This window comes from Mauremys reevesii, linkage group 23, assembly GCF_016161935.1.
Source record: "Mauremys reevesii isolate NIE-2019 linkage group 23, ASM1616193v1, whole genome shotgun sequence".
NCBI classification, from domain to species: domain Eukaryota; kingdom Metazoa; phylum Chordata; order Testudines; family Geoemydidae; genus Mauremys; species Mauremys reevesii.
The window spans coordinates 23043138-23187316 of NC_052645.1; the positions used below are offsets into that span (position 1 = coordinate 23043138).

At 41.7% G+C, this 144179-nt stretch overlaps 1 long non-coding RNA gene across 1 annotated transcript; it reads right to left on the minus strand.

The window, feature by feature from the left end:
* Positions 1-15519: 15519 nt before the first annotated feature.
* LOC120389346 lies at positions 15520-119602 on the minus strand. Its single transcript, XR_005590883.1, has 5 exons — positions 119469-119602; positions 112334-112536; positions 109489-109657; positions 109329-109388; positions 15520-16309 (listed from the first exon to the last, which is right to left on the minus strand). It is a non-coding gene; the product is annotated as an uncharacterized LOC120389346 (long non-coding RNA).
* Between the last annotated feature and the right edge of the window lie 24577 nt (positions 119603-144179).

Here is a 144179-nt window from a genome sequence, read left to right on the forward strand (position 1 = left end):
AGGAAGTTATACTGGTGTAGTCATGCTGGTATAACTCCCTGTGTGGACACTCTTATTCCAGCTTTCAGAGTAGCAGCCGTGTTAGTCTCTAAGGTGCCACAAGTACTCCTGTTCTTTTTGCGGATACAGACTAACAAATTTATTTAAGAATAAGCTTTTGTGGGCTACAGCCCACTTCTTCGGATGCATAGGATGGAACATAAAGTGAGGAGATATGTATACGCATACATACATTCCAGCGTAAGAGTAGCTTTTTCCAGCATAGCTTAAACCACTTCCAAAGTGACATAAATGAAACTAGAAAAAGGCCCTCTTATGCCAGAACAGGTGTGTCTGCACAGGGGGTCATACCAGTATAACTATGATCGTTTTAAATGTACACTTTACTTTACAGAAGATAGAGTACTTATGGCACTGAAAGCCCCATCACATTGCACATATGTAGTATCTTCTACTCCTGTTTTTTCTTAGTAAATGAGGGGCCTAATATACTTCAGTCATGTTAAATATATACAATAAAATATGGAGAATTTATCAGGTGACCACAGGAATATGGTTGTGGTTGAGGGAGCCACCTATGTGGCACGGGCTGCATATACTTGGCTTTTACCAAAAGATGTGATTTTAGCCACTGAAAGTATCATTTCACATACTGAACAAAAATCATTACTTTATAATGGAATTCTAGACAGGTAAATAGTAGCGAGCTCAATAAGGTTTGCAACGAGTTTCCTAATTACCATATATACTTGATCATAAGCCTGTTCGTTTATAAGCCCACCCCCAAAAGATGGATAAGTAAAAAAGGAAAATTTTTATAACCCATTCATAAGCCGACCCTATAATTCAGGAGTTGGCAAACTCTGGCTCCCGGGCCATCACGATAAGCCGCTGGGGTCTGAGATGGTTTGTTTACCTCGAGCGTCTGCAGCTCTCAGCTCCCTCTCTCCCAGCTTCCATGGGTGTGCTCATAGACGGACTTGGGAAGGATGAGCAGAAGATGGAGAATGCCATGATATTGGCGGCCCCTCACTGACATGCCTCTTGGCAAGTCTTACCTAGTTTGGCTCCACACTGCAAAATCAGTGATTTAGACCAAATGCACTTTCCTGTGAATGGAGGAAATCTCCTTTCCCCTTTCTAATGCATTTCCCTTCCCCACTCCAGACACTTTTTGTGCTGAACTATTGCAAGGTGCCATCTCTCTCAAGACCCCATAGCTGGTCAACACAATAAGAAAGGAAGAGTACATTGGAGAGAAGATTTTGCAATTACTTCCCAATCCTTGTGACATTCAAAATTCAATGTTCCTTTGCCTAATCTGCTTAATCTGTCTCCTGAGTTAATGCTAAGATTAGAAGCCTAGGCTGCGGCTTGCGCAGAGAACTGGACGTCAGGAGACCTGGGCTGCATTGCTGGGTATGCTACAGATTTAGAGACTTTCTCTATACTTAAAACTTAGGTTGATATAGCTACACCAGTCACAGGTGAGAAAAAACACGCAACCTGACTGACATAAGTATGGCAATCTCATCCCCAGTTCATGGAAGAACGATTCTGGTGATGTAGCCAACTTCATTTTGGGCAGCGGTGTTCCTACACCAGTGGAAAAACCCCTTCTATCTGCGTATGCTGCGTCTACACTACAGGTTCTGCTGGTGTAGTCTTCATAGTGCAGTGTGGAAGTGGAGAAAGGGAATTTGAACATAGATATCTTAGTCTCTAGGCATAGAGCAAGAGTCAGGCTAACAAAGTCAGGGTGACACCAACTCTAATAACGTGAGACTTGAAGGCAGGGCCTAGGCGGGTGGAAAGTGAGTGGGAACAGACTGTAAGAGATACTGTTTTGACCTTGTGTTAGATACGAATGGAATGTAGACTGTGGCAGAAATTAATGAGAAAAGTGAGATATCAGGAAGGAAAATGTATAACAAAATGCAGCTGTTGCTAAGTATTGTATGTAACAAAAGGTATACAAGCTTGCCCTAATTATTTATCTAGCAGAGACCTGCCTAGGGAGGGGAATCCCTGCCCGTGTGTACTCTCCTGTGCATATTGCAATTGTTCAAAATAAAGCTGCCTCTGGCTTGTTGCTTCAAACTCAGAGTGAGGACATCGCTTTCTTCCACAGCAGATACAGCTTTACTGCGTCACCATGGGAAAATGACTATGCTCTCCCCAGTCTTAGCTGCCCCATCTGTACACGGGGATTTTGACAGTGACTTATCTCATAGGAGATTTTAAGATTAACCTTGAATGGAAGGCACTAGAGAAGGTCAAAGTACAGTTGGTACAAGGTGTAAGACCTCAGCCCTAATTCAATATAAACAGGCCATAACGTCACTTGTTCAGGACCAGGTTCCCTGCCATCAATTCTGCTTGGAAAGTCGGAATCAAACCCCAGATAGAGCAAGCGGGAAAGTGGTGCACAAAAGTGAAGGTGACATCAGACAGGGGTTTCTGGGCTGACAGGAGGGGGGATCATGACTAAATTCAAGGTGCGGAATTTTAATTCTAATAAAAGAAATTTCATATTAAAATCAGAGACAAACGAATGGGACTACCTTCCCTTCACCAGTTCTGCTATACCAATAAGAGTAACTAAGTGCTTGTTTATAAGAGCTGGGAACCAAGGCATCACTCCACAGCCCATCCTCTGACATGGTTGTGTCCTTCAGTGGAGTCCTAGACCTTTAGATATAGGTTGGTTCTGACATAAATTTTAAAAATCAGGTAAGTAATATTTCCAGGTTCATCTCCTGAACCTGTAATGCATCCCTTTAAGTTGCCTTCCTGGTATTCCAAATTTCCATGAAGTCTGCCCTATTGTAATTACAGAATAGCTACTGCCTCAGTATAAATCTAATAGACTTTTTGGCCTTGTCAGATTAAAACTTACCTATCAACTCACTGCAGTCCTCTAGATCTCCCTAAATCTGTACTTGGGAGAGAATTTATGACCAGGAATTGCATTTTGCAGAATGATTAAAGTTACCAAACATCCATAAAAAGTTGCAGTAGTAGATATCATCTTTTTGAAAGTCTGCTTAATTTATAAGAGGTGGAAGGTTTATTGTCATTTAGAGTCCACAGTGATGCAGCAATTTAGCATTTTGCTGGAGCTGTACACAGCTGCTGTCTCATTTATGATTTTTACATGGTTTTAAATTGCCATACTTGTATCTGAGGCCTTCTGCATAGTGAAAAAATGTGAGACTCTCTTTGCATAGCATTTTGCTTCCTATCCCACTGTTAGAATATGAAGCATCCCATCTTCCTTCTGACAGCATTGTAGAGTACACAGTAAGCCGCATTTACATTACATTATCACACACATATTGCCATCATGGGATAAATTCACCTCAGTTTACACCGACATAAATGCTACTGTAGGAGCCTGGTCCTAGAAATTCTGCAGGGGGCAGGAGGGTAGTCAATGGCCACAAACTCAATAGTTCAGAGCACGTGTTTCAGTACAGCCATGACGTGGGAGCACTGTATGAGAAGGGGGCCTGGGAACAGGGGCGGCTCCAGGCACCAAGCGTGTGCCTGGGGCGGCAAGCCACAGGGGGGCGGCCTGCCGGTCTCCGTGAGGGTGGCAGTCAGGCTGCCTTCGGTGGCGTGCCTGCGGGAGGTCCGCCGGTCCCGCAGTTTCAGCAGCAATTCGGTGGCAGGTACGCCGAAGGCGCGGGACTGGCGGACCTCCTGCAGGCATGCCACCGAAAGCCGCCTGACTGCCGTGCTTGGGGTGGCAAAATACATAGAGCCGCCCCTGCCTGGGAAATGGCCTCTGGCTGCACCAGGATGGCAGGTCCCTCAGCAGAGCCCCACAGGGAACAAAACCGGGCTCTCCAGTTAAAGGGCAACAGTGGGAACATCACCTGACCGCCAGAGCTGTGACTCAAACTGCAGGGGAACTGGGTTTAGCTGGCACAGGGAGGTAAGGTTTGCAAACCTCTGCATCACCAGTGCCCAATTGCCTGCAATCTCAAATGAAAGGCCAAAGCCTATGAGCCACCATTCAGATACTTAAGGGCCCATTCATGAAACCAGGATGAATTTTTATGCCGGACTTTTGTTGGCCCATTGTGTACTCTGCGTGGATCCTGGTCCCTTGCACTCTGGAAGGACTGGGCTGCATACTGCTGTGCTGGGGCAGCTGGGACATTCCTAATGGAGACCCTGGTGCCCAGGCAGCACTGCCCCTTTAAGTGGCTAAAAACAGGCAATGAGAAGCTTTGTACGGCCTAGACCCAATTCAACAGTAAGACTGCCTTGCTCCAACCCAGCCCAATGGTCTCCTCTCACTCAGGGCACTGTCTGTTCCCTAGTGTCTGCCCACCTCACTCCTCTGGGGCTGGGTATACAAAGCCCCGAGTATGGAGAAACCCAAGAGGTGATCCACAGCCACACGGCATCACCTCATCAAAAGGGCATCCTTCCCCATTCACCTGGCTCCAGGAAGACAACAACCAGTGAACAGGCAACACAGATCTGGAGAACAGAGTAAAATCAAGCTTTGGAATGCCAGCTTGCACATTAAAAATGTAAGCAGCAAATATCAACTGACTCTTAAAATCTTTTACAGTGTAATACATCTGATTCTGTCTATTGCACAGAGCTCTTCAGCCATGGCAAAGCATGGGCTGGACACAGAACGGCTCCAGTCATGCCTTCTCAGCAGGTTGCCTAGACCATGGAAAAACTATAAGCCTGGACTAAAAAGATCAGAATGGGCAGCAGTTCTGTCCCCACGACGAAGAAGATTCAGTCTGATCCATCAAGAAATTCAGTAGCAAGCTCCCCAACACAATACTGACTGAAGGTGGATACCACTCGTATTTGAAATCAAGTAAACGGGAAGGCTAGACATGGAAACTTATAGTAAAACAAACTTGTTTCTTTGCACACTTCGCCATTTTCTTTGGAAGAATTTCTTCCATCCTTTGCCCAGTGAGCCAGTGGCAGAGATGGGAACAGGAGTCCTGATTCCCATTCCTATCCCTTCCCCAGTGGCCTCTGTTCTCCCTAAGCTTGCAGTCCAAATGCTAGACCAATTTGGAAAAGCATCTGAACTCCTGGGGGCTCATCTGAACTGAACTACTGAAACATCTGAGGTCTGACCATTACGATGTATAAATCTCCAACATCAGAGATGTGCGTGTGATGGGAGGTTGCTTTGACTGTTCAGTTCATCCTACTGTCATCAATATCTTCTGCATCTTTATCCTATTTTGTGTTTTAGTTCAGTTTGACAAAGTTAGCCCTGTATCTCTACAGAACACTAATTAAAGACATTACAATTTATCTTTGTAGGAAATCCAGTCTTGCTCCTGTGAGCATTACATTTTTCCAGCTTAACTGAATTCTACATTGTGTTATGATGTAATTTTAAGAATCCCCTAAAAACAAACTCAAATGGCTCTTTTAATTAATTCTGAATTTCTTCTGCAACAGGCTGCATTTTATCTGTGGAGAAGGCTGGAGTTTTTTTGTCAATTGTAATAAAATCCAATTGCTGCTAATAACTGGAGTGAAGTCAAAAGGAGCCACAGCAATGAGGAATTAGAGATTAGTTGGAGTAATCATGGGCTAATTGAAACAATGAGCTATTAACTGGTGTTTTGGCCATTCTCACAGAAACAGGATGCTGCATGTAACTCAAGTTGGCATTACTAATCATAAAGGCGCATCCTCCTTAATGAAATCCCAGCCCATACTGCACTTTCCTTTTGTCCTGAGATGCTCTGGCAATGGGCACCTCATAAATGTGGGTGATAAAATAAAATGATAATCATTGGCTTTTCATTAAGCCTCACAAATAGGAGCATATTTCATGCTAAAGCATCACATGTTTATCTGAGTCTCCTCTCCGTATTTCATCCAAGTCATCTCAAAGTTTTCCATTTTTAAATTGTTTAGCTCCACAAACCCTACTGGAAATAACACAGTGGTGCAAACACTGGCTCCTTGAACAACTTGTTTCATCCTGTGGGAATTGTTTCCATAGCATGTAAATATCACATAATTAGCACATGGAATGTTTAAATAGCCAATCTATATTAATATAATGAATTTCAATACGTCAGCATCAGCTGGAGCGAGGCAGCCACATAGAGTGCTCAGAAAAGGCACTCCTTTTCTAGTATGCCAACCAGGACCAGCCAATTCTATGTCAGTAAACCAGACAGCAATATGTCTGTGTGAGGGACACGGTGCCTCTCTCCACAGTATAACGTCCATCGCAGAGCAGACCCCATTTATCTGACTGTACAGAAATGTAACATGGGTCTCTCTTCCATTTCCCAAGACAGGACACTGGCACCAAAATCAGAGCACATGGAAGCAGCTGTTTTATGAGCATAAATACCGGCCTCAGTAGCCACAACAGCCTATTCAACCTTTATTCTGCTTCCTGCAAATCCCAGCAGAAACTGAAAACCTCTTTCTCCAAAAGGTACATCTGAAATTAAGCTCATTAGCATGTTTGCAAGGCACATTCAACTCCACCTACAAGTCAAAATTATAAATGTTCTCTGGACTGTACTCTACAGCTGCAACGTTGGTCCTGCAGCTCTGGAGAGCTGAGAGAGAAGGGAGGATGTGGGCAGAATCCAGCTCTTTAAGAATAATTCTCAGAAGCAGAAAGAGAAAAAAAACTTGTAAAAAACCCTTTTATTTCAGTAAATTCTAGAAAAGGGATGTGGCATCAGCACCAGCCATCCTGCAAAGGATCTGTGCTGGAGCTGACAGGCTAACAGCCTAAAATCCCCAGACCAGAGAGGTATGTGATGTAAATGTTGTCCATCATAAAAATCAATGGTTCTTTTGCTAAGTGGTCAATATTTATTTGGCTTTAGCATTGTTTAATTCAATGCATCAATTAAAGATAGTGTAATGTCTGATTTGGTCCCAAGCCGCTGTTTCTATTTGTCGTTACCTCATCTGTTTGATATCACTCATGTCTTTAAGTCTCTGCTCTTTTGTCCCCTTGCATAACTCAAGGACAGGAGTAATTGACGTGAAACTTTTAAAAATTAATTTCACCGCATATGCCACTAACAGAGAGTGCAAGTCCTCAGAATCATTTATAACTTCACGGTGATTGGCCCTGACAAAACAATACCTTAAAAACTCCCGAAAGTAAATTATGGCCCAAGCAAATGGCTGAATGCTAGCTGGGCCTAAGGCTTGGAACACAGCCAGGCAAAAACAAAGTAATGCGCTTTTGATATTAATAACAGAGATGATATTGATCTGCAAGCCAGTGTCACTTCTACACTCAGGCAAGGAGATTGCTTCAGGCATTTAGTCCACTGAAAGCCACTTTCTATATAGGCCATTTAATTCCGTGAGTCTTTAATTATATGAAATGGAACCCAGTTAAAGGGCCAGATACCTCTTTCACTCATCTTAGATGTGGGCTGTGATTCAGGAAGCTGTCAAAAATGTATATAACTCAATTCTTAGATTTCAAAATGCAGTTGTCTTTTTAAATGTTTATTTCATCTGTGTGTTTCTTTGGCTCACAGCCTGTGCATCTGTAGGTACAGGAACTCAAATTACAGGATCACATTTTTCAAAAGACCTGAAGTTAATGTTCCTAAATTTTATAAATAAATAAAGTAGTAACTCAGAGGGGAGAGCCAACTTCTCTTGCTAAAAGACAGAGGGAGACAATATAGAATTCCAGTGCTCGAAACCTCCTGCCACCCAAAAACCAGGCTTGTCAACCTTGATCAAAGGTGATCAGATTTGTCTCCAATTGAGTAAATAAGTGGATTATTTGTCTTTTATCTACTGGGATACGCTGTCCATTAAAGTCATGGCTGAGGGTAGGGGATGGGAGGAGGTGCATCTCCCCAGGGGAGCCGCTGGTGGCAGTCTCAATGTCCCTGCGGGAGCCTGGACCCTGCTGCACCTTTTACCCTCCCTGGACACTTTAGAAACAGCAGAATGGTCCCAATACCAAAGTGGATGCCAACACAGAAGGATCCAAGAAGGGGAAGAAGGGCCAAGGTGGCCAGTCGTGCACAGCTAAACGTATTGTACTTTGAGTCCTTGAATCAGTGATTCAGGAATCCAAAAAGCCCTGCACAGTCTGCCTTAGTTGTACCAGTTAGTTGTGGTATTATTCAGATCATCCAGGGGCCTACAGAGAACACCTAGGTTAATCTGTATCTTCTGCCTGGCAGTGAGGGATATAGATATTTTTTTAACAATGTCATGGGGAAAGTGAGCTGTACACTAAATACAGCTGTGTCCTACGCTGTACCGCCAATGCAGCCATCACTTCTCAGCCCTCCTTTCTGTGCACATAGACATGCACAATATGGAAAAAATACTATTCCCGATTTCCATTTTTTGAGTCTTTCCTAATGCCTGTATTGTGACAAATATACCTCAATCAATAGGGTATTTCACCACCCTCATCATTTTAGATTCTGTATAATTAATGAACCATGATACTAGCTAGAAGAATATAAGCAAACCAATTTTGAAAGGATGAAGTTCATCCTGCTTTTACGTGTTGCACCAGCCTTAGCATATTACAAGTTGGGCAGATATAAACTGCATCAAAGAGGTGACAAGATTATCTGTGCAGAATTGACAGGCTACTGTGCTAGTGAGAAAATAGTTTAATAATGATTTACAGTGCTTAGCATCTTTCAGTGGATAATGATACTTTCATTTAACAGGGAAAGAAGAAGCCTGAAGTACAAGTGACTATTGAGTCACAATGTTTTACCATCCGGAACTACTGAAAGGTTTATTATTACCAACACAAATTATGAAATTACCATGAAGTTACTTGTAGTTAACAATGCAGTTACACTGTTAACTGCTAAATAGGAAAGTAAAAGAGAACATGAAAATGTCACTCCACTCACAGGTTTTATTTTAGGAAAAAATAAGCTCTGCAGCTTGGGTTGGTAGCAAACCTAAAGACACTGGCTGAGCTATGTACATTTGCTCCAACCATCTTACCTTTCAGCAGTTCTCACTGAAGGTACAAGAGTATCTATAAGTGACAGTCATTCATGGCATAAGGTTTAGTTGTAGTCACAGGCAGAGAGGCAGATAGAGAGGGGCTACATGATGGCACGTTTTGTTATGGTTTTAACTCTTCAATAGTCTGGAATGGCAACCTGACAGAAAAGTGCTGAAGCCATTAGTGAGTTATGAAGGTTTTACTGGCAGAAGTTTGGGGGTGCCTGGCTAACACCCAATGCTGTTCTGCACTCAGATGAAGCTGGGTGTCCATTGCTGTGGTGTTGAGGGGTATTTACTCTTTTAGGGATATCCAAGAGAGCTTTAGGCATTTCGTGGGGGCTGTGTACTGTCTCTAGTCACAGGTAAAGCTAGGTCCCTCAGTTACCAGGGGCCTATCAGTCCTTCCTATACAGATACCAATGGGAGGAGCACTGGAGAAGGCTAACACAGTGAGCATTCCCTTGGAATTTTCCCTGAAGAGGGTTCATGTCCTTGCAGAATGGGGAAAGCATCTGTCCCTGACTGGAGTCCAAGGATCTCCTCCGATCTAGGTAGATTTCAGGGGCATTTATGTCAAGGCCTTGTGCCTCTCCAATGGCTTTGGAGACCCTTCCCCCACTCCAGCTACCAGGCAGTGTGGCGCCATTGAAGCCTCACTGGAGGACTTCTTGGCTGGTAAATGCCTCCAGGACCCCATTTTAAAATTTTCAGAAGGTGAGGGCCACACAGGAGCTACCACAGCCTCAGGCTGCGCTAACTACCCGCACATTTCCACGGGGCTCGGAGGGGAGCTGGTGCCATCCTTCTCCCCAGCTGCAGATCCTCTGCTCTGAAGAGGGCTCTCCACGGGGCCCAGGCCTGGGACCTGGTACAACAGAGATGGCTGACTCACCCACACATGGAAATCCCCTCCTCACAGCAGATACTAACAGGAGGGAGGATGGAGTCCAACTATCCAGGCCCCTGCAGGGGAGAAAAATTACAAATAAACCTCGCAATTGTGCCTAACAAGGCATTTCTAGTCACTGCTTTGGCCTCTGATATCTGAGGACCCTCCAGGGAAGGGAGCAGTGCTGTGTTCTTCCAGTGGGTCACTAGGAAAGGCTGGTTTTAACGCCACTGCTGGTTCAAGGCCGGCCAGTGGCCATCTTGCCCCCTCAGGCCAGGCTTGTTTGTGAGAGAAGGAAGGAAGGAAATGCTCGGAGCAGAGAGCCTTTTGTTTTCAACGCAGCTGTGAGAGCTGCTCAAAGGTTTGGGATAGCAGCCCCGGCACCAGGGAAGCTGAACGAGTCGGCAGAGTGCATCAGCGCTGTCCTTTATCAATAAGTACATGAGGGTGTGGTGCAACAGAGGTTCTATCGTCACACATTTGGGATGGTTGCATCACTCACAAACGGCAAAGTGAGACATACATAACTAGCTCCTTTCCCTAGAAGCCTCTGTTCTTAGCGCTGCTTTCTCAGCATTGTGGCTAGAAACTGATCCCTGATTACGCTCTGTTTTTGTGATGTTTGCATTATTTTGATTTCACTGAAAGCTCAGATGACATTCTCTTATCTACAAAGAACAAATTATCTCACTCATGTTAATCTTTTTTATGATTACAAGATTATAAATTATTAAACAAAATCTGAGAAGTGTGTTGAGATTTACCCTGGGACTGACGCAAAGAATACTTCCTTTCAGCATCAGTGTTAATTAATAAATGCAGTTTTTGCATACCCAGTTGTTAGAGAGATAACAGAGCTGGCAGACAGTCAACAGAGAAGTGCTGTCTAGAGCCAAACAGTCTTGCACTTGACATAATTTGTATCTTTAAAGAGTGCATTGGTCCTTTGATAAAAACAGGGGAGTGTTGGGGCACATGCAATGGATTAGCAGGGGCGTCACTGACATCGATGCAGCTTCAATGTGAGAAGTGATTTCAGGTTACAATGCAGAAAATAGCAGGGTGTCTGACATACAATAAATGGCAGCACCCAAAAGCTTGACAGCTACTGGATCCTGGACGCCACATACTCTGGACTTGAGGACAATGCAGCGCCTGGATGAAATCTTGGCCCCACTGCAGTCAACAGCAAAACTCCCCTTGACTTCAAAGGTGCCAAGATGTCATTTCCTGTTTAGAATGAAGGCAGGGGTGGGATGAGGGGAGAGGAGAGGAATTAAGCTAAATTTTGTCCTAACTCACAAATGAAATGAGTTTGACAGTCTCAGCCTAACCCCTTACGTCAATATCACAAAAGTATCATGTCATTCAGAACCATTGTCAGCAGTTGTTGTAACTGATACCGCTGAGAGGAAGTTTGTGTGGCCCTTGCCCTTTCTAGAGCTTGCTCTTAGCAAGCCTCTTAGGGCAATCCCATGGCACTTTGCATTTACAGACACGTAATAAAGGTCCAGACCCTCACTAGGGAACCAGTATGTATGACCATTGCGCATTTCATAGATGAGGAAACTGAGGCACTAAGAGGGGAAGTGACTTGCTCAAGGTCTCATAGCCCTAGGGGTTAGAATTCAGGACATCTTGGAGCTGTCTTATTAGCTAAACTAAAATATGTTAATTTTCCTAACGGAATAGTGCCTGGTGGGGGAGGGGGGCAGTTATTTTACGGTTAAGATTTGGATTCTGGCGAGCATTAACCTTTTAAGTTGTTGTGACTACCAGAGACAATGAGACGCACAAGGAGCGTATGCCATCAAACAACAGTAGCTTGATGTTGGTCTGTATTTATAACAAACTCTGCATCCAGGAAATGTAATTATTTTTGGAAGGACAATCTCAGACTATGCTGATTGCTCCTTCTCACACTCCCCAGTAACTAGTGCCCTGTGTAATGCTGGCAGGAGAATGGCAACTGAGCACTCTTTCCCCACCACTGTTCATTAGTTTCTAGATGAAATCGAAGGAAGCTATTGAACTCCAGAGAGATATGCAGCAATGAGATTGCATCTAGATACATCTGGAGTGTAAAACAGATGGAATTTGCTCCAGTGTTTGGATCTCATTTATTCAAACTAGATCAGAAAAGGTGAAATTTTGCAGCAAAACCTCCACTCCAACACTCCATTTCATTTGGGAACTTGCTGCTGGCAACATTCAGGCAGCTGCCAGTAATGAGAGCCCAACACTGGCTTGCATGGTGCATTCGGACACCTCACCTAGGGAGCAGCTAGACTATTCTGCTGCTTCTACTCCAAATGAAGCAGAATAAGGGGAAATGAGTATCACCTGTGTGCTTATATCTGGTACGTTGCTGAGAAGGAAACTCCTCTGAGAAAGACATCCCATTCTGCTCCATAGCAAAGTTAAGGTGCCCTCAGAAGAAGAGAGAATGAAAGCATGGTCTCATGTTACAAAACCTTCCTGTGAATGTTTAATGGGGGTGATGACAGAGGAAGATTATTGCTGTTCTGGACATATTGGAGGTGGGAGAGCGGAAGATTGGGGAGACCATAGAGGAGAAGGTTTTGGAAGTCAAGACAAAAGATAACCAAGGCTTGAATACAGGCCTTTCCTGCCAGAGGGAAGGGGAAAGTTCAGATATTAGAGGGATTATTACACAACAGAAAGGGAGTTCTCTGTCTTGTATGTAGGACCTCAATGCCCCACTTCTCAAATAGTTATATTGTTCCAAAATCATATAGCACCAAAACCCCAGACACATCTGAATAAAATGAAGAACAAACTCTGTTGACCAAATCCTGCTGGCCATACATGCACAAATAACTAATGGAAGTCAAGAGTCCATTGTAGCAAACAAGACTAGATGGGATGAAAAAGGCAAACAGAATTTGGATCTTGTGTTAACTTGAATATGAATATTTGCTCTGTAATTTGTTCCATTTCCTTTTATTTTCTGTAAGTAAATGAGACTGGTCATCTACCTAGTTAGTGCCAGGACCCCCAACTCCCCTCTTGCATGTTCTTTTGTTTTGTGACTGGAAACCTCACAAATGAAAGAGTTAATTCACTTTCTGTATTAAATATTTACATAAAAATGTTCAGGAAGGTGTGTGTAAATTATAAATAATGTAAGGCAGGACGGGTCTTGGTTAGAGCTAAGAGACCCAAATTGTATCATCATAATACATTATTCACATATAATGCATCTATTCTCCTCCATTAGTGCTACTAGAAAAAAGCCCCTGAGTGCTTAACTTGAATTTGGAAGAGTGTAATAAATGTGAGATAAACAAATAGCAGTGGGGAATGCATCTGTAGTTAAACAAGTGTAAATTACAGTTCAGCCTAATTCCTCCAAACTGCACCTAGGACAAACATGTCATGTTTTCCAGAAATGAGATTGGATACAAATAGCAAAAGAAGATGCAATAAATCCAAATTATCTGAATTAATTCACCTAAAAAGAGCTTTCTGTGGAGAATGGCATCCTGCCGAACAGTCACAGGCACAAAGTTACATTTAAATAACATTAAGGTTGTGACAGAAACTGACAAATGCAGAAAGTGCAAAGTTAAAGCCAACACTGGGTCCTAATTCAGAGAGAAAGTGCATGTAGCAAGTTGGCTGAGATGAGAACAGAGATGTATCATACACAGAGTCCCTTGCTGCTGCTGGCTAATGCCACAGCCCCATTATCATACACTAATTTTAAATAGATGATTTATAAAAATGTAGTAGGTTCTCCTTTCTCATATAAATGTGAGAGTGCATGCCTGTGCGCACACATGCATAAATACTACGAGTGGATGGAGCACACAGGTATTTATTTACTGATAGGATTGATTTGATTTGTAGGGTGGGCTCATCACCATACTTTCGCTGCACAAACCTCAACACTACTAAAAACAAGCAGAGTACGTCAGCTAAAATGATATTAACCTGCACATTCAAACATCCCCTATGGAATAAAAGGTCACATCTTTGCTTCAGGCTTGTTCCTGCATGGTCACAGGCCTGTGGAACTCTTCTAACATCTCTCTTTATGCAGGCATTTTCCATCATAATGTTGCAACAAAACCTGAGGAAAGCATCATTAGCTTACAGAGCATGCTCAGCTCCAGCTTCGTCTAGCTTGAGCTGTGTCCCGTCTTTCAGAAAGCTAGGAATTCAGTTCTTTTTTAACTGTTTGACTTTCTTATTGCTCCCAGGAGCCAGTTTGGGTTTCCCTTTTACAGAAGATTTTCACAGCATGTTCTAGTAGTAACTGGCCCTTTAAATCTGGGAAAGAACCAGCAGCAACCCTCTTGCTGCCCATTTTGTTGCTGCATTCTGGAACTCACTTCCTGCCGGATAATGAACGTTAAGCTTCTTTAATGCGCTGTGCTGGCTCTCTTCTTTCTTCATTCATAAGGGCTGGCACATCCTCACATGGCTGAATCCTCCTAGCCACACATATACAAGTAGCCCTATTTATGTCAATGGGCTGGCCACAACTTTGAAAGCATTGTCTATAAGCAGCTATTTTTAGAGCCCTAGCACAAATCCTACTAGCTGAAGTCTGTTGACCCAGGCTGGGACGCTTGCTTCAAAATGCTGCACAGACAGACCCTCATTGTCAAGCTTTTCAAAAGTTACTGAATTTTGGGTGCCGTCATTATTGGTGCCCATTTTGAGACATGTTAAAAAGGACCTAAATTTCAAAAAAAAAAGGCCTGCATCTCCCCCACCTGAAAATCAGGCCACTCTTTAAGATGTCTGAACCTTGGGTTCCCCAAAAATGAGATCCCCCAAATCACTATCACTTTGGAAAGTCTTAGCCAGATTACTTCCATGAGTCGGGTGAGCAGAATCTGACTCCCATATTTTAGATGTTTCTTGTTCACATGCAGATTTTAAACGGCAACTACTTGTGAGTTACACAGATTCAAAAGCACAACGTTATTCAGATAAATTCCTCTTATTCCGGTCCAGTTTAAGAAATAGGATTTCTTTCCAAACCAAGAGAGCTGGCTGGAACATTTGTAACCAAATATTTTTTCATCAAAAAATTCTATTTGATTGAAGCCAAAAAGTTTCATGGAAACATACTGGATTTCAACAAAGGTTTAAACAGTAAGGTTTCTGGGATCCAGGAGAAACTCTCTAGTCAGAGAAAGACCTGAATAGAAAACCTGACCTGTTTGATCTGAAAACTGATGTTTTGAAACAAGTCTGTTTTGTAAAAACATCCGAAAGGATTTATTGCAATGCAGAACAAAAACGAATTTCGAAACCTTGCAAGTTGCTGCCAAATGCAATTGTTGTTCTCCAGTCCCCTCTATAAACAAGTAAGACAGTTTCAGGAGTGAGACTGTAAACAGGCAGCCTGCTAAGCTAAGAGTGACTGTAACACAGAGAGCTGCAGCGTGATGTGGAGACAATGAGGACTTATTGCTTTTCTACATGCTTTTACTTACAGCGCTGCTATACGTAATGTGTTATTAAGCAGCATAGCCACTCTTAACCTTGGCCATGGTAAATATAGAGTTGCATTGAAACTAAAAATAAAATGGATTAAACTGAGATACAAAAATATGTAAACAATCCTAAGCAGTCAAACTTACTAATTAGCAGAGAAAGAATTGCATTAAAAATTACACAAGGAAACATCACATTCTCAGCAGACCCCTTCATCTGAGCCACATCCACAGCAATGTGCAACAAGGTCCCTGTAAAAGGGCATCTCTATTCAGCAGGATGCTACGTCAGTTCCTATGCCCTGAGAGCCACAGATTCAAAGCCATGGAGTCCTTTGGCCCCAGGAGGTGGAAGAGGCAAATCCTGGTAACTGCTGACTGGGAGACCAGAACCTGGCATCACCACTCCGTATTCTCTTCTCCTCTGTCTAAAGACTGCAGAACAGCTATGGCAGGAGATACTTCCAGGGCCAGAAGATCTGACAAGAACGAAGAGGGGCCTTTTATGCTGGCAGAATAAAGGGGTACAATTCAGTGGAGAGGATCTTGGAAGAGCTTTACGATGTATTACGTTTCTATGGCTAACTCTGTGTATTCCAAATCCGCATGGCCAAGAGGCTTAGACCCACTGCTCTCCCACATGTTCCTTTCCACTAAAGATGTTAGATGTCTGGATATAAATTTGATCTAGGATTCTTCTCCCTGAATCCAGCAGAATATCAGCTCCCGATTACTGAAGATTTAGTGGTGACTTATGAGTTGCTACTTGCTGTTGGATATGGAACATGACCATGTCTGATAAGAGTTACTGAATCCTTGGGCTAGTTTTGCCAGGTGTTTCCTTGTGCCTTGAGCCACTCGAATTCCTTTCCACGCTGGATTCTGTTACTATCCACAACAGGTGTGGTGGTGGTTCAATTCTCGGGGTAGCTCTTTCCTTTTTTATATTTTCCTAGAAGCAAAATAAGTTTTAAAAATGCCCTGCTATTTCCAGTCTTAATGTACACATTTTGCTGCAGCCGACAGCATCTCACTCCCCACGCCCATTCCATTAGAACAACACATTTTGGAAACCAACTTTGAATCTGGAGCCCACCATACATAGGAGCACACTTATTGCTAGACACTGCTAGTAGCTTGTGTAACCCCGATGAGTGAACCAAGAGCAGCCTATCCATACAGTAAGTGCCGGGAATGCTAAAAAATGCAGTGATTTAATGAGATGACCTCCACCCATATTTACAATTGCTTCCCAACTCTGACATAATTCCCCAGCTTGACTGCCCACTGGAAGGCATGTTGAGCTGATACTAGGGCCTGTCTACATTACCTGCTGGATCGATGGGCAGCGATCTCCCGTCGACTCCGGTACTCCACCAAGGCGAGAGGCGTACGCGGAGTCGACGGGAGAGCGTTAGCCGTCGACTTACCGCAGTGAAGACACTGCGGTAAGTAGATCTAAGTATGTCAACTTCATCTACGTTATGCACATAGCTGAAGTTGCATAATTTAAATCAATCCCCACCCCCAGTGTAGACCAGGCCTAGGTGATCACCGCTAAGTTGGAACTAAATTTGTTCTCAGTACCCCTTCTCTGCCACCACCCTCAGTCCCTTTTACATATCATCTAATGTCTCTCCTCTTCCGCCCAGGCATGATAAAAGACTACCATCATGCCTAACACCAGAGGTACTTCCAACCAGTCTGGCAGGTGATGCTGATGTGCAAGGTGATATTTTTCTCCTGCATTTATTAACACATTTAGAAAGAATGTGAAGCATGCTGCCTATAGGCAGAGCCATACTGGATAGGTACCAGTCCAACCAGCAGGCAGGATGCAGGAAAGTTAGGGATACTTTGCAGCTTCTACCACCAATAGCGAGAAAGTTTCCTACTGCAATATGTATTTGCTGGAAGTAGTGACTTGAACATCTAACCTGCAAAATTAGCATGCATGGCACTGGCAAAGAAAATGGCAGGTCACAAAGCCTGAACAGTCACATAGCTGAAGGAAGGAACTCTGCTGCTTGACGCCAGCTTCTTGATTTGATATAGCACAAAGGTCTGAAAAAACACTGGGAGCAAGTGTGAAGCACTGAGCATGTTGTGGAGAAAGGCTGTTAGGGCAGCAGCATTATCTAGTGATTACAGCAGGATACACAGAGTCAGGAAACATAGGTAATATTCCTGTCTCTGTCACTAACTCACCGTGTGATCTTGGGTTAAAGCTACTACTGCGCCTCAGTTTTGTTACCTGTAAAATGGGGAGAAGGATGTCCAAGTGTGTAAAGTGCTTATAAGATTCTCAGATGGAAGTCACTGTAGGAGTGTACAGTATTATCACTATTAATTATTAATCTATACACAGAAGTCCGGTTATAAATTAAAGGATTTACAGTATAATATGTTCAATCCACATATTGCAGTGCAAACAACCAGGTTTAAATGAGTCAATTGAAACTGCCTCTTGGAAGGGCTGAATAAATAATACTCCTGGCATCTCAACTCCAACATGTTACGTGAATGATAATACTACGGTTGGATAACAGTTGTTCTTAGTATGTGTTCCTGCAAAGCACAGAGGTTCAAGAGGCAAGCAGTTTAATGCCTTCTCTGAACTACAACTCAGTTAAACTTTGAATGGTTTTATGTTGGGTGACTCTTTCTGCTATAAGGTTGAGCACCTCAGCCTTGAGGCAATAGTGCAATCCTTCTTTTTTCTGCCTGCAGTGCACATACGGCTTTGTTACAATAATGAAGTTTAATAGCTACATAAGTGAAACAAGAGTAAACTAGTCATCGTCTTGGCACACGGAACACTTCCGCACAAGGAAAATGAAGTTTGTAAGTTACTGATATATGAGAACTCAAACTGTTCTAAGACAAGGGTGGTTAACATGGAGTCATAAGAGGGAATGCACTTCTATTTCTGTATTGCAATAGCAAATTTAAGATTCAAGTGATACCTAGGCTTTATTCTGGCCCTCTGCACAGGGATAAACATCACTCTGAATGAACAAAGTGTAGCCAGGACACCATAAACGGTTCCAAATCCCATAAATAAGGGCAATGCATGTGAGTACTCTACACTACACACACACGCACCATCACCACTGAGTGCAGACCAGACCACCACAAGCCCCTCACCTTAAATGAAGGGTGTTTCTTGAGATGAGAGCCTCTGGCCATCCCATAAGGAAGGTGAAAGAAACAGGAGTAGGCATCCCAAGCAAGGTAAATAAAAATTAAGTCAATTTGTTAATGCCTGACAGGAAGCCAAAGCAGTTCCTGTAGTCTGGAATGTTACACTCAGAAATCCCAGCTCTCTCAAACTTCTAGTAGCTGAGCTCTGCCGCTGCTGCAGATGTTTAAGGGGACTGTAGGTAGACTAGCAAATAATGAGTTACAATAATCCAAGCAGGAGATGATACAAAACATGTACAAATGTCCCTGCCTCCTGCTGAGACAACACAGGTCACACCCTGGAGAGATTCCTCAAGATGGTAGTATGACATCTTTACTGTCTGATTAAGATGATCCTCCAGAGAGCTCAGAATCAAATGCAGCTCCAAGGTTATGAGCCTTGGGAACAGGATGAATAAGACAACCACAAAGGGAACGGACAAGGAGGACAGAAAGGATCTGCAGTGAAAGATGCTAATCAGCATCAGACTGGTATTTATCAGCACTGCTCCAGAGTGGAAGAAATGGAGGCTTGAATATTCCATAGACAGCCACAAACCCCAGCAAGGGCTTTCTCTGGGTAGGCAGGGCGAGAGAAGTAAACCACAGCCCTGCCAGCATGTGCACGGCACTGGGATGCCATCAGCAAACATCACAATCCCCAATTAACCCAGGACAAAATAGGATCCAAAACCAACCCTTAAGACTTCAGGGCAATTTGGACCTACCGTGAAGCAAACAGGACCAAAAGTATGAATGGTCTTTGCAAATGGAAAGAAGATTCAGGCCCAGCCATGGTGTCCCAGACAAGCCAACCTAAGTGATGGCCAAAAGGTTTCATGACACTAACTAAAAGGTGCTCCACCCTATAGATCACTGCAGAGGCACAGCAGGGCAGACTTTCTGCTGCCAGGTACATATAGGTACAGGGCTGGAATGTCCTGTGAAATGTCCAGTTCCTGAAATAGGACAGTCACTGCTTAGTGATATCCGAGATGGGCAGTGACTGACTGAATCCCATCTGGGAGAAGCAGGCTCTTTACGGGGTGGCAGCACTGCTGCCAGCTTCAAACAAGCAAGAAAACTGAGAAAACTTACACCTTATGGAGCTTAAGAAACCTTCAACCAACCAGGTGGGCCAGAGATCCAAAGAGGTAGATAGCTGAGTGCAACCCTGAGAAACCTGCATTTCACATCTGTCAGTGTGAGCTCAGAGAAGATGAAGCAGGAGATGGATGGGCCCAGCACAATGGGCCCCCTAATAGAAATAATACATAATAATAGAAGCAGGTAGTCCTGTAATACACACTCCAGAGACCTACAGAAAGTCAACCAAAAAGCTCACCAAATGAGACTAACCTCCAGAGCAAATTCCTTTCAGAAAAGTAACTACGGTACTTTCTTAAAAAAGATTTATTCTTTGTCCCCGAAGTGCCACCTAACTGGAACTAGTAGGAAAGGAGCTCCCAGAGTCGCTTCTCAACAGCCCCCCTCAAACGGAAACTTCAATTTTTTAAAACTTTTATTGCATTTGATATCTTGTTGTTTATTAATGTAGGGCTGGATTTTCAAGACAGTTGAACACCTTACAGCTCCCCTTGAGACCTATGGAGTAGTCTCCCCACCTCCCACCCATGGAGAACTCTGGAAGCTGCAGCATGCTAAGCACAGGCCGTAGGTAGAACATGGCACAGAGCAAATCACTTTACATAACAATGATAATTGTACAGGCATCTCCAGCAGCAGAGAGAGGTATCTGGCTGCTCCACTGTCAGAGAGCTTCTATCTAGTCCAGAGAATTTCCCAGTGAGTTTTTTTGTTGATTGGGATGTGTATTTGTTTGGGAAGCTGAACTAAGGGAAATCCCACCAAATCCTGACCCTCTCAAATGATTTCTCAGCCAAAAATGCACCAGTAATTTCTGTCCATCTCTTATCTTTTGATGGCTAACATTATCATTTGCTAAATAGTTTAGGATCTGCTCTTTACCTCAGCCTGCAACTTTGAAACCTTCGTGTACCTTCTCCCTAACTAAGAATTTCATAGATGAATCACTGGGATTCTCTCTAAACTACTCCCATTGCTCCCAGCAGGTATCAGGTTGGCAGGATAACAACACTCCAGCCCTCCTACCTGACTAGTATCAGCTAAATATATACCTAAGATAATGGCAGTAAAGTAATTCCTATAAAGGCGTGGAGAGAATGAGGATTCAGGGAGGGGAAGTGCTGGATAGAACCAAGGACTTCACATTTTTTAGTTTCTGCTTCTCTGTATGTATCTATCTATCTATCTCCTTACTATATGTTCCATTCTATGCATCCGATGAAGTGAAGCCCACGAAAACTTATGCTCAAATAAATGTGTTAGTCTCTAAGGTGCCACAAGGACTCCTGTTCTTTTTGCAGATACAGACTAACACGGCTGCTACTCTGAAACCTGCCTGAAGAGACTGTGTCAGGTGCTTTAAGCCAAAATTTAGTTTTGTTTCTTCATTGTAACCTGTAACCAAATTTGTTATTAGCAGAAATGTTTTTGTGGCATCCTTGTATAAGCAATTAACTGAAAACAGAGATGTATTTTTAAAGTGTGAATACCCCTTTACATCATAGACATCCTAAATCTCCCTGGATTGGAGCAGCATTTGATATCCAGACTGGAGTGCTGGAACAATTTGTATAGTGGAGGTGCTGAGAGCCATTGACCTAAACTGTAAACCTGGTATATGATGGAAACCACTTCAAGCCAGGGGGTGCAGCTGCACGCCAGCACCCCTCGTTCCAGCACCTATAGATCCAGAGACCAAAGCTAACTTCAAACAAAGGAAAACAGCTTATCTATTTTCATGGCTCTTGAGGAGAGAAATTTAAAGAACAGCATAAATAGTAAAAACTGAAATAGACTTTCACAATGATTTCAGTGTGAACAGTCTGAGATATTAGCACTGGTGAGGGCATTTGTTCTGCAGAAATTTTTGGGAGGGGAGAGGAGTTGATTATTAACCTGACATTGCCCCTTTAAGCAAACATGCTGTAGAAGAATTTTTTTCTTTTCTATTGTTCGACAGTGGAGAGTAGGGATCATAAAGGGTCCACTGCCTGGTCTGCAAACCCCAGAGGCTTAGACTAACAAAGCAGATGGCAAAGAGAAGTCGGGTAGCACAATAACTTTAAAGTAAGAAAGATTTCTCTCTTATACAAAGTGGATACATCTAAATAGCCAATATCTGATTCAAATGGATTAGGAAGAATGGATGCATCACAAATATTAAAATCTCAGTGTTCAAGAACTGGAAAAGGTTGTGGATATCAACTATTAAATTATTTCCAAATAGTTTATCATATGCCTAGATATAAAAACTCAAATGCTTGCCTTTTTCCTGGAAATCTGTTTCATTCTTTTCGTATTTTTTTTGTTTTTCATCAGTCTTCTCCATTTAATGAATATACATAGTTTGAATATTTAGGTGAATAGCCCCTACCACTGAACACAAAATGGAAATGATGCAGATAGCATTATGGTTCTGCTGCTTCTCCTTGCAATAGGCTAGAATTGATATGCAGTAGGGATTATGCTTTGTTTAAAGCTGAGCCTCTGCCTCTAAAAGAATACATTATACAAATCTTCTAATGTTGTTGAAATTCCCCAAAACTTGATTGTGTCAGACATAATGTGCCAATGAGGTTCTTATCCATACCTTATGCAGAATAAATATCTAGTATCAGAGAGTGTAACCTTGGAAAAGTATACACCAGGGAACATCCCTCATGTCAATAATTCATAGTGCTGTTGGTGGGAAGGTACATTCAGCTAGCCTCTAACATTATACGGAATACATTAATGCCCATGCAGCCACAGCTCTAGGGAGGAGGGGTAGGGTTTAATTTACTTCCTTTCTGGCCCATTTAAAAATCCAGAATTATTCAAAATGTGGCTCTAACTATCAAGGAAAAACAACAACCCAAGAATCAGGAGTAGTGCGTGGAGAGAGGACTGTTTTGTATTATCTAATTGTACGGGGATAAAGGATCTGATTTCCTGACTCACTGCTGCACGAGTCACACCGGTGTAAACTGAAGTAATTCGCTGGTGAATGAGGCCCCAGTAGTTCACATATTAATTCTACTAATATTAAATCCTAAAATCAATATATTCAAGTCTAGTGGTATTTCTGTGGGCAGAAATATTGTTGCCATCTAAACCAGCTAAAAATAAATAAGATGCTTTTCTGATAATATATATCTGCCTTAAAGACAATTGCTCCTTTAATTAAAGACAGAATGAGAGAGAATTTTAATATAGTTTGGGTCCTTTGCATTCCTATTTGCTCTTTAAATGCTATAGTTTTAATGATTTAGGAACCAGAAGAATAACTAAGGAACCCAACAGTCATTATCTCAAATAATGAGACTTTTTAATGCAAAATCAATGTTTGTTATAATGAAAATAGATTCCTCAGCTCCTGCAGGGCCATATGTACAAATCTTTTCTGCTGTTAAATAAAATGTGACTGCTTATTTTCACCAGCATGATGAACATTTTTATTCAGGAGTAAAAATAAAATGTCAGAATTTATTTACTGTTATTAAGCACTCGTTCTTAGTCAGAAGCTTTAGCCAATACATGATTGAAGCTGAGAAAACTGAAAATAACTTCATGTGAATTTTCAGGGTCTGGGGAAGAGTGATGCAGAAACTCTGGTAAGTAATGAAAAAGCTCTCTCTGGGGGAAATTTGCCAGGCTGCATTTTACCTTCTTTCCATATGGCTGGCCGAACTCTTCGTACATTCAAAAGTTATGGGAACATCTTAGAGGAAACGTGTTCAACTAATATTAGGAGGCAGTTGAATGAACCAGAGACTAAAAGCAAATGAATGGAGGAATCTTAACAATACTTAATCAGATCAAATTGAGCAGCTCTTCCACAGTTAAACAGTAGACGTGCTAAACACTGAACAATTGTTCAGAGTCATTACACACATATTTATGGCTATATTTGATCACTGCATGTGTGGAAAGAAATTCACATTGATATCATACATTCTTATTCTAATATCCGCCCAGATGATCCAGAATACTGGTTTTAATGCTCCATTTAGAATCATTTAGTTTATTTCTGAGTTAATATTATTGCCTGTTTGTCCATGTAATGCCTAAAAACGAATCATCAGCAGAAGAAAAAGGAAGAATTTGCAACAGAACTGTCAATGTGAGAAGCTTGCACACTTTAAAAGGTTTTATTAGGTGCTCTGGGTCTATGTTAACTGCAGAGTTAGGACCACACCAACCCCACTTCCATCCAGACCAAAACCTCTAACCCAGGTTTAAGGGTGCTTTAAACCCAGGCTAGCTGAGGGTACAGGCTGGAGCCCAGGGTTTGCTTCATCATGGGATGGCAACCTGCCTACGCTGCAGAGAGAATGCAGGCTAGCCAGGCCCAGGTGCTCTTACTCCTTCAGTCCTATCCCACAATTACCACCTGGGCTGTACTTTCTTTTCTAATCCTCTTCCTCCACACTGCATTGTAACCCATGTTTGCCAGCTCCATTCCTGCTGCACTTCCACAGCATTTGAACCGAGATGCCTTTTGTGTGTGCAGTATAAGGACCTGAACAGAACAGAGCCACACTTGGGAGCAGACCAGTTTGGAAAGCTTGAGCTAACACCAAACTGGGATGCTGGGAGTCCTGTGAGTGGGTTCTGAGCTCAATTTACATCTGATCGACTGGTCACTGCCACTTTGAATAATATTCTTTTGGGGCTTTCCTTTCTAAAAGGTGCCCCTTCCAGCAATGACATCGATACTGGAATCCATTCAGAAGAGACAGTATTTCCTGACGTGACATAAAAATATGGGGGACCCCAGGCCACTCCTGGAGTCCAGGACCTGGACTAGCTGTATTTACCTGGCTTGGCGGGGGGGAGGGGGAAACTATACAGAGGTGACAGAGGGAAGTCAGGCATTTTGATCCTTAACCATCTTTACTTTCAAACAGTAAAATGACCAAGGCGATCTCTTGTATAAGTTGGCTTCACAGAATTCATGTGTCTTTATGTAATTAATGTACCAATACATTAGATAACTAGATTATAGTCCGCTATCCAGAATGCATTATGAACCTTAGTAGCTTATGTAATCCTAGCCATTTTAGTTCTGTTAACCTCTTGGGTGTTTCTTTGTACAACTGATAGGTATTATTATGTTTTCATTTTGTCTGAGTCTCTTTGAGCTGACAATGTGGTTTCTGAACTAGCAATACAAAATGTTGCCATCTGTGCAATGGAATTTACCCTCCTTCATTGACCCTTTGTCATGCAAGGATAAATTAAACTAAAAATGTCTAATCACAAGTACACAGGCAACACAATGTGCAATACACATCAACTGTCTATGATATCTAAGTGCTATCTATCAATTTAGTATTTAAGCAATATCTATAGCTACAGATATAAAGATATATTCTGCAAGACAACTATAGCTCTATCTCCCAATATCCCATGAAAAACAGTTAACTTACAATTAAAGTTAGTGCAATGAATAATATAAGCCTTATATAAAATATATAACAAGAACATTGCCATTAAAATCCTGAAACTTTAATAAACATATTTTCCATAAATTGTCACTTTTATAATTTCTGGAGTTGCCATATGATGATAAGGAAATATTTATTTATTATTTCTTTGGAATTACACAATATAAAGATCCAGTGTCATATGGTGGTTAAATTCTGCAGAAAGGTTTCAAAGGGACATAGTGGAGAAGTGTTACACCCAAGTCTTATTGGCTGCTTGCCCCTTCTAACATCTCCTGGATCAAGAGACATCATGTCCTACTGGAACAGAAAACTGATACTGAAGGGTGCCCAAATAACCAATCAGGACTGGGATCAGCTGCCATAATCATGTATTATTATTCACGTATGATTGCAATCCCTGCAATGTGCATGACAGAGCAGAGTAACTTTGAACTACATCTATTTAAAAAAGAAACTTATAGAAAAATGTCCCTGAAAGTCCAGACAGCACAGAATAAAAAGCAGCCTTTATCTCGGCTTGATTTGTAATAAAGTGTGCTAAAATGATGGATGAGATTTTGTTCCTATGTTTTCCTCCTTGTAGCATTAACCAAATTGCCTTTCAGGATCCAAACTTCCATGTCAAGCTAGGTTGCAACTGATACAAGAGGATGGAGATTTTGTATTTATAAGTAAATTTTCAAACCATTTTAATGTTTCATTTCTGTTTTGTTTCTTCACTGTTCAAATTATTCTCTCTGCTTCAATGAATAAGATAAGTGATGTTTGCAAGGGGCCCTTTGATGCAGAGTGACTGACCACTGGGGCTGTGTCCACAGGAATATGTAGTACGATTTGTGTAGTGGATTTTATTCCCAGCTAGATATGGGCCATGTCATTTTTTAAAAATAAAAAAGCACCAGTCTAAGTGCTCATGTGTCACATCTATATCAAACAACAATTTTACAAGCTGGTTTCATGCCAGTGAAAGATTTCAACGCTCTTCCCCTAAATCAGAAAAAAAAAAAATTCAGAAATCCTGCCAGGATCTCATCAGGCAAAATGCAGTGTAAACAGACAGACCTTGCACTATGCTTAGAAATTCAACAAACTTAAGTCCTAAATGATCAGAAGAGGGAGTGAATCCTGGAAAACGCCTGCCTCCAACACTCTCATGTTCAAATCTGGTGTCTGTTAGCTCAAGCACTTTTGCAGGAGAAATCACACAAGAAGAAAGGCATGGTGTGTGTTTGTGTGTGTGTGTGTGTGTCTGTCTGTCTCTGACATACACAGGACCCAAACGTTTCAGGACTTTAAAGACAAAAAACAACACCTGGCTACAAACTGGAAGCCAATTCTGTCTTTAGATCTCAGGCATCAAACACGGTACCTCCTGCAAGAAGTACCACTAAGCATGAGATCTGTCAAATTCTGTGCGGTGTGCCATTTTGGATGCAACTCCATACATATTGCTTCCTAGTAATCTATATATCTGAGGTACTTACAGCCCCCAGAGTTGGAATATTTTAGCAAATCTTTAATGCATTTATACTCACAACACTACATATGGGGCAGGGAAGTACTACTTCCCATCTTACAGATGGGAAATTGAGGCACACACAGGCTAAATGATTTGCCCCATGAGACATTTATGGTGCAATAGGAACTTGAACCCAGGTTTCCCAAGTCAAGGTTACTGCCATAACCACGAGCTAACCTGCAGGTGACAAAGCTTTAGACTGCTGTGGGGACAGAGGCTGCTCACTTTGCCAAAGAAAGGAAAATGGATTTTTTTTGGCCATGGCTGCGCCTTGATACTTGTGATGGAGCTGAGATCCACCAGGATCCCCCTCACCCTTAAATTATCACACCTCTTAACATGCACTGTGTGTCTTTAAGTATACTCTGAAGTGCGGAAGGTAGCCCAGCCTAAGAAAAGTACAGAAAGCTGCCTAACCACTCTCACGCCTATCCTACTTCTCGTATCCTCCTGGGTCTGGGTTACCTTATAAAATGTAAATGACACAAGGATGCACGGAGAACATCTTATAGCCTCGCCTGTTATACATCAAATTGTTTTGCATACTGTACATTGTTCCTCTTGTGATCAGATTATGGGACTGACTGACAGTCATTTTATACACACACTGTACAAGGTGTTAGGTACAATGATAGCAGGTTTAGCAGTCTATGTATTTTCTAATTTCTGTGCATAGCAGATTCTCTCCTGAGGGGTATCAAAACATGTTCTAAGCACTTAGGGCCAATGTATGCAGCCAGGTACACCTGTACAAGACCACAAAAGGCAGTGTTTGCTTCCTCTTGGGTGGGATTGCATGGGTGAAAGAATGTGAAGGCAGAATTTGATTGGACCCTGATGTTCATAGCAGTCAGCTTCTGACTTCTTGTAACCTGTTTCTCACCACTGTTTAAAGAAATCATTTTCCACCACTGTTATTTTAACATTGGCAGTGTGAAAGTGTGACTAGAATTTGACATTCAATTTGATTTTAATATACATAAGCTGTACACTAGTGTTTGGCATCCTTGTTCAGCATTTTCTTAATGCTGTACTTTCAAGACTTTAGCTTAAGGCATGCAGACTTTTAAGCAGAGTTGTGCTGAACAATGAGATAAAACCTGCTTTTGGAAAATAATCAGTGTGAAAAAAAATTCAGAACATCTTTACACACAAGCAGGGCAAAGGAATTCACTGTATATCACAAATTCTGCCCTTAAATTTGTGTAGATCTGGCTGTTGGTAGGGTTTCTACATCTGTGCTTATCCCAAAAAGTTAGCTGTTGCATATGTTAATACATGGACCTCTGCTTTGGAGTTTGTGTGCTCCTCTCATTCCTAATCCTTGCTACCAATTCAGCACTGGCTTCCAAATAATTTCTTCAATGGCCATGGCATAGTAACTAGAGCTGGGCAAAACTTTTTCCACTAACATTTTAAATAAATTTGCTGGAGGTATGCCTGCATTCCCAAGAGATTCACTTTAAACGGACATCTGAATAATTCAATTTATATATGGTACATATTCACGGAAAGCATAATTCTAAGTTGCAGTTTCAAGTATTTGCAGGAACCAGCTTCTGAAGTTGCACATGCAAGAATTCATACTGAAGGGCCTGTGTGCTCATCCAGTAAAGGCACAGAAATAATACCAGGTGATGCAGCTGTCCTATCATAACTAAACAATTCCACACAAATTCGTATTTTTATCCTCAAGGTTGAAATATTCACTGCATACATATGGTTGATGATTTTGAGGAAATCATGATCATGACACTCTGGAATAGAGGTAAGATTCTTTTAATAATTATTAGTTGTGAAGTATTTGCTCAACTCCAAAAGTATCTGTGATTGACGGTAAATGGAGAACAATCATTATTGGCTAGAACAGCAGTGTTCAAACCATTCAACCAACATATAAATAACCAGGAAACACAATTTGGGTAATAACTGCCCCTAGTTTTACACGCTGTTTGTGACAAAATATACCAAGCTCTGCAATATGGGACTATTATGGATTTGTGTAAGCAATTTCCATTCTGTTCCATTTTTGTTCCATTACACATGTTGTTCTGAAACTGTTGAAGACAGAGAATATTTTAACTGACATCATGTCAGTAACCTGTGATTCATTACACTTGGATTAATTATTAAATATTTTAAATAAATCCATGTTATATCTATCGCAGATTTTTTTTAACAAACTGCATACATGAAAGAGTGTAATCTATTCATTGGTTTATGAGCCCAGAGTCCTCCAGGGAGTGTCATCTCTCTGAGAAATAGATTTTGCCTGTGTATCTCAGTGAGTGTATCTTTGTGAGTTAGCTGAAAGATGTATAGCGATTTATGTGAACAACCAGTTCCCTCATGGCTATATTTCTGAAGAACCTCAAGAGTAAGTAATTCCAGCAAAGACCAACAGTCTTGATCCACCTGTTCCAAGTGGAAGCCTAGGACTAACTAAAGAGTTTTGGTAAAATAGCCTATTCTTGTTGAAACACAAGCTGCTATAAGAAATGGAATAAATCAAACTTTAAACGTTTAAGTCCATATTTGCAAGATTATTCCCTGATACCTGAATACATTCACTTTATGAGAGATGAGGAGGATCTGAAAAGACCCAGTGTTTCAAGAGAGTATGGAACAAACATATATGTGACAGATCTGAGTGCAGGTCCTCCTTGTAATCCTTATTTGGGGTGAAGTACAGGGGCTTTTTCTTCCTTTTCCCATTTTTTTTAAGCTTCTAGGAATTTGAAAATCTGTAATACATTTTTTCAACATGCAAGCATATTCACTATCAACTAAACTGAAGGCCCAATCAGCATACATAAACTCTATTCCCTAAGCAGTCTGCACTGGTTTATACAGAGATTAGGATTGCTTTGAATTACACATGCAATCAGGGCATTTCACACAGCAAATTGTGGTCATTTTGACAACTATACAGCAAGCTTAATTTCAGGCCCAAATATATATGATATTCAGAGATACAATGAGGTAATTTAACATTTAAAAGGGGAGGATGTAGTATAAATTAGTTGAAAAATCATGACACTTACAAACCTGTTCTAAAGATGTATTGTTCCTTTTTCCTCTGAAAAAATCAGGTTCTATTAAGATTGAATTAACCACTAAAGAAGAATTCCACAGACGGCCAATTCATACTGAAAATCTATTTTAAACTTGGTCAAAAGGGCTTTAAAAAAGAAAAAGAAAAACCCAGAGAGACTATGTGCAGAGGAATACAATTTACATTTAAATGCAAATACTTAAAAAAGTGCACACAGAAATCAAGTCACTTTTAACATGCACTATGTAGAATGGCTGCCCACACTGCTTTAAACCAGCCTTCCCAAAGGAAATCAAATATTCAAATTCATGCTCGTTATTCTTTCAGAAACAGTCAATATACATTCCATACGGTGGCAAATTAATGCTCCAGAACTTTGGTACTAAGGTGCCACATAGAAGTGAACCCACATTAGGCTTTGCCTCATGCACTGCATGGCACAACATGTAATCACTAGGTCACAAATGGAATATTGGCCAGACAGCAGCTGGAGTTCACATCCCTCACCCCCACCGCAGGTTGTCCTGTTTAAAAAAAAAAAATCCAACACATCTTTGTTCTAAATGCTTTCTATGCTCATTTCCTCTAAATACATCGTTTGTGCCTACACTATACTCTTTTTCGAATAAAGAACATCTCCTGTTCAGATCTTCACTAACTTCAAGCAGCTTGAACATTACTTGAAGTGAAAATGTCCTAGTGCAGAGATACTAGCACAAAGCCCATGCACCACAAAAGTCCCATTCAGACGTATGTGGTGCATAGGCCTTATACTGACCATCTGCACAGGTGTGGATTTCACCTTTGGGGAGACAGTAACTTCCAGGACAGTAAATTGGTCCCAGAGACTCCCCGCACAGAAAGAGATCCAACACCACGGTGAGAGTGCAAAAGATTCCTGGTAAGAAATGTTCACGACAAGGTTTTATCTTTAGCAAAGGTGACACTGCCATCAACAATACTATTTTCACATTCAAAACTCGATGTGTTTTCATTAATTTTTGATAGAGCCTTTAGTATATTACATCATCTCTTTTCAATCCAAAAAACAAATCTGTCAGGAAGCATAAAAAGTGAACTCACTCTATGATGTATGCGTGTTATGTTGGAGGCAGTGGGTTTTCTTATGCATTGACTGATATCAGTGTTGTGGTTTTAGTCAGATCTTGATGGCTTTGCACTTGGTCATTTTGTCCCTCCAGAAAAAAAGGGTGCTTTAAAAACCTCCCTTCCCGATAGTTTGGCAGCTGACCTTTATGCGGCTATGTTTGCTACCCTGAGAATATTGTTCGCTTTTTGTATTCCTATAAAATGTACAAGGACCATAACTGGAATCATCTGATTTCTTCAAATTGTAGCTTCCAAATTATGATTTGTTAAAGCACTGTACAGATAAGCTCCTCATTCTCACCTAGATCATTGATAAGAGAGGAAATGGCCTCTTAAAAGTGTCACTGCTTTTTAAAGCAGATAGAATTAATAAGGTTGACAAAAGAAAAAAAGAAAATTGAGCATTATGAGGGTAATAACTTAGAAAGTGTCAGATTCAGAATAATTGAATTCAATGACATTTAATGCTGTGGAAAACAATAGCAGCAGCCCTGCCGCCCATCTGATTCATGTCTAGTTCATGTTTAACAAAACAAGGCTAAGGGTCAGGCAGTCGTGAGTCCCATAAATAACCTGTTAATGGGATTTCCAAACAAGCTGTCCTCAAAATGGTTTTTCGTCTCACAGAAAGAATATTAAAATGCAAATGGATTCGGGCTGTGTCCTCATAAACAACCGTGTTCATTTAACCTCTGACCTCACCATTTAACTGCCCATTCCAGCAATTTGTATGGTGTTAGCCACAGCACGTCGCTCCAAAGTGCTAACTTTGAGAAGAGTGCACTAAATGAAGGGGTTACAATCTACGATGCTCAGTTAATCATGTCAGGCAGATTTTATAGACATAATACTGTCCTTTTAAAACTTCCCCCTTACAGCATCCCTCTTCCATTATCCTTACTTAGTTGATGACATTTTTTAGCTTAGGGGGGAAAAAAACCCAAACAAGTGCCAAGAAAGGTATTTTTGAAACAAATTATTTACTGCATAGCTCTCCGAGCTGGCTGAAATGGGGAAAAGACAAGGCAGTTTAGCACAGGCCACTAAATGATGTCATTTCACTCTCAGACTCCTTTCTGGCTGGTCAATGAGTCTTTTCTGCCATTTCTCACCTCATCTCCTCCTGCTGGTGGCCAGGATAACTTACATGCAGCACTTAGCTATTGACAGTATCACTGCTGTTCATAGCTCTGTACTGCTCAATCCAGCTTCCCCTGCCACTTTGATAGCACAGCCTCCTTAATGAAATGACCCAGCCTCTCACCTGCAATATTCTCAGACACATAACATCTTAGAAAGAATGCAGCCCCTTTTATTACATTACTATGAAAAGACCAGCTGCCCACCACAAATACATAAAAATCAGCCTTTTGTACAAGCTCACCCCAATCTTTTCCCTCAACTGCCTCTTATCCTTTATAGTACTCTGAGATAGTTCTTTAAAGGGATAATGAGTGCATTCTATGCCTGAATGCTCTGTCTCCTCAAACTGACTTGACTCAACATTAAATTAAAGCAGCAACAAGTGAAATACCTGGTAATTGCTTCCAGTTATGAGTAGCAATAAAAAAGAAACTAAAACACATGCATACACAAAACCAAATTAATTTGTAACAAGAAGTTTGTTCTTAGCTGTCTGGCTTTATGTACGGTTCAGCTGTTTGAGAATTGTATGTTGTTAGCCAGGGCACAGTAATTAGACTGCTGGTGGGGTAAAGCTTGCCTTATACCCGGGTTTCCCGTCAAGGTTTGTCATGCAACTCAGAGCCAAAGGGGGAAGTAATTTGAACTAAATTGCTAGGGAAGGACCAGTCATTCTGGGGGCTTCTGACTTTGGGCCATGGCTGCACTCTCAACTGGGAGTGCTGTTCCACACCAACTACAGAATTTACACATTCTCTCAATGTGTAAATTCCTCCCTGTCTTTAGATATCACCGTTCTTTAATTCAGCTCACACTGACTGGAAGTAACTCCACTTCAGGATTTAGTCTCCAACAGCCTATTTTCCTGCAGCTTGGGCCCAGTTGGTGCAAGGAAAGGCCAAATGATGCCTTCTGTCCTGCCAGTGCCAGGAAAGGGCCTGCCCTGTGCATTTGTCTCTGTTGTCAAGGTCAGGAAACAGTTTTACAGCAAATCCAGAAATTCATGAACAAAACAATGAGGTAAATTTAAATCAACTTTAATTGTCATTAACTCTCAAGAAAACACACGCTGGTTCTCCGCACAGGTAATACACCTCCAAATCTCTCTGAGGAATGGTGACAGAGGGAGCATAAAGATACTGCAAGGCCTGGAACAAGCTCCAGTTTTTGGACTCTGGCAGTGTTCAAGCTTTTTTTCCATTTTTTCTTCTTTAAAAACCTGAGGCATAAACCTCATTTTCAGGAGGATCCCCACATGCCTGGCCTGCTGCTGGGCTCTCCCCCAAATCCAAGGAATTCCAGCCACTCAAAATCTGTACTTTGATCAATTTATTCTATTCTACACCTTTCAACAGACTCCAGTCATCTGGGGATTGCACTGAGAAACACCAGGCTTGATCTGTCACTTTGGAAAGTTGATGCTATTTCAACTTCAGATTATAAATATTTTTTAGAAAACAGGAAAGCTATAACTGAAAGACAGTTCAGGCTTCTTCAACAGAATAGAAAAATGAGTTCTGGGCTGTTCTCTGTAACATCCTACATTAAGCATAATAAGAAGCCTGCACGGAGTGAGCAAAAATTAAAACTATGGACATTAGATTGCTCTGACTAAAACACAGGCATCAAAATAAAGTATTATTTGAGTTTGGTATTTAGCTGACACTTAGTTTTAAATGAGCTATTGTGTGAGAGCTCACAGTGATTGGGAAGAGGAATTTTCTTCTTCAGATGCATTTACTGCAGTTTTGGCTTTTGCTTGGCTCACATTTTCAAATCTCTCTTCCCTGTCATGTATCTTTAGTGCTTAATGTCGACCACACTATTTGTACTTTATCCCAAAATTAATTCCACAGGAGGCAAACAATGGGTAGAGGTGAAGGGATCAAGAAGTGGCACAATCCCTGCCTGACACACCCCACCAAAGTTGAACTCCACAGCTTCCTGGTTCACAGACTTCTGGGCACAGAACATCACATCACATCACAGTCCGAGAAGGGCCCACCCCCAAATATAGGTGCCAAGAAGACCCCTGCAGTCTGGGAGACCACCATGGAGTACAGAAACCAGCAAAAGACTGTACAAGGCAAACAGGTAACCCTTCTGTGACAGGCTGTCTGTGGGCACAGGCTGACAGTTCAGGTCAGCACAAGGGAAAGATGCAGCAGCAGCAGACTATGCTGCAGAACAGGAAGGATGACAGGAGTGTTTTGTTTGGTGCACAATACACTGGGCACTGCTCCAAGTGTACGGCAACAAAGTCACAAAGTCGGGAGAAGGTGAAGGAGACAGAGGGACACATTGTTATAAGGATCATCTCTCCTTTGAGGGAACAATCTGCACCCATCAGATTGTATGAGCACTTTGAAATATCCCAGAAAGGGAGCCCCTTTGAGTGGCAGAGGCAGACCACAGGGCAGATGAGTGAGGTGCGTATGTGCTGTCTGTAACTGTTAACATTTCATGTGCTTCATGAGCATTAGGAAAGCACCAGACACACAATTCACCACCAAGGGTAGGTGAGGCTTAGACAATGCAGTGGTAAGAACACCAGAGCCTTTTCTACACTACAGCTTCTAACATTGCTAACACCCATCGCGATGCAGCAGTGGAGAATTATAGGTCTGAAATTTGCCAGTATATATGCAGCCCATGAGAAGGGGCTATGTGTACAAACCTCTGGTTCAAAGCATGTTAGGCAGAGCTCAAGAAAAAATACAGAAGCAAAATGGGAACATTGTTTTATTTACTCCAATCTCATGTGGTCTTGACTTTTGTTAGCTTCCAGCATTTCTTTATCCCAAGGCACAAAAAAACAGACACAAATACATCAAATGGCCAAAAAGCATTTCCAGAGCCTGGGATTTCCCATGCTTGAGGTTCATAAAACTTTATAGCTCCCCGGCCAACGTTTGTTACAGCTGATAGAGACACAGCATTTTCCCCAATGTCTGATGTTTCCACCCAACCCCCCATTTCAAATGTCCTCCTCTTTCTCCTTTCTGAATTCTTCCTTCTTCAGCTCCAGCCCCCTTCTGTCTCTTGTATCATCCTTTCTCTTTTCCCATCAACTTGTGCTTACAGTCCCCCTTAGTCCTCCTTTTTGCTTTTCTCCCTCTCTTCCATTAGCTTCCATTTTTATCTTTCTAGCTAAAACCCTAAAAATATGAGGGGCAGGGGAGAATTTTTATCAATAATCATATAAAGCATCTGCTATACCTATATACCTAGGAAAAACACTGTACTATTTTACGTGTCTTATTCTCATAACACATTTTAGAGAGATTATGTTAAATGACTAGAATTTTTCTATGATTGATCACTTTGTGCTATTAAGAAAATTCTTTTCATTGTACAGAAAAATAATAGTGAATTCATTGTTCTGCAGATCCAGCTTTGGTTAAATAATTCAAATACCATGACAGAACATCCATAAAAAAAATCAGAAAAGTTTTATCTGCATTTGAATCCAAGTTTCACTTAGCTTTTTAAATATGTTTGAATTAGAGAAAAAGGAAGAACAGGCAGAAAAAGTGTAAAGGGAACCAAATAAATTACTATTTTGGCAAATCAAGAAGAAATTTAAAAAAAATCAAGTGGAGTCCTCATTAAAAATAACATTTTTATACACAGAAAAATAGAAACATGAGAAATTTTGCTAAATCTGGAATATTCAAATTTTGGGTTTCCCTGAGATGTCTAAAGGGAATGAACTTTTGGGTATTATTTGGTCTTTGTTGATTTCTAATTATCAACTTGATCCACACTTTCAGATAGTGAAGGACTATCAAATCCAAAATAATGTCTGCTTATTGGCAATTTGCCCCAATAGTAATAGGAATTTTTGCATGACCTTTAGACAGAGAAAGGGTCTTGATACATTTCTGGGATAAAAGAGGGAAGATTTTATTTCAAAATCAGAGCCGATAGTTTTACTGGGATCTCAAAAGCTCCTCAAGTTCAAAGGGAAAACCTGATATTTTACAAGCAGTGTGTGTTGCTTTGGGCTTTTAGCCCTCTGCATTATTTCTTACCACACTGCTTTTAATCAAAGATTGGGGGGGCGGGGAAAGGGGGGGGGAATGTTTTGTACAATTCTGATGATGCTGAGTTTTCTGATCTGCTAAATTTAGTGACAAAATGTTTCAATTGAGATTGGTGTAACTGGATAGGATGATGAGTTATCTAAGTCATTACTATAAGAATCTGAATCACTTGGAATCAAACTTGGTGGCTTATAGCCTGTATACAGAAGATATAGATATAGATACACTACAAATATATAGATACAAATATATACTACAAATGCAAACCTTAAGCAAAAATTATTTTCTTATCTGAGTATCAGAGGGGCAGCCGTGTTAGTCTGGATCTGTAAAAGCAACAAAGAATCCTGTGGCACCTTATAGACTAACAGACGTTTTGCAGCATGAGCTTTCGTGGGTGAATACCCACTTCGTCGGATGCAAGTTTCTTATCTGAGTACATTTCAGGCAATATGAAGCTTTAATTCCCCCCCCCCCCCAGATGCCTGGAAGACTTGGGTGGTTGACAATCTTTGACTAATTTATGTTAAGATGATATTGCTGAAATGATAAATCATGTGTTCAGCCAGGAATCATTTCAGCACATTTATTGGATGATGCAAATAATTTAAAATAAAACTTGAATAAAAAAAAACAGAGAAAGAAGTTTCACTTCCTTGGTTTAGATCAGACAATACACTAGTTTTTCTCAACAACAGACTATTGTGCAAGGCTCAGACAGAAACTTGCTCAAAAGCATTCATGCCTGCTGTAAGAGCCCCAACTGCTGCTGCAGCATCCACATAGGATGCAGAAAGAGGACTTCGTCAACACGATGAAGTGCTGTTCCACTCATTTCTCATTAATGCCTCAAACTTACTCCAGCACATTCTCATCTCGACATTGCAATGTGTGGCTTTTATCATCAATCCTGACTTCTGCTGAATTCCATATAGATGAACACAGAGAGAGAGAGAGAGAGAGAGACTCTACACTTCCTATGCTTTTGCTTTTTGTTCACTGATTCTTCAAGTGTGGAATTAGCATACCAAGATCTAAAGGAAATTTGCAGACTAAAATGGCAGCATCAGTAATTTGTTTATCCAATGGAGGAACAGTGTGGCCCGCAATTATAACTTAATTAGGAAACACCAAGTCTTGACTTAAAAATGCTGGTGTTCAGGAGCAGCTATGGACTGTAAAGTGAATTTTGGCTCAAAAAGGGTCTTTGGGTTTTTCTATATATCCTTGCATTTTACAAGTCTGCATATGACAGCAATACTTGTGTTATATTTATTGTGTTGCTGCAAGAGCCTAAATAAATGAAACTGACAATCAGCTTTAAAAATTGACTTTATAAACAAGAATAAGGTCTGTGCTCTAGAACAGGCAGTACCTGGAATAGTCATATAAATAAAGCATGTGAGCAAATCTAAGAAAAGGAGAATCCCCATGGAACCAACAGGAGTGAAGAGGAAGTCCCATGGGAATCCTGAAACAGTCTAGAAAGGGGAAAGCTTAGCCTGGTGCAGAGACACACAAAGCCCCCCAGAACTTGCAAGACCTCCCACGTACTGTACTGCCCACTAGCAAAGTGTGGTAGAGGCGCCAAGAAGGTGATGAGGCCCTGAGATTTATATTGATGGAAACTAAGTAGCATTAATACATGGCAAAAGTGGCATAGAGAGGGCTGTGGCTCCTACTCTAGCCCATAATCCCCAAGACTGGCTCTGGGCAGGAAGTAGATTCACCCTGATACTTCATGTTTAGGAAGAGAATGTTTTCACACAGACCAACTTCAGTCCTGAATCTCGTTTACAAAGGCCCAGTAACCTCTGACAGTTCAATGACTCTGCTGGCACTCTTGATGTATTTAAGCCTTAAATTTACTTAGCCCCAGGATTGGTTTATTCAAATCCAACACCTTAAAAGTTAGAATCAAGCCCCAGAGAAGTCAGAGATGGAAACTTTTTCTGTAATGTGCTGAAAGCAGAGTCATTAATGCTGTGATCGGTCTAATCCGGAGCATTTGTCGCTGCTAATTATTACGGACAAGCCTCTTTATTGAACCACATCCTCTTATCGACATTAGGATGCATGAGCCGAGGCTGTTGTTTTAAACGCACTCATTAACCACACAAATCAGCCCTGTTGACAGAGCGCTTTTGAATTAAGCCTCAGACTGTAGTCATTGGACAAGGAGCAATTTATAATGCCATTAGCAACACTTGCGAAGGTTACAGGCTTCAAAAATTGTTCAGCCGTAATTATTCTTAATGGATACAAGGAATAAACTGACGCAGGACAGCTTTTTCATTAGCTTTCAATCAAGGCTGATGGCTTTGAGAAATGTACAGTAAGTGCGTTTTGGGGAGAAATAATGATGTTACAGCACCTTTCATTGGAAAATGCTCTCAGTACAGAATTTAACTTTTAATAACCTTAATTTGACATAATTAAAAAAATCTGAATTTGCTTTGAAGATCTTGTAATAAATTGTTATGGCTGCAGTTTAACCCTTTCTCAAACATTCCCTAAAGATGCTGAGAAATCTTCAGCTACCTCAAGTCAATGGAAGGAGAATTCGACTATTCGTTTACATACACGTAGACAATTACTACAGCTTTTACAGCAAAAAAAGAATCTTTGAGAAAAGGGGAAGGGATTGTATCCAGCCAAGAAATACAAGCACCATACTCCCAAGATACTTAACAAGTGCCATGGACCATCTTCTCCCAGTAGGATCTGCAGCTTTGCACTTGGGCTAAATCAGGGAAAAGAGACACACAGGTGGCAGAAGACACTGTTGTCTCTCTTCTGGTTGCATGGAATGGTCTGCTGAGAGCTGATGAAGATCTCTTAATATACATGAATATCTCCAGTAACTCAGTGGGCTCTCTCTCTGAATTATGGGATCCAACCGCTCGATAGCTCCCTACACTGATAGAGCCTTAGTAAGAGTTGGGAATATGCTTCAGCAGAGTAAAAATAATGGTTATTATATTTGGTGCTTATACCACATCCTTTCCTCAGAAGATCACAAGGCAATTTGCAAAGAAAGGCAAAGACTTGTAATACCTATTTTACAGATGGAAGATTGTGTCAAAGAGAGATGAAGGCACTTGTCAAGACTACAGGAGTCAGTAGCAGAGTACTAAATAGAACCTAGGTCTTCTGATTGCCCGTTCCCTTTTCTCATCACTGGACAAGACTTCCACATTTGCCCTGTCTAGAACCACTTTAAATAGGCTTATTTTGTTCTAACTGCATGTCTGAGATGATGTAATACATAGAATTTAAAGTGATTAAAATGATTGGCAACAACATTGCCAGTAGCATATCTTCCTCATACAGTGGAGTGTGGGAAAAGCAAATCAGCAAACATAGCAACTGATCATTTCGGTCCTTTTTCCTTAGTAGCTGAGCACATATTTTATAAAAGTTTAGAATTCGTATTATACACACACACACAGATATCACTGATTTTAATGAATAACCACTGTACTTAATAGATTTAAAACTACTCACAATGCACAAGAACCAGGAGACTGGCACAGGGGGTATGGTACAGGATCTGTTCTGCCCTGAGAGATCTCAGTTTCATCATTAGACTTGGCTTCTCACTGCTGGGCCCTTCCAGGGCTGTGGATGCCAACAAGGCAACAGGCTCCAGGCGACAAGCCTTACTTTGATCAAGTGGAATGAGTTACTGCAGCGCAAAGAGCAACAACGGTGAATTCTGGAGGAAGCCATAGTCAGCACGTCTGACTGAAGATTATGCAGTAGGGACCAAGTGGGATCTTGCACGCTAAGAGAGCAGATTTGTGAGGAGACCCAAATGGCATTTAAAAGGAAGACTGTCCATCAACAATGTATCATTTTGATTAAACTGCATCCACCTCTGGAGGTACAGCATGTGAAATAATGAAGATGTCATTCTGCTGAATCCATACTCTGCCTATTCAGATAATTATAATATATCAGTAAGCTGCATGCCATGCCCAGAACTACCCAAGCGGCTCCACTAACCAACATTGGGCAGTAGAAAATTTAAGTAAGTTGTAAAATGGAAATAAATGTACTGATCATTAATGTGCTGCAAAGAAACTGATTTTGAAATCTGTAGTCAGAAAGGATATCAGTAAGATTTACTCTCAGAAAAAAACATCACAACAAAATTAACTTTAGTAATGTTTGACTCATGTCAGCCAAACCAAGGAATTCATATGCAGGCCTGACACTCTGAAGATAACATGAGCACACCTCTCCAAGCATGCACTTGGATGCACTCTCTCTTCTCATCCTTCAGCACAGATAAAGGAGACACTGCTAGTCTGGGTTTCAAACCTGAATTTTCCAGATTAGGTCTACTTTAAGTGAATTTGTCAGAAGCAAATCCTTTATACACTGGATGTTGTGGTAGTAACATCCCTCCACAGCTCCGGTCACAGCCCTCCATGGGTCAGCTCACTTGCCTTTGCCAGGAGCATCCTCTTTTGGAGACCAGGGTTTTTCCAGAAGTATTGAATCTTTAAGCCAGCACCTGACCTGCCAGGTAATTTTCTAGAGAGATGGAGAAGGCCTCTTAGCTACATCTAGCCCATTCCCCTGCAGCCAGGCCAGGATTCCTCTGTTCTTGAGCATTTACAATTACTCCAGCAACTGGGCTTCAATCATTTGCCAAAGACACTTCCACAGCTCAATTCATCTCCCCACTGATCCTTCCTTATATTTAGGCAATTCAAATAAAAGAAAGAGTTGATATGAAGGAAATTAGGCAGAGTTAAGGCAATGAGGCAGTTTACTGTGTTCTTCAGTCCATGCAGTATTTCTCACTGTTGTGCATATCAGATTACAGATCAGGTTGGAAATACAGTAGCAGCTCTGCTTCTTAAACAGTCTAATTTATAACATCAGCACCACTTTGCATGAGTGTGATTCACACAGAGCCAAAGAAAGGAGATGCTTTTGGAACATGCTGTGCAGAGAGCCGCTGAGAGGACAGAAAGTCTGACACAAACCTAATGAGAAGAAATGACCTGAGCCCAGCCACCGTGCTGCAGCTTTTATCAAGAGCCAGGAGATGCAGAGAGGCTGTGAAACCAGATTTGAAATGATTTCTCAAGTTCTGAGTCAGGGGATGCCAAACAATGAAAAAAAACAAGGCAGGGTTGTCAAGGAGATTCTTTACAGCGAGGACACACACAAGAACCGTGCTGAGTTCAGATCCAGGTAACTTTCATCAACAATGTTTCCAAATCATTAATTTTATTGCAAGTCACATGATAATTTTCTTAAAGCCCCAGTTCCTAGAATCAAGAGATTACATGCTTGGCTTTCATGTAAAAAAACAAAACAAAACAAAAAACACCCTAAATTCCTGGTTTTAGAGAAAAGCTTGGAAAGTGAGGTGAATGCACCAGAAGGTAATAAGAACCACCAACATTTTTTCTTAAACTTATAATTGTCAAGCTAGTCTCGTGATTTTTGAGCCTGACATACTTTTAAAACTAATCTGGGGTCTGACTTGTAGTCTGCGAATGCTTGGATTTGGCAATACTGCTGCAATGTCCCATCACTGAAGACACCCAGCGAAATGGAGAACATGGATATTAATGAGTGGCTACTTTTACTAACGGATCTTGTACACTGATGCCCAGTAACACATGCTGCCCTAGAAGGGCCATCCAAAGGAGGGGGCATATTGTGGAGGGAGGGATAGCTCAGTGGTTTGAGCATTGGCCTACTAAACTCAGCATTGTGAGTTCAATCCTTGAGGGGGCTACTTAGGGATCTGGGGCAAAATCAGTCCTTGGTCCTGCTAGTGAAACCAGGGGGCTGGACTCACTGACCTTTCAAGGTCCCTTCCAGCACTATGAGATAGGTATATCTCCATATATTATCTTTTATTATATTAACATCTGCTTATATTAATTATAAATTAAATCTGTATTAAAGGGCAGTCATTTTGGGTGATGAAATCTCAGAAGAAACCCCACTCAGAGGAAATCGGGCCTTTCAAATCTAGATTAGCTACTTTACACTCTAATACTTATCACATATTATTTGGCTGATGAGGTCATCGCAATTTCAGATCTCCCACTCCACCCACACAGTGAGATAAAGCAATGTCACACCATCTCCTAACGCAAGCCCTGTGGCAGATGAGTGGAAACTGCCACTGCCTGAAACAGCAGACATGGAGATCAGATACCACACTTCAAATCATTCAGCTCCACACCCCCCGCACTGTGCTGCACTGATAGGATGCTGTTTACTGTGGTCTCCTACAACGCTTCTCAGAGTCACTGTCAGCTGCCCCACGGGAAGGCAATTACTACCATGGGGAGTGTACAGTGGAGGGTGGCAAAGATGACACTAGTGTCCAGGGATCCAAGTGGTGATGAACGAGTAAGGGAGCTGGGTGTAGATTCTTATTGGGGGAAAGGAAATTACTTAGAATCTAATATAATGTGTTTTGCTAAGCACATAGGTAACAACATGTCTTATGGAATCAAAACTTCAATCTCAGACTCTCAGCAGCCTGAAATGCTCTCTGTCCCCTCCCAATCCCCTTCCTGCCTGTGTTTCACCAGCCCGTCCTCTCTGCTCCCAGATCACTCTTCTCCAGGCAGCAGAGCCCTAACCAAGCTTCTCCCTGTCTTGTTACACTCCCTTCCAATGCACCACACATTCCCTTGCTAACACCTCCCTGCATCACCCATTAGAGACAGATATGAATTTTAAAACCCTCCACTGAGTTTATCTTAAAATACTGGTTCCACCAGGCCCCTTAGGCCAGTCACTCCTAAGTCAGAGGCTTGCAAACTCAGGTAATTATGGCCTGTGCAATAAATACTACCCTAAATCACATTTGTTCCTAGGTTAGAAGCAGAACATGGGGAGTATAGTAGGGGAAAACTATAAAGTATGTGAACACTGACCATTCAAGCTATAAATTTCCCAACTAGCTAGAACCGAAGAGAAAACTTTTTTTTTCAAACCCTCTAGCAAGATGCACCAAGTCTCATGTTATGTGTTTCATACTTTGTACTTTTGTAGCCATCTGCACATCTTTGGCTCTGTGACTCTTGTTTAGAGACACACCTTAAGATTACCACTCCAGGATTCTGTGTCAATGCAAGTTTACATCCAGTGCTGCCTCCGCCCAGATATCAGCACTCCCTAGCAAATAATTCTGAATGAGTTCCACACGTGCTACAGCATCAGTAACCCTGGCACTTGGCAGGCCTTTCAAGCTGTCTAATAACTTCAGAAAAAAAGTGAAATGTTTGATTGGGAAGGATCAGGGCTGGCACCATTTTAAGGCTAGAACTAGAGGCAAACTCTCTGAGCATGGAAGAATATATCACTAGAAGAATGTTCCCATAAGTGAAGAGTAGGCTCTGGCATCCCCATCCTGCTCCAGGCCTCTCATCTGCAAGCTAATTACATCCTGGAATGGAACACAACATGTAGCTTCCACAGAGGAAACAAATCGCTGAAGTGACCCCTTCAGCAATGCCCACAGCAAAGAGGTTGGTAACTCTGGTGAAACATGCCACTTTCTACCCAAAAGCATTAGGACAACCTTAAGCACCTGTCTAATACAGTAAGATTCCTCATTACATGGGTGGCCTGAGTCCCACACTGGTGCACAATGAGCATAACAGGGGTATAAAACACTGTTAGCTGGAGATGGTAGCACTTTGCTTTGCCTTTGCACTAGTGTAAATGACAACAAAGTGTAAGGCAGGGGGAGCCAGTCCCTAAATTAGAAGCCAACATCCCATTTTGACAACAGTGAACCCAAAGTACATGCTTCGACCAACACCAGGGGCCTGAATCTGACCTGACTTGCCCTGAGAACACCTCCTTTGACTTCCGTAGAGTCACTTCTGTTTTACACCAGTGGGACAGAAGAGTCAGGACCAAGGTATCTATTTTCTTTTGGCCTTGGGTACTCCACGTGCGGATGGATGTAGGGGATTTAATTTGGGGTGAGAACCTCTGACGCCCACTTTGCAAATATCTGTGCCAGGAAAGCTGGCAACAAGTTTTTGATATTAGCCCTTCTAGTGGCAAATAAGCATACCGACTCCTTTAAATGTCTAATAGATAGAAGTTGGCCCAATAAAATATATTACCTCACCCCTTTGTCTTGCTAATAAATATTAGCACTTTTAGATAAATAAAATTTCACTTCTCTCTAAGCCATAAATAAAATTATTACCTGGGAAGTGTGACGTTGCACTCTATACGATTTTATGAAAATATGCTGATGAGTATGAATATAATGTAACTGAAATATGCTTCATGCAAAAGGTCTCTTGTAAGGTATCATTACAAAGCTTATAATCTACTGAGTGTGTTCATTCTATTTGTATAAATGTACCACTCTTGAATCTGAAACTAGATATATAAAATATAACTCTGAGGGCCTATTGTAACTATGCAAAGTCTGGACCATTAATGGTGGTTTGGAACCTTGATGGCTCCCATTAACCAGGACAATTGTCTGTAGCTGGCTGTTTTACTTGTGAGTCTTCCTGTATACGTGTGTGCTGGCAAGCGGGTAATGAAGTCTTACAATGACATGTGATCATGTCACCTGAACTGGAATCCATCTTTAACCCGGTGCTTTTCCATTGAGAAGCGGGGTGGGGGTGGGGGCTAGGATTCCCGCCTTATGCAAAAGGTATATAAGTGGGTGGAACAGAGAAAAGGGGGAGTCAGTCTGTGAAAGAAAGTTATTGAAACATCTCTGAGGGTGAGATTTTATCTGTATTCAGTTTTATTACTGTATTAGGCTTAGATTTGCATGTTTATTTTATTTTACTTGGTAATTCACTCTGTTCTGTCTATTACTACTTGGAACCATTTAAATCCTACTGTATTTAATAAAATCACTTTTTACTTATTAATTAAGCCAGAGTATGTATTAAACTGGGGGGGGAGGGGGTAGAGAACAGCTGTGCATATCTCTCTATCAGTGTTATACTGTATATGCTTTATACAGGGTAAAACAGATTTATTTGGAGTTTAGACTCCATTGGAAGTTGGGCACCTGAGTGTTAAGGACAGGAACACTTCTGTAAGTTGCTTTCAGTTAAGTCTGCAGCTTTGGGGCATGTGGTTCAGACCCTGGGTCTGAGCTGGACCAGACGGGCATCTCTGGCTCAACAAGACAGGGTGCTGGATTCCCAGGCTGGCAGGGAAAGCAAGGGCAGAAGTAGTCTTAGCATATCGGTTGGCAGTTCGCAAGGGGTTTACTGTGATCCAATCCGTCACAGGAAGCATACAAGGAAAATACTTTAAAATGAAACCAGTTGCAAAAAGAAAGTCCTCCAATTCCATGCCCAGAAGAAACTCAGACTAATAAACACATGCTGAAAGTATCTGCCAAAACCGTCCTGATTTTGTGGTGCGCTGAGTGTCTGCCTGGATCACACATGTATTTTCCTAAGTTTCAGAAAATCTCAGAAGTAATGAACAGCTACTGTTTACTTATCTTCATCAAAGTGTTCTCAAGCCATTACTCTTCAGTCACCCTCACGCTTGTGCCCAGATTTTGACTTTTTCCTGATAAAGACCAATATCTGTGCAAATTATTAAGGCAGACTGGCAACAGCCAAGAGGACACACAAGTGAGGCCTTCAGAGGTGTGATAAGGCAGGCAAAATAAATTTCCAGTCCACTAAGTCATCAAGTTTTCTGACAAGGAAAATTTAACTCTTGTATATCTCATAGGACTAATATTTCTTTTATGCAGTGAAGTGCGTCATAAATTGTTTAAACCATTGCAGGTTACACCAAGTGTACAGTGATTCCCAAGCAGCTTTCTCAGTTTTGCATTTCAAGGTGATGAAATTTAGGTCTCCAAGGTGACAATTATTCAGATATCCTACATAAAGTCTAGACAGCCTGCTGTTTGGTTGGTCCTATACTCAAAGATCGGTGTCATGTGTCACATGGCTTCCCCATGCTTGTGGTTATAATAATAATAGGAGATATACCAATCTCCTAGAACTGGAAGGGACCTTGAAAGGTCATTGAGTCCAGCCCCCTGCCTTCACTAGCAGAACCAAGTACTGATTTTTGCCCCAGATCCCTAAGTGGCCCCCTCAAGGATTGAACTCACAACCCTGGGTTTAGCAGGCCAATGCTCAAACCACTGAGCTTCCTGGGAAGTGCCAGTGTATAAGAAATTCATTATTTCCATACCCCTAAACCTTGGAAATAAAATGATCAGACTTTGCCATACTGATCACATAAAAGAGTATGCATTAGCTTTCTTCCCTGATGTCTTAACGCAGACACCCCTCTGTCTTTTGCTAAGACTTGGCTGCATCTGTTATCTTGCAGTAACCTTCTCAACCATTGCAAAATGCCAAAGTCCAATGTTCTGAATGCCAGGCAGAGCAGTGCGTTATGGAGCTGCAGGCTCAATGCTGTTTCTCTATAGGATTCATTTTCCAGCCACAGCCATGAACATTCGGGTCGTTTTTTCCCCAGAATTCATTCATCTCACTAGTCTTTGTTCCCTTCATTTTTGTCCAAAACTTGATGAAAAAGTCCCTAATGGGAGACGATTATGAGTCCATAAACATCTAATGGCTGCTACATACATTCTACATGTACCTTACCCTTACTACTCCTGGGAGAATTGTGCATGCACAGAATTCACATCCTCCGCAGATTTCTTTGCTTCCCCGCAGAAAAATGACTTTCTGACAGGAAAGTAAACGGAAGCTGCAAGAGCAGTGATGCACCCCTCCCTGGTGGCACAGGTACATCATTTCAGGCACCCAGAGCAGCCAGCAGAGAGATAAATAGCTATAGGGCTGGGGACACCCCAGCCAGTAGCTCCTACCCTGAGCTGGGATCAGCAGCTAGTCCCAGCTGGGCTGGAGGCAGAAGAGGACGGGACTTCCTCTTTTCCTGCAAGGAGTGGCTGGGGCTGTGTCACACCCACCTCCAGAAACCTCTCCAAGCTGCAGGAAGCTCAGCATCCTCCCCTGCTTCCTGCCACCATCGCTCCTCAGCTGCGGGAGAGGGGTCACTGTACAGGGAGCTGCTCCCCCATCCACCCAAACCTAGTGCACCCAGACCACCCATACCAGAGACACCCCCGCCAAGCCTCACCCAGTACATCCAGGACCCCCCTACCCCTCCATGCCCGAACCCCATCTCACTGACCCTCAACCCCTGCATCTGGAGCTCCCTGAACTCAGATGCCCTGCCTCGGGACCACCCCCCCACTGAGCTCCCTACAATCAAACCCCCACCCTTATGAGCCCCACCACCCTGCACCACCCTGTGTCCCCACGTCCAGACCACCACACCACTGACCCCCAATTAGATGCACACAGACCTCCACCCCATCAAGCCCCATTCTCCCAGCACCTATACCTCCCCTGCTGAGACCCCCCCACACCCAGACCCCTCCACTGAGCCCCAACCACTTTCACCTGGAAGCCCCTGCAGAGTCCCATTGCCCCTGCACCTGAACCCCCCCTCAACGAGCCTCTGTGCATCCAGATCCCCGCAAACCTAGACCCCCCCCGAGCTGCCTTTGTCCAGATTGTCCCACACAGAATCCTCTCACCCCACACCTGGATCCCCCCACACAGAGCCCCTCCACACTTGGATTCTGCCTGGTTGAGCCTGCCTGCCCCACACCTGGTGCACCTGGCGCAGATGGGCAGGGCCCCAGGGTGTTTCTGGGGCATACCCAGGCCTTGTGCTGTGTCAGGGTCAGCTTCAGCCTCACCACTGAGTCCATGTCTCTGGGGTTTTGCAGATTTTTAAAATACTGTGCGCATAATTTTTAATTTTTTGGTGCATAATTTTTATTTTTTTTGGCGCAGAATGCCCTCAGGAGTACCTTATTAGGTCATAAAGAGGAATTCCCTATCTCCATGCCCTAAATCCACACGGAATTTTCCTCAAGCCATAAATCTGCCTCTGCATCAATGCACATGTATAAATTAGGCCTTTATTTCAATAAATCATTTATAGAGTCCACAGCTTGAGTCATGCTGGAATATTGCATGGAAACCTCACTACACAACCCAGAATGGGACCCCGAGGGTGTATATTCTGAGCTGGGCTATCATATTTATACCTGTTTGATCACATGGATGGTAATTCTCACCACTACACTCTGGTAGATACAAGCAAACTATGCACAATATTAATCTGAACTTGAACCTGACTAATTGAAGAGATTGGCTATAAAGGAGCTGTGGCACTACCTCATCCTGCAGTATGTGTTGGTGCCAGCAGCAGCAGCAGAAGAACCCCAAAACAAAAGCACTGGTGAAAATATTGCATCCACCCCAACCATTGATGTTTGGAAAACATAAAAACAAATGAGAGTTTCATTGGATTTGACTCTTTTACAGCCCCGTGTTACCAGTCATCCTGAAAATCAGTTTTCTATAGAAAAAATTATATGCTAATTAACTCCCTGGACTGTCTAATGAGTTTAGCATGTTACAGCCTCCCTGAAAATACTGATTTATTTTGTAGCTGCTTTAAGTTTCAGCTCAAGAAAATAAGGGTCCAATTCTTCTCTCACACTGATGTAAATTAGGAACAGCACCTTTGAAGTCAATACAGTTATACTGCTGTGAAACAGAGGAGAAGCAGAACCCAAATCTCTAGTTACATTTAAGATTCAAAATTTAAAAAACAACAAAATGCAGCTCAATAATAATTACAGCCAAGGAGGCAAGGGAAAGCTCAGAAACAAATGTGTACTGTACCTCTCCGAAAGGTTTGTCCAGCTTCCTGCAAGTATATGGCATATCTGCTGTCACTTGAGAATCAGGGAAAAGGTTCTTCACAAGGTGTGAAGGACATCTGTTCTTCATTCATCTAGGGTTATTTCTGTAATTGTTTACATATTTAAAGCAGGGAAAAGCCTTCCAGGTAATGCTGCAAACCAAATGCCAGCTGGAACCTCATTAGCACCTGCTAAAAATCTTGCCTTCCTGCTCTAAAATCCTGAATGTTTTGAAAGCACAAGTGACACTAAAACACTCAGGAAAATAAGATGACCACAGCTGTGTGCAGAGAGGATTACAAAGGAGTTCTACAGATAATCTGTTGGGAAAACTGGGACCAACAGGCATGCTCTGCATGTAGGAGGAAAGCTGGAGACGTGCCTTAGTGGTGAAGGACATAAATATCTCCATAGCCCTTATGGCAATTAAGGAGTCACAGGCCATGATTCCTGCACAAATAAGTGAACTATGAGGTGATGTCTCAGCCGTAAATAGGACCAACACCACAGACATTTTGAGAGAGCAGTGCAGAGGGTCAGCAGTGTCGCAGGCAGGAAGAATGACACGATGCTGGCGCCTTTAGAGCCAAGGCATATCATCTTGGCTCCTTGAAACAGAGGGCTTAGCGAATAGAGGCAGCACAACAACCTTAGAATCACTGGGTCACAGTGGGTGCAATGGGCGAACAGACATCTGAGAAAAAGCCTGAGCCACTCCCTCACACCCTGATTCTCAGCTGCTGGAAGTGCAAAGCCTTCTGGGGCAGCGAGCAGCACCTAATGAGAGTGAAATTCCTCAGACACAAAAAAAGGGCATGTGCTTCCAGAAGCAGAAGATACAGAGCCGGGAGGTGATAAGGTCACATAGGAAATCTGTGCCAGAGGCAGAACCCAACCTCCTGACTATTATCCACTGGAGTGTGCTGCTTCCTGAGCATAGAGAAATACCTGGCCAAGCTGACTGGTAGATGGCTAGTGTCACCATGGGAGACAGCATTATGGACCCTGGGTCACAATTTATGAACCAACTACCTATTCCATGTGTCCCCCATTCTGCATCTCGCAAACATTAATGCATTTACCCTCTCAGCAACAATGACAAAGAGAAGTTTTATGATCCCATTTTACAGATGGGAAATGAGGCACAGAGAGGCGAGCTGTGAGGGGGTAATTCCCAGCTTGAGGAGACATACTCACGCTAGCTCTGACTGAGCTAGTGACTAGAAATACCGTAGCTGTGGTGGTGCAAGCAATGGGAAGGGCTAGCCGTCCTGAGTACATGCTTAGTGTCCCTGATGGGTATGTACTCAGACCAGCTAGCCCGCCAGCTGCTCCCGCTGCAATGGTCACACTATTTTCAGCTTGAGAAAAGCTAGCGTGGATATGTCTCCTGGAGCTGGGGGTATAATATCAGAGTCTGTGGTAGAGCTGAAAATTAAATCCACTGCCTTAGCCACAGGCCACCCTTCCTTCCAAAGCCAGAAACTCCACAGCCATTGTGCAGGACACCAATAATGTCTTATAAACCCATCCCATGTGTTTCCCTTCTAAAATGTAAAAAACCTTCACATAGTACCAAGAGAAAGAAAGGGTGCAGTGGGCAGGCTCTGATCCCAGAGTCCTGCAGGGTCAGGGACGCAGGTCTATCTCCCCCAGGGGCTTGAGCTGACTGCCAGTCAGCAGCCACGAGCGCAGCACCACTGCAGGTAAGAAGAGATGGACTGGGAGGACTTTAAACTCTGCATGTTTTACACTGGATCGGTTTGAAGTTCCTGGGACAGATGGCTGTGTAATTGTGATGCACTGGAAGATGCACAGTGCTCAATGGCCCTCGAATTTCTTCCTCCTGCAGGATGTTAAGAACCAAATTAATGTTTGTGCAATGGATTGCATTAGGGAATTTGTGGGAGTGCAGCATGGCTCAGGACCTGCTCTGCATTTCCTACTTCTTTATGCACCTATATGTATGTCTCTGTATCTGTTTTTCTATTTAGCAGCCTTTAGAAAGGTGTGAATGCCACATTTATAAGAAGCCAGGCTTCTGAAACCTGCGTGAAATACTCATGCAAGGGGACAAAGACAGGCTAATGCTGAACCTCACTAGGCCTCACTGGGTCTCATCCTGGGACCGTTCAAACAGTGCTGTTGTTGAGCAGCCGCACAACAACCATAGCAACAAAGCTGGGCTTTCATGAAAACGCAGAGGAGGGATGACAGTAGCAGGGGCCTCCTGGGGAAGCACAAGGAGTTGGAAGGAATGAGACTGGCATTATCTCTTGCTGGAAGGAGGTGAAAAAGAAATTAAGGAAAATGACTCCCCCTCCTCCTGCCTGGGGGGATTCTGTCCAGATGCCATATGAACACCTAGACATTTACCCATCACGCAAGAACAACTCATAAGCACACTATAATTCTAGGTCTGGGCAACATTCCTGATGTCCACAGATGAAAATCAGGAATTCCCCAATTTGCTCTTGTGCAGAATTTTACAACAGAACATCCTAGCCCTGTTCATTCATGAAATCAGTGACATTTTGCCCCTGAGAGCACATGGAAAAACGTCTGTGGGTGCCAGTGAAGGGGAAAAGCAACAAAGTGCAGATCTCCTCACCTCTAAGAAGAAACTACAAGATGCTCCGCTTCCTTAGAAACAAGGTCGAGAATGTGATTTTTTTCCCCACCAAAAGTGAGTTGTTCTTGTTGTCGCAACATTACAACTTGAGCCTGCAGAGAGGGGAATTTATAACATCAGCTGTAACGTCACCTTCTGACTATGATGCAGCAGCACACACTGTGAATATGCAGTGATGTGCATGGTGTATCACAATATGGCCCACAAAATGGAGCTAGCTGCATGCCCTCCATCTCCTGAGTTCATTTAGTTGTTTGTTTCTCCACCTGATAGTGAAAATAAGGTTATAACCATCCCCAGCTGGTGTCAGGACTATTTAATAACTACCAATGTTCTTGTATATGTTAAAAGTCGGTTGTGCAAGCTGTCTGCAGTGTTGCTGTAGCTGTATTGATCCCAGGATATTAGAAAGACAAGGTGGGTGAGGTAATAGCTTTTAGTGGACCAACCTCTGTTGATGAGAGAGAGAAGCTTTAGAGCTTACACAGAGCTCTTGTCTCACCAACAGAAGTTGGTCCACTACAAGATGTTACCTCACCCACCTTGTCTCTCTGTTATGCAACCTTGCAGTCTACTTACTTATTGGTAGGTTCACACAAGCAGAGTCCCCAGAATAACGATGCAAGCACAAGCTCAGTAAACAAAAGACCGCAGCTATTATCTGAAGAGGATACAGAGGCAACTGTTCCCGCCGCAGGTGTTGCAGTTACCAAAAAGTTCCCCATTATTCTAGAAGCAGGCAGAAGAGTCCCCCCTGTGCTTCCTCTCAGAGATATTTCCTGAGACAGGTGTCTTTCCCACCTGGAGCAGCCACATCCCTTTGGGGCTGTCTGTGGGTGTGTGCCAGGAAACACCCTCTCACCCAGTCAGCACAGTGACTATTACAGCTCTTCCCACTCCTGACATGCTCTCTGCAGCCTGGTCCTTAGCCCATCTGTGCACATCATCAGAGAGGGTGGAGTTTGTTGTGTTTCCCTATCTCGTTATTTATGGAACACATGGCCAGAGGAATTCTGTGCTTGCTTTCTCCACTGAGTCAGATAGTTAATGATTCCCACAGACAGCGCACCTGGCAACTCCATGTTTGTGCTGCATCATATACCCAGTGCATCACAGTGTAGAGAGGGATTCCTTCCTGGGCCTGTTGCCAAAGACACACCATTAAATAGCCTCTTGTTACCAGCAACACGTTTTGTTGGATTAATAGAACAATTATTGACAACTACATTATTAGCTTTTATGTTATTAAACCTCCCTCTTCCGAGGGACTGGTAATTACAGCCTTGTCGTCTCGCCAGCGGAGCTGGGGGTAATATCCAGCCAGAATGGGAACAACTTTAGGCTCACAACACTTGGAGGCATCTTTCAGCCCCCCCAGCCAAGGAACCAGTGAGGCAGCAGGAGCCTCCCCCAGTCCCACTGCTGCAGAGACTGTGGGCAGGCTGCCTAACACACACCAGACGGTTCTTTAGAGAAGAGCGGACTTGCCTTGCCAGCTCCCAAATCCAAGCAGCAGCACTGGCAGGAGGGAAAGGCCACCCAACTGCACCTAAAGATATCACAGGCCACTGGGGTGTAGGAGAAGGTCACCAGGCCTCACATCCTGATGTCACCAGGTCCAAGGTTGGCTTGGGGGACTAGAGGGCATCTCCCCAGTCCATTATCCTTCTTGTCTATTTGGATGGGGAATGCATTTCTGTTAGCAGCTCAGGGTAACAGCTTGATAAGAAATTGGAAGGCTATTTAATAAAAGCAATTTAACTGAGGACTACGAGCTGCACCCACTTAAATCTGACTCATCTGCACACACTAAAAACTCTTTGTTAAAAAGCAATTTCCAACCCCATAAATGTGGGGAGACAAATTTGTTTAGCTCTTTGTTGGATGAACCGGGCAATTCTGACAAACTCACCTTCCCCATACTAGCCAACCCTCCCTCCTATACACTTTCTCTTCCTGCAGAATAGCCTGATACAGAGGATAGGCCCCTGCTGCCCATTTCTCTCTTCTGCTCTAATTAAGAGACAACTGTTAAACACAAAGGAAGAGGATTAATAAGAATTACTGCTCTTGTTGAATTCATCTCGGTGAAAGTGCCGGGACCACAGCGTGTAGCAGAGATGGGCCTGGGAATTCTAATTTGGGGGAGGAGGGTTGTTTTTACTTCACAACAATAAGCTCTGCAACATACTAGCAGCAGCATGGCTGCATCTGAATCTTTTAATTCCCCCAGCTCCAAACAATTGGTAGGAGAAAGGCCCTGCTCCAGTCCGTTCTGAGACTTTAATGACCATTAAAAGGCAAGCAGAGGTTTGAATCTCTGAGCCGTGCGGTGTCACTAGTACAGGAGAAGCAGCCCATTTCTTTTAAGTAAAATGTTGCTGGGAACTCATTGCTTCAGCAATTACCTCTGAAACACATTGTTTCCTCAAACCCATTAACATGTCAGATCATGGCAGTGCTTGACATCCAAACACGCCTTGGAGGGCTGCAATTCAATTTAAGGATCATATCCTCTGAACAAGCCAACCTGCAGATTTCACCAAATCGGAGAGAAATTCTCAGGGCACACTTTGATCATGCTGCTTCCTAAATTAAAAACAAAATTGTAAGTGTTAAACATCTTTAACAAGTCATTAAACCTCAGCCATAATCCAGGAAGAGTCCCTTAATGAGTAATGACATATGTTGTGAAGGCAGTTATCTCCTAATGTTAGATGCTGAGATGGTGCGATGAAATGGCACAGTGTTCAAAAGGGATGTATCATCACTAATGAGAGGATAATTCGAAGCTGTTCTACTGAGAGTCCTGGAGGAGAATTCCTATCGCTGCTGGAGGGGGAAGGATGTGGCTCTCTCCATCTTCTCATGTACCTTAAAGAGGAATGGGAGGCAAAGGCATTTCTCTGAATGAGCAGAACAAGGAGCTGGCTGTAGGGGTGCTCTGGGCTGCTCTGACGAGAGGAAGTGACAGTCAATGTGCTTGGTCAGCAAAAGATGTAGTGGAAGTGCCAGTTACCCTCTGCCCACATAGGCTGCCCTCTTCCTCCCCCCAAAGGAGCTCCTAGAGCAAGTGAGTTACATCCCTTTGTTCCCCTCCCCAGCTGGCTGCTGGTGACATCCCAGGCACAATGGCATGTCCCTGAAAGGGAGGGTATGGCGGTGGCTGTAAGGGAGCTCACAAAGGGATGAGAGACATCAGGGGCTCAGAGAGGTGACAAGTTCCCAGTAAGGGAGCTGCGCATTGAATGGCACAAAGGACCCGGATTCCTCTTTCATTAAACAGCTCAGAAATCACTTCAACATTGGGCCTTTTAATTTCCATTCCTGTCCATTCCTTGGAGCAGTTTTCTATTAACTTCTTGTGGCTGCCCAGGGCAGAATACCACCGTCTGTCCGACGGGGACCAGGGTGAGCAGTGGGGATGGGGGTCTGCAGTGCAGGTGACAAGAAGGTCTCAGTGGTGAGGAGAGGGAGAAAGTCGGGGTAGCATCTCCATGCACAAAAGTTGGTAGTGGGAGGAGCTGGGAGGCTGGGACCCCTTTCTTATGAACAAGGTTTCTCCTTTTGCCTTCACATTTTCATGTAAAGATCATTCTGTCAACGAAGACAATGTGAGAGGTTGGGCAGGGGAGACAAGGAGAGGTCTGGTCTAGGCACAAGAACTCCTGTGTCCCCGTCATGGCTCTGCCACTGACTTGCTGCGTGACCTTGGCCAAGTCACTTTCCCTCTCTGTGCCTCTGTTCCCCCAGCCATCCACTGTGTTTAACAGTACTGAGCTACTTCCCAGTGGCTGTGAGCATTAAGGGGCTAATTGTTGCAAAGTGCCCTATATTCTTTTAACCGTATTGGTCTTTCTCTGATAACTCTTTGCTGTAGACGGTGTGACTGTTTGGTTCTGAATATTCGCTGCAGCACAACGCTCAGTCCCAAGTTTTCAGCCAGGAAATGTATCTATTTATAAATACTAAACAGAAGCGACTTGGACTTTTTAAGAGCAAAACCAAAATCCTTCAAGCAACAAACACCCCACAAAGCAAAGAAAATTAGCTCACTAGAAATGTTCCAGCACCACTTGGGGTCTGGCCTGAAGCCACAAAGCCAAGGAAGTCAGCAGAGGCCAAACATCAGCCTAACTCCCCTGCTGGCATCTCAGGGGACCTCACAGACAGCTACAATACCAACAATGCACGCGGCACCACAGAGCAGAGCAAGGGGGAGCTGCAGCTGCTACACAGAATTTCCCAACTTTTGTTGGTTTAGGACAAAATCTTCACTTGCTTCTGTCTGAGCTTTTCCTGCAACTACAGCCTCTAGCAGCCAAACAGCAGCTTTTCTCATTTACGTCATAATGAACAGATAACTGAAAAGTTGCTATCAGGAGCCGGCCTTGGTTTAAAGAACTAAAGGCCACATGTGAAAGCCCACTGCACTGGCTGCATGTGCAGGGCACTATGTGTGGTTTTCTGTTACATCAATTTTACTGGTGAAAAAAACGTAACTTTCTTTTTTAGCTGTAATGTTTTGTTTTTCCTTTCATATTAAAGAGCTGTCTTGGGAATAGTGAGGGAGAGGGGAAAGCCTTGCACATCTCAGCCCATCTCTGCTCCGCATCATCACCTTCAAAAGAATGAAATTTAAATAATATTCAGGTTGTGACTAAGATGTGCTGCTGTGAAAATGAAAGGCATGGCCCCAGGAATGGAGGGCAAAGGGTCTGATTTCCTCGCTCTTGTCAGTTTGTCACAACTTTAGCATTGCAGATACTTGGGGACAGGGAGGGGTTTGTTTCAGAGATTTATTTACAAAGAGGAAAAAATCTTTTGTGAAGACAAGAATCATTGTTTACTTGGGAAACTCTAACAACTCCTTATTTGGTAAGATCTTGTACAGGCTTTTCAACTGAAAATATTGTAAATATGATCTGGTTGGGTCTTTGCTTTATAAATTGCATATGATGGGATCTGCCCGAAGTTGAGAAGAGATGGAGCAGCTCTTATTGGACAGAAATAACTCAAAGTGGAAGACGTACCTGAATTTTTGGGAGGAGGGGGGTGGTTTAAAAACACATGACAATGAAACTGCTGGCGAATATCCATAGAATTCATTATTCCCAATGTTTATTAATTACATTCTTACAGAATTTTAATGATTTTGTTTCTCTGATTAAAGTGAGCAGCATTCACTAAATCACTGCAATTTCAAGCTCCAGCATCTCTGGATTGATTTATTGATTGCTTTGCACTGGAAGGGGGTTTGGCAAGTAAAGATGAACACACTCTGCTCTGATGCTCTGGGTTACATTGCCGGGGAAGGCAGGGGACTCCCTGAAGCAGAGACTGAAGGGGGGGGGCAGATTCAAAAGAGAAGGGGGAGACTATCTCCTTCCCTGCCCCACACCATTCAACACAAGTCCTAGAGACAGAAAATATTATTGAATATATAAAGCAGATAGTCTCTAAAAACCCCTCTGAGATCAGCTGTGTTTGCAATACAGTACGTAGCTAGTACTTAGTACTTGTCAGTTGTGAAATTGTGTTATTTTGCTCTTTGTCCTTTTTTCCTTGTGCTGTTTGGATCATCTCTAAAATATTTTTTAAATATTCGATTCTACAGAGATTCTAGGGAGTCCCCAAGCAGATTTGTAAATACCTTTTGTAATGCTGGGGTTTGGTGACAAAACATTTTACTTATTATCAATATTAAATGCATCCCTCTCTCCACCTACTCTTCCCCCCTTCCAATGTGCTGAGAAATGCAAACCAGGCGAGTAACGTTTCAGAGTCAGATATTGCCACGGGGATGATGCAGTTCTGGCTTCTGCCCAGTCATTGACGTTTCTCGGTCTAGAGCACCAGGCCCAGGAGAGAGGGCTCCCCAGGTGCGACAGGCAGGCAGGGCTCGAGCAAGGTGCACTCCCTGGTACTGCTGCTGCTATTACTGCAGGGCACTGTGAGAAACCCTTTCGCTTGGCCTGTGTGAATCTGGGGAATTGTTTTGGGTGGGGAGCAGGGGGAAGCTGATTGCAAGAAGGACTAGGGGCCTCCTCACCCCAGCCCTTCAGTCACACTCCCAGACTTTCATTGGCTCCAAAACATATCACTGAAGTTAAAAACCCTTCTTCCTTCCAAGCCCAAATGCAAGACGGAGAGTTAACAGGTAAGTCAGAGATGTCAATGATAAAATTTTATCACCACTCTTCTCCTGAGAGGCCCATCTGAGCTCTCTCCTCACAGGGGAGGAAAGCTGACAAAGGGGAACATGCCTGATCCCTGGAAATGGGGTGCGCTTCCTCATGAAACATTTCTTTCTAATGCCTCGCACCTGCGCATGCCAAAGCACCGTAGGACTATTGATTTCTGAGCCTCACACCACGCCTGTGACACAAATAGTGCTATCCTCATATTATCAATGGGAAAATGTCCAGGATCACACAGCAAGTCACTAGCAGAGTATGGAAGAGAACCCAGGACTCCAGGTTCCCAGCCCCAGGCTCTGATTTCCCCAAAACTGTCAACAAGGATGAACGTGCATCCCCCTTTGTGTCCAGCTTGGCTGCTTCTATGCTGACGTTTCCCAGCAGTGGGGTGCGAAGGCTACAGTGACTCCCAAGCAAGTAGTACTAGACAATGGGGTTCTGAGCTTAACTACAAAGATGATTTGAGGAAAGAAAGTGAAAAAGCAAATATGAAAGAGTCCAATTTCCAGCCCTGAGTGGAATTACAAAAAACATGTCAGAAGCTCCCTGCCTGACAGGTCAGGCAGGCATCTGGCTGAGATCCTCATTAATTTTCACTCTTCCAAACCACTATGCACAAAAAGGGCAAAAGGTTTTCTTCAGTATCTTTTGACAGAGCTCTCTTAAAACGAGTTGTCTGTAATTCTTTGAGATAATCTCCGGTTAAATATTTTAAATAGAATATGATTTTTATATAAAATTGTGAGATACGGTCCCAGAATATTAACTACCAGGGAATCCAAAATTGTACAAAAGCCTAGAAACAGATAAGAATGGAACATTCTGAGCATAACAGGGACCTTGGTTCCCTTTTCTCCTCCCACCTGAACAGCTGAAAACTGTGATAAGAGCCCTCCTTTTGGCTATCACATTAATGACTGGCATGGTGGCAGAGCCAAATTCTGTTTACTGTGCTTGTTAAACCCTCTGTGATCAGGGGTTGGGATAGCCTTGCTGCCAGAATTAAGAGAGCAAAACAGGAAAAAGTCACTAGGGACTGAGATTATCCTGAGCCCCCTTAGCTCTCAAAGGATTGATGGGTTCTAGGGCTTCCCAGATCTACATCACATTCATGTCTAGCTAATATTTTGTTACATCCAAAAACCTGCAGGCTGAAGGAAGATGACAGAACTGATTGAGTTAAAAACTGCAGTTTCTGGGATTCGGGACGACAGTTTGAAACTCAACAACTCCACCCTCAAACTAAGGACCAAAAAGTTCCTGCCTCAGGTTCTCTTTTTTCCGGCTGTCCGAGTTCCCAGTGTCCTAGTTGAGTGCCCTACTTTACACATGGGAGCGCACCCCTTCACTCTCTGCTTGATGTACAGCTTTCACCCCCCCCCCCGTAGTGTAACAGCAGGGGGGCTTAAACACTCACAGGGGCAGAAAAAAGGACAAGAAAACCGCCTTTGTTCCAGGCAGACAGTACAAGGTCACGTTACTATGGCAGCATCAACCATTTCCTCTCATTCTAGCTAGTGGTTCAACTTTGCCCACGGTTTATTCCCTGGGAAGCCTAATCCAGAGTTCAGGTTTGTATGTGTGAGGTTAGGGGTCAACAGGGATATAACAATGGCCCAGTCAAAAGAAAAGAAAGCTATGATATAGCAGAATCAAAGAGTGGCTTCACCAATGGCAGTTTGCAGGCTTGGGCAGGGCAGTGGGAATCCATTCTCTCACACTGGCCTAAAGTTCTTGATTTAACTATTTTGTTTTCAGTGTACAGAATTCCTGAATGACCGTCAGGACGACACCAGAGCAGCAAGCGAGGGACGGAGACAGAGTGTAGATGAAGGAACTGAATGCCGTTTGTACCACATCAGAAAGTTCAAAGGATAGATTTGCTGACCACATAAGTTATGAAGTAACAGCTGAATTATCTTTATATGTAAAACTCTTAAACTGTTGCAATTATCTTTCTATACCATCCTTCAAAATTTTGAGAGTAATCTATACACTGCTAAAAAAGAATGTGCACAAGGCAGGACAAGATTGGCTTGCTAGGAGAATATATATTATATATATATATAAAGTCTCATCACTGTGCACAAGATACATGTGAATGGAAAGGCATACATTTCAGTGATCAGGAAGAGCAAACCTGCCACACCACACAGTAAAATATGTTTAACAGAGCAGAGGAGGGGGAGGGCTGTTGTTACAATAACCAGTTCTATAAATTTTAAACCAAAAAAATGAAATGTGTTTTGTTTTTTTACTTTGCTTTCAGCACTTCTTTCAGCTTATTTGTATATATTTCCCTTTCCCAAGTACTGTTTCCTTTATATTCCAGTTATAATTGTCTATCCCATATAATCACTCACTTGTTAATTTAGAGTGGCAGTCAGTCAGCCTGTATAATTTGTGTTTGTCACATAAAGATCCAGGAAAGGGGGCCCAGAATTGATGTTTCCATAGGTAAATATGTTGGAAAATGCTATTGAGGTGACTGACCTCACACTTGGTAAGGCAACTCCCACCCTTTCATGTATATATACCTGCTCCTGTATTTTCCACTCCATGCATCTGATGAAGTGGGTTCTAGCCCATGAAAGCTTATGCTGAAATAAATGTGTTAGTCTCTAAGGTGTCACAAGGACTCCTGTTCTTTTTGCAGATACAAACTAACATGGCTGCTACTCTGAAATGAGTACCACAGTCACAAATGCAACTGCGTTACGCCAACTGGTACATCTCTAGTAAGAAATGTCAGTAATGCAATTGGTACCCTGAGATATATTAATATTACAGATGGTCCAAGATTTTTCTTTAATTCAGTAAAAATGACTTTTCATTTTATATTTTAATTTTGGTCAAAATTTTCCATTTTTAAAAGAAAAAACAGAAACCAAAACTGTCAGTAAAAAAACTCTGTTTTAACTAAATAAAATATGATTTTAAAAAATTAAAATGTTTTTCAAAAACGGAAAACTCTGATTTTCAGTTCTGGTTAAAACTGAAACATGTTAATGGTTATTTTTTTTAAACAACTCCCCCCCCTCAATGTCTCTCATAAAACAATTACCCCTTTTTGACCAGGTCTAGTTTATGTACACACTGAATGACTGCACTGTGTCTTCTGGCTCATGAACTCTACGTGGATATGCATTTCAGTGTCCCCAGCGCAGGTACATTTAACGTAAGGAAAGAACATTAAAAGGGGAACATTACAACGAATGAGAAATAAAATCTGTGGGTTCAGAGGCTCTGGGCCAGATGATTCTGACAGGGTAAAGAACAGTTTAGTTGTCAGAAAGAAAACACCATCAGTAGGAGTTATCCATTGTTTATACAATCATTTGTTGTGACCTATCCCCTTGTCTCCACATCCGCAAATCCCCCATGTGGACCCCAAACCCTCATGCATCCCCACTTTACAGACGGCAGACTGGAAGTGTGACACATGTGTGAAGAAAACAGAATACACATATGCATCACCAAGAAGGCACATCCTGCCCAGAGCTGGCAGACAGGTGGGGCCAGTTTACAGAGGGGGAAGCCCCACCCCCCAGAGCCATTGTAGGAGCTTGTGCTTGGTGGTTTTCCCTCAGCAAGAGTGAAAGTGGTGCAGGACAATGGGAGGCAGGAAGAAGGTCAAAGTTCAAACTCAGTTTGCTGCATCACTTAGCTGCAACCCACACATTACCCTTGTGATCAGCAGTGCTGGCTGCCACAGAAAGGGGGCCCATGGGATGGCGGACGAGGGACAAGGTGTGACAGCCTGGGAAAACAGCACAACAAAACAGACACCAAAAATAGGATTAAAATAGGAAACAATCAGCATCGCTGAGGGCAAGTTGGCTTGTGTTTCACTGTTCTCTCCACTGCGATCCAGAGAATTAACTAAGGGGAACCCTGGATTCCAAAAGCAACATAGAAACTGCAATACAGATTACACCAGGCATCCATCTAGGCCAGTACCCTGTCTCTCAGTGGCCAATGGCAAATGATTCAGAGGAAGGTGCATGAGACAACTCTGGACAATTACAGAATAAACTGCCCACAGGGGAGGTTTCTTCTTAACCCTGTCATCTAGTGCCCTGAAACCTGGGGTTTTAAGTCTCTTCCAAGCTGCTGCTTCTTTTTTTTAAATAATCCTATCAAATGTCACTGTGGATGCTCTCCTCATCCACCCAAAATGCACCTCACTGAACATTTCAGGGGCAAAGCAATAACCCAGAGTCCTCTCTTTAAAGTTTAGCACATGGAGGAATGCACGTCATTTATGCCTCCTTGCAATGCACAGAGATATCACTTATGGCCCCTACTGTATTCTTTAGAGACAGGCTTCCCCCTATCCCATGGCATATCAAGTTATCATCACATTATGCTGACTGAGGAACATTTCTAGGAGGAAATTAGCTCAAGGGAAATTCAACGCAGTAATCAGCTGCATTTTTAAAAGCACCTTTTATTGGGGTGCTGTGGAAATACCACACATAGGTCAAAACTTGCTCCTATTCAACGGGCCAGCACTGGCCTCTGCAACACTTACAGTTACATCTACACTGCACAGGGGTGTGTAGAGAACATAAATGGGTAGCCCCCTGGCATGGGTATAAACAGCAGTGCAAAAAATGGCTAAAGGGAGTAAATACATGCCTGAAGCCTGTGGGTCTGTACTTGTGTATGTACCCAGAGACTCTCGATTTGCCCAAGCAATATTATGTCCTGCTGCCTCCCCGCTGCTGGACGCAGGGAAAGACTCTGGCACAGGGGAAAGGCTCTGGCAGACGGAGGCAGCAAGGAAAGGCAAACTGCCAGCTCCCCACTGCCAGAGCCATCCCCTGTTGCAAACAAAGAGTCAAGCAGTGGGGAGGCAGAAAGATTCTGGCAGCAGGAAAAAGCTCTGGCAGAGAGGAGGCAGCAAGGAAAGATGCTGCCAGTTCCCCGCTGCCAGAGCCTTCCTCCACCGCAGAGAAAGATTCCAGCACTGGGAAAAGGCTCTGGTAGGGGGCAGGCAGCAAGGAAAGGCTCCAGCAGTGGGAGCTGCCGGAGCCTTTTCCTGCTGAATCCCCCCTACCAGAGCCTTTTCTCGCTGCAGTGAAAGGATCCCGCAGCAGGGAGCTGCTGAAGCCTTTCCTCGCTGCCTCTCCCCCGCCAGAGCTCGTCACGGCCATGTATAGCTACACATCTCAGAGCGGATGCAGCCTGCTTTTCACTGCGACGTGCAGCTGCACATACCCTACACATTGCCGCATGGGTGTGCAGTGTAGACATAGTACAAGTCTCACTTAAACCCAAGGATTTAAGTGGTGTATAGGCCTTTTGCCAGCCTTCTGCAAAGGTCTGTATTCATCCAAACGCACAATCCTCCTTTGAAATATGGTACATGGGCACAAAGTGACACTAACTAACAAGAGTCGAACTCACAAAATGACAAAATATAAATTGCTTCGTTGTACAAATTAATCACTAACCCAGCCTCTGCCGATTCATTGTAAAGACCTCAGTGACTTGTGCATCATTTAGTTTTGCCTCAAAGTGAACAGCATAATGACGGCTCTAGGGGGGCTGGAGAACACCAAAGACACAAAAAGTCTCCATGACAAAGAGTCGGGGACAGCTGTGCTTAATTCCTAGACTGAGGGAAACAAAGATAATCCACTAATCCTGGACAGACAGGGACAGAGCATGCTTGCCACCCAAGCAGGGTTCCAGAAAGATTTGCACATCAATAAGGAAGCACCTTTCCCCTTGACACCAAAGGTTACGGTGTTATTTGGCTTGGGATTGGTTGAGGGCAGTTCCTTTCTTTAGGACTGCTCTCTGTCATTGGACAAATAGCCTACAGTGTTGATGCTCCTAAATGAAAAAGATTTACCCAGGATTCCTGCCCAATTTTAAGGAATACAGAAATTAGAGCAAATTGAAGGAAGTTGCCACTTTAAGATCTTTCAGTGGCTGGACCTTGAGGTGTTTATGCTGCCCTACATTCTCAAAGCAAATGATAGCGAACAGCCTGATCTTTAGGGATGCCCTTTAATTAGAGATGTGTGAACTAGTTCAGATAAGGTAAGAATCAGCTTGAACCTTTTGCCAGAGATCCTGCCAAATATGCAAATCCTGCTCTCCTTTCACTTTGACATAATTTATGAAAAGTGCTTCATTTTTATGGCTGATGTACTGCACAGACTAAGGGAAACAGGCTTGACGGCAAAACCATGAACTCTGCAGTTTTACCTCTAGGGTTTCATCTCTTGTAGGACTGTGATGATTTCTAATAAAGGTTTTGAAGTAGCAGAACTAGAACACACCTGTAGGAGCTTCTATTTCCTGCCCACCCTAATGCCTTATAAAAAGTGTCACAGAGAGATTGCAGCCACTATCCGAGCCTGAAGAAACTGACCCTGAGACTCACTCCGGAGCCATCTATAAACCCCTCAGCAGAGAGGCCAGAATTCTCTTCAGCCCTATGGGGACCTACCTGCGGTGGGCTGACGGGATCAAGGTCTCCTCCAACCCCTGTAGCCCATCCACCCTGTTTTCAGTATTTTTTCTCCTGTTTGCCTGGAGCTGGACAGCTATTGGTAACCACGATTAACATGTAATAAATGAGCTGCCCAGAATAAGTCTTAGAGCTGGGACCCCTCTGTCCTGTGCTGCCCCCAGGAGAATGAGGAGGCATTGGGGGAGTATCCAGAAAGCTTTACTGAACTTCAGGAAATGCACCATCAATATAGATAAATCATAGCAGCACTATAGCACTTTCCCTTTGTAAAAATCCCTGGAAAGAGTCATTACACTATCCTCAATGCACTGTGTGTGCTCAGGAAGGATCAAATTGTTTGTCAAGTGCTGCACCCACTCCTACACGAAATGCCCATTACCCTCTAACACTTTTACATGCTAAGGTAATTACCTGTGTCTCCCAGGTGGCCTGACCCATTAACCACCTGTAAAAGCTCGATGTCAGGTGTTTGCCGCTGAATGAGTTATCACTAAGAGTAACCGGAATTGTCAGCGGATAAGCTCAGCAAAGGAGTCAGCAGGAAGGCCTATAAAATCTTTTATTAGCAGTAAAACGTTTTTATAGAGAAATAGTTTTATGTTAAAAGGAAGTGGTGCCCACAATGTGTCCACCTACAGGCTGTACTGGCAACTGACCAGAAGCCTGAGGTTTAATTTAATTCTAGTCTGCTAATATGCAGAGGTTCCAGCATGCTCTGCTGCGTTGTTCATATGGTGCCCAAAGTACACTTGGCATCGCAGAGATGTCTATGCAAACAAAGCTCACAATCTCAAAAGATGAAAACATAGATGAAGGCCAGAGGGGAAGGACACAGCACAAAGAGAAGAGTTGCTAGTTTATTGAAGAGACGTTATTAAGGGCACAAGAGCAAACTATCCCAATGCATAGGAAATATAGGGAATATGGTAAGAGACTACCCTGACTCGGCCAGGAGATCTTCCATGATGTAAAATTCTAAAAAGAATCTGTCACTGGGTGCTCTACCCAGTGCTGGGTGGTGCCCCCTTCTGCTGATGCTGGGGATTACCGCCACATGGCTTGGCGCCCTCTTCCTGCAGTTGCTCACTCCATTTCCCTCTCAGTCTCTCTCTCTTGGGACTCAGCTGCTCCCACTTCGTGGCTTGGTCCTCTGGCCAGGTCAGTATAGTTTCCCGTTCTGGGGGAGTCTTTCCAAATCTCTCTGCACAAGCAGCATCAGGCAATCTTCATGCCTGCTGCCCTGACTATGTCACTCCCACAGTGACTCAGGCAGTCTTCCCATTCACTACTCCTCACAATGCCACTCTGCAATGGATGGCAGGGGAACCCAAGCCCACTCTCTACTCTGGGTTCCAGTCCAGGGACCTATAGCGTACAAAGTCTGAGACTTCACCAACCCTACTGCTCTCCTTCCTGGACTTCTTCCTAGTCAAGCCCCTCTCTCTTAGGCCTACGAGGTAAACCCTTCCTCGTGGGCTCCTCTCTCCCCCCTTCCTTCTCCCTTACCTCAGGGAAAGCGACTATAGGCTTCCTCCATGCTGCCTCCCAGCTCTACAGAAGCCCTGGATGTTCCCTCACAGGTGAACTTCCTTCTAATTAGGGCTCTCCACCCACCCTATATCTCCCCCATTTGCAGCTTAGTTGGTTGATTGGACCTACCTGGCCAAATTCACCTCATTCAGGGGTCAAATTATGAAGGATGACTATAAAAAACCAAAACAAGCAAGTAGGGACCAACTTAGAAAGGCCAAGGCACAAAACGAGATTAAACTAGCCAGGGATGTACAGGGCAACAAGAAAACATTTTACAAATACATCAGAAGCAAGAGGAAGACTAGGACAGAGGAGGCTCATTACTCAGTGAGGAGGGAAAGACAACAACAGATAATGAAGCAATGGCCAATGTGTTAAATCCCATTTTTGTTTCAGTTTTCACCAAAAAGGTTAGCAGTGATTGGACAAATAACATATAGAACATCAGTGTAAATGGGGTAGGATCTGAGGCTAAAATAGGGAAAGAACAAGTTAAGAATTACTTAGACAAGTTTGAAGTCTTCAAGTCAGCAGGGCCTGACCAAATACATTCTAGAATACTTAAGGAACTGGCTGAAGAGATATCTGAGCCATCAGTGTTTATCTTTGAGAACTCCTGGAGGATGGGAGCGATCCCAGAGGACTGGAGAAGGGCACATATAGACCTAAGCCTCTGCCAGAAGCTGGGAATGGGCAACAGGGGATGGATCAATCCATGATTGCCTGTTCTGTTCAGTCCTCTGAAGCACCTGGCAGTGGCCACTGTCAGAAGACAGGATACTGGGCTAGATGGATCCTTGGTCTGACCCAGTATGGCCGTTCTCATGTCTTAGCTATAAAAAGGGGACTAAGGACTACCCAGGGAATTATAGACCAGTCATCTTAACTTCACTACCCAGAAACATAACGGAGCAAATAATCAAACAATCAATTTGTAAGTATACAATAAGGTGACAGCTAAGTAACAGTCAATATGGATTTGTCAAGAACAAATCACGTCAGACCAACTTAATATCCTTCTTTGACAGAGTAACAAGCCTCGTGGAAGCAGCAGATGTGATATATCTGAACTTTAGTAAGGCGTTTAATACTGCCCCACAAGACCTTCTCATATGCAATCTAAGGAAATATAGCCTAGCTGAACCTACTATAAGGTGTGTGCACATCTGGTTGGAAAACCATACTCGGAGATTAGTTATCAATGGTACACAGTCAATCTGGAAAGGTATATCGGGGGGGTTCTGTCCTGAGTCTGGTTCTATTCAATATCTTCATAAATGACTTGGATAATGACACAGAGACTACACTTATAACATCTGTGGATGATATAAAGCTGGGAGAGACTGAAAGCACTTTGGAGGACAGGGTTAAAATTCAAAATGATCTTGACAAACTAGAGAAATGGTCTGAAATAAACAGGATGAAACTCAATAAGGACAGATGCAAAGTACTCCGTTTAGGAAGTAACTGCCTAGGAAGGAGTACTTCAGAAAAGGATCTGGGTGTTATAGTAGATCACAAACTAAGTATGAGTCAATAATGTAATACAGTTGCAAGAAAAGTGAATATTCTGAGATGTATTTGCAGGAGTGTTGTAAGCATGACGCAAGAAGTAATTCCTCCACCCTACTCAGCACTGATAAGACCTCAGCTGGAGTATGGTGTCCAGTTCTGGGCACCACACTTCAGGAAGGATATGGACAAATTAGAGAAAGACCAGAGGAGAACAACAATGATGATTAAAGATCAAGAAAACATGACTTACGAGGAAAGTTTGGAAAAAAAAAATCAGGTTTGATCAGTATGGTCTCCTGGGACCTGTAGTCTCTCTGCAGGCAGTGCCCTCATCCTAAAGATGATGGAGGCTGTGAGCTGCATTGTAGAACTCTTGGGCTGTCCTTGTGTTCAGACTTTCCCTTGTTCCTTCTTACTGACTATCCTAGTGCCATCTAAAACACCCGCACTAACCCAAGCTTCACAGCTATGAGAACTGGGCCCCAGCACTGAGAGTCAGGAAACATTGTGGGACCTAATAGAACTGATGGTGGCTTCCTTACTGTTTGCACTGGACAGATGTAAGAAGCTCTCTCTGCATAGCACATCAGTCATTTCTGTATAGCAATATACACTACCTAATGACATATTTATTGCTTATGTACATGTGAATTATTTACATGGGAAATTGATTTATCTATTAGATAATTAGTAAACTTCAATAATTGCGAAAACCTTTTAGCAATCAGTTGACATTTAATTAACATACAATAACTGTCTTATTAAATCTACATTAAATGCCTATTGGAGTTAATTAAAACTCATACCTATGACTCAACGAATCTTTAGAAACCTCTTTATAGCTCAGCACTCATAATTCCAAAGTTGAGTCATTTGTGTTTCCATTACAAACTCCTCTGTTTTCAGTTGCACTGAGCTGCACTGACTTGGGTTAAAGACAATAAAATGTTTGTGTTTCTAACACTTTGTGATGGCTTTTGGTTTTATAAGGAGAAAAATAACTTTTTTTTACCCATCATACTCTAACTAATATAAAAATCTCAGAGACTGATAAAAGTCACAGCTGGGACTTTTTTCTTTTATCTTTTTATGTAGCCCAGTTGATCATCAGGAGATACTTAAATTAACATGAAGGTTTTGGTTTACTGCTGTCTTTGGGCACTAGCATCATAACTGACATCAGCCCAGCCTTGAGAACACTGGGCCACAATCCTGAAGTCCTTGCATCAGCTGAGGTTCTCAAGGACTTCAGTGAGCATTTTCCATGAGTAAAAACTGAATAAGGGCTCATGATTTGGCCCAATGTTTGCAGAGGAAGAGATCTGACCCCGAATGTCCTTTTTGAAAGAAAGAACTCTTGATCCCAGCTGTGGAGCTCAGGGACGTGACGGGGGTGAAAAACCTAGGTTCCAAAGGGAAAGGGCAGGATTAGCAGCTCTAAGCTATGCAGCCACCCTGTGCACAGAAAGCCATTCATGTTGTCTCAAAACAGCTAAACTCCTAAAGAAACAATATCCTCTGTGTATAATCTCATAGCACTTAGTGTAAGAATATGTATGAATTAGTTTCCTACTAGATTTGCCAAGAGATGGAGTGAGTGCCAGCATCATTCAAGGAGATCCACTGCTCACAATTTCTGAGCTGCAGAGAGCCTGCTCTTTTCCAGACCTCAGAGTCCCTGTCTGAGGACAAAGTCAGTTGAAGCCTTTGATGTGATTCAATGTTACACAAACTGACACAACCTGATGTGACATTGTGCAACATGATGCACGCTGGCTTAATTTGCTTCAACACAGTTTGACAAAGGCTAGCAAAGAAGCCAGCTCTGCCTTACTTCCTGCAGCATCTTTCTAATGACAAACACTCCACAGACTGTTTACTGTGCATCTCTGCTAAGACACTGGCTTTTAAGGAATATGTTTCAAAATAAATCAGGCAAGTACCAAAATGCCTTCCAGGAAGGAGCAGCATAGTGTGCTTCAAGTGCACCAGAGTCAGACTGTGCCTGCTTCTGTGTCAGACCGCATGCGTGCACACACTGCTTCCGTGTCAGATCACACACACGGCACTACACTTCCACGTCAAATCGAACGCCCCCAAGGCTCTGATTCTGTCAGACCATGTACATACACCCCAGTTCTGTGCCAGACCCCACACACATTCGCATCCCCTTTGTCACATTCATGGGTAACTTCATGGAATTTTACTGAGTTTGAATTGATCAATAATTGTTATTATTATTATTGTGTTGTGTCCAAAGGCCCCATTCTGCTAGGGGATGTACAAACACATTATGTAAAACACATGGGAAGATAATCCTTCCCCAAAGAGCTCAGTCTAGAAAAGAACCAGCTGAAGCATGGGAGAAAGACATACAACACACAAGCAAAATTGATAGATCCATAGATTTTTAAGGGATCATTATGATCATTTAGTCTCACCCTGGCAGAACAAAGGCCAGAGAACACCACCGTGTAATTTCAGTATCAAGCCCATAACTTCTGTCTGAAGTATAGCTTAGCATTTAGAAAGATACCCAATCTTGATTTAAAGACTTCAAGTGGTGGAGAATCTACCAAGTGCTTAGGTAAGTTGTTCCAATGGTTAGTTACCCTCACACTTAAAAATTAGCACCGTATTTTTAGTTTGAATTTGTCTAGCTCCAGCTTTTACCCAGTGGATCTCATTATACCTTTTTCTGCTAGATTAAAAATTTGTCAGAAATCTGTTTCCCATCTAGGCATGACCAGACTGACAGCGGTAGGTGATCTGGGAAACTGATAGGTACCTGACAGGTTAGCTCCATGTTTGGTTTGGCTTCTACTCCCCACCCTGCACACACATTTATTTCTGTATATTTGGCTTCTTTACTTTTACAAAACAGAGACAAAATGTGAACATGTGACACTGCTGATTCTCCAACAACATACAAACAACCCCTAGCTAGCAAGAGAAAAGTTAACATGGAAATCAAGTGTATAATAGTGCATGTGATGTTTGTGTAGATCTCTATTAACTACGTAGGGAGCTAAAGTCAAAATGAAGTCAGATCACAGAAAACACGTAGAATAAGAATTTGGATATCTACCTCCTTGGTGCTGACCTAGCCTTCTAGTATTCAGAGCTTCTCTTCTACATACAGTAATTTTCTGAATACCTAAGCATATGTATAAAAGTGAAATCAAATGACTGCCTCAGACTTGACAGAACTGCTGAACTAAGAACCATGTATTGTCCTCCACTGAAGGACATCACCTTGACAAGATAAAGCTTTGTAAATGTTCCTCTAAAAGTTAGTCTTCTCTGCTATCGGCTATTATGTACATTTATATAGGTGGTAATGTTCTTCAAAGACTGATGTTCCCTAACCACATTTTTTACAAACTTTACTAAAAATAGAAATGATGTATTCTTGTAACAGAAATCTGCATCCATCCCGAGCTGGGGACTAAACTGTACATAAAAAAGGGACATTTTAAAAAAAATAGCAAAAAAGTTATTAAAAAAAAAGAAAAACCAATAATCAGACAGAAATCACTGGTTTAGGAGTAAGGGGCCATATTCCTAGTAATTTAGAGACATTCAGATTATAACGATAGCACACACTGCATTTTTTGTGACTTAATTTACTTTATTCTGCGGTCTCTGAATAATTAACCTGCTTTGTTTCAATTCCTTTAAATGTCCAGATCCTCCTGCCTATGAAATGGGAACCTGTTCTACAAAATAAACAGTTATATCACTTTCTCAGCAAATCAAAACAATAGCTGTACAGTGACTGATGCAAAAAAATTATTGTTTATGGCATTTGTTAGAATTCACATATTTTGTTATTTCATATTCAGAACATTGCTTTGTTAATTCTTCAACAGTAATATGTAATTCTGTGAACAGATATTTTATCATGACTACCAGAGAATATACTATGATGTCCTATATCTGACGTCTGACATTTAGATAACTTCATCTATTTTATTTGAAATAATTCTAGGAAAAAATCATATAAACAGAATTTACCAAATAAATGGGCAGTTTAAGATGAACAAAATCATTACTTGGACAAAATCAAATGGTGACAATGATAGTAAGCCTTGAATAATCATTCATGATACTATTCATGCACTTGATTATTTGATACAGTGATTGAAAAGGTACAGTTTTTATAAAAATAGAAGCTTGAAAAGAGGGCATTTGTTCACACATTTAGTCTCCAAGTTGCACCACATAGAATTCTAACCATTTCAAGCATTTCATCTGATCTGCTACTGTAGTATTATATTTAAAACATGCCTTTCTAACTCTCCTATTTTTCTTCATGGTTGCACTCTTGCAGTATGATTCTGTTTTGCAAACCATTAGGAAGTATTACTGTTGCTGGAAATTCATCTGTCATTTTATGAGCCACTTTCAAGGAATGAAATCACAGGTCGGTTCAGTGAGAGGAAATAGCATACAAACAAAAACAGTATGCTCTTTGCTCCCAAGAGGACAAACCACGCAGTATTTATCTTTGACATGATAAGCAAAAGATCAAAAAGGATTAGAACAAATGGCACTGCAAACAATACATCCATAATGAAGGAATCCTGTCAGAATCACAGGAAAATTGTATCCACTGTCAATTTCTGAGGAATATTCTGTTATTTGCCCGGCACTTACATAACACTGCATGGTGGTGACTGCTGTTTTTTTCTTTGCAGTTTTTAGCTCCACTATTTCTTGGAGAATTAATTATCTTCTATTTGCAAGCAACAATGGCAGGTTTTACAATGACAAACATCTTAATTTAGAGAGTAGGGGGATCTTCATGCCTGGGAAAAGAGCCCTATCTTTCAAGGGAGATCCACATATATCTAAGAGACGTACAGGTCATGGAGACAGGGAACAATGATTTTTAGTATCAATTTGTCACCTAAGAGGATGATGATACAAATATATAAGTACCATGTGTATGAGTCCTTACTCTGAACCATACAGATATACAGGGATATTTGTGACTCAACGGTACCTCCATACAGGATATACCTTGAATAGGTATTAATGTTTGGCATTTCCCATTGAAGGCTACGTGAACCACTCTACCAAAACACACCTTCCATTCAAAGAAATAGAATTGCCAGTGCAATAGGCACAGCTGTAATTGTCAGTGCACTGTCTTTTTTGTTTGTTTTCACTGTGTAATGTGAGGCCTTGATCTGTATAAATATGTGTTAGTGTAAATTGCATTAAATTATAGAGAAATTGAATTTACCACCCTTCTGAACATTTCTCACCTTCATTATCAGACTCTGTGCCCTCTTGTGTAATTGAAACTGTCACATCCATTTCCTCGTAGGGATCTGGAGGACAATCTTTAGAGGCTGTCTCCATACCTACCCTGTAAACATCATGAAACAAGTTGGTCTATGAAAGCTGATGGAACCATTTCTGAGCAGCACTTGACAATTACTGCCTCACTACTACTGCTCTTTCTGAGATTCCGGGTGGATTACATTAGCCACACAGAGGTAACATGTAATTCCAGAGGAACTCCTTTGCAGTTTAGAATGACTAACGCTCACTTAATTGCAAGCTGCCACCAAACATTCCAAGCAAGGACTGAGATTTTAATTTTTTTTGTCCATAGGGCTCCCCACGGTGTTTCTGCAGCCTCCGGTTCCCTATACAAGCTCAGGAAAACAGCACCCACTTTAAGCCCTTCTGCGATGGACTGCTGAGCATTAGGGCATCTCTGTGCTCTCAGGTCCACAAGTACCTCAGTTCTACATTGATTATTGTACGTTTCAATAGAGGAAAGTGAGAGTGAGGGATGCTTAGATCCTAAATCCTGATATAACAGTGAGGTGCTTCATTTATTATCAGTTATCATGACCCCCAATTTCCAACATCTGGAAAAGCTGATAGGTCACTAAGACCACTGGCAAGTGCTCTTAGATGGGGCACACACAGTTCATATTCAGAACTCCGGCTGACTTTAGTGGGACTTCCACATATGGAACAGCTGCAAGGTTGGCCATTGTAACAGTTCAAAAATTGAGAGTCTGTAATCGTTCTGCACATATCCCACCAAAGGTACCCAAGACAGTGGCCAAGCAAAGACTGCAGTGCATTCTTGGCAAGATCAATAAATAGGAGTTCTAAATGCAGAGGCTGGTGATGATAATACTGACCATGAAGACATTATGGACAAAAATGGCATCCCAGGACAGACTGACAGTGAAGACTGTTTTGTTGAACTCTACAGCTTATATAGTCTTTGCATTGGGGGAACCTTATATCCACTCAAGGAAAGACAAACTGACATGGAGATTAAACAGTGGCTTCATAAGAAAAAGATTGACCATGCTGCCATTTGTAGGCACTGGAGAAGATTGCTGTTGGATGCGAGGGTGTATATGAGTGCTGATGTCAGAAGTGACCATCATCTTGTTATTTGGGCATTCACGAGAAAACTAATGAAGACAATATAACCGCAAGGGACAGGGTGTGTATACTAGAAAGTCAGCAGATCCAGCAGTGAAGGCACACTTCAAGCTGCAATTTAGCAATAGATTTGAAGAGTTAAAGACACTGACAGATGGCAGATTTTCAAAGAAGCAAGTGTGGATGCAGCCAGGATTACAGTGGGGGTTAGAAGGTCTAAGATAGAAAAATGGATCCAATCAAATACATGGAGACTTGTTGAAGAGAGGAAAGAGTTAAAGAAGAGAATTCAACAAGAACTAGACAATAGTAAAAGAGTCATTCTGCAAGAAGAATGTGCAGACAAAGGCAAGGAAGTTAAAAGATCAGCCAGAAGAGAGAAGAGAATAATGGATAGAAAATAAAGCCAGAGAAGCTGAGGAAGCATACAAGAGTATCCACGCGAGTAGCCTAGTTTTTCCTAATATCCAAGCAACTGACAACCCAAATCTCAAATCATTGTGGCATTGTGAAGGCCCAAGATGGTACAATTTTAACCTCAGAGGAAGGATGGCGACCCTGTTGGATGGAACATTTCCAGGCTGTGCTCAATCACTCAGAAACACTAACACTAACTTTGAGGAAGTAATTAAGGTCATAAACCAACTGAATAGTGGAAAGGCACCAGGTTATGATAAGATAGATGCTGAAATATTAAAAGCTGGAGATCAAGTGATGGTGAATTACATGTGCAGGTTTTATAGCATGATTTGGGAAAAGGAACTCTGTCCTAAATATTGGAGAAGAGATGCTATCTGCAAGATCTCAATAAAGGGGAGGACGGCTTACTTATGACAACTGATTGTTACTGATGCAAGACAAAGCTGCATACTATCCCCACTTCTCTTCTGCATTGTCAGACTTTGAGATGAGAAGAGCAACAGCTGCTGCTGAGGACATTGATATTGTTGGGCAAGAGATAAGCTGTGAGATGCAGATACTGCAGATGAGATAGTCATACGGGATACCAGCTTGGATGGAATGAAAAGACTCTTTATGAAGAGAAAAGCAGAAGCTGCCAAATTGGGACTTCATGTCAATATACAGAAGGCCAAGATCATGGAGATAGACGAGAGCCCTGTCAACACTGTCAAATGAGGTCCCAGTCTGATGCTGTGGCCAAAAGAGCTAATGCAATCCTGGGATTCATACAGAGAGGAATCTCGAGTAAGAGTAGTGTGATTATTTTATCTCTGTATATGGGACTGGTGTGTCCAGTTCTGGTGTCCACAGTTCAAGTTGATAAATTGGAGAGGGTTCAAAGAAGAGTCTCAGACTCAAGACTTTAAGGTCAGAAGGGACCATCGTGATCATCTAGTCTGACCTTCTGCACATTGCAGGCCATGGAACCGAACCCACCCACTCCTGAAATAGCCAGAGATTAGGGAGTCTGAGTTACTAAAGTCCTCAGATCATGGTTTAAAGACTTCAAGTTACAGATAATTCAACATTTACACTAGTTTAAACCTACAAGTGGCCCGTGCCCCATGTTTAGGGCCCTTCGTTTTCAGTTTTTATTTTATTTAAATTTTTCCCAGGAATTTATCGGTGTTTATTACTACAACAACAAAAAGCCGAAAGTTGGTGCAAAGAACTATTACAATAATTTTTCTGGGTAAATATCGGGGTAAATATTTGGTGGACTGAAAGACAGAGGGTAAAAAGTATTTAGTAGATTAATGCTTTGATTAACGGAATTCAATGTGGTTTGCTGCAGAAGTAAAACAGAACTCAAAACACAATGCCACTTCAGAGCTTACATCAGGGGTCCTCAATGCAGCGCCCGTGGGGGCATCTAAATGCGCCCACATCATGGCTGGCAGTTGAGCATCCGCTGAAATGCCGCCGAAATTCGGCGGCATTTCAGCAACACCACCTCTGGATGACGCCGCTTGCTGCTGACAAGTGGCGTCATTGAGAGGTGTCGCTGGCGAAATGCCGCCAAAATTCAACAGCATTTCGGCGGATGCTCGACTGCCGCCGTGGTCCTTTGTCTGGCGCCTGCCAGACAAAAAGGTTGGGGACCACTGGCTTACATACATGCTTGTTTGTTTATTGTGTGTATTTTCTACACTAACATATAGCCTTACTTGAACAGGCAGCTTTGCACAGACATACAGACTAATGCAAGGGTCGGCAATCTTTCAGAAGTGGTGTGCTGAGTCTTCATTTATTCACTCTGATTTAAGGTTTTGTGTGCCGGTAATACATTTTAACATTTTTAGAATTTCTCATTTCTATAAGTCTATAATATAGAACTAAACTATTGTTGTATGTAAAATAAATAAGCTTTTTAAAGTGTTTAAGAAGCTTCATTGAAAATTAAATTAAAATGCAGAGCCCCCTAGACCAGTGGCCAGGACCCGGGCAGTGTGGGTGCCACTGAAAATCAGCTCGCGTGCCACCTTTGGCACTCATGCCATAGGTTGCCTACCCATGGACTAATGTATTATTGTAATACATGTATTGCATGCAATGTATTGTATTTTCCTAATAAAACAAGGTATTTTTATATATTTAAATGATAAAAAAAGTAGGGTGAAAATCAGAAAAAACTAATAGTACTTTTTGTAAAACTTGGGATTTTTTTTTCCTTTTTTGGCAAAAATTGATTTAAACTGAAAATAAAGGGGCTTACCCATGCTGCAGAGGAAGGTGAAACCCCCCCCAGGGTCTCTGCCAATCTGACCCGGGGGCGGGGGGGAATTCCTTCCTGACTACAAATATTGTGATCAGTTAGATCCTGAGCATGTGGGCAAGACTCAGCAGCCAGACACCTGGGAAAGAATTCTTTGTAGTAACTCTAATGTCCCGCCTCCAGCCGTTGGGGATTTTTGCTACTGGCAGTCGCCAATGGGTCACTTGCCATTGTTGGCAATCTCATCATACCATCACCTCCATAAACTTACCATGCTCAGTCTTGAAGCCAGTTAGATTTTTTGCCCCCACTGCTCCCCCTGGAAGGCTCTTCCAGAACTTCATGCCTCTGATGGTTAGAAACCTTCGCCTACTTTTGAGCCTAAACTTGTTGATGGCCAGTTTATATCCATTTGTTCTTGTGTCCACATTGGCGCTTAATTTAAATAACTCCTCTCTCTCCCTTGTATCCCTCTGATATATTTAGAGAAAGCAATCATATCTTCCCTCAGCCTTCTTTTGGTTAGGCTAAACAAGCCAAACTCTTTGAGTCTCCTCTCATAAGGGTGGTTTTCCATTCCTTGGCTCATCCTAGTAGCCTCTCTCTGCACCTGTTCCAGTCTGAATTTATCTGTCAAGAATGATTAAAGGATTAGGAAAATATGCCTTACAATGATAGACTGAAGGAACTCACTCTGTTTAGCTTAACAAAGAGAATGTTCAGGAGTGACTTAATAACTACCACCACGGTGAACAAATGTTTAATAATGGACTCTTCAATCTAGCAGAGAAAGGTATAACACCATCCTATGGCTGGAAGTTTAAGTTAGACAAATTCAGACTGAAAATAAGGTGTATATTCTGAATGGTGAGAGTAATTAACCACTGCAACAATTTTCCAAAGGCCAAGGTGGATTCTCCATCACTGACAATTTTTAATCAAGATTGGATGTTTTTCTAAGAGATCTGCTCTAGGAATTGTTTTTGGGAAGGCCTCTGGCCTGTGTTATACAGGAGATCAGATGAGAAGATCACAGTGGACCTTCTGGCCTTAGAATCTATGAATGAACTTAAGTTAAACCTTATTGAATTAGTTTTAACATCTTTGGAGTTCACTGTGTTAAAACGTAATTGTGCATGTGTTATGGTGGGATTGTATGCATTTCCAAGGGAAGGGTAAATAGGAGAACAGCTGGGAGTTATTAAACAAATTCACTCAGGTTGTAACATCTCCAGAAAAACCATCCCCTGGAAAGGTATTGCATGCACTTGTTCAAACTGGATTCTCCAGGGACCAACAGCCAAAAAGGGATTTTTGGACAAACAGACTCATGGCCTTCCTGATTCAGCAAATAGACAAGAAGGCCCCAATCCTTAAGATAGGGTTGGAAAGACTGGACCTGCCAGAATCAATGTTAAAGTTGGTGTTAATTCTGGTAAGCTTATTAGTATGCGTGTAGGTTCTTTTGTTGTTTTTAATATGTTTTCTCTGTAATGCTTTTTATCTGAAGAACAAAGTAGGCTTGCATAGGAAATGCTGTGTGATAACTTGTCACTGTTGACATTCACTCTGTTATCAGTTTCTGAACAGACAGAAAAGCAGGTGTCCTTGGGCAACCTGTCTGTGCTGGGAAATACACACAGGGAAGGCAGGGAATGGTGCAGCCTAGGAATACCCTAGTCAGACGAGAGACACACACAGGTCTCCACCCAGAAAGGCGACAGCTGGACGCCAAGAGTGGGTGCCCTTGCTGAATCTCTCAGGGGAAAAGCAAGTGCAGTTGCCCTGAACAGTAACAATATATTTACATACAAAAATGAGATTGTGCAAAGCTCTAGTCCTCGCAACACTACTGTACACATCAGAAATGTGGAGGGAGGCAGTACACAACAGGAAGTTGAATGCATTTCACCAGTTTAAGAAAAGCTTGGGAATTCACTGGAGAGATCCTGTGAACAATGTGGAACTGTTGAACTGCCTGGGTCAATAAATTGTGTGGTTCAACAATCACACAGCTACGGTGGTTTGGCCAGGTCATCATGCAGCTCCATGGCAAAACCACAAGGTATATCTTAGATTGAATTCCATCCGGAGGGAAAAGAAGATGTGGAGAGCGAAGAATGACTTATCATATGATAATCATAAGTATTGCCATCACAGAGACAACTTACAATGGATTCAAACATCTTGTTCTGGACAGACAGCGGTGGGAAAAAATGGGTTGCCACTAGGTATAGGAGACAAAGTCAGGCAGCCAATGGCTAAAAATGTTAGCACTAGAAGCAATTTACAACCTTACATTTGAAGGGGAACAGTCTTGATATCAAGATCTGTATACCCGGCAAACCTTGTCCCCAACCATGTGTTTGAGAATCCAGGGAGCCGCTGTTCTAGTTTTAGAGGGAAATTGTGCATTTCTTAACCTCCCAGAAAGCTTCCATTTGGTTAAAACTACCTCTGTAATACACGGTCTGCAAACAAAGCAGGAAATTCAAATCCCAGAGGCTCAGACTCTGCTTAACTCACTCATTCTGAAGGGAGAGGCCCGCAAGCAGGTTTTCCTGCAGATACTTTTCTGTGCTGAACGGCATATTTCCCTCAATATAGTTCTACTTGCTGCTGCCATTTTCAATTTACCTGCTGGCTGGCAGAAAGCACCTCTTCTTTCTGCATAGAAACATAATGTATTCATCACCAGCTAGGAGATCCCATGATCTCACAGCTCTCATGATCTCAACCTGGAACAGGTGCAGAGAAGGGCTAGTGGGAAGGAATGGAGACCTACCTTATGAGGGGAGACTTAAGGAGCTTGGCTTGTTTAGCTTAACAAAGTGAAGGATATGCGGAGATATGTTTGCTCTCTATAAATACATTAGAGGGATAAACACCAGGGAGGGAAAGGAATTACTTAGGTTAAGGGCAAATGGTGGCACAAGAACAAATGGATATAAATTGGCCATCAATAAGTTTAGGCTTGAAATTAGACAAAGTTTTCTAACTGTCAGACAAATGACTTTTTGGAACAGCCTTCCAAGGGAAGCAATGGGCAAAAACCCTAACTTGTTTCAAGCCTGAGCTTGATAGGTTTACGGAGGGGATGGTATGATGAGATTGCATACAATGGTACCTGGTCCATCTGCTAGCAGCAAATATCTCCAACGGCAAAGATGGAACACTAGACGGGGAGGGCTCAGAAATACTACAGATAATTCTTTTTCAGAGTCTAACTCATCACCATATTTGGTGTCAGGAATGAATTCTTCCCCAGGTCAGATTGGCAGAGACCCTGGTGTTTTTTGACCTTCCTCTGCAGCATAGGGCTTAGGTCACTTTCTGTTTGAACTAGAGTAAATGGTGGAGTCTCTGTAACTTGAAGTCTTTGAATCAAGATTTGAGGACTTCATTAACTCAGCCAGATGTTATAGGTCTATTCCAGGAGTTGGTGGGTGAGATTTTGTTGCCTGAAATGTGAAGATGATCAGAGTAGATTGTAATGATGGTTCCTTCTGGCCTTAAAGTCCGTAAGTCTACGAGCTCCATTACAGTGATTGCAGGCTTATTTTCGATGGAAGGAACAAGCTGCCCTAAACTTTAATTTATTGACTTGTCTTCTTGTATTATTATTAATTATTAATTGATGTCACTGTAGCCCTTTGGAGGCTCATCCAGACATACATATGGATGAAACAAGCAGTGGCCGAAGTGACAAAACTAACATTTAGCACAGACTAGTTGTGTGCATATCAGTAGCAATGATTACAGTAATCACAGTAATAAATACCTGTACACAGGTTATCAGGAGAACAGAGAAGAGCAACAGAAATGATTGCTCAGGCACCAAAGGAAATAATTTCCTAGGAAAAAAACGAAAACCTCCAGCTATATAGCCTTGCTAAGTGGCAATTACCTAGGCAGCGTAAGTGTTTTTCTCTTCTAAGATTTCATATTAAACAAGTGGTTAAAACACAACACTCTTTGTTTGCGTCTCCCCACATTGCAATGTTTATCTGCCATGGTCACTACCAGTTTAATACACTGCAAGGCTGAAGACAGACAACTTACTATTCTCTGGAATGTTTGTTTGGGCTTGTCCTAGTGACCTCTAGGACACCAAAATATCTGAATGCTCAACATTTCAAACCAGAACGGAACTACTCTCAAGTTATTAAAATTTCATTTACTGCTTCCATTTAACAATTGCTGAGTTTCATCTCTCACAATGTAACAGCAAATTATGGGCATTTTTTACAATTAAGAGACAACAGGGCAAACCTTAGCCCTGGTGTAAGAAGGCCATGAAGTTTCACAAGGAATTCATTTGACCAGCAGTGTTAACCCCTCTGGTTTCAATGCTGCAGGAGCCTGGGAACATCTGTCCCATTTCCAAGAAATCCATTTCTTCTGGGTAACAAGGTCTTGACTGGAAGCCCCGAGGAGCCTTTACTAAACCTGGCTCTAAATGGTTCCCAGTCTACCTCTTATATACTATGTTCACAGCTGAGATCAGGTGGGACACTTCCACAAAGAGTTCTGAGATTTGAACTTTGGGGAGTCATCAGCAGGACTTTCTTGGGGCCTCCATTTCTGGGACCACCTTACCCTTTTGGTCTGACAAACCCTTATATCGAGAGTCTAGCATAAGGTCAGTTTTCATGAAGTTTCTGTAGTGACTTGGGGAAGAAGGGAGCTCTTCCTTGGGTGATTCATCAATTTTGTATATTTTAAATTTGATATTTTTTAATTAACATAACATAAGAACATAAGAAAGGCCGTACCGGGTCAGACCAAAGGTCCATCTAGCCCAGTATCTGTCTACCAACAGTGGCCAATGCCAGGTGCCCCTGAGGGAGTGAACCTAACAGGCAATGATCAAGTGATCTCTCTCCTGCCATCCATCTCCATCCTCTGACGAACTTAGCCACCATGAATTTATCCAGTCCCCTTTTAAACATTGTTATAGTCCTAGCCTTCACAACCTCCTCAGGTAAGGAGTTCCACAAGTTGACTGTGCGCTGCGTGAAGAAGAATTTCCTTTTATTTGTTTTAAACCTGCTGCCCATTAATTTCATTTGGTGACCCCTAGTTCTTGTATTATGGGAATAAGTAAATAACTTTTCCTTATCTACTTTCTCAACATCACTCATGATTTTATATACCTCTATCATGTCCCCCCTTAGTCTTCTCTTTTCCAAACTGAAGAGTCCTAGCCTCTTTAATCTTTCCTCATATGGGACCCTCTCTAAACCCCTAATCATTTTAGTTGCTCTTTTCTGAACCTTTTCTAGTGCTAGAATATCTTTTTTGAGGTGAGGAGACCACATCTGTACACAGTATTCGAGATGTGGGCGTACCATGGATTTATATAAGGGTAATAATATATTCTCAGTCTTATTCTCTATCCCCTTTTTAATGATTCCTAACATCCTGTTTGCTTTTTTGACCGCCTCTGCACACTGCGTGGACATCTTCAGAGAACTATCCACGATGACTCCAAGATCTTTTTCCTGACTCGTTGTAGCTAAATTAGCCCCCATCATGTTGTATGTATAGTTGAGGTTATTTTTTCCAATGTGCATTACTTTACATTTATCCACATTAAATTTCATTTGCCATTTTGTTGCCCAATCACTTAGTTTTGTGAGATCTTTTTGAAGTTCTTCACAATCTGCTTTGGTCTTAACTATCTTGAGTAGTTTAGTATAATCTGCAAACTTTGCCACCTCACTGTTTACCCCTTTCTCCAGATCATTTATGAATAAATTGAATAGGATTGGTCCTAGGACTGACCCTTGGGGAACACCACTAGTTACCCCTCTCCATTCTGAGAATTTACCATTAATTCCTACCCTTTGTTCCCTGTCCATTAACCAGTTCTCAATCCATGCAAGGACCTTTCCTTTTATCCCATGACAGCTTAATTTACGTAAGAGCCTTTGGTGAGGGACCTTGTCAAAGGCTTTCTGGAAATCTAAGTACACTATGTCCACCGGATCCCCCTTGTCCACATGTTTGTTGACCCCTTCAAAGAACTCTAATAGATTAGTAAGACACGATTTCCCTTTACAGAAACCATGTTGACTATTGCTCAAGAGTTTATGTTTTTCTAGGTGTCTGACAATTTTATTCTTTACTATTGTTTCAACTAATTTGCCCGGTACTGACGTTAGACTTACCGGTCTGTAATTGCCGGGATCACCCCTAGCTCCCTTTTTAAATATTGGCGTTACATTAGCTAACTTCCAGTCATTGGGTACCGAAGCCGATTTAAAGGACAGGTTACAAACCTTAGTTAATAGTTCCGCAACTTCACATTTGAGTTCTTTCAGAACTCTTGGGTGAATGCCATCTGGTCCCGGTGACTTGTTAATGTTGAGTTTATCAATTAATTCCAAAACCTCCTCTAGTGACACTTCAATCTGTGACAGTTCTTCAGATTTGTCACCTACAAAAGCCAGCTCAGGTTTGGGAATCTCCCTAACATCCTCAGCCGTGAAGACTGAAGCAAAGAATCCACTTAGTTTCTCCGCAATGACTTTATCATCTTTAAGCGCTCCTTTTGTATTTTCGTTGTCAAGGGGCCCCACTGGTTGTTTAGCAGGCTTCCTGCTTCTGATGTACTTAAAAACATTTTGTTATTACCTTTGGAGTTTTTGGCTAGCCGTTCTTCAAACTCCTCTTTGGCTTTTCTTATTACACTCTTGCACTTAAGTTGGCAGTGTTTGTGCTCCTTTCTATTTGCCTCACTAGGATTTGACTTCCACTTTTTAAAGGAAGTCTTTTTATCTCTCACTGCTTCTTTTAAATTGAAAGAAACATCACAAAAATCTGTTAATTTTGGCCTCTGGTGCATGTATGTCCATTCATAAAACTATCATCAAACCAAAAGGTAACAAAACTAGGGTTGGAAAACTTTCCACCTTGATTACAAGGGCTAATAGTTGATACCTAACCCCGTACCACAATCAATTCACAGATGCAGTATACTCAGCATCACTCTATTGCCAAATTCCAAAACATGTAATTTGAGAGTTAACATAAAAATTACGGTTGGAAAACTTGTGAAAATCAAGGCTATAGGAAGACTCAAACTAGAGTTTGCTTTAAGTATGTGCAGATATTTAAGAACTATCAGAAAGTGAGAATGATAAATTCTTATGACAAATCCACACGTCCCTTCCACACACCCACAATATCTATTTATCTAAGGTATTTACAGAGCACCAATCATCAGTGTATTCTCTCGCTGGCAATTTCTTCAGGTGGGTCTCCCCTATAAAGAGAATGTTCTCATTCATATAATTATGTATGGCCTCTAACCAACCCATCACTTACTTAGAGGTGTCATGTATGCTTAGAGGAACAGGTAACTCTGTGGGGTGCAGGTGTACTTCAGATGGAGGACAATCCCATTTTCCCCTATGAACAGCACTTTTTTCAGTGATCCAAACAGACTAAAACCCATTCTGAATTCACTCACTTTTCCTCCTCTCCTGCCAAACCATTCAATTTATAAATACACACTCTGGAAACCAAATGGAACAGCATACAGCTTGTGCAGAACCATACACCGCAGCTTTGCATTCATCACAGATGGACACCACAAGGTCTCAGCTCCTCATAGCACTTGCAATATAATTAGAATTCAATATTTAAGAATAAAAAAACCTGCCCAGAATAAAGGACACACAGATTGCAATCTAAATACAATGTTGCTGGTTGAAAGAAAAGAATGTAGAGCATTGAATGTTAAAAATTGTGTTGAATTAGATAAGAAAATCCCATGTAGACTTTGTTAATGATTCATAATCAGCTAATAAGCTCATCTCTAGGAGAATAATGATCCATGGACCTGTTAACTCATTTATCACTATGTTTTACAACATTGGCAAAGAAACTAATTAAATCCCAGCATCATTACACAGAATTCCTTTTAATAGAGATACAATGATGCACTAGAGGCTACAGATTACACTGCAAATTGTACCAAGAGATTCCGGACAGCGGGTTTTAATTAACATGTTAGTGAGAAGCAGCTCACTTAAATAATAACTAACCAGGAAACATCTGCACACTCTAAAAGGGGGGAGGAGGAAGAAGAGGAGGAGGAGAGGGGCATTTCATCAGGTATCTCAGTTCTGGAAGCTTTCCACTCAGAGCAGTAGATTCTGTATTACTGCAATTCATTGCTTCTTGAGCACCAGTGCATTCACTGCCAAACAAACCACAGAGGGCGAGACTGTGGCTCTAAACCACCGTCCATGTTGGAGGATGGTGATGAGAAGGGCCACCAGCAGCAATTCATTGAGGAACAATGCCTCCCAGTGCTACCACTCAGGCAGTGCAGCTGCAACCCCCAACACAGGGCCAGAGCCTAATAGCTGCAACAGAGCCCTACGTTAATTTTCATTTAACTCTTCTGGGCAGTGTGGAACAGAAGACTGATGAGCCACTGCCCAGGGGAACTGTTCTTCAGCATTCAAATAGGATGGAGGAGTGTCTCAAAGAAGGGAAGAAGAAAAAACTCAGACAGCATAAAAGGAGACAGTGTGAAGGACTAAGGGGCTCAACATTGCTTAGATCCAAAAATTCCAAGAAAAGCAGAATCTAAAGTTTTCTCTGGAGCAGAAAAAGAGCAGAGAGATGGGTTAGGTGAGAGAGCACCGGTACCGCTTGTTCTCCTGGACATCCACGGCAGAATTAATAGCACCTCCAAACTCTGATATCAGAGAGATGGAACAGTATTTGCAGCTCCCTTTATCTATGCGAGTTCGGAGGTGTACGCTGCCCTAATATGGGGAACAGCTGTTGCAATTATTGAGAAATTAAAGAGAAAGGCACAGACCCAACAGCAAAAGCCTCAGGCACCAATTGCTTTTTTCCTTCTAATCAATCAGGAATCTGACCAGAGAAAGGAGAATATATAGTAGGCCACCTAAGGTACCCACGAAAAAGAAGCACCCAGTCACCCAGACAATATCAGTTATGCGGCTGGTACATAAGGCAATGAAAGTAAAACTCCAACAACAGAGAACCAATGGTCACAGAGGAAAGCAGAGATGGACTGGGAGAAGCATTTTGTGTGCTCCTGTTCAGTGTGTCTGTGCCCATCTGTGCCAACGGGGAAGGGTCAATATTTCTTCACTCTTCCTCTGAAAGGCTAAGAGCAAATAATAACTGGACATGCCCATCAGGGCCTTTGACCCTGCACTTCCCAGCCATGGACTTGATCATGTACAGCTGAAGAGTTTTCCCATCAGGAGCCTCCTAGCCCCTGTTGTGCGTATTGGGCCTACAAAACGGACCCTCATTTTAAACTCAAATGTTACTATTTATCTGCATACCGTGAGTGCCAGTGCTTCTCATCTGCAACTAATCTCAGTTTTCCTGACAACACCTTCCAGTGTCATCTCCTCTTGGTTCACACTTCTGGCCTCACACTCTTATTTTCCCTGGACTACCTCCAGGCTTGTGATTCTCTGGCTCAGGGTGGAGTCACTGTCACTCATATTCTCCTTCCTCCATGTTAAAAGGAGAGGACTCTTACTAAACCTCTATTTTTCAATCTTCCATTCCTTCAGGAATTGTTAAAAATAACAACATTTAAGTTTATCTGCTCCAATATTCTTAAATAATTCCCTCCATTCTGAGGTCTCTTCAGTTACTGTAATTGTAGGCTACAGTCCAAATACAATTATTAAAAAAAAACAGTCTGTTGATAATTGCCCATACAATCCAGTGACTGCTATTTGAATGGTCTTTATGACTTTAAAATGGCAGCAAAGGCCTTCAGTTTAAGTTTAGACCATTGGGTTCATGGATACCACAATGAGAATGCCTGTGCAATCAGGGAAACTGTTCAAATTCCATCTGCTGTAGAGATTATCATGATGGAAGGGATTCATAGAACTCTGGAAATAAATTTAGTGTAATCCCAAAGAACAATAACCTGTTATGAAGAATCCCTCCTGACTTCTACAGAGATTGGGATATTGTTTAAATTGCACTTGGTCTATACATTACATTAATTTTTAGTGTCCTGAATTTTTCTAAGTAGTAATTTGATGGTGACTGTTCAATAGCTAAAACTAAGCAGTAATATATAAAAGAGCTCGGTTTATGGAGCTGTTTCTCTAGGATAAAGCTGAACAAAAATTGAAACTAAATCAAACACCCTCACTCTGTGGCAATGGTAATTAATTAAAATGAAAAATCATGGCAGTAAGTGCAGGTTTAGTCAGGGTCACACTGTGTAATGGAAGCCATAATCTCCAAAGGTTGCTTTCAAGTTCCAGGTTTCCATCAGATGTTACCTTACAACCTGCTTTGCAGGTTCACCTCCACATTTGTTTGCCTACATTGTAACTCTGAAGCAACAGAGGGGCTTTTGCTATGGAAAGAGGAAGCATAATCTCTTCGGTTCAACTGCAAACCAGAAGATAAGGATCCTTCCAGCACAACATTATTGTCCAGGCCCAGCAGCAGCCTCCTCATGGCTCTTCCAGCGTAGCAGAGTAGCTACTGGAAGGTTCACGCAATCCTTAGCACAGCCACTCATGGCTCCCTACAGCATACAGCCTTTCACATTACACAGAGCTGCTGCCCAGCCTTATCCCTACAAACACCAGGACATGTGCCTCTCAATTCCATTGTCACCTGCTGTTCACAGGGCCACTCTGTCCTGGCTTCTTCACTCAACACCTGCTCATGCTTATGGGTTTCCCAGAGATGGGGGTTCAGGTTGGTATTATTAGGGGTTTTTAAGGGAATTTGGACTTTGAGATTTCAGGTCTCCCCTGAGTTTCTCTGTGACTGAGCTAGTTACTAACGTTGGAGATCAGCCTGATATTACTTTAGTCTTTAGCAGTCCATCCTCTTTGCAGTCCCTTTTCTCTCCATGACTGACGTAGGACAAAGGTTTCCCTTTTGCTCATAGAGGGGTTGTGCTGATCACCAATAGGGCTGAATTTCACCCACAATTCCCATCTGTGTGAATAAATGTAAGGGTTTATTTTCACAAAGTCACAGGTTTGTGTACATGATTTTGGATGAATGTGCAATTAAACATGACCTGAGCCTGATTCATAAGAAGACAGAATAGGAAACATGAATCTGATTTTGAAATGCCCTGTTGTAAGAATACTTTCCAAAGGATTTCTAAGGGAATTTACAACAAAGATTATAACATGCAAGAACAGTGCATATTAGAGCAATCAGCCACCCTAGCAGGATTACCACCTTCCCCTCATTGATTTGGCTAAGATTTTTATTGTCTGCTGAAATGTAATTAAAGACTCCTCTGATGGTACCAATTAAAGACTTGAAAGGACTGGAGCTGGTGCTCACATTATCACATGGTGCAAGGCAGTGATGCTGTAAACATCCATTAGCCATTACAGTTCTCATTAGTTCTTGAAAAACAACCCATTAGTGTCCTTAGAACTGACAGGTAAATACAAATAATAGGATAAATCTATCAATAAATTCATTGTGTATAAAATCATGGTTTCTGTCACTGTGCTGCATTCAGTGACTAATCAGAAGGTTAAATACTCCTTGTGCAAAAATATATGCAAGCTGCAGAACACTTAGCCAGACAGACTGTGAAAAAATGGCACGCACGAAACTAATGAAGACATCAAAGGTTTTATTTATATGTTGGGTGGGTTCATTTCAAGTTCAGGTTGCTATGAACTGTCAGAGCTGTTTAGCCAAGGCTAAATTTTAGAAAGCATATTGGGTTGGTTTTAATTTAAACTTAAAGTAATTTCAAGCCTCGTCCACGTTCAGATCCTCAAGTGCTTCAATCCAGTCCACTTCCCTAACTACTTCCTTTTATTCCAAAGGGAAAACTTTACAAAATTAAAGGGCTCATGATATTGGCATACCAGATGAGAACTAGTATAGAGAAAGCAAATCAGATGCTCCTATTTACCCATCCTCTGAATACAAGAAAAAGGGAACATTCAATTAAACTGAAAAACAGAGCATTTAAAATCTATTTATTTATTTTTACACAACCTGTGGAACTCACTGGCACTAGCTACTACTTAGACCAAGAACTCAGTTGAAGCTAAAGCAAACAATCTAACAGTATGGATAATGAGAACATCTACAGTTACAGTAGCGAGGCTAAAACGTTTTTATAAGGATTTAAACCCATGTGCTTCAGAGCTCATGCCAACCAGTAACTGATGGGTGACGAAGCTATTTCCTCTACTGACAGTTTACTGTCTATTTATTCACTGTGGGGTTTCTTATACTTTTGTTTGAGAAAAGTATCTGGTAGATCGGCCACTGTCAAAGACCAGATGCTGGACTGGTACTGATTTATGATCTGCTCTGAATATTGCTATATTTCAGTGTAAAAGTGTATCCAGGATTCTCATTTCATTTTTACAGTTTACATGTAAACTTCTTTGACAAATGCTTAAAAAGAAATGCTAAGATAAATACATAATTCAACTTAAGTGTCATAAACCATTAAATAAATGCAAGGTTCTAAGAAATAAGACTAAAAAAAAATCAACACTAAAACTTACTGTAGCTCTCAGGTGGAAGAACTTTCAATAAGGACTCAGCACTAAAAGATACAATTCCTTATAACGTGAATTTTCCTTCTAATACAAGCCCACCTCACTGCAGCATTGAGCATGGGGCAAAAGTGTTTGTTTTTTTCTGCTTTCTCTAGTTGGCAGAGTTATTGCTAAATTTTTTAGGGCCAGCAACTTCCAACTGTATATTTTGTCTAATCATTCTTGTCCATTGTCTATGATCCATATACTTGATTCCCACGGAGAACTTTGACTTAATTAATTTTAGATTTAAAACAACAAGAAGTCTTTATAGTAAAAGGAAGCAAAGAGAGAATGGCTTGTTAATTAAAATGTCACTTAGGATCTTCCTTGCTCAAACTAAGATTAGTGAGTGTTTCCTTTCCTTACAGGGCCTTGTTCTGTAACATAAATGTAGGGATCATACACATGATGGGTGCTATTATGGCTCAAGAAGCCAAAGCCTGGCTGAGACAGGGGGAAGGAGGACCACAACCTTAGCAGTAGTACCTGGAGCCACTTTGTGCATGCAGTGCAGGAGCAGGCATGACAACTCTACAGGTGCAAAGGGAAGTACATGCTGCTGCAGCCTTGCTATACGGATTTAACGGGTGCAGCTGGAGGGGCCTCTCAATGGGAGCTAGGGCACCAGTGGTGAGGCTAGGGCCATGACCCTCCAGCTACAGAACAGGGAGAACATTTTCCCTGTGCACTCCAGGATTAAAAGCAAGCCACATTATGGCTGCCTTCTGCTCAGCTGCAAGCTCCTGCACCCTCTCTCCTCTACACAGGGAAGAATAATTTAGCCCATTGCATTTTGCCACCTCTGATACCATTTTCTGTGCATAACAAAACTTCCAAGGCAAAAATTTTGTGAACTACTTTGATTGCAGAACAACTTTAAAATGCCCTGTCCAAATGCATTTCACCAAGATTTCACTGAATGTGGGTGCAGACATTTCTCCACTTTGTCTCCTATGGAACTCTAATTACGTGGCAACAGTCCCCAACACCATGGGCTCTAGCAAGTGATCGATAGCTCACCATGATATGACAAGCCTGTCCTGATCTAAAGACAGCTTTGACAAAGTCAGTTCTACTCCCAGGGAGGTTGCCAAGGAGGAGACCAGCTATTAGAAAATAATTAAACAAGATGTAAGAGAGACATGGTGGATGGTCTTTTATTGGACCAACTGCTGTTGGTGAGAGAGAGAAGCTTTCAAGCTAAACAGAGCTCTTCTTCAGGTCTGAGGTCTCTCACCAACAGCAGTTGGTCCAATAAAAGCTATTACCTCACCCACCTTCTCTCTCTAATATCCTGGGACCAGCATGATTACAACAACACTGCATAAACACGATGTAGTCGTTTAAAATCATTTCAACTCTGTAGGTCAACAAGCGAGAGAGACTGAGAACAGTGGGATTTAACTGCTTGTTAACCCCAACCTTCAGAAAATCCTAGCCCTCAATGAGCTGAAGAATCTGAATGGCTCAGCAGGGACAGGCTACAATCCCCTGGAAAGGAAATCACAGTACAGATAAAATCATACAATTGTAGGGCAGGAAAGGACCTCAAGAGGTCATCGACTTCAAGTTCCCATGCTGAGGCAGGATTCAATATACCTCGACACCACCCTGACAGGTGTTTGTCTAATCTGTTCAAAAAACTTCTAGTGACAGGGACTCCACAACTTCTTTAGGTAACCTGTTTAGGGCTTAATTATCCTTATAGTTGGACACTTTTTCCCCATCTCTAACCTGAATCTCCCTTGTTACAAACAAAGTCAGTTCCTTCTTGTCCTACCATTGGTGGATGAGGAGAACAATTGAATACTGTCCTCTCTATAATAATCTTTTACATATTTGAAGACTTATCTCGCCCCTCAGCCTTCTTTTCTCCAGAATAAACAAGCCCAATTCTTTCAACCTTTCATCAGAGGTCATGTTTCCTAAATACCTTATTTTTGTTTTGGTCTCCTCTACACTCTCTCCAATTTGTCCATGGCTTTCTTAAAGTGTGGTGCCCCAAGCTGAGGCCTCAGCAATGCGAAGTAGGGAAGAACAATTACCTCCAGCTGTGACAGATTCCTCCCAGGGAGCCACCTGGAACAGGGGTACCACTGAGCCCCCAATCCGGGCTCCCTTTACACTGTACTGCTGTGATCAGCCTGCCAAGCCCTCTCCCAGGCTCCAGCCTGCACTTTACCAGCACGCATACAGGTAGGAACAAACACCCAGCTGCAATACACACAGATGCTGTGATCAGCTCTGCATGGGAAGGCACAACTAGGGCACCTCCCAGTTCCTAAGGCACGCATCCCCCTCTCGAGTTTAAACCCAAAATTAGACGATCTTGTGCAGCACAGAGAACTGTACAGTGTAAGCTCATGAAATTCGCGCCCTCCATCAATGTGGAGAGGAAATATACAACGGCTTTCTGCCTCAAGTTTGACTTCCACACACACTGGTTTTAGACAAAGCAAAACCAAATGTATTAACTACAAAAGATAGATTTTAAGTTATTAAAATGGATAGCAAACAGATCAGATTACCTAGCAAATAAATCACACAAACTAAACTTAATATACCACATACATCGGATACAATAGCAAATTCTCACCTAAATGATGATGCAAGCGGGCTGCAGGCACCTAAGGGGCAAACTGCATTAACTTACAGCTTGGAATGCCAGGTGTTTCATTCACAGGCTAAAAATTCCTTTAGTCTGGGTCCAGCACTTTCCCCCCAGTCATTGTTCCTCAGGTGTTTCCAGGAGTTTCTTTGGGTGGGGAGTCAGTGAAGAACCACAATGATGTCACCTCCTGCCTTAAATAGTTTTTGCATATGGCGGGAACCCTTTGTCTCAAAGCTTGGTTCCCACACCAGTCAGTGGAAAGACACTGGTATCCCAAGATGGAGTCCAGCACCAGGTGACCTGGTCACATGTGCCTTTAGTGTCATGGCAGCCATGAGTCAGAGGCTGTTTGTAGCTGCCTCAGGAAGGTTCCGTGGTGAGAGATAAGCTCTCTGGTACTTACAAAAGGCATTGTAAGAGTGGATGAGTAAGTTGGGCACTCTGAGGCCTTTATCTTAATGGCTGATTTGGGGGCTCGGACAGTTTGTCCCAGTGGCAAGAGATGCTGGGCCCCAGCTTCATTGTACAGGGTACTCTCCCTTTTACTCCAAAGCATCATTTATATCTAGGTTGTTTTCCCCTTCCCCCTTCAGAGTGGCTCAGCCTTCTCACCATCTTTATTTCCCCTTCTGTTCTTTGGCTGTCCCTCAAATGTAGGAATTCCTCACTTCTCCCTTTCTGTCCTGATCCCTCCCTGTCCAAGTTGTCTTTAATGGAGTGACATCAAGTATAGGGAAGGAACTGAATGGCATTAAACTAACAGAGCAGCTAAATTTACCCCCAGATCATGTGAGGGGCAACTGGGTTTCACCTGAAAACAGTTACATTTAAAATTTAGCCAAATTATTTTGTGGGCCATTCAGATGGGAATATTTGTTTTAACTATTTCACAAAAATGAAGAGAACTTTACTGGTTTTGTTTTAGACAGAACATAAGAATGGCCCTACTGGGTCAGACCAAAGGCCCATCTAGCCCAGTATCCTGTCTTCTGACAGTGACCAGCGCCAGGTGCCCCAGAGGGAATGAACAGAGCAGGAAATCATCAAGTGATCGTTCCCCTGATGCTCATTCCCAGCTTCTGGCAAACAGAGGCTAGGGACACCATCCCTGTCCATACTGGCTAATAGCCATTGATGGACCTAGCCTCCATGAATTTATCTAGTTTTCTTTTTAACCCTATTATAGTCTTGGCCTTCACAACATCCTCTGACAGGAGTTCCACAGCCTGACTGTGTTGTGTAAAGAAATACTTCCTTTTACTTGTTTTAAACCTGCTACCTATTAATTTCATTTGGTGACCCCTAGTTCTTGTATTATGAGTAGTAAACAACACTTCCTTATCTACTTTCTCTACATCAGTAATGATTTTATAGACCTCAATCATAGACAGATACTATTTCTCCTGACTAAGCCTCTTTCTTTTGTATTAAACAAGAATCTTAATCTACATTTTAAATGTAATTTACCATATCAAGAATCTAAACAAATGTATTTTAATGAACTGGCACAATATTTATGAGGATGATTCTAACAATCTGTAATTTTAGCTACAAACTATAGATTCTCTACTTAGTAACTATCAAGGCCTCAAAATTATGAGTTATTTCTAATTAAGAATTGCCCAAATATCAGGCACCACAGAAAATATAGAACAGGAGACCAAGAGAATGAAAATCCAAGATCTAATGGCTAAATTTCTTCAATAATCTAAAGAAGCTCAAAGTTGCTGCAGGTTTTCACAAGAGTGTACTGCTGGTGCATATGAGGAGACTTTCCCTTTCTTCCTGGCTGCAAATAACTAAATTAATTAAAATCATACCAAATTATTACGAAACATTGATATTATATGATGTGCCAGAAACAGTAGTAAAATAAGGAACTTGATGGAATCAAATATTATAATTAAAATGTGCATAAAAGTCAACTATAAGTTATACAGCTTTGGGCAATGTATTGCTAACTTTAATGGCAGGGTTTGCCTGGTGGACAATCCTGCTAGGAAAGATTTGATTTCTTTTAGTTTAATGCTAAAGGGAAGAAGGCTAATATTTGCAATCAAGCATGCTTATGCTATCAAGTTAGGGAAATGCATCTGTGCTGAAAGAGACAGTAAATAAAAAAAACTGAAACAAAGAGGTATGTTTATAAGGATACTTGACCACAGAGTGGAATAATCAGAAATATAACTGTTTGATTAATAATGCACAGACTAAGCTCAACCATACATACTATGGTCCCACCATTGTTAAAACAAGGAGAACAGAAATGTAAAATTTATAAAGCTGTTCCTGCCTTCTGGAGATCAGTTTTTGAAGAGACTTTGGGTATGGCTACACTTGCAACTTTCAAAGCGCTGCCGCGGGAGCGCTCCCGCAGCAGCGCTTTGAAGTGCGAGTGTGGTCGCGGCGCCAGCGCTGGGAGAGAGCTCTCCCTCCCAGCACTGCAGGTACTCCACCTCCCCATGGGGATTAGCTCCCAGCGCTGGGACAGTGTTTACACTGGCGCTTTGCAGCGCTGTAACTTGCTGCGCTCACGGGGGTGTTTTTTCACACCACTGAGCGAGACAGTTGCAGCGCTGTAAAGCGCCAGTGTAGCCAAGGCCTTTGCATTATAGATGGACTGTTAAAACAAGTTTAAAGAGCATCAAAGAACATGGAGGGATTTCTTTGTATAAGTTACATGAACTTTAAACTGTATATGCCAACAGATAGCAGCATGTTGATAGCCTGCAACTTGAGGAAGCATAACTGCTAAGCTGGGATATACCACAAGGGGCCCATAGAAACCACTTGTGTAGGTTAGTTGCTGACTGGCGCAAACCAGCCAGTGTTCAAGATATGTCCCAACAGTTATGGCCTAGTCTTCCTTGAATGCTCCTTCAGAACCTGGATTGTCCAGTAGCTTCACGGCTTGTTTGGCAGGCCTCCTGCTCCTGATGTACTTTAAAAAAACTGAAGTTAGTTATTGTGTCTTTTGCTAGTTGCTCTTCAAATTCTTTTTTGGCCTGCCTAATTATACTTTTACACTTGACTTCCCAGAATTTATGCTCCTTTCTAGTTTCCTCAGGAGGATCTGGCTTCCAATTTTTAAATGATGTATTTTTGTCTCTAACTGCCTCTGTTACTCTGTTTAGCCATGGTGGCATTTTTTTGGTCCTCTTACATTTTTTTTAAATTTGGGATATACACTTAGTCTGAGGCTCTATTATGGCGTTTTTAAATAGTTTCCATGCAGCCTGCAGGTATTTTACTCTTGTGACTGTTCCTTTTAATTTGTGTTTAACTAGCCTCCTCATTTTTGTGTAATTCCCCATTTTGAAGTTAAATGCTACTGTGGTGGGTTTCTCTGGTATTTCCCCCCTACAGGAGTGTTAAATTTAATTACCATATGGTTTTTATGACCGAATGGTTCAGCTATATTCACCTCTTGGACCAGATCCTGTGTCATTTAGGACTAAATCAAGAATTGCCTTGTAGGTTCCTGAACCAGCTGCTTCAAAAAGCAGATATTAATGATGTATAGACATTTTATCTCTGCATCCCATCCTAAGGTAACATGTACCCAATCAATATTAATGGGTTTTCTGGTTTTGTAGCCGCTGTGAAATGCTCAGGGAGATTACAATCACCGTCACCGTCCTGGTCAGGTGTTCAGTAGTACATTCCTACTGCTAGACTCTTCTTATTCATAGAGATTCGATGGCACTGTCTTGTTCATTTAAGATTTTTACTATACTTGACTCTACGCTTTCTTTCACATATAGTGCCAATTCACCACCAGTGCGAACTACTCTTTCATTCCTATATATTTTGTACCCTGGTATTACTGTGTCCCATTGATTATCATTGTTCCACCAAGTTTCTGTGATGCCTGTTATATCAATATCCTCATTTAATACCAGACACTCAAGTTAACTGATCTTAGTATTTAGACTTCTAGCATTTGCACGCAAGCTCTTATAAAATTTGTCAATATTTAGTTGTCTGCCTTCATGTGATATAATTGAATAGGATGCTTTTTTGTTTGACTGTTTCTCTTCAGTTCCTACCTGTACTTCATCAGCTGCTATCTTCTCTTCTCTCCTAGGGTATAGAGTACCCCTTTAATAAATCCTCCCCAAACGGCTGTTTCTGTCCAAACCGTGAGCGCCTCCACAGCTATTGACTTTCCGTCAGCCTCTAGTTTAAAGAGGCACAAGTGAGGCTCTATTCTGAGGGATTCAGTCAAAAATCTAAGCAAGTCACTTCCCCAAAATAGTAATTAAGTTTAAGTGTTATTTTCTATTGTGGTTGTGAGAGTTGATTCTGAAAACCTGAATGGTGAAATCAACCAATTTTCCAGTTTGTGTTTGCCAAATCATAGTCCAAAACCGTTTTTGCCTTCTTATATCCTATATGATTAGCTGCTGTTTTAAAATATTTAATAAAATTCTATTAAACTAATTTTAACTCTTGAGTCCTTTTCTTTAGTTAAGCAATCAAATTTAAAAGAACCTTAAGAAAGGTAGGACAGGTAATCACTTAAGCTGTTGCTTAACAAAGGTTTTTTTATACTCTCTTTAATGTAACTATTGAATTTTAAGGGACAGTTTTCCTATATACTCTCCTCATTTTCTATATTTTATAGGAGATTTTTTTTCTAGTCTTCCCAGTATCTTTTCTTTTTCCTCACTCACTCAGTCTCGTGGCTATTGCCTACATTCATTATATGCAAGATTTTGTACTCCAAGTATCCCACGAGGAAAGAACTAAATCAACTAAAATAAAGCATGAACAAATGACTTTTCTCACAGCCTTATATCAAAACACATTGGGCAGAGTCCACAGCCTTTTTGCTGGAATTTGAAGGGGATTCAGGATGAAGAATGAAGCTTAGATTTTGAACAGAGGTAATTTCTGAAGGTGGAATCATAGCTTAAGTAACTCTCCAGAGAATTTTCCTGATGCAAAGCTAACAAGACATTGCGATAATTTTTTAGGAACTGGCCTCATTCCAAGTTGGATTTTAAACACAGATTATAAAGCAAACACCATCCCCCATAAGTATTAAAGAAGAAGAAAATAACAGAACGGGGGCTGCAAAAATGGTCTCTATTGTGGGACCAAAAAACGTCAATCAAGCAGGTTGACAGGCATCAGAGATTGACAGACAGGCCCTCTCTCTTGACTTCAGTTATCTGGGGGAATGGGAAAAGTGTCTGCAAGAACATGTTAAATTGCCAAAGTCATTACCAGTTACCAATTACCAAAGAAAAGATAACAAGGTGTATTTTTAAAAAATCGATGCAACAACATGCATTTCAATAAAGGGAGTTTTTCAGAACTTTAGAAAACAAAATGAACTATTTAGGGAATACACAATGATTTTCACTGAATACCAAACACTCTGCTACACTAGCAAGCTTTGGAGATTCATCATGTTCTCTTTCTATTTTAGACGGTGCCAAAGGTCAACCAACAAAATATTTCCCTTTGTTTCTTCTTAAGTTTGACTTAAAGAAAAAGGTGAGTTCTGCATCCCAGTGATTACATCCCAGGCTCTGAGCTGGGCAAATTGGAACCAAAAAGCCAGTTTGGTTTCCAAAACGTATTTATTCTGCTTTCAGGAGTAAAAATGTAAATAAATTCTGATAAAGAAGAAAGTAACCCTTGTGTCTGCCAAATTTGCTCATTTCAATCACCTAGTCAGAAGTGAGCCCGTATGAATCATCTCAGACCCAAAATGATCTTGAGATGGGCTGTAGAAGCATGAAATAGCACAGCCTCTTTCTCACTGTTTGAGTCTTTCACCGAGTCCGTGCAAACCAGGATTATGGCATTTGGGATGCAACTTGCTTTGGCAGAGAAACCTACTGCTCACATTTTCCACGTTCTCAAGGAAGTAATTAAAATATTCTCTCAAATGTGTATAAAATATAGAGCTAATTACATTTTTGTGTTATTTATGCTATTCTAAGCAAGTTTTAAAATGTTTTGTAACACTTTGTTGTTCACCTCTCAGGAGTCTTATGTACTTTTCATGGAAAGAAGGGAGGTTTTTCTCCCCTATTCCTTTTATATATCTCGAAACTGTATCTGACTCAGTTTACATTGGCTAGATACCCCTTAGAACTTGTGCTGGATTAGTTCATTCTTCTAGAATAACTAGGTTTTTTTTGTTATTTAAAAAAATAACTTTGCAGTTCAGCTTGAAAATTCCTTAAAGATCTCACATTCCTCTTTAAAATTTGCAGCTCTCAGAAACATTAAACATCTTAAAGGAATAGATGCAATCAGAGCAACTGTCACTAGAGGTGGAGAAATTAACCCCTCCTCCCACACCAAGAAGCCAGAAAACTACTCACTAAAGAAGCTGAAAACTCCTCTAAGATCATTCAGCCCATGTGTTCAATGCGGAATAATTGGGGCTAGCTGGGTCACAGCTACCTAAGACAAGATCAATGTTTCCCCAATTCTAGAAAAGGTGGGTGAATATTCTCACTTTTGTACAGTGAGCCAGCAAAAGGCCTATGGACCACTAAAACACCACTTCAGTTCTATTTTGAGGGCATAAATGGTGCATGAATCTTGTGCTGGTCCTCTCCACGGGGGTATGTTAACCCCTAATATTTTAGCGGAGAGAGTCTCTAACTCATTTCAAGATAACCCTGGCCTTCAAGGCAGACACATCTCTCATTTCAAAATACAAGGAATTTGATTCAAGTTTTGTAACGAGCCAAAAAAACAATACATTTTACTGTAATAGAGGAAGATATGCATGTCTGAAAATGCTTTCTACTCTGTTTCTCTCACTAAGTATAGTAAAACAACACTATTTTTCAGGAACACAAATGTAACTGAGTACTGTTTTCAATAGCATTTCTGTACAGTGCCTTTTGGGAATTAAGAGATAGGGGCTTATACTTCACTGATTTATTGGAAGAAGTGGGTTTGTATTCTGGGGAATGAAACTGCAATACCAACTGGTAGTTTAAATATTACACAGTACATGGAAGGGGGAATTTTCAAAACACTCAGCATTGGCCTAACTCTGCTCCCACTGAAATCAACCACTGAGCATTTATGGAAATCCCACCCATAACATAGATTTATATACACACACACACTCTCTCTCTCTCCATAAAATTTAAAACAGAACAGCCCAAACAAACAATCACAAAAGTAAATCCAAAATAGATGGAAGAACTGTGAACCATTAATGACAACTAATCTGCAATTGTTAATAAGGCGGCAATTAGGAATATTCATTTTCTAAAAAGCTATTATTCTAATCATTTATGTTAATCTGAACAATTTTATTATGCTCATGTATAAATTGACAGTCGTCTATTGTGGACGATTTGCAGCATTGCTCAGACTTCATGGGTCTAATTTTAAACCTTTTGAATTCCATACAAGAATCTGAAATAATTGAGTAACGAATTTCTAAATTCTAATAAGCATTCATCTAAAATACTGAACAACATTGTTACTTCTCAACAGTTAACTGTGCAATAAGAAATCTATTCAAGAACGATGTGCTTGTAGTCTCCACTAACTCCTGCTTTTCAGCCAAAGGGTGCTGGCAGTAGCGCGGCCACCTCTGATGTACAAAACACCAGGACAGCCAGAATGAGCCTAAGCCCACAAAATTGGACAGATGGACATGTCTGCTGAGCACCCTTCCAGATCTCCTAGGACAGCTGTCTCAAAAAAAAAAAAAGGGACAATCCTGGGAAAACCTGAGCAGGTTTTTCTGCCCTAGCTGGCAGATAGAACAAAGGTACTCATCGTAAGCTGCATTCAAACCTGCAGCATGGAGTGAAAAGTTAGAGCTGACAGCAATCCCAACTTGGCCAGGACACTCCCATGCCAGGAAACTAGAGTCCTGGCCACCGTACTAAAATTGTTCCAGCAATGGGCTCCTGAATCTCCACTCCCCATACGGGATATGTCTATAGGACAGCTAGGAACCTGCTTCCCCGTGCAGGTAGACAAGCAACGTGATACCTCTGCTCAAGCTCGTGTGTGCTAAAAACAGGCAGCACAAGCAGCAGCTCAGGCTAGCCGCTTGACTCTAAACCCACTCAGAGCCCGTAGGTACATGCTCGGGTGACTAGTCTGAGCTGCTGCCCATGTGACCCCCCCCCCCCCCAGCTACACTGCTACTTTGAGAGCACTAGCTCAAGCAGAGCTAGGACATCTCTGTCTACCCATGCTGGGCAGCACGCTCCCAGCTGCAGTGCAGACATTCCCACAGAGCACCTGCAACTGCCGTGGGCCTTCTGCCCCTGCCCAGGACCACTGCTCCTTTAACTGGAGGGGAGGTGGAAGACATGCTGCAGTGCCGCCCACCTGCTGCTTGTAGCTTTTTAAAAAGGGAGGGAGAAGGAGCAGACTGTTGGATCTGCCATATTTTTTACAGGCGGGAGAAGAAGTGAGGGAGCAGAGTGCTGGCTGAGTCACTGAAAGGGAGCAGAGAGCACACTGAGCTGCAGGAGTAGGAGCTGGAGGCTAAAGATCTCCTGTACACTATGGAGAGCTGGAGAGGCAGCAGCAGCGAGTTCCTGCAAAGAGGCCTGAAGGATTGTTCCCGGGGAAGACTTCTGAGAGCAGAATTTAAGCAACTCAGGGACAGGATTAATTGATTTGTTTCCTCGACATCAAAGGGAGCTTGGCCACTGAGTTCGCTGGAGGCAAGATCTAGCCCATAGTACAGTATACCATGGTGTGCTGCCTACTGTAAATATTGTGGCCCTAAAGGGACAAACACAGAAGGGAAGATGATATGGAGTAATTTAAGTGTTGTGTATTTCAAGACAGCTTCCAGTTCTTGGCTCAGGTTTAAAGACCTTCACCTCAACCCCTAGAGAGGGGGAAAACTAATCACCTTAACGTCTCCCCCTCTAGAATGAAAACTCACAGAGGCAGATCCAGAAACAAAAACAACAGACGGGAAAGTCACTCAGGTAAGAACATTCAAGATCAGGAGTCAAAACAAGAACTACTAAGCACAAAAAACATATAGAATTTAATACCAAAAAAGACCCCAATGGTGAGAACATATGAGTGTTTAACTGTGCAACCATAAAGTTGAGAAATGCCAAAGTTAACATTTCACATACAATTTTAATTCTGCTCCTTGTGCATATGCATTATGATACTTACAAGGTCACTTACTATTTCCCAAATAATGCAGTATAATTTCAACATTTCCCCCCTAGAAACTCAGATATGTGCAATACTATTTTGTAAAAAAGTACTTTGAAATATTTATCCCATTCCCTTTTCTTTATGTCATTAATATAGTGATGCAGTATTAGGGTGTCTTTACTGAAAGACTCTTTATAAGAGAAGTTCTCTCTAAGATGTGTATTTTAATAATTGTAAGGACCCATGTACTATACATTTTCTTTTAAACCAGCCATGCAACCTTCCTTTAGTGTAATACAGGACCATTCAAGTGCAGTTTTCTCCAGAACACTCAAAAGATACATCAGTGAGGGCTATCCCATGCCAGATTTCACCTTCCAACCCACAGCTGTTTCCTTCAAAAAAGTCAGAAGATGGGAAATCAAATTCTGTGAAAGCTATACATGAATGTAATAGGGAGATTAGAATGGAAACTGCAATACCTCCTTCACCACAAGTTGTTGTTGCCACTACCATAATGTAGTTATTCAAGTGCCATGCAAAATAACTAAAATATTTTATGTATCTGACACAAGTACAGTGAAAAAATGCACAACTATGTGAATCAATTACCATACTTCATATAGATACTATAGTGAAGGGTAGGAATACCTAGGTGAGGTTAAATTAAGATGGATTTGATTAGACAGAAAATCTGTCAAATTCCAACTACCCTAAAGTAGCTATCCTGTCCTAGGATCGACCTATCCTAAAAGCAATGGGTTTCTTGGCAAAGTTACCCTTAGTGCCAGTACAGACTCTCTCCCCCTTTCGGACCATCTGTTTTGCTCTCCTTACCTCTCCTCTGTTCTCCTGGCCAAAAAGGTTACCACCAGAGAGTCAGTTAAATACACCTGAAGTTCAGCAGACCGCCAGTACCAGATACAACAGTGAAAAGACTTTGCATCCAGGGGGTTGTGAACATAGACAATGAAATACACTGGAAAACATCTAAAACTAGGAATACTGTGTTCTCCGGTAGCAGCTTCCTGGAGAGGACTCCCAACCACTTCACAGACAGCACACCTCCCAATTCCCCTGAGAGTTCCTATCCCCATTTTACTGATGCACAGGAAGACTGAGTGACTTGCTACACAGCCCAAAAGCTGAGAACCAGACCTCAGATCTCCCAAATCCCAGTCCTGTCTGTTAATCAGTACACTATGCTTCTGCCTACATCTACATCAGGAATAGCACCGTGACCTAGGTCACATCTATACCTGTAAAGGGCATCTCCATTTGTGAACTAAGATAATATTCACACCCTCAGGAAGGCTGTGGCCTTTTCCACCTACATTTTACTAAACAGCAATTATTTTTCAATATTTATTCATTCATTCAAATGTAAACCAAAGGGCGCTCATCTCAAACCGTAGACAATATTTTAAAAAATACACACAAAAACCAGACTCTGGCAATTATCTACAGATAAAATTACCCTGGCAGCAACAGAAACAAACACAAATGCAATAAACTCCACTAACAAAATCACCATAAGAGGCACAGTCCAACCTCCAAAAAGGGGAAATGTATTTAATAGGGTTAATTATGACCTATTAATTATACAGAGAGGTAGCATGGTATAGCTGATACAGCACACGACTGGCTATGGATACTAATAACACACAAAGCCTATTAATATGGATGTGATGTCAGGCAGGAGTATTAATAGTGCTGTGACACACTGTTGATACTAATGATTTTTTTGGAATAAGAAATGTAAACAGACAAATTTTAATAGACTAATTCTACCCTTATAATAAAAACAAATAGGCAGCAATATAATACAAGAAGATGCTGTCCTGCATTTCAGGAACCGAGAGCTGCTCTCAGCTCATGAGGTCCCTAGAATCACTTGATGGAATTATATAGCTTTGTGTGACATTTCCACTGTGTGCACGAGTATTGAACTTTATTTAACATATAGGGCCTGATTCTCTCATACCAATTTTACTCTGATGTAATACTACTGGCTTTAATGGGATCATTCCTGATGTAGAACACCGTACATGAGATCAGAATTAAATCCACAGCAATTATGCTTTAAAATGCTGACCTGCCATTAGTTTTGAAGGGAGAAAGCATTTAGCAGGCTGGAGGCACAACCTTCTAACACACAATCAAAGACTTGTTTTAAAGATTTGAAGTTACTCTCTGCAGCCTCTGCATGCATCCAGGTTGACATTCAATGGATGTACCTCTGCCATCCAGCACAGTCCTCTCAGTCACTAAATAATGTGATCAAATCAAAACTACTTTCCATACAATTATAAAACATAACAGGTTACAGCAAAAAAATGTAAAATCTCCAAAGCAGCTCAAAGCTAATTAATTTCTATTACTAGTGAGAGAAGAACCACTTAACATGGCTTTTCTTATTTAAATTACCATTGACGGCACCTGCTTTCTTATTCTTGGGAAATCCTGCTACAATACTGGTTAAATTATGTAAGACTGTAGAATTTATGAAGATAAGGCAATTAGCATTACAAAAACAATTCCATGTTACAATTTATAGTGAATAGAAAGAGTTATGATGCTCTGTTAAATGGCTCAGTGATGCATTACATATTTAGTTAATCCTTGTTGTAGTTGTGAAAATTTAGGGCTAAATGGTGTCATTATGTTCAGTAATTAATTATTTTGTTTCATTTGGTGGGTACTTCATCTATATGGTTAGGGGATAATGCAGCAGTAATGAATGGAAAATGCAAAGGTCCATGTAGCCATTGCTTATATGTATAAATGAGCAACAGGCATTTGGGGAAATGATTGAGCCTCCAGTGTTGTCAGCAGCAAACTTTACCATTAAGGTAGAAAATATATTTCTATGCCCTGAAAAATTGATCCTCTACATTGTGATGGTTTAGTTAAAATGTTCTTATAATTCCCCCTCCACTCAGAAACAGATTCTAATTCATCAGCTACAAAATGTCAGACCCCCAACTCTTATGTGCACCCTTTTTAACCTCCAGGTGCCCAGATACTGGGATCGCTCACACCTACATAAGCCTGATATGTGGTTTTAAGCAAAGCAGATGCAGTATCTGCCCATGCTGTGATGCTTCCAGCCTTTCAGGAGTTAATCCTAGATGTACAATAAATTATTTCACTTCCACCAGTCACAGAAAGAGCAGAAGAGTGTGCTCCCTGCAATTCCCCTGTGCCCACCTGAGGTAAATGCAGGCTGGATTCTAATGCCAGGCTGAGGGTCTCCAACCCCCTGCCAGCTGAAGGTGAGTGGAAGGCATGGTCTGCTCTCATGGGAGTGTGCCATGACTGATGGAGGAGGCACTGACTAGTAAGATTTGCTGGTGCAGGAGACATTTCATAGAATATGAGGGTTGGAAGGGACCTCAGGAGGTCATCTAGTCCCACCCCCTGAGCTATCCCTCCCCCCCCACAATAGTGCCCTCCTGGGGCACTATTTACAGTGTACATTAACGAGGGTATTTTATAACAAAAGCCATGCTACAGCCTGACCATGCATGTCGAGAAAGAGATTTCCCGTGGCAAGGCTGCAGCTGTGACAGTTCCCTGTGTTTGGTGTGGAGGACACTGGCCCAGAGTAATTCTGATGTGAGTGCTTATGAAAATATAACCGTGCCTAGAGGTTTGGAGATGGACTTTTCATCAAATCTGATAAAAATAAACCAATCTTGGCTCTTTATTCTGGTAGTGGGCAGTGCTGGTCAACAGCACCCTTTTCTGCTAGTATTCTAGTAGGTCAGGAACTAAGAAGCTTCTTTCCTTCTAAACTTGAAGCCAACTTAGTAATGCTCAGTGGGAAGATTAATGCAAATGATATATAAATTCCCTCCGTCCATATCAGGTTTGTTCACGGCAGTAACCTGTTTCCTTCTGATAGCAAAGGCAGTAATGGAAAGATGATTGATGTTTGCTGGCCCTGTCTTGTTTATAAATAAGTGAATGTTGAAGCTACGAAGCAAACGCTCTGACAACAGACTCCAAAGGCCTCCAGCAAAGCTCTGCCAGTTCTTTCCCTCCCAGTTCTCATCTGAGCTCCATTGTGGGGAGCAGAAGAAAACAGAAGTTTATTTCAAAGCTTTCCAAAGCAAAGCTAGTGGGAGGAGCACAGCACAACTACCAGCTGTTGCCCTGCAAAGCCTAGCTCAGCCATCGATAGGCCTGAAGCTGCTGCTGCCACCACTCTCGCCTTTCATCCTATCGGGACAACGGTGTGGTTAAAATGTCAGATCCACGCTGAGTAAGAGTTCCATCTTCCAGCTGCCCTGCACCCACTTTGTTTAATGCACTTTAAAATTTATATCATCTCCCTAGTGTGCCCTTTCCTGGTCCTAGATGCCCTATCTAGCTTTCTGTCTGAATACTTATAACGTACACATCACCATAGTATGGGGGAGGCACAATGCAAAGAATGAAGAGTGCACCTTACATAAAATAAGACAGATCTTCAAAAATTAACTCTATCCTGCAGTCTTCAGAATAGGCTGAAACTTACAGGATGTACTTTACTAAATCTCCACTATATTGGCAAAAAATACTCCTCTGCTGTGTCCACTGAAGAAGCTGAATGGGTCAATGACTAAAGCAGACTAAAGCAGTAGTAACCATGCAAAATTCTAAAGTCTTCTCCCACCTGCAGAAATATTCTGCAGTGCCTCAAAGACACTCTTCCAACGGATAAATCTGTCTGTCTGTGAAAACGTATCTGCACATTGCACGTGACCAAGCACATTGTTAAGTTATTCAGCAGCACTCAATAAAGCAAAGGAGCCATTTTCTCTGAGGCTGGAAGTGGCTTGTGCAGCACAAACCCTCCATTTCATTCAGTTGGCTGGGAACCTCCCTGGACTCTGCAACTGGCTGGGATTAATTCATGTATCTGAATCCTCCCAAGAGTGAGAAGGAAATTAAACAAAATTCTATTCGGCCAGGCTTCCTTTCCTCAGAGTAAGAACTTTTACCTGTTTAAGTATAGTTAGCTCCTGATTGCCTGAGATTTCTAGTTGGGTTTGTCAGCTTTCACTGGCTTGATTCCGTCATCTAATGCAGACTTTCCAATTTGAAAACCCAGGGAGGAAAGCCAATGAACCAACTGATTTGTTTTGGCAAAGTATGCAAGCTGGAGAGTAGAAGGGCTGCTAACAATACAAAGGCAGGCATTTGCCTTAATTCAGATCTCTAGCAGGAGGAATGCTCCAGCAGTCTCTGCCTATGCCTAAGAAATGTTCCACACTAACAAATGGCCACACTTGAAGCAATGGAAAACTTCCTGCCTACACTTGAAAAATCACTAGCCATAACCACATGTTTTGTCCCACATCTGACGATTTCCAAAGTGCATGTCCATTTTTCTAAACCACTAGGGATGTTGCATACCCTGTGCAACTGCACCTTCTGGGGAATTTTTAGTTTTTACTTCCTATCCTAATATTTTATGTGGTGCTGCTGTCTGCTGTTGAACAGCTGAGAATGAGGGTAGCCATGAGATAGCTACATTCAGTGGTGACTCTGCTGCTATCTCTAAACACTTTGTAATTCTATTTGGTAAACACTTGTATAGCAGGATGAAGATAGGAGTGTTATGTATTAGTAATAATTCAGTAGTGTTTAGAGACTTTCAAATAATGTTATATGAATCAAACAACATCCACAACAGGATCAATCAATTCAGCACAAAAGGGGCATATTAGATATTTCACATTTCTCTGTGTCCAGAAAAAGCAGCAATTCATAATTGCTGAACTGTGTTATTATTTACACATGTGGTAATTCACTATAACTATATGGCCTGATTTCAAGGCGCTGAGACCCTAGCTCTCACTGCAGTCAATGGAAGCTGTGGGCGCACAGCATTTTGAAAAACCAGGCCAATACAAACCTCACTGCCATCTATAGATTTATTTATTAATATTTGAAAGTGAGTAAAGAGCAACAAAGCAATTTTCTTCACAATTTTTTTTTAAATAATCCCTGTAATCCTTGTACTGAATCCAGCCCACTGTCCATTTCAAGATCATAAAGGAACGTTTTTTTTTTGGTGAAGCTCATTAAATACAGGATCCTGGCCCAACGCCAATGTAGCTTCAACAGAGAATACAGGCTAAGTATGGCCCTATCAAGCATGTCATGCAAATGTACATAGTTGTTTAAAATCATTTCACAACTGTTCTTTATTTTTTAAGGAGAATGTTTCTGTAAATAGATCATCTCTCAGAAATACTCAATTCACTTTCTTTGATAATGTAAAAAGAAAAAACTTTCAAATATCACAATTTGCAAATTAAGACCTTTAAAATAATGGGATGACTGCTCTGGAATGGGATTATTAGGATAATATGATGTTTAAGTGGGGCTCTTTGCCTCTCAAAGGACTTGCCTGAATTTTGCTGAGCTCATTTCACAGGAGACCTCAGAGATCAGTTATGACTTTTATTAAAGTCAAACCAATACCTGTATTCACAGAAGCCTAAAGGAAATTTCTTTCTGTAACTCTGATTGAAGTTTAATGGGAACTACACAAAGAAAATTTACTTAACCTCCTCACCTATCTCTTCCACTGTGGAAGTCTAGTCATCATGTGCTCTGCTCCCAGGAGACAATATCAAAGATAGCGCTTCTCAATTTCATAATATTTTTCAGAGTAAAAGATAGGAGACAGCTGCATAATCCATAACTACATGAGAATCCCACATGCATCTGATTTTGAACCTTAATAAACTAGTCCTTTTCTGAAAAGCCATGTAAATTAATATGCTGTACACATTAAAAAGACAGAAACCATAATGCTACGGAGATCTAAAACGATAGGTGTACTTCTAACATATACATATATGCAAGCCAGAATCTTTTAGGGCTTCAGATGATTCAATGTACCATTCCGAGATGTAATTATTTTTATATTCCTATATTAGCAATGAATTTGTAATATAATTTATATAGAAAGAATCAGGAAATAGAACCTGCTCTAATCAGGGAGTAGTCCTGGAGCACAAGAAGGCCCATAGAGCCAATTTTACAGTGTACACCAGCATATATACATCCCAATATGCTAGTCAGCAGTTCCTCTTCCTCTCTCTCTGCTCTGATGACACAAACTGGGCACAATCCTCTTCCCCTATAATTGCTAGTTCCTACTGTCTCCATCTTCAGCTTCTTTGTGGGACCAGTAAGCACATAGCAGAAATACACGCAGGCCCTAGAAAGGTTTCCAGACTAAGAAGACTGACATGCTCAATTTTGCCTATCACCAAGCAGGGCTCTTCAGTCACTTACAGTTTGCCAGGCAGGACTGAATGGCAGTGAATTCAGAGAGAAAATGGTAAGTACATCAAAGGGGCCTTCCTAGGACTGACTGACTTTTCCCCAGACCCTTCTGTTCGTGAAGAAGCAGATTGAGTTTGCTTTATCAGCACTGCGGTTGTCTGGGATGACGACAAGAGGTCGATATTCTGCATATGCTCAATTACACCCATTATTGTTCCATTAAATTGTAACAGTTCTGCGAGAGCTCAAGATGGAAGGAAGAGGCCTTTGCAGTGTTTATGTGCGAGGATCTAGGCCACATTCTTACAGGCTGCACCCATAGGCAAGGGCTGCCTGGTTCCTTCATGGATGCTCTTCCCTCCGCTATTGAATGGCTAATATGTTTGACTTAATTGCCTATGTAGATGCAATTATGAAATATATATTTATTATAGGAGGGACAGCATGATCCTTACCCTCCCACTCGGCTATGTCCCTGTTCCTGAGAATGGAAGAGAAGCAATTTTTGGGCTGGTGAGAATAACTGATAGTGGGAAGTGGATGCTGGGCCTAACTAAAACATTTTTTGACCTGTTCTTATGGTGATTGAACTAGGAAGACATGGACTGTGCCTCCCTCCTACATGTGGTCTCTTCTTCTCCTTTCATGCAGGATACACCACGCGCCTGTGGAACGGGCTCGTTGTTCACAGGATCATAGTAACCCTTTACTCTTCCTTGACTTAGGTTTTACCAGAATTTGAAACCAGAACCAAGAGCTAAGTATGGATGGACCAATAACCTGCTGATTATTTGATCATGCAAATAAAATATGCAAAATAAAACACTTCCCCATATGCACAAAGCGGCTAATTAGCTGCAAGGGAACAACTTGCTGAAGATAAACCAGAAAGACATTCAAGCAACATCTGGGCCAGTAGAAGGCTGTAAAATGCAGTGAATGGAAGTAGTACAATTCAAAATACTCTTGTATAGTGATGCGTAGTTCTCTTGCCGAGTGACAACCTGCATGTGAGTGCACAAACATCTAATCTTTGACGTGCCAGATAACCATATATTAACAAACAAACAAGATGCACTGCAAACTCTGTGCAAGAAAGCGAGTCATTGGACAAGAGAATGTTGTGATGCCCAGGTTACCTTTACCAACCATTTCCAGGAATGGTTTTTGCTCCCAACTAATTCAATTTCTGTGTAAGATACACCTTTCCTATATCTTACCAAAAACCAGTATTCATCAACAGGGGCTTCTCTGTGCGAGACAGATACAGGGGGAGAGGCGAACTAGGCAGCTAGGCAGAAACTACTCTCTCAGGATAAGCTTGATGGGGAAAAAGAAGCCTGTGGAATTTATACTGAGCAGGATCCCACCTGAGAAAAGAAACCGCCCCATTTTATCCCCTCAGAATTGAAGATCATATCAGAAGCCTTTAAATGGGCCAAAGCTGCATTAGCCTTCACTCAAAGCAGCTTATCTCATTAGTGTACAGAATTCCGTGATCCCCCTCATTTAAATATTCAATTTTGTACCTTTTTAGGATTAATTCTCCTGTCACGTGCTTCTCAGATTTGTGGAGAAAGGCAAAAGCACTGAAAAGTAGAAAAAAGGAAATATCCATTTTCTATATTAAAAATAACTTCAGAAGATAAGAAATAAACTTCATAAAATTTGTAAGTTTAAACTGATTACCTTCTGCTGACCTGAATCCCCATGGTTCACAGCGAGGCTGCATGCATGTCTCCAGAATCAGGATCAAATCTCTCTGTAGAATGGCTCAGTGAATATTTATTAGCAAGACTGGAGGAGGCAGCTTCTGTATTAATCTCCTTCTGACAGAGAGAGAAGGCCAGCAAGCAACCTGTGGAGTAATCAGTAGATTTACCTTTCTTAATTCATTTAGGGAGGTTTATGTCAACTTTTTCCCAGCAGTAATTAATAAGAAGCTTGTCTGCTGCACTCAGTGGCGGCTGTGTTCTCTGACCCTTTGTAAGTTTGGAACCAATATTTGTTGAGAGAAATGGCAGTTCTTCCAAGAAGGGATCTAGTTATTTTGCATTGCAGCCTGCAGTCATGTAAAATCACATTGAACTAAAGAGAGACACAAACCCTTTAAATCTTGTCACAGGTTGCAACGAGCTGCATGAATGGCAATTTTCACTATGAAATTTTCACAATGTTCACCTCAAAAGACTTTTTACAAATATTTGCAAGGGCAAAATATCACTATTTTTGGCTCTAAATAAAGCTGTGCATGGAAAAGTTGGTGAAATTCTTACAAGGCAAATTTGTGAATTTCTATTAATTTGTCCCATGTGGCAAGGACATTTTAAGAGACAAATATTTTGAAATGATAGTTTATTTCTGCAAAATTATTTTTCATTTTGAAAAAAATCAGAGGGAGAACTAGAAAAAAATGTAAAAAACCCCAAAACTATAGAAGACTCATGTAGATTTCAGATGGAAGGTTTTAAAAATGGGAGACGACACTTATTCTTTGCACTTATCCCAGGTTCTGAAAGCAAGTTGCAAATATTAGTGAATTAAGACGTAAAGTAGGTAAACACTATCCTGTTTTCATAGATTTTAAAGTCAGAAGGGACCATTATGATTATCTAGTCTGACCTCCTGCATAGCACAGACTCTCAGCCAGTAATTTCTCCATCAAGCCCATCACTTCTGTTTGAGACAGAGTAAACCCTTTAGGGGAAAAATGGTCAAAGATGAAGCGAAGTCAAGGGATTTGCCCATGATCACACAGTAAATCTGTAGCACAGCCAGGAATAGAGCTGATATCTCTTGACTCTCAGTGCTGAACTTTAACCACAAAGCCATCTTCTCTCTCCTCACAGCCCCTAAGCATGTAAGGGTTCACTTGAGCTGCAAAAACGTTATGCTCAGAAGCAGAGAAGCAGAGCAGAGCCGTTACTTCATTGATGTACTGTTCTGTCTGAGTCTCAGCACACGTGAGGACCATGTAAGTCCGAAGAGGTACAGAGAGGGAAGGCAAAAAACAATTCAGATTCACTACTTCCTGGGCCAATTTCAGCCAACACCAGGGTGTCCTACAAGAAGTGTGGGGGCCCCTTATTCAAATCATCAGACACTGTCAGGATCCCAACAAGGGTCAGAGCAGGTGCAAACCTGAGGCTGGAAAGAGCAGAGGAGTTCGTAGTCAGGTTCTAGGCCACAGTCAGAGTCCAGTTTCAGGCTCCAAGTCAGGAGGCAAAGTGCAAACCAAGCCGAGGTCAAAGCCAGGCATTCAGGAGCAGGAATGATCATGGCATCTACAGGCAAATCATGGTGTTGCCGGGACTTCCTGGAATGCTTCTTGGGTTTATATTGGGCGGGGAGCCAAGCAGGCACCATGAGGCTGCTGCCTGTCAGACTCTTTAGGCAGGACTTCCCATGGGACACATGGCCTGTGTCCACAAGCTAGTTGCAGCTGTCACTGGCAGCCTGGAGATGCCAGCTGCCTGGCAGGTCTACAGTCCTGGGTTCTAAACGTGTGGGGTCTTACACACACAAGTGAAGATGTAGCCACTCTGAAGAGGCCCAAGATGCATCCTGTGTGAGCTGGTGTGGAAAGGTGGTAAGCATAAGAGTCAAAACTTTCTTTAAACACAGCCAAGCAGCTCACCCTGAACATCCTCTTTCTTGTCAACGATGCCAGATTAGCAGGTTAATCCTTCCCTGTGAATGCATCTCTGAGACCCTCAGTGTTATTTTAATGCAGCTTTTGTGATGTGAATAAATATGTTACAGAACAATAGACTTGAAGGATCTATTCTCCAAAGTTTTATGAACGTTTATGCTAAGAGACATCAAAGACATTTCCGTAATTTTCACAGAATGCACTGTCTTTTTTTTCTATTCCCCAGCCTCAAAATAAGACTTCTATAATTCCCAGTAGCAATTTAGATACAGCAGGCCAAAGGAAAGGGAAATTTGAATGTTTTCTGAACGTTTTACTTACATTTCCATAAGTGATGCTCTAAACTTTACTATAGTCATTTAGATATCATAAATGAAGTGCTCAAGCATCTGCTGCTTCATGAATAACACAGATACCTTCCTATTTGCCATTTCTGTCTGTAGATACATTTCCAATGAATAGATACAAAGGGCATATTCAGAGGCAAGTCTAAGCATGTGTAACTCACATCTTCTCCTGGCCCCCTCAACGTGCTCATCACACCAGCTCTCTGGACTCCCTCGTGGCTTTCTATCAATCTATAACATGCTGCACACCTCTCCCCACTTACACATCACTTCTGATTATAGTCCACCCAGCTTGACTGAGTCTAAATTGGTATAACTCACAAGCCAAGGAGCCAGAAAAAGGAATGTACCAAGAACAGCAACGAACATGGGGGGTTGGGGGTATAAGTATGTGTAAGATAAAATAAGCTAAACCTGACTTTAACTTCGATCCCCTCACCATTTAAGTTATACCAGCCGATTAGATACCTCTCTTGTACATACTGGTAAGTAGGTCTAAGGAGGGCTAACTGAACGCAAGGTGATTTAAACTTACCTCATTACATTATTCTATTTCAATGGGACAGAAATGCTTTCAAATTCATCCCTAAAATCTTCAGTTTGAGGCCTTGCCCAGCCTTGACAAACGCAGTGACCTCCCTGAGATTTGGTGAAGCTTGCGTCTCCCATTGGAATATGGTTGGTGTCCTTCTGAGCAGAGCAGCTTGGACATGGATGGCAGTGGTCATCTCAGACATCCTGCAATAGAAAACAAAGAGCAGTAAATATACATTAAATAAAAGCGGCAAAGAGTCTTGTGGCACCTTATAGACTAACAGATGTTTTGGAGCATGAGCTTTCATGGGTGAATACTTTATAATGAAATATACTGCTTTATATTTCACCTCAAGAACAGTTTCTAGGTCTCCTGGTTTGATCATTTTAACTGTGACCGTCCAAGCTCTAATTATACTTCCCAACTGAAGGCAGAGACTGTTCCAAGGGAAATGAGCTTTATGCTGTTGTTCAGCAGGAAGATGAGACTGTTGGCCTGCTGAGCTGGCATGACTTTTAGTTGACGATATTAATAACAAGTCAGTTGATAGGATGTGCTGAATCCTAAATACTCACTTCTCCTGTATGAATGTGCAATATTCCAGCTTAATAAATCACAGACCAGCTATTGCACTGAATCTTTCTGTAGAATCCTCTGAGACAACAGAGGCATCTGCTCTCACTAGGGTGACTAAGTTCCACTGATGGTGAAAATAATGCTGTGCTGCTTTATCTGGGTTTCAATTAGTCTATTACCTGTTTAGAATTAAAATATTTTTCTTTTCAATAGTGTTTGCCACCTAAAACCCTCAAAAGATCAAAGCAGAGCAATATCCAATGCATTCTCTCTAATTTGTACATGTAAATGAGGCAGGGTAGATTGTTCTTGTAATTTCACAGTATTTTGCTCTCCACATTGCACAGACGCCGGTGTTTCCCAGTCCAGACGCTAGCGCGAACAAGATATTTCTAATACAAAGGATTTTTCTTTCTTGTCCTTTTAGGGCTACATAACTCTCTGTTGTGCAAAACCCATTCAGCAGAAGCACAGACTAGGAAAACAAGGCAAAAGCACCGTGCGTCAATTTCTGTTTTGCATACTCTCTGATCCAAGCCACCCAGGATGACTATAGGTGAAATTAGTAAAGTTCCACAAATTTTCTGTTTTGCTTCTTAATTTGAGTAATAAAATTGCCTCCAGAAACAACATATTATTCTTTGTGTTACAGTTGGGTCTTGGAGCCCCACTCAGGGATCGGGGCCCCATTATGTTATGTGCTGTAACAACATAAGCTGAGGGGGATAAAAAACAACAGGGGAAAAAACCAACGATGAGCCTTGCAGGGCAAAGGAAGTTAATGCTGGAATTTCAGATTTAATCCATCTCTGAGAAGGAAGAGCAATTGACTTGGTCTTAACCTTAGCTGTGGAAGCTCTACTTTGCATACATGCTGTTTCAACATTTCTGGGTAACAATCCATCCCCTAACAATCAATATTCAAACCTGATACACATGCAAGCTCTCTGGCATGCCAGACCTAATGTCCATCCTTTACAAGAGCATGGAGCCTATTTTAAAATTGAGCATCAAATTGTCCACTGACCTCCAGGGGACTCCAGTTCTCTCCTCACTGACTTCTCTAACTACTAAAAAATAATTCTCCCCCACATTGGGCTACACACATCTCTACATTTTAAAGTAGGGACTTCTTTTTATTTTAAGTGAGTCAGACAAACTAATGTTCCCTTCTTCCTGACTTAACCAGGAGTTACTGGTAAAATTATACAAAAATCCACACATTTGGTTTTAATTATTTTTATTTGCATAACTGTAGTTCCCAGAATCCCCAATCACAGATCATGGCTGTATTGTGTTAGGTGCTGTACAAACATAAAAATTAGAATAATGACAAGACACAAGAGGTGGAAGAAAGTCACCTGAGTAGATCTGTAACATTTTCTGTTACTTTCCACAAGTCTTTTTCACAAATTTTTGCAAAACTACAGGATTCTGGTACCACAAGTTTTCCTGATGTGAAACCCAAAGGTTTACAGTGTACTGCATGTGCAAAATCTATTGGCTAGAAGGATCTCTTCTCTATAAATAATAATATAAGTACAGGTACTGGACCTCTTTTTCACCAATGCCATGAACTCATACAGCTGCCAGTCTGTCTTTGCTGTTAAAGAGAGTCACAGTTAATGAAAACTAGCAATTCATCCCTAACAAGCTACTTAAATTCTTAGAAACACACACTGTGTCATTATTCTCATATTAAATGTAGGTAGGAAAAATATTCTTTCCCAGTTATGGGTCTCAATTTATTCTGCTTTAACCACTAAAACTAGAAATGGCATGGCTGGGGCAGGGTTCGAGTGGAAGGAAATACAATATCGATCTTGAAAGCGCCCATCTTAAAATAGCTCTGGATAAATGTGTTAAAAGGTGAATTACAATAACTTTAATTTTAAAACCCGAAGAATGTTAATGGCTCCAAATTAGTGAAATAATGGCCTAACGGCATGAATACAAACGACAGTCACAAAATCTGCAATCTTGTTTTTGCACATGGCAAATAAAACTGTAAGAGCAGGTGTGAGAACTTCCACTTCTAAATAACTTAGCTGACTCACAGTCCAGTAGTTGGACATGCAGGTACTCAGGTCTGACCTGCATTTCACTGTAAGGGTGCAAACCTGAGGAAACAAACTTTGCAGAAGCAACTGGCATCTTTGGGAAATGCTGCTCCAATATGTGGATTCTAGGCCTCACTTCAGTCAAAAAAGTAAGTTTCAAGCGAGATTTTCTGATTCAAGTTATTTTTTTCTATTTGGGCTATGACTTTCTACAGGAACTTTCAAGGATTTCCGCTTGTAAGAAGCAAAGACTTTTTCATGCACAAGTTCAAAAGACAACAGTGTCCTATACGAGCAATCCGCGGGCAGAGGAATCAAAATCAGACTCTCTTGCTGCCACATTGGTACAGTCCTACTTAATCCAAATGGTCCCTTTATTGGGACATCTCCTAAGCAACTCGTCTGGTGTGCTACAAATGGTAATGACTGCATCTTAACTGGGAGTTAATTAGCAACATTTCTGCCTAATGGGTACACATTCGACCAGATGTTTAATCAGGTGTAAAACAGGTGTAAAGTTCTCCATTCTGGTCTTGTAAAACAAGAGCTGCCAAATTACAATTTTTAAAAACAGAAACAAAGCTGAAATGGGATGAAAATCATTTCTGTCTTGTAAAGTATTTATTTTCACTTTCAGCCCGTTCAAACTATCTTTTAATAGCCTCTCATCTGGATTAAGCGGCTGTCCCAATGAAGAGAGGCTACTAACTAGTTGCCCTAATTAAAAAAGGGGACTCAGCTTAACTAAGTTCCAGATTCAGTGTGAGTATCTAGTAATATAGGGCAAAACAGAGGCCACTTTATGGGTAACATGTCAAATGCCCATCAGGCAGAGAAGGGGCCCAGAAAGGCAGCCAGGCAGCACTATGCTGTAGTTTATTTCCCAGAACAGAAGTCAGGCTGCATTTGTCCCATTCACTTGCTGCTTCCCTCAGTGGTACTGAAGATACCTGTGACAGCTCCCTGCATTACATGACAGATTTAAACAGATGCTTTTACAGCAAAACACAAACTGTGTGATCAGAACCTAAAATTCTGAAAAAAAAATGACAACTTAGAGTCTAGAAGAGATGAGACGTGAACAGAGAGAAAGCTGCTCTCATGTCTGGCAGATAACTGAGTAGCTGGGTTCTTTGTAAATCTTCAGTTGAAAAGGTTTCTTAAGGCCTTTAAAGTTCATGGCATCTCACAATGGAAGCCATCCCAGCTTAAGAAATACACTGGATCTGACTTAACTTTATATCCCCAACCTCTGCAAAGCTCATCACCTCTAGGTTTTGCAGTATGTCATGTCTTATATGGGTCCGTCTTTTGGACTCTTATGCTTTTAGAGACAGGTATTGGCTCTTCTTAGTATTTTGCACAGCACCATACACACTGTTAGCACTAAACAAAGAGTAATGCCTCCAATCTCTACCTCTCTTGGTTGCATTCAAATACCAAACCTTCTTATGCAACCCTCCATTCTGCAGAGGAAAATGTAATGTTGGGTGCTCTACTCTGTTATACTATGTGCCTGTGGCCCTTATTCAGCTATATTCCCGTTTACTGAAACTGGAGATTTACTTTAGTAAAAACACCGACATCAGGAGTTCATCAAAGTTCAGTACTAACCTACAAGTACAGACATGAGCACCCTCTCCCAGCCAGAATCTGGGCATATGGCCTGCCCGATCTATTAAAGATGCAAAACTTTCTCCATTTTCCTATTGTTTATGAAAAAAAAGTACGCTGTTCACATTTGTTTGTTTTTAAATTTCTTCCTATTGATGAACCAGATTCTGTTCTCTCTTAAAATTATTATAAAGCAACCAGTCATTACATGTCACTATTGATCTAGATACTTTGGGAAGTGCCGCCTTTAAAACTGCAGCAAGGTGCTGGCCTCTCATATACTGCACCAACTCGATACACACTAGGTCCTGTGCATATGGAGCTTAGAAATGCAGTTGCCCTATGCATCCCTTCAGCGGTACTGAAATGGTTAAGGTTGCCATGTAGTGGTACTATGTAAAGGAGAAATTTCCCTGTCCTTGCCTAAGTGAATGGCTGGGATTAAACTGACAGCCCACCTTAGTGATGGTGGAATAATTGGTTGTTCAGCTCTGTCCTTGTCAGAGCTCTGACAGTTCTGCAGATGTCCTGCTCAGCTCTCCAAAGGTTAGCCTCAGCTGGAGCTGGTGTTCATTAATCATTCCTCCCTGACAGGACTCAGAACAGCCCACATCTGCCACTCTGTCCCCCTCAATCCCTGTCGCACCCAGCTTGTGTGTAATCACTGCTCTTGTTCTGAAGAGGATGCTTGATAAGGGAATATTCATTTAACTGAAAGACACAGGGTGCGGGTTGCCCCTTTGGCCATTCCGCAGAGCAAGGAGCTGATAATTATGAATTTACTCTTGTTGGCCAAGACTCCCCGGCCCAAATGCAATAAACTGCGCACTGGGTATACAAGGTACGGATACTATAGTAACATTGTCCTCTGCAGGTTTTGTAATGCTCTCATGCGCTGGCATTTTGTAGGCCAGGATGCAATTGTATCGAAGATATCAGACAGTGGTAAGATAATAGCAGTACCGAGACAAGACTACTGCTAGCTGGGATGTACAAACTGCTCCAGGTATGGTGAGAACAGAAACAAACCTTCATATGACTGTTGCACTGGCCGGTTGGAAGTGTGAGGAAGTTCAGTGCACCTACTGTACCTTGTTATCATCTGCTCCCAGACAGCCCCCAGATTGTTAATGCTGACTCATGGTGGAAAGGTACTTCCCAGGATATTTCTGACTAGAAAGCATCTGAGAAATCCTGTCCCCAAAATTTCTCCTGTCCAACAGCATAGCACCACATAGACCAGATAGTTCCTGTAAGGTTCAGCTACATAACTCATTCCTTCGGGGTTCTTCTGAATGTGACTATCAGATCTTTAGAAGCTCTCCCAACACTAACGGGTGGCCTGAAAACTCACAAGGAGGGGGAGCATCTAGCATCCCCCAAAATTAAGATAAAAAAAGGTGAACCTGCTGCTATATCCCAGCCTCACTTGTCCAACAGCTGCAAATTAACATAGAACCTGGTCCCATATTCCTCACGCCAACAGAGCACCCAATGAGAGTATTTATGCAGCCCGGGTCTATTTTATAGCTGCACAGCAATGCATTGAAACAACACAATTTCAGCAATGTACTCAGTTCTCTGAAGTTTGTAAGCAACATACAAAATGGTCGTAAAAGGGAAATTATGGAGTTTCACCAATAGCTTCTCTCTCTACAAAAAATACTTGTGATTTGGGAGGACATGACAGAAAAGAGTGGGAAATTAACCCTTTTGCGCAAACCAGTCAATAATGTCAATCACATACCAACCCTAATCAAGGGGTAATATTGACTCTAGCAATTTAACTCTTTGTTCACTTATGCTTTGATTAAACTATTGTGTCATAGCTGAACTAAAAATCAAACACAACACCTATATATCCTGATTCAATTAAAATCAACATCAGCCCACAGAACACCAGCATATTCTAGTCAGACACCCTTTAAGAAATTCAGTTACTACCCATTCCACAATATTACAACAAGATTGTCTACTGCGTTTGAGAGCCACTGGCCTCACTGAGGGTGATGCTGTTAATATGTGAGCAATGCAAGAGTCATCATTTCAAATAATTGATTAACTGTCTAGTCAGAAAGTTTAAAAAGGAACAAACAAGGACAAAAAGTAATTAGCATTCCACTTCTAATTTGCAAATCTTGTCTTCCCAGCTAAAGATCCAAATGCCTGGGACTCTGCCCCACACACGTATACATGCCAACAAGTTTGATAGTAGAAAGAACGTGCTGCAGAAAACATGGAAGTGACAAGTGGATTAAAGTGACCAACAGTTAAGCAATTAGTCACCAAATGCAGTTACACCTTTTCCAAAGGGCTGTTAAGAAAAATATAGTGAGGCTGTTCCATGTCTAGTACAAGCAATGCTAAGCCTCATTCTCTTTTGCTAGCCCAGTGCTGTGGCTTGCTAGCTGTGTGTTGTCGTGCCCATGGAGCCTTCCCAGATATTTAGAAAGGTTTTTGGATTCACATTTTATGAGAAATATCCAATCAAAACAAATCATGCCGGAGGAACCCAGGTCACCAACCCAGTCATGATGCCACAGGAAAAACCCGAGCCCCAAAACCACAGGCCTTGCAGAGTGGACATGATGCCCTAATCTTCCCAGCTGTGAACAGATGTGTTAGATCAGATATCTGTGGTCCTACCTCTAAACAGCACATCAGATTTAACAACTTCTGTAGGGTGTGAGGGGAGCAGTCTCTTGTGAATCATTTCCAATCATGGCAGCAGTGGTTTTGATAGGAATGAGGACCCATTGCAGGCTGAATTCTGTCGATAAGAAGCATCAGTCTTTCACCTGCACAGTGCCTGGGAACTCTGCAGAACACTCTTCTTTCCCTTCACACCCCAGGGACTCTGTTTTCATGTCACTAAAGCTACTCACCAAAACTCAGCTAAATGAGCTCCTCTAAAGGCCAGGGCTTGATGGAAAGTTCTCAGGAGCACGGACTCTCAGACATCAGCAATTTCTACAGAACACTGGATGGCTTTTCAAAGCAGAATAAAACTTGGGTCAGTCTGGATCTGGAAGAGTAAAACTATATCAATGAGAATCTCTCAAAGCCACAATACTGTATAGAGCTCTAAGGTCTTGGGACAGGGTGTCTGGCCCTTCCAGGGGACTGGGGCCCAGCTGTACCTGTAAGGGAGCAGCTGTCTTGCAGCTGAGACTGATCAGCTACGGACCAGGTGATTATAAAAACCAGCCAGTAGCTTTGGGGAGAGAGCAGTCAGGAGCAAGGAGGTTCTGGCAGGAAGCCCCTGGGTCAAGGGGGAAGAGCTACAGGAAGTAGGTTGGCTCATGTGACAGGCCCTAGCACAGGGTAGGACTCTCCTGCAAGTGGCCTGTGGAGTGAGCACTGTAAGGAATAGAGATGCCCTTGCAGAAGACCCCAGGTTAGGGGGAAGGGATGATTGATGTGCTGTACTAGTTTAATGTAGAAGAAATAAAGCTGAGGTCTTGAGAAAAAGGTCCTGGACCAAACTCTGGACATGGGTCTAATGGGACAGGCCAACAGCCCACAGGGGTCTTGTCAAGACGCGAGAGGTGGCATATCTGTCAGGCATACCTCAGTTCTCATCACTGTTCACCTAATCACTCTGTCCTACATCTCCTACAGCCTCTTTATTTTGCACAATCCATATCCTTCCACAATTGCTGTATGGCTTAACTCCTGCAGTACAACCCCTCCTATAAAACTTACCCAACAGCAGGGACTTACAGCTCAGAAAAAAAGAACAGAAGTTCTAGACAATGAAAGAAGGTTGAGCAAGGCCAAAGAAAGTGAATAGAAGAACAAGAGAGAGAGTGCACATGAGGAGTATAATAGTGGCAAATAAGTGAAACAGTAAAGAAAACAAGAGAGAGAGATGTTTTCTTTATCATTAGTTACAGAAGAGAGACATGTTCTGTTTGTTTTATTTCTGTTATCAAACAAACTAGACCCCTAGCCTGATCAAGATAGAAAGGGCCAGGAGCATTAAAAGATTAAAAGCTTGTCCACCATTCTTCCTTTTTTTTTGGCAAGTGTTTCCAAAATATTCGACTGTGCCTATAAGATTCTCGTGAGCGCCTGCTGGGGGACCCAGAAGTGGAGTTGCGCAGCCACCATGTAACTGCATGCTATAAATGAGTCTGCATGCCCCAGTGGTGTGCAAACGTGTCCCAAGGCTGAATGAACAAGCAGTTGCACGTGCAGATTGTATAAGTAAAGCTTAGCACAAATTCTGAAAATGGGTTTGTCCAGTTTAAGCACTAATCAAATGTTCGCAGCTGAGTTAACCCACTGAAAATAAGGGTTCAGGGATTCAGATGGAATTGCTGATGCATATGTTACTCTGTCAGCCTGAATGGTGTCTCTATAATATTAGATCTCATCTTTTTGCAGTGTTAAATAGGGAAGAAGAGCAGCCCTCGGAAGACAGTATAGCAAGACATTGGCTTCAACAACAACAATTACAGCCCAGGCAGTTATAGCACAAGCTGCAACTTTCAGAAGTAAAATGCGAGTGTCAATGCTGCAAATGTTCTGAATACTAATGGCTTCCCATCAGGAAGGGACTTCTTAGCTGCACTTAGTCCAAAACGTAATACAGCAGCTGTATGTTTGAATTACACATATGAACACTAAGGAGCAATGGTGATAAAACACTATGTTAATCACTCTCTGAGACTGCAAGGACAGATACAACAAGACAGAGCAATTGTCATCAGAAGAATCACTCCGACACGAAGGTACAGTGTTGAGGCATCAGGATCAGTTTAGAACCAACCATTACAGGCAGTCAATTCAGCCATGCGGCTCCAACCATAGAAATAAAATACAGACGTGTTCCCTGCTCATCTAAGCCCCATTTTCACTGATTCCAGAGGATGACAAAAAGGTAAATTGTGAGGCTGGCTGGGAAGCTTTAGTACTGAGTCTTTTATATAAAATATATAAAGGTGATGAATTAGGCAAATTGGTTAATGTCAAGTCCCATCCGTCAGAATGATTCAGGGCCAGAATGAGTAATAGTAATAGGAGAATGGCTCTTATTCTGAGCTACCAAATTAGCATGATCAGAACAGACAAAGGAGGAAGCAATATCCATGTTCACACACAGATTGCTTTTCCTATGAAACATAACAGAAGTGGACTGAGCTGCACCACTTCTGCTATTGTGACTGGTATCAGACAAAGCTCTCTGTCAGAGAAAGAGGTACGTACCATTCAGAAAGGCTGACACATCTGGTCCTAATAAATATGATTATTGTATATTATTATATAATCCAGATTGAGATGTCAGTAGAGGAGATTTTTGAACAAATTGATAAATTAAACAGTAGTAAATCACTAAGACCAGATGGTATTCTCTCAAGAGTTCTGAAGGAACTCACATATGAAATTGCAGAACTACTAACTGTGATATGTAACCTATCACTTAAATCAGCCTCTGTGCCCAGTGACTGGAGGATAGTTAATGTAATGCCAATTTATAAAAAAAAAAGGCTGCAGGGGTGATTTTGGCAATTACAGGGCGATAAGCTTAACTTCAATACTGGGCAAACTGATTGAAACTATAGTAAAGAACAAAATCATGAGAGAGACAGATGAACACAGTAAGTTCGGGAAGATTTAACACAGCTTTTGTGAAGGGGAATCATGCCTCACCAACCTACTGAATTCTTTGGGGGGAGGGTCAACAAGCATGGGGACAAGAGTGACGCAGTGGATATAGTGTATTTGGACTTTCAGAAAGCCTTTGACAAGGTTCCTCACCAAAGCCTCTTAAGCCAACTAAGCAGTCATGGGATAAGAGGAAAGGTCCTCTCATGGATCAGCAACTGGATAAAAGGACAGGAAACAAAAGGTAAAAATAAATGGTCAGCTTTCAGAATGGAGAGTTAAATAGCAGTGTCCCTCAGGGATATTAAATTACTCAAGATAGTTAAATCCAAAACTGACAGCAAAGAGTTACAAAGGGATCTCACTAAACTGGGTGACAAAATGGCAGATGAAATTCAATGTTGATGAATGCAAAGTAATGTATATTGGATAAAATAATCCCAAATCTACATACAAAATGATGGGGTCTAAATTAGCTGTTACTACTCAAGAAAGATCTTGGAGTCATCATGGATAGTTCTCTAAAAACATCTGCTCAATGCGCAGAAGCAGTCAAAAAAGGTAACCAAATGTTAGGAAACATTAGGAAAAGGATAAATAATAAAACAGAAAATATCATAATGCCACTATATAAATCCACGGTACACCCATATCTTGAACACTACATGCAGTTCTGATCACTGCCTCTTAAAAATATATATACGAACTGGAAAAGGTGAGGAGTATGGAACACTTTCCATATGAAAATGAGGGGTATGGAACACCTTCCATATGAGGAGAGATTAAAAAGACTGCGACTGTTCAGGTTAGAAAAGAGATGACTTAAAGGGGATATGATAGCGGTCCATAATATCACAAATGGTGTGAAAAAAGTAAATACAGAAGTGTGATTTACCCTTACACATAATACAAGAAGCAGAGGTCACCTGATAAAATTAATAGAGAACAGGTTTAAAACTAACATAAATAGCCCTTCACACAACTCACAGTCAACCAGTAGCACTCACTGCCATGGAGTGTTGTGAAGGCCAAAGTATAACTGGGTTCAAAGAAGAATTATATTATTTCATGGAGAATACATCCATTGATGGCTATTAGGCAAAATGAGCAGGGATGCAACCCCATGCTCTGGGTGTCCCTAAAACTCCAACAGCCAGAAGCTGGCACTGGACAACCAAATTACCCGGTTCTGTTCATTCCTTCTGAAGCAACTAGCACTGGCCACTGTCAGACACAGCATATTGGGCTAGATGGACCATTGGTCTGACTCACTGTGGCAGTTCTTATGTTCTTAAGAAACAACAACAATAAACAACATGGGATAGCACCCCAAAGTCACACTATATAACCCTGATATCTCTCCAAGCTGGTATATGTAGTGCAGGTTCTCAGTCTATTTAGTTAAAATAGGTGACAAGAATAAAACTTAAAAATCAGCTTCTTTTTTTTTTGGTTTAAGGACAGTTTCTCTGGTAACAATGTCCAAGGCAACTTTGCCCCTTTATTCTGCTTTCACTGGGCCACATGGATAGGAATCATGAAGCATTAATCTTCTGTAGACATTTACTTGCTTGGGTGACTGACAAATGTAAAAGAACTGTATCTGTTTCGGAACATTCTCCAGAATACTCCAAAGCTGTCAGGTTTCAGATTCAATTCACAAACATCAGATCCAGCCCAGCAGTGCATCCTCTTTATACACACACAAGTGGCTCAAAATAGCTGGAGAAGTTAAAAACAGAGTAGTGGACAGTAGAGATGTTTAGGCACCTACAACCAGTTGGTTTAACAGAACTGAGCATTACACTGTGCCTAAAAAAGTATCATTAGATGTTCAGGCTGGATTGAGGTAATGATGCTCTGTACTTTCAGTGTACTGTTATTTCTAGCAACATATTCATAAGCATCCCAGGGAAAGGACAACACAACCTTTATTTTGATTTTCAGCTCTTCTTAAAGTGACTACATACTTAGATGAGGAGCTTGGGAACTGGTTGCAGGCACTTGTTGCCAGTAACTGCAATACCACCAGCTGTAACAAACAGAAAGAAAAAAACGTCGCTGAGGCAGTGCATAAGCCATAACCTACTGAAAAGAAAAGGATACTGCAAAAGACCACAAGATACCTGTTCTGCAAATATGTTTTTAAAGCAATCTTGGCTTTCAGAACTTCTGACATGATACACATTCCTAAGAACCTTCTATGAGGTGAGAAGAAAAGGCAGACTGTCCGATCTTTTTTGTTAAAAAAAAAAAAAAGTCTGGCACCATCAAGGTTACAAATTTTTGGATGACTTTATTTAATCTCCTGTCTGTACAGAAATACCAGACACGACATGGTTTGGAAACCATGACAACATTAGCTGTCTAAAGCTCACACAAGCTCAATCAAGCCATAATCAAGGATTTTCTTATGTGATTGTCCATTATCTCCCTCTCAGCCAGCGAAGTGCATTATAGGGGTAAAATGATCAGAGCAGCATCACCAGCATTAATTACATGCTAGACTACATCGGTTTTCCTTAAGCGGCTGTCAAAAGGAATTTTGAATAGCTCTAGGATATTCTGCAATGTTCTGTGCTGATCCTGTGCAGGCTCTAAACCAAAAATAAGAAGTGTTCACACAAATGAGTTTCATTCTATTATGGAAAATGCATCCATTAATACATGCATCCACTAATACATCGATGTGTTCAGTTCTAAGATAAATACATTACATGGAGAGAGTTATGTACATTTGATGACTAGAGGACATCTGAAGATAGAGCAGAAAATGACAAGCATGTTCCGCTGTGAAGAACAAGGCTTTGGACTATACAATTCCCATGCAGATTCATTAAGCTAAAGGCCTGTACCAGATAGGCAGCACAGACTGCTGAGTGGAGGAAAACTTGGTTTCTCAAATTTTTGGTTTCACAAGATGGTCTGGGAAGAAGAGTCCTCTACAAAAATCTTCATCCAACTAATTTTTTCTTAATTGATGTTATATTTATTGGCAATAAAATATTATAATCTGATCAAAAGTCAGAAGCAATGAAGATATGGACCAAAATGTATGCAAAATACTGAATGAGCAATTTTTTAAGTTAATATTTATTGTATTTACAACAGTATGAAAAGGAAGAATCTCTTTTACGAAGAATGATCAGCAGGGATTTGGTATTATACTTTGTGTATTCCATAAAATGGCTATAAAGGTTCAGCACAACAAAATTCTAAGGAATGTTTTAGTGGAGCTCACCAATAGCCAACCAAGTGCTGTGGCCTAGGACAAGGATTTAAAATTACTGCTGGTTGAACATTTCCTGATGAAACTAAAGCAAACTTCTCACACAATAACCAAGAAAGCTGTATAGATGCAAGTCTGATTCTACCCCAAGCATCTTAACTGTTTTACTCAGCCCTGCTCGTTAAGGAAAGCTGGATGTTGTGCCCAGTGCGCAGGGCAGGGAGGTTCTGTAAGGAGAACTGCCTGATGCCAACCTTTGGGGGGGAAAACCCACCAAGCTTTCAAAGCAGCTTAAAATACAGACTGAATGGTAAATTGGGATCATCCACCCTGGGTGGCCCAGTAATATAGCAGTACAGAGCTCTTAACTAATGGCTGTTAAACATAATGGCAATGATGAAGGTAACAGCGTAGCATGTCCTGAATGAGGGGTACCTGCCTTCTTTCTTTGGAACCAGGAATCTAATCTCCCTAATGTCTGCATCATACACCGAAAGCGCATGCTAGGGCAGCAGTTCTCACCCAGGGGTCCGGGGCTCCCTGGGGAGCTACGAGCAGGTTTCAGGAGGTCCGCCAAGCAGGGCCAGTGTTAGACTCGCTAGGGCCCAGGCAGAAAGTCGAAGCCCTGTGATGAGGGGCTGATGCCCGGGGCCCTGAGCTCTATCACCTGGAGCTGAAGCTGAAGACTGAGCAACTTAGCTTTGCAGCTCCCACCCCGTGGTGTGGGGCACTGGGCAATTGCCTGCTTGCTGTTCCCTAATTCCAGCCCTGGGTTTTATATGCAGAAAAACAGCTCTTGTGGCACAGCTGGGCTGTGGAGTTTTCATAACATACTGGGGGGCCTCAGAAAGAAAAAAGTAGAGAACCTCTGTGCTAGGGGATATGTCTACATACCAGTGAAGCAACTTGGCTTATAACTCCAGTTAGCAGCTCAAGTTAAAGCCTACAGGGAAGCCTGGGGTTGAACTTGAGCCGCTATCCCAAGTCAAAAGCTAAATTGCAGTGTCTTCCCTGCTATTTTCAGATGAGCGAGCTGACCCAATTCATACCACCCCTTCAAAGGTATCTCTACACTGCCCTGAGAGCGGTGAGCCTCCAAGCTCAGGTAGACAGACTCATGCTAGCAGGACTCAATCTAGTGCAGTAAAATAGCTGGGTGGACATTGTGGCTCTGGCAGAGACTCAAATTAGCCACCCAAACTCAAGCCCACTCTCTGCTAGCATGAGTCTGTCTACAGGCTGGGAGACTCACTCCCAACTGCAGTATAGACATGCCCGAGAAGAGAAGAATTAAAAAGAGGTGGTAGATCTCAGCGAAGGAAATATAGACTACCAAACAGCAAGTGCTCCATGACAACATTATATGGACACATTATGCCCATTTAGGAGATTACAGCACTGGAGTGCTCAGATAAAAATGACAAATTCCATGCCTAGACAGACAAGGAAACAATATGTTTGCATTGGCTGAGAAAGGTTCACAAATTTGAGGACTTGCAAACTAGGCAAAAGCAGGCCAGTCTCACAGCACATGAGACCAGGTGCCAAGAAAAGGGACGCAAAATGAAATATTAGCATCAACATGTTCTCTTGACATGAAAAAGTGAGTCTTTTACAAGATTTACTGTGTACAGCATCTGTGCATTACACCTTTATCCACAGATTCTGGGGCATGTAGGCACCATTGGAGGGATGATGCTGGAGAGGGAAGGAGGGGTACTACATGCAACTATGATGTCCTGAGCTAGGTAATTCAAAACTGCAATATTTAATCAGGGACTAAACATTCCAGATGTTATAATGGAACCAAAGGACTAGTGCTCACCTAACACAATCTGTCCTTGGAATGCATGAGGCGCTAATACCAGTGGGAATCAAAAGCTAATATGATGCTACGCAACTTTATTTAGGCTTATGTATGAGCCTAAAGCTCTAGATAGGTGCCTCTTGTTACTAATGTAAGAATTCCACAAAGACAAATCAAACAGATAAATAACAATATCCTGCTGCTTCTGCTTGTAAACGGTGATAGCCCCAGGAATGGTTGTTCGCTTTTGCAGATAAGTGCACATACATGGTCTAGACAAGAGAGGAGGAATGGCCAAAGCATGAGCCTAGGACTTGAGAGACCGGGGTTCAGAGCCCTGTTTTGCCACAGACTTTTTATGGGACTTTGGACAAGTCACTTAGTCTCTCTGGTGCCTCAATTCGTCATCAGTAAAATGGGAATAGCAGCACTTCCCTGCCTCTCGGAGTGTTGCGGATAAATATATTGAAGATTGTGAGGCACTCTGGCACTGTGTTATGGGGCCATGTAAGATAGACGTGCATGTACAGGGAATAGAATTTGCAAAAATATTTTATAATAAAACAGAGTAAAGATCTGTTCAACATGTAGGAACACAATATCCAGTCTGACTACACAACAGTATTCAAATAGCTTGAGTGAGGGAAAGAAAAATGGAACAAACAATACCATGTCATATATCTAACCAATAACTGAACAAACATTGTAATCCAATAAATATGAACAACAAATAAATTTTGACTTGCTCATGGATATTTTATGAGCAAAAAAAGTACTTAAATTTGTCAAATATGTTTGCTCCGCTATAATTATCACCACGGGAAGGCAGGGACACCAATATCTTAGAAACAGGTGGATGATTTCTGAGCTTTTCCACAAATCCCTCTTTAAAGAGCACAACATCAGGAGAAGGGCTTCTTGGAGAACAAGTGCAATCAGGCATCCTGTTACTCAGACCATATCCACTGCCTGGGCCTCTCGTTTCTCTGGGGCTATGATACAAGATTTTGTTTTTGTTCAACTTGTGCACTCAGGAACTTTGTCATTTGGAGCTTTCTGTTCCTTGCAGTCTGTGCTATGCTCTTTCCAGGGAGCAAATAATTTAAAACAAATTTATGTTGTTTTTCATACTGTTACATAGCACTAAGGGAAGTATCACACTATTCAATGGACACTGTAGTTACTCTCTCACACACCCACATTTTTCTGTAACATGGTGAAATCTCTTTCAGGGTCTTTCAACGTATTCTAGGAGTCGCACAGACTGGGGAACACATGTGTCACACATGTGTCTCTGGGGAACATAGCGTGCCAGGGGAGATGAGGATACATGTCAGGCTGTTTGCCCACAGAGCACAGCAGGCCTTGCCACTGTAGGACAATTAATAGATTGGTATGGTAGGGAGAGAATGGGCCACCAGCAGCTTCCCCACCATGTTCCCAAAGGAGCTGGTCACCAGCAACCCAAATAGCCCCTAGTGAAAGATTATATAGAAGTGCATTCAAGTAAAGTCTTTACTGGCCTTGAGAAGCAGCACATCCTAGTGGTTAGAGTACAGGGCTAGAAGCCACTTCTAATCCTAGTTCTGCCAATTTCTGGGTGAAATCTGGGCAAATCACTTCCCCTTGCTTGCCTCAGCTACCTCATCTATTCAATGTGGTTAAAATAAAGTGACTGTGTATCCTAGTTTTACTGGGACAGTTCTGTTTTTCATATGACGTACCCATCTCCCAGGGACTTCTTCCAGGACACCTGAAATGTCCCATTTTTCCCATTTCATCAAACCATTTTTTTTAAATTACAAAATGTTTGTTCAAGACATAGTACTGAAAGAATATGCTCTGATTACAAGAGCAAATGGTCCAGTGGAATAAGCATTCAATGTGATGAACATAGGTTGGAGTGAAAACAAATGTTGAAATAGGTACAGAAACTGTCAATGCTGTTCTTTTACTCAAAGTGTTTGAACAACACTCATTCAGTGTTTCACGATAACCTCGTTCAGAAGATTAAGTTCCTGGAAAAAAATCCTACACTTCAAAGGATATGCATCAAAGTGATCCTAATAAGTGTCACAATAAAAGTGTACCAGTTTTCTATTTTGAATATATGGTCAACTTCGGTTAAAAACACTGTCCTACCTCGCAAGGGTGCATGATGATTAATTAGTGAACGTCTGTATAGTACTTTGAAAATATAAAGTGTTACATAAATGCCGAGAGTTGTATTTCACTCTGATCTGTTTGTGAAAAGGCCCTAAAATACTTTCTTACTGTCTATTTCAAACTCTCTCTGAGGCAGTTCATAGTATGTCTTGTCAATTTCCTAAAGGCCTTGTCAGGGCTTCAAAACTGACAGCAAACTCCCCATGTTAGACCAAGCATTCCTAAACCTGATTAGAAAGAGGGAATTTCAGACGTCTCTGAGAACGCAGTGACACACTGCAGAGCTATAGCTAGAATTTCTCTGACCAGTCAAGAAGCATCAGGGCATTTGCTTCCGAATTTATCCTGGGCATAAACTCTGTATAACTTGAAAGTAAAATAGAACAGGGGATAAGCTTGTCTCTCTCGAAGTTGGTCCAATAAAAGACATTACCTCACCATCTTGTGTCTCTAATATACTGGGACTGACACAGCTACAACAATTCATACATGGTCTCAGTCAAGACATTTGTCACTGTGAGCTGCTTCCTACTAGTTGTATGATTAACTAAATCACTTATAACCTATCATTCATCTGCCAAAGTACTCTCATTCACCTTGCTAATCACGCTAATTTCCACATTATGTTTAATAAGTGCATATACAGTACAACCTCACTTATCTGAATGTCACGGGAGACTCTGAATAAGTTTGTCCAATAGAACTGTGGAGCACTTAGGTTGCACTGTAGCTAGTATTTTCTTCAACTGGTTGATTTTGTGCTCGAAGCTTGTAGCTTCCAGAGTTTCACTGAGGGGAAGTAAAAATCTCTTTAGTTCTGGAAAGTGTTCACACTTTCACAACACTTCACAATGCACTGATGTGTTTCATGACACTTACATACGAATTATCTACCCACAGGTGAGATTACAGTACCTGCTAACCCAAAATCAGAGTTATTTTTATGCAGTGAAAGGCATGTAATCTTGTTGGGTTCCCTTACAGCACTGTGCATCAGATCAATTAAGTGATTACATTAAACAAGTTGGCTCAATTCTTCCCTTAGATGTGCTGGAACCAACTGCCAAGGGCTAAGGGCTGTTTGCTATTACCTCAGTCTTACAATTTTATAAATCTCAATGCTTTAGCAAATTTCAGACCAGAATACAACACAACACTTCTAGGAGCGCCAAATGGCTCATAGATGTGTCAAGATTTTAATCTAGTCCATCCACATGAAACTTGCCTAAATAACTGTACCAACACAAGTAATGAAGCAATAATTGTTGGTATTTCCCCTTCCTTGGAAGAATACAGAAGTAAATGTTTAATGCCTAAGTAAACTCAGAGGCCACAAGTTAAATCATTTATTGACTCATATGCTGACGATGGCTATTTCTAAATGTGATCTCCAGTATAATAAATAATTATTACTTAGTGAATACTTCACAATGAATAATTTATCTGACAAATTGTGCCCTTTTCCCTATTAATGCATTGGTCACAAAATTCTCAAAAGTATTAATTATTCAATCTTTGTGAATTTCTTCACTGAGTTCTTTGTCTGCAGACTATTTTAACTGAAATCATAATTATAATAACTGAATATACAATTGCTGTTTTGTTAGAGGTTAAAAGAACAGAACCACCAAAACTTTGGTGGTTCGCTTAACATTAGTAAAACAGTGCCACATAAAATCATGAAAGGGCCTTCTTTCTAGTCTTTAGAGGCCTGACCCAACGTCCGCTGAAGTCAATTAGAGTGTTTCCATTCTCATCAACAGGCACTCGTTCAGGCCCTAGATTTGCACATAGTTCTGATATGTATCTATCCTCATTTCCAACAGAGGCTGCCACAGGTCAGACTATGTGTCAGAGGCCCTTTGATTTAACCAGAAGTGACTGACAAAGGAAGAAGTCCTTTAGTGCTGTGCTGGTACAGTCACGATAGCAGATCAGTATTCAGATACTGATCCTGAATGAAGGAGACTCTGGTGGGAACAGAAGATGGACAAATCCCCCAGTTCAGAAAGCCCAAACGATTTGCTAAACTTACTATCAGAGGAGACTATTCAATGTATTTGCAGACTGGCACTTGCAGCTGATCTAAAAATCAAACTAGAAAAAAACCAAAGAGAATCTGCTGGAAATTATTTTAAAAAATCTGTCCTGAGGGCTTCTTCATTAAGTCAAAGGAACCCTGAACACCTTTGCCATTCAAACGCTGCTGCCAGAGGGCCATTCACAGCTTGGTGTCATGCTACATAGTAAATGAACATCCCATGCCTTCCTCAGAATTAACTGTCTTAATCATTTTTCTGAGGACACAGTTACTGAAAAACACTATGTTAATCACTCCCGGGAAGGAGACTGTGAACAGGGTAGGGTCTGCAGGCTTCCAACTGCTCAGTAACCATTTCTACAATGCAGGAAATTCTGGGTTCAACACCTTTCCACTGTGAATTTATTTACCAAACAAGAATTTCATCTCGTGCTGAAGTTACTACAGATTCAATTTTCCAAAGTGAAAGCCTGGGCATGCAGCAAGCTGAGGGAAACAAAATACAGGGAACAAAGATCTATTAGGGTCCCATAAAATCCCTCCTGCATAGGTCAATGAAGTCTCCAAGGCTTTGTCCAATATGGGGTAAATGTCTCATGCAAGGGAAAGTTTCCACCATTTCCTCTCCTGATACCTCATTCAAATCTTCTTTTGATTCCCTGAATCCCTTTCCCTTTAATCAGAAGCCCTTGGTTCACTCAAGTTTACCGATCAGTAGCAAATCTACCAACATGCTTCCTGTTCAACATGAGCAAGTTTAAACACATCCATTCCAGGAGTGATTACCTCTGGCTGAGATCTTGGTGCATGGATGACATGTAAGGTAAAGTTTGGTGTAAGGCAGTTGAGGGCAATCCCAGAGACATTTCTGCCAACTGCATTTGCTGTGCTGCCTTCCCAGCACCCTCTTGTGAGTGTGAGCAGTTAAAAGGGGGGTAGGGGGGAGCTGGCAGTAATTGCTGTTGACATTGTTTGGAGCCTTGCCTCACTGCCGGGGACAAATCTTTCATTCATGAAGAAGAGCTTGTTAGGCCAGCTCTGGACTCCAAACCCATTTAATTACATTCGAAAAAGTTGCTTAGCTCTGGTGGGAAATTTGCACACAAAGGCCCGGTGTCTGGCTCTTTCCTACACCATTGTGTGTCTCAAACAGTTTTACAACAAAACAGCATCCCCCCCACACACACACTTTCCTCTTAGCTGCTGCAAAGGCAGTGGCGACCCTCATTAAAAGACCAGTTTGTTATGAAATGTTTTCCCAATGATTCACTAACAGGGCTTTTTCTCCTTAGCAATCAAGGGCATGTAAGTGCTGGGTAAGGGCTCTCCAAGGGCTGATTGCTGAAAGAATTTCAAAAGTAAAGTGTAAACAGGTACATGGAAAAAGGCTCTTTTGAGCGATTATATAAACATTCCAAATGCTATTTGAAAACTTCCACAGTGAAACTGTCAAGTCTGGCTGTTTTGTTGAATTACATTCACACAACCTCTTCTGCTTCTTCCTACCAAACCCAGGCTCGGGTCGGACACTTTGGATAGACATAGGCATTTGGGGAAACACACTTTTGAGAGGGTATATTGCAGTAGTCTGTTATAAAGGGAACTTTTTATATTTAGCAGCTGCAGGTGTAACCATGGTATCCATGTTACACTCCAGATGGCACATGCTATTTTGGGGAGTGGGCGTGAGGAAGGGGGTACAGATCATATGTGGTGTTGTGTGTCTGTTTGGCTTTTGGCCTATGGCATAATTTTTCATTCTCTGAAATGGCTTTTAGTTTTACTGATTTGTTTCTATTTCATATCTGTTTCTATTGTAAGCTCCATGGGGCAGCGGCCAGTGCTCTGTATGTTGTACAGAGCACAGCAAACTATCAATAATGAATAATAATAATTACATTTCAAACAACAGCATGTGGAATACTTTGTTAATACTTAATCACTTCCAATGTTCATTGTTTCTTCACTGTGGGTAACATTTTAGTTTGCATGAACAACAAAAAACTGCTTCAATACTGGCACATCACTGCTGAATAATTATATTATTATATGGTAAATAATGTTTTAAGTAGAACTTCCTAATTCCATAGGTCAGAGAATCCCCATTGCTACTGAGCAACTTACCCAGTGTGATTTTTTTCCTTCTTCATTAAATACTGATTTAAAGCAAACAGTCCTTGATGTAAAACACAATAAATTAACAAAAACAATATACCTATAACTTGTGTGAGGCAAAGTTTGTGATTTCATAAGCTGTGTGAATTCTACAAAACAGTAAAATAAAAGGAAAATCTGAATAATTACCATGAAACATCTAGTAGTCAACCAAAAATACATCAAATTGTCTTATCATTTAAACTAAGCTACACGTCAGGCCTGCTAATTATATTGTTTTTATCCTTTGGACTATAGATTTTTGGTCCTTTCTACAGGGAAAGGTGAGCAATCTTCAATTCTTTCTAATGCCCCCTCAGTTCTCAGCATAGGATGATTTCATATCAGAGCAGTGAGAGGTAGTGGGTATGGGTGGGTGGGTATATATGTGAAGAAATAGCCTGAGCACTAAAATATTTCAAAAGTCATCCATTTTCTTGACTTCTTTGATAACTCAGACCCCTATCCTGCAATGAGCTCTGCCCACGTGAACCCGTCTGCCTGCATGGTGACCCGCTGACTTCCATGTGGCTCAGTACAGGTGCAGGGGCCTGTCTGCAGACCCAGACCTTCTCACAAGACAATTCTAAGCAAGTGATGCTTAGATAATAAATTCAGGGAGAGTAGTAACTATCAAGTCCTCTTTCCTCACCACTCTTCCCTCTCCTTGGTAAGACTTGTCAGCATGAAAAAGAAAATAGGTACAATACTGGAAAAGTGGCAAGGAAGTTTACTCATTGTTCGGATTTATATAAATTAGACCTATTGATCAAACCATCTGAGATCTCCACACCTGCAGATATTTCTCTCACCATACTGAGATTATGTTACAAAAGAACTTTAAAAGACAGGCACTTCTGTTGGTTTGTGCCTGGATTTATGCAAATATATTTAAATGTATACAAATCTGCCATCTACTTTTTTTGTAAAAGGTTGTGGCAAGTATGAAATTCATAGAACAGTATTAACTGTTTACATTTCAATTTACAGTTATATTTTAAAACCATTGACATTGGATTGAATATTTTATCAGTGCAAACTGACACAGATAAATTGTTATGGTTTTTACATACAATGGACCTGATTCTCTATTCCATTGTACCAGTGTGATGCTGGCGAGGTCCACAGAGTTTCACCAGCAAAAAAAACTAAACACATAACTCAGTGAAGAAATACGACCAATGATTCTGTTTCTCCATTAACATGATGAAAATCTTTATAGTTATTAAAAATATCTGCCAATTACTGATAGAACTAAAATCGGGGGAGGGAGGAGCGATGTGTTACGGAAAAGCTACATTGTTTTCATGCAAATTTAGAACAATGATGAGTCTCAGAGAAGATAAATTCCCCATGGAGCATGAAGGACTATCATGGTCTTTGGCACTTGACTCTGACTGGGCCGCACCAAAAGTTAAATGGGGATTTCAGGCTGGAACAGGCACATCTATAATGAGAGAGACATATTTCTTTCTAATGCAGCATAGTATTGTTCTCTCAGTTGCTCTTTAATCTCCTGTGGTATGTATTCTAAAAGGGTTTTTTTTTAATTGCTTTTACAAAATGATATAATTTAGTCATTTGGGTTATTTAAAAAATTCTAACATGGTGAGTGACTGTATGTAGACAGAAGGGGTCAGAAATATTGATTTCAAATGCACCATAAAACATGCATGCCCACATACTTGTGCATGCAAATCCCCACACTTGCAGGTTCAGAAATTGGGACTGTGAGCTGAATCCAGTTCGAGCCATGCAATTGGTATCTGTGTGCACAATTATCTGTTTGGGTTTTTCCAACTGTATTTATCATTCCCCAATAAAAATGTGGTTGAAAGGGTTAAATTTTCCTGCCAAACTTCTATCTAAAAATCAAAACATCGAATGGAAGAGTGAGGGGGTATGTGGGGAAAGAAGTGGCAAAGGATGTTCCAGAAGAGTCAGAAGTAAGGGAAAGCGGTTTCTGAGAAAGCAGCTGAAACTAAGATATTTTATAGGTGCCTTCAGCCAAAGATATCTGTATGCAACTGAGTGATCTTATCTAGGCAGTTCAGGTGAGCTCAATGGATAAAACAAGATGTTTGGTCAATGTGAAGAGACAAGCCCTCTCTAAGCCCCAGTTTTGGATGAGTGTGAAAATACTTATGATGAAGGAAAAGGATAACTTTTTTGAACAACCCCTCTGTCTCTTACTTTCTAGTTGTTTATGAACATCGGTGAAGCATCTGCAACACGTTATTTATTTGTACCAAATCCTGAACTGACTGGCGAATGGAAAAAAAATCTTAATTGAGAAACCATGAGGTTTTTTTTATACAAATATTTGTCAATATTCCTGCTGAAAGGATTATAAATCTCTCCCCATTACAAATATCAATGTCCCTGATGCAATCTTGGGTATGACAAATGTTGACATGGATCAGTGCTGAAAGAGATGACACACAATATGTGGTGATTCCCACTTATCTTCTTGGAAAGCACATTGCTGCTCAGACAATAGCCTCCCCCCCAAATAAAATAAACAAGTAGTTTCACAAAGGAGATATATGGCTGCTTCGCATATTATATAAAACTCAAAGCCAAGAACCTTCCACATTAACATGCCTATACATATTACTTCCAAGCAGGTACTGTTTGCAATTTACAGTATGTAAATACAGGGAAGAGCTAGAAATTAAAAATGTATGTGCCATGACGTGTAATGGCCCTTCTGCAAGGACCCTCCCTGTGCAGTAGATTCTGGTCTGAACTTGCATCCTTGGCTGCTTAAGGAAATAACGTTGCCTTCAATTTTATACAATTTGAGCCATTTCATTTACACAACAGGCACCTTTTCCTTCCATTCTGCAAAGCTATTGTTTACTTAAGGGGAAAAATGAAAAATCCTCTCTTTCAAACCATGTAAACCAAACAAAAACCCCATCGAAAATGGAGATATTGGAGAAGACAAATTTTGATCTCTACTCTAGTACTCTAGTTCCCTAAATATATTTTTGCATGCAATCTCACCACTTGTAACACTGATCTTATCTAAGCTTTATTAGAATCAAACATTCATAACTACAACACAATCCTCAAGCACTACAAATACTCCTCATTGGTCAGGACTGCATAGAAACAGCCTTTGTACATGAAATTATGAAATCCAGGCATGGCCACAGCAACATAGTATAAAAAGTTAGGTAGCAATAAGATGACTAAGAACTGGGAACATCCAAATCCCATTAAAGTCCACGGGAGTCTTTCCAATGACTTCAATGGATTTTGGATGAGGTCTTAAAAGAATATCTATGCGCGCGCGCGCACACACACACACACTCTCTCTCTCTCTCTCCAAGTATCCGTTGTATTCTGATCACTGGAATAAGCATTAGTCACTCTACTTACTGGCTGTAAGCAGAAGGCTGTAATGCAGAGAGCAGCTCTTGAACAAAAGCTTCCTGCCCAGGGATTAACAACATTTAAAAGTGAAGGTTTCCAACAACTGTTTATATAATGCAAGCAAAGTACCTTTTTAGACACATGGATAAGCGAGCATTTTAACCAGTAGCTGTTTTTTAACGTTATGAATGCAACATAGTTACTTTCAATTCTGATAAATACAAAGTTAATTTTTTTTAATCAAACACACATTTTAAGATATCATCCAAAGCTAAGACAGGAACTTTGTGCTCCACACATTTATCCTCTGCCCAGAGGATTCTGGGCAAAAGGAGCTGACACACATTTATACTAATCATACTTATTTAGGTTTGTGGACTAGAATAACAATTTACATAAAAATTGGAAGGTAAAATGACAGAACGCTGAGAAAGCAGGACAATTGGTTTTCAAAAAGCTTTCATGAAAACTTGACCTTATGGCCTTGACAACAGTCTTTCCACCAAGCGGAAAGGTTAAGTGGTCTTCCTTACACAAGTGGCTCCCTTCTGAATGATGGTGTATCTTGTTTGATGCAAGAAATAAATATGGCTTTTAAAAGTGGTCCATGGCAAACATGCATTCACTGGAGGCTGAAGAGAGTCTCTGCAGGTTCTAATGGGAAGCTGATGTATAGGATGCAGTCACACAGACAGAAACATTTAACCCTTGCACGCAACACTATCTAGCACCACCTGATAACTCCTTTGTGTGCTGCTTAAGCCACTCTCTCTCTCCCTGTCTCAGTCTGATCAGCTGATTGAGTCCTTTCCCTTGGAAGCCTGCATTTACAGCCCAGATGCACCGTATCTTAGAGGCAGCACTCAGGACTCTCTTCTGTGATGTTCAGGATCATCCCACCACTCTCTTCAGCTAGCTGCAAAGTAACCTACGATCCAGGTGTTCCTCTGATCAGAGTAGTGCCACGCAAGTGTATAATATAGAATTTAGGACCAGATTTGAATAAGACTTCATTGGGGCACGAGTGTCAGAACTAAGCCTCTGACTGGGAATTTGGGGCTTACATACCATCGTTAAAGTCATAAGACATTTGTTGTCATACCTTAGCACAGTGGTGCCCGAATTTTTCTTGGTGTGCCCCCCTTTTCCAGTAATGGAATCTGTCTGCACAGCCCACCTCCATTTCTGCACAACCAAGACTTCCTCAGCAGAGGAGCTTGGGCTGAAGGTGGAGCTGGGGGCAGAACTGAGGATGGGGGAGGAACTGGGGCTTCGGTCAAGGTCGGAGCTGGCCAGGGGGTGTAGAGGGAATGAAGGCAGAGCTGGGCTAGGGTCAGAGCAAGGCTGTGTGGCGCTCCCTCCCCGCCTCCCGTGGGGGCTAGCTTGGGACCCGCCACACATCCCCCTGAATGTTCCTCCACACCCCCTCCCACCCTGAGGGGGGCATGCCCCACAGTTTGGGAACCCCTGCCTTAGTGATCATGTGTGTTTCATACTCACCAAGTCAACTCCTCTAAGAAATTAACTGGATGTGAGTCTTAACACTGGTCCCAGTCATCTATCTTGCAAGGTTGCCATCACCTTTTACATTAACGCCATTCCACAACCACTCTAATTTGTCTATTTAGCTAACCTGTGTGTGTTCTGGGAGGAGTGCAGTTCACACTGATTTGATGAAACTTTCACATAAGATGAGTTTTATGCTCCGGAGGCCCTCAAGCCTCAATACAGATGTTGTGAAATTATGTTTCTAACTACTAGTTTCTAACTATTGTATTGACAATATACCAACTTAATTGCTTCTTAAATCATATAGTATTAATAGTGTAGCTAAAGCAGCACTGTATAATCTGAGTTTTTAATTGAACGCAAATGTTAATGCCCTTGGAAATAATCAATCCTAATTCTATTTTATAAACTAATTTTTATGTTTGGCTGTCAGTACCTCAATTCTTAGGAAGCTAGAATTGGACATAAGAATGGCACAGCTCTGGCATATTGTATCTCTAATAAGAATCTGCCTTTAATTCCATTTGAACATATCTCAAGCAATCAAAATAGAAATCTAACTAAAAGTACAAAAAATAAAATAACCCAGAATGTCTAAGTGATGAACTACTATGAAACTGTTAATGTATTTTACAGTATACATTTGCTTTTTAATCCAATCACAGGGCAGTTTTTCAGTATTGATACAGTGAGCGACTGTCATTCACCTGATCCATTAGGTAGAATGATTCACATCACATCAGTCAGCTAGTATAATGAAGAAAAGTGAATGCAACAGAATGTTGTCACAGGCGAAAGGTGTCCCATTTTGGGGGTGGGGGGAAATCTTTGACTTTGCTGAGGCATTAATCTAGCAGCAGGAAACCATTATCCCTATGACAATGTTCCCTTCAATTGACATTATCTCTTATTATCTGCATAAGAATGAATTTGTCAGGTATTATGAGGTGGGATTAGCAACAATAAGTCTGAAGTTCTGCAGAAGTGCAGTATTCAAGTTCTGAATGCAGGAATGACTCAGTATTTCGATATCTTACATTATTATAGGGATCTTCCCAAGTCTTTTGGGGAGCACAATAACACCTGCTATGACTAACTGAACAGGGCATGCGGCCACATTATATATATGCGTTTAACCCCTGAGATGGTGCATCAGTCTCCCAAATAACCCCATATCATATTGTTCCTTCCCCTCTCCTCCTCATTTTTATTGTGTCATCTCCTCCTGTTATTCTCATTTTAAATTAGATTTTAAAATCTTTGGTGCATGAAATCTTGCTTTATAAGGTCTTATGCACTTCTGTAGCACTGTGTACATAACATACAATAGCAGTATAAAGGTGATCACTCAGCAGCGTACATGGTAAAGTATCACCTTTTACATGGTAAAGTATCACCAAAAGTATCACCTTTTGTTCAGCCATTTTACCACATAGTATCCAAAACACACACAATCCACTGATGTCATTCATAAATAAAAATGATTTCCTTGTCAATGGTATACAAGCAAAAAACATCCAAAGTGATCAGAAGATTCATTCTACATATTAAAGGGAATTCAGTTTCTAGATTGATTTCAAATCTCAAAGTCAGTGAAGAAGCAGCATAATTTATTATTTCTATTTAGTCATGTCAGCTGTTATCAGTGCAAGGGCCTGGCAACAAATAACGCGCCCTGTTGTATCTCAGTGAAGTTTACCATGCATCATACTAGCTAGTTGAGGACATTTTGGAAGGATGGGTAACACGCAGCATCATGAATTGAAACCAAAGCTACATCCCTCACCGAAACATCGTAAACACTCACTCACTGAGGACTTAGAACTAGACTTTGGGCAACAAGAATAATTGTACCAAATTGTTAACACTCAATTAATACCATGAAACTCAGAAAAACATCAGAGGCTCTCTCCCATCTCTTCCTTGTAATCATTCCTGGGCCAAAATTTGGATCTCAAGACAAGATCTGTCCCACTGTGTTCATGGAGTCTAACAGATACTAAGTACATAGACAGCCAAGACTCTCTGCAGGCAGGGGTCCCAACCCAGCCCATCATCTCAAAAGCCACAGTCCAACTCTCCTCAGAATAGAGTGCTACCTAGGGGCCTAGAGAAAAACCCTGGAAATTAGCCTCTCCACAGGTAACGGGTGCTTGGGAATTGGCCAGTTTCCTAAGGGGTTAATATTTCTGATGATTCAGCCAACATGTCCTATCACAACAAATCTCTCTCACACCAGGAGGTCAATCCAAGAAGCCAGTTTGAAACAGACACATCGTTAAGGCAAACAACTATAGAAGACAGTTCTTAGAAAAGATGCCCGCATTTCCTAAATCCTGCAGCTCAGAAATAGGGGAGATCATGGTTTAAATCAGCGGTTCCCAAACTTCAATGGTTTACACACCAATTTCTTTAAAAACTGATGGTTGAAGTACACATGCAAATTTCTCTCTCTCTCTCTCTCTCTTCACACATTTATTTTAGGCCATAATAGGCTTAACAAAGTATTTCCAAACTTGATAGTAAAATAAATGCCTAAGGAAGCCTGAAGGGTTTGATTATGACATCCTTTTTAAAATCTCATGTTTTTAGAGAGTGAGTCAAAAAGAAACAACAATTCAGTCATCATTATTATTTATGCATTTTGTGTTGCTTAACTTACGCGGAACAATTACATATTTTTTGGTATGCATCTGAGCTACATTATTCACTGGCTTTTTTTAAAGTTCAAAGTTCCTTCTAATTCTTATCTGGATGATTGTTGAACATGACCTGAAGTTCGCTTTGCTTCCCTTCTTACACAATGCAAGTCAAGCAGAATACAAAATGTTGTAAGTAGCTCTAGGGGGAAATTTTAAAAGTGCCGTTAATGAGAAGGGGGGTGTAAAGCAGCGGGGGGTTCAGGTGCTGGGGGGGTGCATGCATAAAAGGGCAGGTGGGCTCAGGTGATAGAGAAAGAGTGAGAGAGAGAGTGAGACACACAGACAAAGACAGGCACGCCAGGGGGCTCAGATGAGGAGGCGGCAGTAAGAGGCCAGGGGGACTCAGGTTGAGATGTGGAGGTTGAGACTTGAGGACACAGAGTGGCTTGGGTGAGGAGCCTCAGGGGGTTCAGATAATGGTGGGGAGATAAGAAACCAGAGAGGTTTGGGGGTATAAAAGGCCAGAGGGCCTCGGAAGGACAGGGAGTGGTGTAAGAGAGACTGGTGGATTCAGGAGGACACAGGGGGGACTCAAGTGGGAGGATCAGGGGAGGGTGTAAGAAGCCAGGAGGCTCGGGGGTGGGGAAGAGACATGGGGAGCTCAGGAAGGGGTGGCTGCCAGTACAGTTGTTAAGGACATAAAAACAGACATATTGGGTCAGACCAAAGGTCCATCTGGCCCAGTGTCCTGTCCTTCAAAAGTGGCCAATACCAGGTGCCCCAGAGGGAGTGAACAGAACAGGGAATCATCCGGTGATCCATCCCCTATCGCCCATTCCCAGCTTCTGGCAAACAGAGGCTACGGACACCATCCCTGCCCATCCTGGCTAATAGCCATTGATGGACCTGTCCTCCATGAACTTATCTCGTTCTTTTTTGAAGCCTGTTATAGTCTTGGCCTTCACAACATCCTCTGGCAAAGAGCTCCACAGACTGACTGTGCGTTGTATGAAGAAATACTTCCTTTTGTGTTTTAAACCTGCTGCCTGTTAATTTTATTTGGTGACCCCCTAGTTGTTGTGTTATGAGAAGGAGTAAGTAACACTTCCTTATTTATTTTCTCCACACCAGTCATGATTTAATAAGACTTCAATCATATCCCCTCTAGTCGTCTCTTTTCCAAGCTGAAAAGTCTCAGTCTTATTAATCTCTCCTCATACAAAGCTGTTCCATTTCCCTAATCATTTTTGTTGCCCTTTTCTGAACCTTTTCCAATTCCAATAGATCTTTTTTGAGATGGGGTTCCCACATCTGAACGTTACGGGGCATCAGGCAGCTTCAGCTCCCAGAGGCTTCTTGGTCCCCAGCAACTCTGGCCCCTGGATGCCCGCAGTGCTGGGCACACTACATCCAACTGCTGCCAGCCATCTGCTCTGTGACTGACTATCCAGGCAGCTGTCTTTAGTCCTTAGCCAGGCTGGACCTGACCAACCATCCCCACCCCCAACTCCTCTGTGGAATTAGTCCCATGCGCCCCCTGCCTCCAGCTCGGCAGGGACCAGACTGCAGCCTTTGTTGGGAAGGGAGAGCAGAGAGAGCGCCTGCTCTGCAGCCCTTTGATCCTGGGGCTCCCTGGGACTGCAGGTTTTGAAGCCGCTCTGGGCTCCTCTTCAGATGAGAGGAGCCCTGGAGGGAGAATATGGAACTTCTCAAGGTCATCTCAGTAGCTTGGGCTGTGCTGCTAGGCCTAGCAGAAAGTCATTCAGCTGTGCAGCACATGAGAGTGCAACATCCACTGCCAAGCCACAGCGTACAACAAACAGCTAAATAAAACTACTGTGCTGGCATGATTGGCAAGTGTGATTCACCAAAGCAGCCAGGAGAGTGCAGTTTACTTCTCAAGCATTTTCAGGCATGCTGCAGTGCATGCAATGACTGTTCATTTGAAATGGAAAGAATGTTTTCATTTTTAAGGGTTCTTGTTAGAAGTGGTATGCCAAGCACACATGACAGTTTGAGAACCGCTGACTTAAACAACTGTAACACTGTTTTTTAAAAATGCTAGATAGTAAGAGCCCTATTACTTGCAAGGTAATTGCTGATACATTTTCTATAGGAAGAACATACAAAACAAACACAATTTGATGCATTTCCCTGCCACAGTAGCATGCTGCACCATACTAGTTCACATTCTTGACAAACATTTTTTTCTAATAGTTGAGCCACCTTCTTTCCTATGTCTGAGAAACAATATCTCAAAATTACCATTTTCCATGATTGGTCACTACAGCCAATCTCAATATAGTGTCCACCACGAAGTAGTCTCACTGTTGATAATTTTACCCCTCAACACTCATACACATGCATACGCATGATCCAAACCATTTTATACTGCAACATGTTAGAGGAAATGGATGTAAATATGATTTATGTGATTCAGTCATTTTTCCCTTTTCCCCTGTAGAACTGAATCCATCAAAATGGAGTAATGGTCTCACCCTTCCTTGATTTTTAATGAAACTAATTATTTTGCTGAGCACTCCCTCCACTGTCTGTTCTTTTATTCTTGCACGAGTTAGAATACATTACTGTTTTGATTTGTTTTCATTATTATTAGCTTTTAGCAATGGAATAGAGTTAAAATTATTATAGTTTGTAACATGCCTTTTGTACTTATAATTCAAGTACTTTTGAGTAGGAGCTGAGAGCATTAATTTGTCAATCAGTCCTACTTTATCTCTAGTCCTACTTTAAATAGACTAAACACAAGAAATGAATACTATATATTTCCCTGAGGTAAAATAACTTGTAAATAATCAGATATGTTAGGATTTACTGAAATTAACTGTAATTCCAAGGCATATTGCACAAATAATAGTATATTACAAAATCAGGGAGGTTTGGATATAAAAACCTCCCTTCAGCCTAGATAACAACATGAAAATGTATTTCTTGTTGTAAGACGAATTTTGAATTCACAGATCAGAGTCAAGAGGTGAAATTGACTATTGTAAAATATTTTTCAACATTAAACTAAAATCTCTGGGAATACAGTGG